At 44.9% G+C, this 144,179-nt stretch overlaps 3 protein-coding genes across 7 annotated transcripts; 2 read left to right on the forward strand and 1 right to left on the reverse strand.

Moving 5' to 3' along the window:
* Positions 1-51,624: 51,624 nt before the first annotated feature.
* LOC136486824 (protein LOWER TEMPERATURE 1-like) lies at positions 51,625-66,952 on the forward strand. 3 transcript variants are annotated; one of them, XM_066483850.1, is made up of 7 exons: positions 51,625-51,812; positions 51,943-51,988; positions 53,916-54,039; positions 64,881-65,017; positions 65,586-65,665; positions 66,071-66,171; positions 66,622-66,952. In XM_066483850.1, exons 1-7 carry the CDS (start codon positions 51,648-51,650, stop codon positions 66,629-66,631), a joined length of 663 nt encoding a protein of 220 aa, XP_066339947.1. In that variant the 5' UTR covers positions 51,625-51,647; the 3' UTR covers positions 66,632-66,952. The 3 variants fall into 3 exon arrangements, with proteins under 3 accessions (XP_066339947.1, XP_066339948.1, XP_066339949.1); XM_066483851.1 differs by lacking the exon at positions 64,881-65,017 and adding an exon at positions 65,426-65,506; XM_066483852.1 differs by lacking the exon at positions 64,881-65,017.
* Positions 66,953-91,949: 24,997 nt separating this feature from the next.
* On the forward strand, positions 91,950-97,319 carry LOC136486826 (uncharacterized). Of its 3 annotated transcripts, XM_066483855.1 has the most exons (11): positions 91,950-92,045; positions 92,120-92,377; positions 92,884-92,904; positions 94,441-94,550; positions 95,321-95,389; positions 96,026-96,141; positions 96,242-96,296; positions 96,380-96,500; positions 96,588-96,635; positions 96,733-96,827; positions 96,916-97,319. In XM_066483855.1, exons 2-11 carry the CDS (start codon positions 92,236-92,238, stop codon positions 97,012-97,014), a joined length of 876 nt encoding a protein of 291 aa, XP_066339952.1. In that variant the 5' UTR covers positions 91,950-92,045; positions 92,120-92,235; the 3' UTR covers positions 97,015-97,319. The 3 variants fall into 3 exon arrangements, with proteins under 3 accessions (XP_066339952.1, XP_066339953.1, XP_066339954.1); XM_066483856.1 differs by lacking the exon at positions 92,884-92,904 and having other exon boundaries at positions 96,916-97,314; XM_066483857.1 differs by lacking the exons at positions 91,950-92,045; positions 92,120-92,377; positions 92,884-92,904 and adding an exon at positions 93,760-94,269 and having other exon boundaries at positions 96,916-97,316.
* A 94-nt stretch (positions 97,320-97,413) lies between these two features.
* LOC136486825 (pentatricopeptide repeat-containing protein At4g21065-like) lies at positions 97,414-98,897 on the reverse strand. Its single transcript, XM_066483853.1, has one exon. It carries the CDS (start codon positions 98,889-98,891, stop codon positions 97,422-97,424), a length of 1,470 nt encoding a protein of 489 aa, XP_066339950.1. The 5' UTR covers positions 98,892-98,897; the 3' UTR covers positions 97,414-97,421.
* Between the last annotated feature and the right edge of the window lie 45,282 nt (positions 98,898-144,179).

A 144,179-nucleotide genomic window follows, 5' to 3' on the forward strand; every position in this document is an offset into this window, starting at 1 on the left:
AACTTAATCTCGAATAGTGGCTTCAACAATTATGTTGGTCAAACTACCTTGTTGAATTACCTCTACATTCAACTTCTCCATTTCTTGACATAGCGTCAAACCCATTGTTCTCACTGTCAGACAATTGCAATAACTTTTGCGACTAAGGGCATCTGCAACCACATTTGCTTTACCCGGGTGATAATGTACTTCCAAATCATAATCCTTAATCAGTTCTAACCATCTTCTTTGTCGCATGTTCAAATCCGATTGAGTAAAGATATACTTTAAACTCTTATGATCTGTATAAATATGGCACGTATTACCAAGCAGGTAATGCCGCCAAATCTTCAGAGCATGGACAACTGCGGCTAACTCTAGATCATGAGTCGGATAGTGTTCTTCATGTTGCTTAAGTTGCCTAGATGCATAGGCAATGACTCGGCCTTCTTGCATCAACACACATCCAATACCAATACCTAAAGCATCACAATAAACATCAAATGGCTTCTCGATATCAGGTTGGGCTAATACTGGTGCAGTAGTCAACAGCCTCTTTAAAGTATGGAAAGCCTCCTCACACTCTGATGACCAGACAAACTTGACTTGATTCTTCAACAACTCAGTTATGGGCTTTGATACTTTAGAGAATTCTGGAATAAACCGACGGTAATACCTCGCCAATCCAAGAAAACTCCGAACTTGATGAACTGTGGTTGGCGGTTTCCAATCAAGCACATCCTTCACTTTGCTAGGATCAACTGCAACTCCTTCGGCTGACAAGACATGTCCAAGAAATTGCACTTCCTTAAGCCAAAAATCACACTTACTGAACTTGGCATATAGTTGATGTTCTCTCAAGCGGGTCAGAACAATCCTAAGATGTTCCGCATGTTCTTTCTTATTCTTGGAATATACTAGAATGTCATCAATAAACACCACTACAAACTTATCTAGCTCAGGCATGAATACTGAGTTCATCAGATACATGAAATGAGCTGGAGCATTTGTCAAACCAAAAGACATTACCAAGTATTCATACAATCCATATCTTGTGGTAAATGCCGTTTGGGAATATCCTCAGACTTAATCTTGATTTGGTGATAGCCTGACCTCAAATCTATCTTGGAGAAAACTTTGGCTCTGGCCAGTTGATCAAAAAGCAAATCTATCCGAGGTAAGGGATACTTATTCTTGATAGTCACTTCATTCAACGGGCGATAGTCAACACATAACCTCAGGGTCTCATCTTTCTTTTTCACAAATATTGCCGGACATCCCCAAGGTGAGGAACTAGGTTGGATAAACCCCTTCTTAATCAATTCTTGTAACTGAGTCTTCAACTCGGCCAATTCCTTAGGTGGCATCCTATAAGCCCTCCGAGAAATCGGAGCTGTTCCAGGTTGCAATTCTATGTTAAACTGGACATCCCTATCAGGTGGTAGACCGGGTAGATCTTCTGGAAACACATCCGGAAATTCACACACTACCGGAATATCTCTAATCTCTTTGACAACAGTTGCACAAACCTTGCCCACTGATCTTCTTAGAGTTGGAAGTTGGATGAGAAGTTGAGAATTACTATCAGGCAAACTTACTCTTAAAGTCCTATTCAAAGCATCTATAACAGCCTTATGCTGATACATCCAATTCATTCCCAAGATTACATCTATATCCTGATCCTTAAGGATAATCATGGTAGTGGGAAAAATATGCCCACCCAGGTTTACGGGTACCTGGTATACCATTTCCTTAGTACACAGATGTCCCCCGGGCGACTGTATAAAGAAACTTTCATTTGTTGCCCCAATTGAAATTTCATGCTTCACGACAAATGTTCTATTGATGAATGAATGCGATGCGCCAGAATCAAAAAGTATAACTGCAGGGTGATTGGCAACAGGAAACATACCCATCATCACTGGCTCCCCTTCTGGAATTTCTCCAGCTTGAATATAGAACACCCGTCCTGTCTTCCTCTCATCTTTGCCCTTCTGAGCATTCTGATTGGGGTTCTTGTTTGGTGCCTGACCCTGTTGTCGATTGGTAGGGGCCTTCTGATAATTTTGATTAGCCTGCCTAGGATATGGACATTCCCTGGAGAAATGACCAGTCCTTCCACAATTGTAGCATGGGTAGTTGTGACCCTGGGACGTTGGAGCATTGCCACCAGAAGCATTGGTTGACTGTGAATTTGGATAGGTTATAGCAGGATGGACATTTGACTGTTGCCCAGCCTAAAACTACGGCGGACGATAAGGAGGACGATTATGATGTACTGGATGATAAATCACCCTCTGCCTCTTCTGATTTCCCCCAAAAGATCCAGACAGCACACTCTTTTTCTTTTTGAGCTCCTTATGCTGCCGATACTTTGACTCTGAAGCAATTGCAATATTTACTGCCTCATGATAAGTGACATTGGTGCAAGTTGTCATCATTGTTTGCAGCTTGGTATTTAAACCTCTCATAAACCACCTCTTCTTCTTGGCATCAGTATTAACATGTTCGGATGCATATTGTGACAGGTGATTGAATCTTCCCACATACTGCATCACTGTTTGATCTCCTTGTTTCAAAGCAAGGAATTCATCTAGCTTCATTGCCATCACTCCTTCAGGGATATAATGGGCTCTGAAGGCAGTACGGAACTCAGCCCAAGTTATTGGAATGCCAGCTGGTTGCATAGCCACTAAGTTTGCCCACCAAGCACTTGCTGCTCCTCTAAGTTGCTGGGCGGCAAACGTAGGTTTCTGATACTCCGTGCATGGAATAAGGTCAAATTTCTGCTCCATGGTTCGAAGCCAGTCATCAGCCTCCAATGGTTCATCTGCCTTGGTGAACACCGGTGGTCTTGTGTCTGTAAAATCAACATATGTAGCCTCCTGTCTGTTATGGTGACGACCACGGTTTCCTTGCATCTGATTCTGATTACTTAGGGCGATCTCATGAAGCAAACGGGAATTTTCAGCCGTCACATTGACAAGTGCAGTTATAGCATCAGCTAGATTTGTTGGAACTGGTGGCGGATCTAGAATACCATCCTCATCTTGTGAAGTTCCAGGAACATATGAACCCCGCGTACGACGCATCTGCTCATAACAAACCAAACTTTATTCACAAGCCTTTATTGAATTGCACAAAAGCTTACTCCAGACATATTACATAGGGTTTACTACTATAAACACCAGACCCTATAAGTACCAAAACAAGATACATAGCTTAACCATAATTAACTATTATACAACTCTACTCTTTTCCGTGATTACTTCAAACTTCAGGCTCAGTATCCATTCCGGAATTATTACCGCCTTCATCATCACTTTCATTGATCATTACTAATTCTTCAGGATCTTCTTCTTCTTCCTCTTCCGATTCGTTATCATCGGCAAGGATGACACCGGGGTCCATGGCATCAGCTTGAGGCTCATGATTTGGATTTAGTAGATTGCTAAGCCTATGAACTTCCTCATGAAGATAGGTATTATGTTCTTCTAAATCTTCTACATAGAATTCTAGCTCATGAGTTCTAGCTCTAGCTACATTTTCCCTATGCCAAGCCTCATTTCATCCCTCCACCGTACGAACTAACATGCTTTCACAGTTCCTGTGTGCGGTGGTGAGACGCCTTAATTGATCCTGTAATTCTCCTACTTGTATAGCATCCAAAGCCCTATCTCTAGTAACTTGTGCTAATTCTGCAGAAATTCTCTGTATCTCCGCCTGGGGATCAGGCCTAGAGCTGCTACTACTAGCACCGTCATTCCTAGGGGCAAGTTGGTGATGAGGAACTCCTTTGGGTCCAGTGGACTTACGGGGCGTCATCTTGGTACGAGCCATACTGTAGGAAGCTAATTTAATCCAAGTAAGACCACTTGATCAAAGTCTAAAGAGCAGCTATGATGGATTACATTACTTAAACCAGACTCACTACTCAACTCTAGACTCAGAGGTGAAGGAAGTAACGAGTGAATTAATAATGATGCATGAATCGTTCTTACGAACAAAATCATCAAAGCTTATAATGCACATAAACAACATTTATTTTTATATAGGGCATAGTAATATTACTACTCCACCACACAAAACCTTTTTAATCAAATAAGGAATGGTGAGAAAGAAATAAGATAAGTCAGAAGCAATTTGGACCAAATTAGCAAGTTAAATTTAGTCATCCCAAATCATTTTGAAGTTTTTGTAAATCAATACAACAAAAACCTTGTAACGATCGCTCTGATACCATTCTGTGGCAGAACCTCCTAAGTTATAGGGCCCACATGCACCTGTCACTGTCCGACGACCTTTGACATCTATGCATATGTTTCCATGAACTTAAAAAGACTGTCGGGTGTCCTCGGGGAACCCCGAATCATCCACGATTTCTGAGTAGGATCACGTTACAGAGTCATTGCAGTATTACAACATTTATTCAAGTATCAATACCAGAGTAAAAACAGCGGAAGTCTTACGATAGCATAGTTTACAAACCAGTTGTTTCAAACCTTATAAACTAAGTTTGATAATTATTACAAACCATAGTAGTAGTGGAGCGGCATAATTAATATATACATAACACACAAAATAAACATCCTGCCCAAGGATCACACATTTTACTTCTCATTGTCAGAATAAATGATAGTCATGCAGCACGATCCAAAACAGATCTGCTCATGAGGCTCACCTGCAACAAGGGGTCAACGAACCCTGAGTACAAAAGTACTCAACAAGACTTAACCGAAACAAAATTGAGAAGACTCAGGAATGCAGGCTCAGGGATTCAAGGTATAGCTTTAACAATAATCAAAGTTCTTTTGCGTAAAAGCTCTTTAATAAGATTCTTTATATAGAAAACTTTATAAAATCATATACAAAGCTGACACGATCCATGTTGACATCATGAACTTCATATCCAACACCTTCACAAGCCTTATTCGAGTTCCAGTTATTAATACTACGATGATGAACAGAGAAGTGAGTCTCCATAACCGAGGAGCAACGACGATTCGAACCGATTAAAACCCAGCTGGGGATTTCAGACCACACGATATATGCAGGTCCTCGACCTACATATACCAACCTACCCTCGGATCCTCTAAACAAGAACGGGTCTGCGCCACCCGAGAATACAGTACTCCACCAATCCAGCCCATTGCCACGTGGGTACATGCTATTCCCGCCATCTCTCCACTCCCAGTGCGCGAGTAGCCATTCTCGTAATAGAATCGCCAAGTTCAGGCTTACCAGAGTATGTGGTTAGTACTACAAAGTCTCAACGCACACAGTTCAACAACGGACGTGCCTTAATCGACCCAGGCAGAAAGAACCCGCTCACAAGACCTCCATGTCTTGTGGCTCACACACACCGAGTCCACCCGATCTAGATTTATTACTCCACATGCTCATATTTCATGATAACATAAGTAACCAAAGATCCATTTAAAACCTGCAGGTGACAGGTAATCACCTGGCTAAGCATGACTAAGCATATCTAGTCATTTTCGAATTAAAACTGGTAACAAGGTAGATATGGAAAAACAAGGTTGGTAATGCACCAATTAGGTTTCCACTTAACTCCTAATCACTTAATGCAATAATGGAAAGCAAAAGCGAATTTAATTTGTAAAACACAAGGTAGGGTTGTATGCATCCGGGGCTTGCCTTCGTTGATGGAAAAGTCTGGCTCCTGCGACGTTACACAAGTATTTGATCCCACCTCAACAGACGGATTAACCTCCTCCACAACTTGATTAACTACCACGTGCTCACCTTCGTTCACTACACGTAGTAACATTGCCATGTTTAACATGATGCGAGATACAAAATATGATGCTCGATGATGGATGCCAATTAACAACTAATTAAACATATTCATAAAACTTATTTCAATTGAACTCAATTTTTTTTTTGTAAAAGTTCATCACATGATAACTAAGTGGCAAAACAATTTTCATAATTTTTGGATAATTAATTAAGCCTAGAAAAATCATGAAAACTCATTTATTAATTAATTGAGCAATTTTTATCATATTCAAAAATGACTGAAAAGTAACATTTAATATTTTTCCTAAATAATATACATCATAGAGAGGTCACACAAAAATTTTCATAATTTTTGGAGCTCTAAATAAATCTACACAAAAATAACAAATTACAGCACTATTCAATCATTTCTGAAAAAGGAAAAATTCCATTTTGAACTCACCCGCTCACACAAACAACTCAGAAAGAACCAGGAGTCACACAAACAACTCTGAAAAAGAACCTAGAGCTCACACAAACAACTCGGAAAAAGAACCTGGAGCTCACACAAACAACTCGGAAAAGAACCTGGAGCTCACAAAAACAACTCGAAAAAGAACCTCGAGCTCACACAAACAACTCGGAAAAGAACCTGGAGCTCACAAAAACAACTCGGAAAAGAACCTGGAGCTCACAAAAACTACTCGGAAAAGAACCTGGAGCTCACAAAAACAACTCGAAAAAAGAACCTAGAGCTCACACAAACAACTCAGAAAAGAACCTAGAGCTCACAAAAACTACTCGGAAAAGAACCTAGAGCTCACAAAAACAACTCAGAAAAAGAACCTAGAGCTCACACAAACAACTCAGAAAAGAACCTGGAGCTCACAAAAACAACTCGGAAAAGAACCTGGAGCTCACAAAAACAACTCGGAAAAGAACCTGGAGCTCACAAAAACAACTCGGAAAAGAACCTGGAGCTCACAAAAACAACTCGGAAAAGAACCTGGAGCTCACAAAAACAACTCGGAAAAGAACCTGGAGCTCACCAAAAACAACTCGGAAAAGAACCTGGAGCTCACAAAAACAACTCGGAAAAGAACCTGGAGCTCACCCCGAACGCACTGGAGCATAAAGCTGGATCAAAAGAGCAATGGATGAGTGGTTCGACGTGCACAGGAAGCACCAGTAGCTCACCCTAAACTCGATGGAGCAAAGAACAGGGCTGGAGAAGCAACGGTGAAGCAGGTCGACGATCCGAGCAACCACGACGGAGCAAAACGTCGACGGTGGCGGTGCTCCTGCGACTGCGGTGGACAAAACTATCAAGCAATAAGGTATTAAGCACCACGGCATCAAGGCAAAGCTGGAGCTACGCTGAGCAAGGACAAATACGCACCGGAGAGCTCTGGCCACGGCGACACGCTCACGACGGCGGTGCTGCCGGCCGCGAGGAAGAAGAGCAACGAACGGGGGTTCTCGGCGAAATCAAGTGACCAAAACTGGCTGGCTGGGTGCGCAAGGATTAGGCAAAGCTAGGACAGGCTTTGCTGGGACGGCAACGACGCTGAATCAACGGTGAAAGCTCGACAGAGCAGCGGCGATGGCGACGGGAGAAAACAGAGGAGAAGGAAAAACGAAGAACGACGACTACACAGGCTTTATAGGACGGCCAGGAAGCAAAGAGAAGCCACGTAGGGGCCTTTCCCATGCCAGCGCAAAGCCAAGGGCGGCCACAGTCGCGTCTGGAAGCAGAAGGAAGATCGTAGGCGGTGAGTTGGCTTCCGCGGTTACTGTTCATCAGAATTACCAAACTGCCATTCGATTTAAAAATCCAAATTACTCCCAAATTTATGTAACAACTCAAAAATCTCCAAAAATAAAAGTTGTTCCAAATTTAAAGTTCTACAACTTTGCTTTTATAACCATACCCAAATTCAGTCTATATTTTGAAATGCAAATTTGAATTCGAAAAGGGAACATTTAAAGAATCTCGCCTTTTCAAATTACTTCAAATTTTTCTAAACAACTTTGAAAACTCCAAAAACAAACTTTGTATAACTTGACAAGCTCTACACTTTTGCTTTTAGGCCCAACCCCAAAATATGCTTAGATTTTGAAATGAGTTTTTCAGGGTAGGCTTTAAATACTGAAAAATCAAGGTTTTCTTGAAAATTCAAAATCCAAACCAAATTTTTAACTCAATTCAAACCATACAAGGCAACACTCATAACATAAATGTAGACTTGTTTTAGTGAATGCATATCAAAGTTTTCCATATAACCAAATGATTTGCAATGCATATGATGACATGTCCTGTTTTAGTATTTAAACACCCGAGGTGTTACATACGGGCACTTCCTCAACAGCGGTATAAAGCATGTATCCCGGGCGTGCCCTTGAGTTTGCCTGCCTCTAATTATTCTGATTCCAATTGCCATTCTTCTTAGGGTGGGGGCATTCTTTGGCCCAATGACTGACTTGGTTGCAGTTGTAGCAGGGTTGATTACTCCTAGGTCCTGTGGAGTTTCCTTGACCGCCATTCCCTTTAGGTAAGGCAATAGTGAATGCCTTATGGAACACTTTCTGAGGCCTACTGTTCTTATCTTTTGGGGGTGGAGGCCTGAACTTAGGTGTAGGTGGGTGGAACTGTGGTCTAGCTATTATAGGAGCTTTGGACTATGAAGATCTGAAGGCACCTGCCTCAATTGCCCTCTTGCAGCCCTTAGCTGTCGCATGCATGTTGTTATGGTTTTCCTGAGTTAAAGCATCACTAATAAACTCGTTATAGGTGGTGCACTTGGAATTGGCCATGATCTTCATTAGCTTCGTGCTCAGACCCTGCTTGAAGCTCTCTATCTTCTTCTCTTTGGTATCAACAAAACCTAGGGCATACCTAGACAGGTTGTTGAAAGCATGCATGTATTCTATAAGGGTCTTTGTCCCTTATGTGAGCCTCATAAATTCAGCCGCCTTCATGCGCATTAGGCCTGGGGGAATGTGATGTCCCCGAAAGGCCAACTTGAACTGCTCCCATGTTACATGCACATTAGCGGGTAGAGAGGACAAGAAATGCATCCACCAAATCCCTGTCGGTCCCTGCAACTGATGGGACGTATACTCAGCCTTCTGGTGCTCGGTGACCCTTAGTAGATGAAACTTTTGCTCAATAGTGTTGAGCCACTCATCCGCCTATAGCGGTTCCTCTACCACCTTGAAGATAGGAGGCTTTGTATCCAGAAATTCCTTGAAGGTACTGTGCTGGTTTGGCTTAGGCCCCCGTTGTTGTGGGTGGGCACGAGCTGTGTTCTGCGCAATGAGGCGCAGAGCTTCCTCCATAGTTCTTTGGCTTCCAAAGAATTGGGCAAAGAACTCCTGAGTAGACGGCAATGGCGGTGGCGGTAAGTCACCGTCGTTGCCATCATGGCTGCTGCTAGCTCCTGCATGGGTGCGAGTCATCTGCAAAATTGCAACAATAAGTAATTATTGGATGATGTAAATAGATTGCAGACGAATTGTATAATCATGCCAAACTAAAATTACTGGAGAGAATCTCAAATTCATACAATAAAAATAGAGGCATAATAATTCATTCTCGCAATATGACACCACCAATTTGATCACTTATTGGACTCATAGTATGTTAACATTCAAATTATGATCATCGATAAGACGAACTGTAATTGCATTAGTGTTCAACCAAATGTGCAATAACATGCAAATACCAATATTACATGATAGTCCAATCACCAACACCAAACTCAAACTACAGGTCCATTACATAGATAGTGATGATACATCTAGTGTTTCCACTAGTCACTAAGCAATCTAATCCGCATTATGATCACTGTCGAGGTCAGAGATAGGATCATCTCCCTCCTCAGGCTCCACTTCTTCCTCATCCTCATCTTCATCTTTCTCCATATTTGGACCATCTTCTTCCCCATCAAGGATTGGGTTTAGCTGGTTGTTCAGATAGTGCACCTCATGCTAAAGGTCCATCACTTGAAGCTAAGCTTGTGCAAGCTGCTAACGTAAGCCCCTTTTAGCACGGTCCTACACATTACTTATGGTACAATGTCTATCTCCTTCTATTCTTGCTGTAGTGGCATGGTTGTTTGCTGCGTCCCGCTGATGTGTAGCTGTGGACGCCTCTGTACGGGCGGCCTCCAACTACTCCCATAGTCCTACAAGCAATGCTTGATCATCAGCTCTTGCTTCTTGGGCTGCTGCTCTCTGTTGATCCACTTGCTCCATTTGGGTATGGAGATTGCCCAAAGTTGCATAGGCTTGGTCAGATTCCCATTGGGCTTCACTTGCTGCTTTCTTATGCCTGCACACATGCTTCTTGAGCTTGCGTTGTGCGGCTTCAGCTCTCATGAGCTTGTCCATACAAGTGGTGTATGATTCCTGCCAGAAATCCCTGGTGTCTTGGCGTGTACAAAACATCTTCATCACCGCAAACATGGCACTCATAGTGGGACTAGAGCTATTTGCCCGCTCATCTCGATCTCGGATCAATGTATTTTTGTTGCATTGTTCTCATATTGCTGTGGATGGATCCACCCAAGGAAATATACTAGCGGCACTACTGGTAAGTGCATCCCCATGCTACTGATAGATCTGACTCAAAACCTCAAAAGCCACTACTTGGGCAGCCTCCCAATGAGTTTTCCCTTCTGAATCTGCCTTCCACTCCTACCAGAAAGGTGCTTGTGTGCAGGCTGGTATGGTTAGCTGCACCTCATACCATGGATGTCCCTCCAGGTACTCTTCATTCCAATGATAGAGAGGTGGCTCATGATAACTCACAAAGTGCAACACCCTCCAAAGCAAAGCAGGAGTTCCAAACACCATCAGGAAATTCTCACATCCAACTGGTGCTGCCATCTGTACCATCAATATGTACAACTTTTGTGAGACAACGCCATAATGGATAAGAGTTACATAATCGAGTAAGAAATTTATAAAGGGAGGAACAATGCAAGTATTGATTAATTATTATCATGATGCATGCACGTTCCGTACGTCCTCACAAACTTAGGAAAAAATTTATTTCTAACGATATACACGGTGGCATACATATGTTCTCTCATATATAGTGTAACTAGTCGAGCTACATGTTTCGTTGTTAGTGTACCTGCATAAGAGTTTCATTTTAGCCTAATCCCATAATTAAATATGCAGAATGTAAATCTAAATACTTCCATATATGTATACCCATACATATATTTCCGTATCAAAGCTACCCGATGACAGTTTATAACCACAATTAAATACGCACCATATACACATGCAAGCATGCATACATAGCCATACCAAAGCTAACTCTCCCCGACCGCACGCTCACATATTGCGGTCATGCCACTCATCAACTTACCTTCTTACCTTGGCGTAGAGGCATTTGATCCATACATTACCAATTACCATTCAAGTGAATGGCATCCATACAATAGCACGCCATATGGACAACGAAAATAAAACCCCCAAGTTAGTACTTAAATAGCCACCTAATAGTCCTTAATTTGGGCATAAGGAAAGTGATCACTAGCACACTTTAGATTTCAAATACCTATTTATATAGCTATTAGTTGCTAGATAAGGGTTTTGGAAAACAAAAGCTTTTGTTTTAAATACACATGTGGCAATTAATGTTGAATCTTGCTCTGATGCTAGCTATCGCAGAACCAACCAATTTATAAGAGCACAAGTACAATGGCAGCCCGCAAGCGGTCACACTGTCATACTTGAGCCCATATAAACCCGATAGTCTGTCGAGTACCACGATGGGTCTCAATAAACGATCCACAACAACCAAGATCGTACATAATTCAACATACATGTCACATATTACATAAAGTTCGCAGATACATTTCCATCATCAGAGTATGAAACAAAGTTATTATAAACCAAGTTTGATAGATAATAGTGGAAGCAAAATAAGTTTGAAAGTAGCATTTGACAACATAGTTTAATACAGTGCCAACATAATGATCACAGTCCACAAAAGCATGTAGAGGGATTAGTAAAGAAGCCTGCCCAAGGCTTACTCCTCATCCACAGTGGGATAGAAGCAACTCTTACAATAACCATGATATATTGTGCCATCTGCAATAATGGGAAATAAAACCCTGAGTACGAGAAGGTACTCAGCTAGACTTACCCATCATAAACCAGAAATAAATTAACTCCAAAGATTATGCAAGGTTGTATAAGTGGTTGTAGCTTGACAACATTTGCATAAAAAGCGATTAACTTAGTTATACAATTATGATTCCGTTATCAAGTTAATTATGACTATCCATCTCTAAATTAGCAACTATCCTATGCCAAATATGTGGTATATCATTTTAAGAGCATACAATAGTAACCATAGCAGGTATTGTAATTCCATGTTTATTCGAACCATTATATTCCATAATACAATTACTACAAGGTTGGAGCTAGCCAAGTTTCTCACTATCCGGGAGAGACGGCGACTCGAATCGATTTTAACCAGCTGGGAATTTATTCCTAACACAAACCTAGGTCTACCAACCATGGTAGCCTTAGGTCACCTTTGGTACAACTCAAGTACACATTTCGCGGGTTCGCCTAGCGCCGCACAATCAGGGATAGCAAAATGCCAGGATGTTCAGGCCCAGCCTACCCTTAGGCTCAGTCTGGCTCTCCGCACATCCTTACTACCATCTAGAGTGCGCACTCTTATAGAGCAGGGCCCGTCCTAAGTTGAGCTACTTGGCTTCATGGTTGGAACGAGTTATCCGGCCAGCTAAGTGATAGGCATGCATTCAATCTTGTCAAAAGGTCCAACAATGGTATGGTCCTTAATCGGCATAGACGGAATCACACGAGTCAACCTACCATAAACTCTGCCTGGCCTCAATTTACATTACCCCATGGTTCTTTTACATGATAGCAAATATAGCCAACCGTGCTTCGGTATCCACCTATATCTCGCAGGTGATAGGAAATCACCCGACTTCTACCGGTCTAAGCAGGGCTAAGCATATATTCGATCCTGAACCTATAGGGTTAAAGGTATATTTCTGGACAAGGAAATTATATGCATCAAGTGGTTCCAATCAACTCTTATAACCTAATGCATCAATCATAAAGGACTCAAGTAGTATTTTGTAAAACACTGGGAGACTTAGAATGCTCCAGGGCTTGCCTTTCAGAAAGGAAGTGGGGCGGTGGTCAGGACACTCTAGAAGCTCTTCTGGGGTCTACTCCTTGCCTTTGGGAGCTATGGCTTGAGGAATCTCCTGCTAGTCCCCTTCCTCTCCTTCGTTGAACTCCAGCAACGTTATCTCCTCTATCGATCCTAGATACATGAGTATGGCATAAGATATTGCGAAGGCATATATGCTGACAAGTATAGTATGATGACACATGATGAATGCATTCATGTAAGTATTCTTAACAGCATGGTGTTAAAGTAATAACAAGTGCATCACATTTTATTGAGTATGTGCATATCTCTTTTTGATTATTTAATCAAACACTTCAATAATTCATTTACTATACCACACAATAGCAGCTACTTGTTTTACTCATAACTGAAGTTCTACTTATCCAAATGCTATGATCTTGGACTTTGTGGAAATCTTATAAAATTGTCTACAACTCTTATTTAATCACCAAAAGCTAATTCACATTCTATCCTAACCAAAATAGGCAATCAATCCAGTGCTATCCAGAATTTCCAGAGACCAAGCATTTCGGAATACTAACTTTAAACAGCTATAACTCCTAAACCCTTTGGCCTATTATCCTAAAATTTTAACACAAGATATATGAAGAAGTTACCTACAACTTTGTTATTAACTATTTTTACAGCAAACACCATTTTTACTATGCAAAACACCAAACCATTGAATCTGTACGAAAACCCTTCTCACCCAAATTGTAAAGCAACGATATTTCTATTGCATATAAACATTCCAAGTTTGACCTCACCAATCATGCCAACAGTACAAGGACATACTACTGTACAAAAATTTGCATAGCAATATTTTACATATTTTTATCCCTACAAATTTCCTTATAAAATGCCATTTATTAATAAATAAATAGAAAGACCATTTTTAAATCAAGTCTACAGCAAACTTATTATTTTTCCTAGCTAGAGCATGTCAATACAAAACCCACAAAATTGAAATCACATTTTTATCATTTTTCTAGCTCAAGATATCTAATTTACAAAATGGTAACCATATGAAAAGCACTCATTTAACTATATTTAAATCACCATAAAAAATACCAGAAAATGCACATTTCATATTTTTATAAAAAACTACACTTCCTAAGGAACACAACAAAATTTGGTTCACCTAAAATGGACATCTATAACTCCACTTATCATTTTTCAAAGTTAGCATGTAAAACTAAATAAAAGAGCTATCATGTGAAGCTATGTCGCTGACAGCTAGGGCCCTCGGGTCAGTCGGACCCCACACATCAGCGACGGCAAAACAGAGCATGGAGCGGAACAACCGGAGTTCACCGACGGTGACCCTCACCGGCGACGGCACCTACTTCGGAGTGACCCCCAAGACCTCCCGCACCGATTGAGCTACTAAGTTGGGCCTATTGCCGGCGCTAACGACGACAGCGGCATCAACGGCGGCACGGCAGAGCAGGATGACGGCGCTACGCCGGCGGTGAGCGCGACGACTCGATCTAAGGAGTCTATGAGCAGCTACCCACGATGGCGGTTCTAGAGCACCAACCACTACAGTGAAAGGCGGTCGAAGGCGGTGCGGCCACGACGATAGAGTGAGGCGACGGAGCACCGGCGAGGTCGTGCGCGGCACGACGGCTTACCGGGCACGGTTGGTAAGCAAATGTGGGCGCGGTGAGACTCTGGGACGATGATGGAGTGGCTGCGGTGGTGAACGAGCGAGGTGGAGCGAGCTGGTGCCAATAATGGCGACGACGGCGCGCCTAAGCTACGGTGGCTGCTGCGCTGCTACGGACGGCGAAGGAGGAGACATAGAATTGAAAATGTGAGCGCAGGGATGGAGCGGGCGAGTGTAGGGCACGATATAGTGCACTCTGGCCCAACACGGTTGCGCTGGGTAGGACACCGGCGACGCGCGGCCTCCATCGGCTCCACACGGTGTTCATGCACTGGTGACGGTCGGCCACCGAAGGCCGGTTCAATTTAGTCATCAGCGTCCATGATACATGCCTGACAGTGGTATTTTATGAAGCTTGATCTTCTAATCCGTGAAGCATTAGCGCACACACTCTAAACCAAAGTCATAGACCTACATACCACCTACAATTCTTCTTAAACGATCAAGACCTAATTCTCAATGGTTAAGGAGTAATATCATCTCAAAGCTGGCCGCATCGACACTGTCAGTTAAACTGACTTAGAAAATTTTGCTAAGTGTTGAAAACAGTGAAAAGCTGATTTTTGTGAGCCAATTTCAAGCATGTTAGGAGCTAAACTAGTCCATGACCCAAAAATAAAAGTTGTTCCTCTCATCAAATACTACAACTTTGCTTTAGTGATCCCATCCATGCAAAGTCTCTATCATATAGTTCAAACTTGGTCAAACTTATTACATTCAAATGATGACTTATACTTGAACTATGACTTAGTGACCAATTTAGCCCTAGCCATGAATACCAAAGTTATTCATAATGACACTCTAAACATGTTTAAGCTATTTATAAGGTCACACAATCATTTCATACATTGGTTACACATAAAGCTTTCTAGATCAACATACATAGCATCACTTAAGTACTTGATCATGCAAAGTGATCTTCATGAACCATGTTCCATTAGTCATCCTAAGTGTAGCTAATATGTTTTAGTGACTCACATCAACCATTTACATGTGTTCACTCATGATCATATGCATATATACAAAGAAACATAAAATATCAAGCATGTTTCATATGTTTCAATCACATGTTTCAAATGTAAAAGCTTAAATATGAATGCTTGATGCTCATGCTCATGCAATTCAAGTCAAAATATGAAAGCTCAACACCTAGGTTGTTACATCGGAAACCACAACACCCGCCTAGCTCAGGGCTATGACGGAACCACCCAATTTATACAAGATCAAGTAGGGTTGTACCCATTTAGCACGTTGATGCGCACATACTCTCACTTATATAAACCTGGTAGTCTGTCGAGTGTCACGAAGGACCTCGATAAATCAACATCAGAACCAAGATCATATGATTAAGCAAATACATATCACATACACAGAGTTGTAGTAGAAATGATGTTTACAATGAGTTCACAAATAATAATACAAGTTTGGGTTTCAAAACCGGTTAAGGGAAAACAACATAGCTTTCAAATGATTATAGTAATATATGTTCCAAATACATTGCTAGCATAAGTAACATCCTCTGATAAAAGCATATAGATGAGAAATAAATATAGAGTCACCGAGCCCACCGGCGGTTTACCACCATCTTCAGCAGGCCGAGAACTTCACCTACAACATGGTGGGATAAACCCTGAGTACTCAAATATACTCAGCTAGACTTACCCATCATAAACCAGAAATAAAGTGACACCACAGAGTATGCAAGGCTTTATAGGTGGAGCTAGCTCAACAAAATTTTGCATAAAAGCCACTAGTTGAGCTATACATTTTACAATTCGGTAACCAAGTTAATTATAGCTATTCGTCTCTAGATTAGCAACTAACCTGTGCCAAACATGTAGAATATCGTTTAGTAATAGGCAATAGTAACCATAGCCGGTGTAGTAGTGTGAGTATCATCATTATAACCATCAAGTTTCCATTAAGTTACTCTACGTTGTTGCTGCTCAGTCAAGTTCTCACTATCCGGGAGAGACGGCGATTCGAATCGATTCCTACCCAGCTGGGGAAATTTATTCCTAACACAAACCGAGGCACACCCCACGAAGGTAGCCTCAAGTCACCTTTGGTACAATTTAGGACTAACTCATAGGTCCAATTAGCGCTGCACCCTCAGAGATTCTACCAATCTACCAGGAAGATCGGGACCCAGTCCTGCCGTTGGACTCATGCCATTGGCTCTCCGCACATCCTTACTACCTCCAGTGTGTGCACTTTCATTTATCAGGGCCTGGCCTAAATTGAGCTACTCGGCTTCGCGGTCGTATCATCTGATCTGGCCAGCTAAGTGCTAGGCATGTGTTCAACATGACATGAGAACATACAGCGAATCGGTCCTTAACCGACATAGACGGGGATAGATAGGCATGGTTATATTCCACGTTAGCACATATAGCCAACCGTGATTAGTTATCAGCCTATATCATGCAGGTGACAGGTAATCACCCAACTTCTACCGACTAAGCATGGCTAAGCATATATTCGATCCTGAACCTACATAGGATTCAAGATATGTATATATATCTGGACAAGGAAGATATATGCAGCAAGTGGTTCCAATCAACTCCTAGTACTTAATGCATCAACATAAAAGGACTCAAGTTGATAGTTCAAAAACATAGAAGGCTTAGAATGCTCCAGGGCTTACCTTTCACAAAGGTTGAGGGCTGGTGATCTAAGCACTTAGGCAACTGTTCACTGTTGGGCTCGCCTTCTCCTAGGGCCTCCTATTGCTGCACTTCCTGGGGATCGGCCTCATACTCCAATACGGTGAGTTCCTCCGTCGCACCTATTGCATGCATAGGCAAAATGGATTTTGCTGTAAAAATGATTAATAACAAAGTTGTAGGGAATTTCTTTATCTTGCTTGTGTCAAAATTTTAGGGCAATAGGCCAAATGGCTTGAGAGTTATAGCTGTTAGAAGTTGGTTTTCCGAAATGCTTACTCTCTAAAATTTCTGGACAGACCTGAAAAGTTTACCTGTTTTGGCTAGTATAGTGGTTGAATCAACTTTTTGTGATTAAATGAAAGTTGTAGAAAATTTTATAAGCTTTCCAGAAAGTCTAGGATCATAGCATTTGATTGAGTAGAACTCCATTTATGATCTAAACTTGTAGCTGTTGTGTTGTGGTCCAGAAATGGACTGAGTGTGGATTCTTGAAATTTCTAGAGAAGAGATATGCACCTACTCAGTAAATAAGAATTTAACCTTATTATCATCCTAATGACCTAATATGATAGTGATCATTTAACCATGCACATTATCATGACATGTCATCCATGATCCTTCTTATGCATTCATGATCCTCACTTATTTCCTCAGAAAACACCATTTATTAAAAGATAAATAGCAAGACCCTACTCCAATCAAATTTACATATCTTGAATCCTATGTAGGTTCATGATCGAACCATCATACTTGAACCCATATAAACCCGGTAGTCCAATGAAATCACGAAGGATCTCAAACAAACTAATGTACAAACCAAGATCATACATTATTCAACACAACCAGTCACATGTTACAACAGGTACACAAATAGTTCTCATACATTGGAGTTTCAATGAAGTTATTACAACTCAATTTGGAAGTAGCGGAAGCAACATAGTTTTGAAACAACATCATGATAGTTCAAATACATAGCCAGTTTAGGATCACCTCCAACAAAAGCACATAGAGAAGATGATATAGAATGATCATGCCCTTGGTCTTACTCTCCATCAACTGCAGGAGTTATGCAATGCTTGTAGTAACCATGGTACATCATGTCATCTACAACAAATGGGAATAAACCCTACTTCTAGTTGTTCTTCTTGTGATAGAGGCAATTTCTTGCCCAATGGCCGGGCTTGTTGCAGTTCCAACACGGCAGGTTGCTGGGTGGAACATTGGAACTTCCTTGTCCTGAGCCGCCCTTTGGTAGAGCAACCAAATAGGCCTTGTGAAATACATTCTGGTTTTGAACGGTTTGCACCTTTTTCTGAGGTGGCCTAAACTTGGGAGCAGGTGGGCGAAACTGAGGTCTCGCAGCAACTGGAGCTTTTCACTAAGAAGTGCCTACTTCAAAGGCTCTCTTCTGATTCTTGGATGCAGCATAAATGTTGTATTGATTGTCTTGAGTTAAGGCATCACTGACAAATTCATTGAAAGTGGCAGACTTGTTATGATTTTCCAAAGTTTCAGCCATAAAAGAAAAATAGATTTTCATCGAGGACCCTAACTTTTCACTAAAATGGATTCTAGCAAACAGGTCCTTATAGGTACTATTCAAATGAGTCACAAACTTTGCAAATAGATCCTTCCCTTTCTTCAAATTCTCGCGCGAGGTCCCTCACACGAATAGAGTAGAGGACATTGGGGAAGAGGTCAATTTTTGACCGAGGAAGTGGTCGACAATGGCGGGGAAGAGGTAGGGGAGCACCTAGGGGTCCACACGCATCCGCTAGTGCCCCTATATTGCTCCACGGTGGCTCGAGGCCAGTCAGCCACGTGCACAGGCACCGGCAGCGGAATGGGTTTGTGACAATGAGCTGTGATGGTGGAGAGAAGGCTGACACGATGGTGCTGGAGCTTTGATAATTGCTATTATACTTGTGCTCTTATAAATTCGATGATTCTATTACAAGGGTGCCAGACGCCCTGGGCTAGACTTAGCAGGTAAGGATTTAATGCACTACAGTGACAGTGACCTAGACAACAATGGCTAACACCCTAGGATCCAAGATGCTCAGTCCAAGCCCGGATGTTTATGGCCCATAGGCGTTCGTGAAAAGGATGAGGCAAACACCATTCTTAGCTTGGTTCCACGCGCCGTGGAACATCATCAAGTACTCCAAGGACACCAACCCTGCCATATGGCTAGAAGACTTCTACCTTGCTTGTCGAGCAGGCTAGTTGGATGTCGTTCTCTACATCATCCAATACTTGCCGCTCTACCTCGCGGAAAGTGCCCAAGCATGGCTTGAGCATCTCCCCATGGACAGCATCCACTCATGGGTAGACTTCAAGTGTATCTTTATTGGGAACTTCTAGGGCACATACGTGCACCCTAGAAACTCCTAGGATCTCAAAGCCTATAAGCAAAAAGCAGGAAAAAGTCTACGCGAGTACATCCGCCGATTTTCCAAGTAGTGCAATGAGCTTCCCGACATCATGGATGCAGACATGATCGAAGCATTCATATCTAGCACGACCAATGAAGCACTCACCCATGAGCTCAGACACAGCAAACCGCGGATGACACGAGAGTTGCTTGACCTCGCAACAAGCCATGCCTTCGATGAGGAGGCCGTCCGGGCAATCTTCTACAAATACAAGGGTAAGGCTTAGGCTGAACCCATGGACAAGGCTAAGGACCACAATCAACGAGGGAAAGGCAAGAAACATAACTAGAGATGCCTCAACAGCGAGCTTGTTGTGGTAGTCGATAGGATCCATAAGCAGAAAACTGGCAAGCTCAACCATGTTAGTTTTGACAAGATAGTCAAGTTGTCATGCCGTAACCATGGCTACCTAGTCAAGCACACCCTTAAAGAGTGTGACCTCATCAAACACTACTCCAAGGGTGACTACAAGGCTATCGGCATGGACACACCATTTGGATCCATTGGCGATGAGGGAAAAATGGATGCTTATCCTAACCCGAAAGGGTGCCTCATGATCTTTGGTGGACTGGCAGTGTATGAGTCTAAGTGCTAGCAAAAGCACATGGCTAGGGAGGTCAACATGGCCATCCTAGGCGTGGCCATCCTGGCCTTCCAGAAATGGTCGAAGACTATGATCACTTTTGACAGAAAGGATCACCCCGATCACATTCTGCAACTAGGACATTTTCCCCTTGTCGTCGACCCGATCATCGGCAAGACCTGCCTATCTCGTGTCCTCATGGATGGTGGGAGCATCCTCAACCTCCTCTATGCTAAGACCTATGATGCCATGGGACTGTCGCGAATGGTGATACGGCCATTTGGTGCTCTGTTCCACATAGTCAAACCTAGGCTTTAGTCCATTCCCCTCAGGCAGGTCGACCTACCCATAACATTCGAAGGTTGAGCAAACTTCCACATGGAAATGCTCACCTTCAAGATAGCGGACTTCCCCAACGCCTACCATGCCATCTTGGGGCGACCATGCTATGCCAAGTTCATGGCCATCCCAATTACACTTACCTTAAGCTCAAGATGCCTGATCCCCATAGGATCATCACCATAGGTGGCGACCTTCAATAGGCCCACCTCTGCAAGCAAGAGAATTACGGTAAGGGAACATCACAATAGCCGCATGCCAACCCCCATAGCCTTGACTTGCTTGGGCGGCAACGACTGGCGCCATGCTAGAGTAATGCTTTAAGGGGAACCCCTAGGAGTTGGGCCCAAGTATAACTCCCCTACATGGTAAGGGAACATGTAGAGGTCAAGCCCAACGACCTCAACCGTGGCACGTGATGAAGACCTATGATGAACCGACACGAGGGTGACACGATCGATGAGCTCCGTAGGGCTCGTGACACAACACACTCCTTGACTTGATGAGCCACGCATTCTAGGCCTCGCCGCACCAAACATCGTGGGTACCAAGTGCCTCATTAGTAGCACAGACATCCAAGCACCTGCATCTAGGTTCTTGCAAAAGGGAGCTTCTTCCTGGCTAAAGTCTTTGTACATGTTTACTTGTGCAAATTCTTTCCTACACCTAGAGATCATGACACGGCCACCATGACACGTTAGGAAGTGCATGTTGAAAGTGACACTTTGGCGACACTCTTGTTCCCAAGTGACCTATTTTAAGCGGTGCGTGTCGATCGACACGGCTCACTCACAGGGGCTACACCATGACACAATCATGCATCGGCACACATCAATGGGTCGCATGAAGCTAAACCACAAGAGCCAGCTCTCGGCAAGGCCACGCACCCGTGCGTAAGAGAAAGGGAAGGAAAGTTACAGTATCAAAAGAAAAGAGGTCAAAGGAGGGCACGATGCCATTGGATTTATCCTACAATACTTCAGTCATGAAAATGGAGTCGCACTAGGCTAAGACTCGTGGGTTGATCCCTAGGCAAAGGTTGCACAACTATGGCATTCGAACGATCAGATCATCGGCAAGCACGGCAAGTCTATGGCGCACGAGAGTAAAGAAACCAAGAAACACAAACTAGGAAGATCAGTTTATTCATTTTTAAAGGACCCTAGGTACAACCTAAGGCCCTTGGCCATCGCCACATAGGATGTCCTCCACATTCATGGTGGCCACGACAGCAGCAAAGTCACTGACTAGCTCCACCCACTCCACCTGCCCGACGTGGTCTAGGAACCCGAGCTCCACCCGATGGAAATCCTAGCCAGTGCATAGTTGCATGGCAGCAAGGGTGACGTTGGCTCCCTGCCAGATCCCTACCACCACCATGCCCTCATGGTCCTCTATCAGAAGAAATTCCCAGAGGCAGGCTTCGTCCATCTCGTGGTCGGAGGCCACCGCTGCTCCTCCAACGCTAGCAATAAGATGACACGAGGGTTAGAAGCTGTCAATACTAGAACAGGACGACAAGACAAAGAGAGCCCTTAGCAACGATGTGGACCTAGGCGTCAGAGATCACCTACCTAGGCAACGAGGGCCACCCTAATGGTGTTAAGGCAGCACTCTAGCTAGCCCACCTCGTGGGTGGTGTCGAAAAGGATCTGGCGGGCCTTGTCCACCCTTCGAATGAGCTTATGAAACTCCCACTAGTCATTCGAGGACGACGAGGAGGAGGAGGATGAGCTTGACCCACTGCTGGTAGGTCACAGCACAGGCAACGCTAGTGGCCCCACCTGATGCGATGTGGGAAATAGCTCTAGAAGCATCACTGATTAGCATAGGTCAATCCTCATCTCAAAACCATACTTGAAAACTTACCCTTGCCCACGTAGAAAGGCTCGGAGATGTGGCGACAGCCTGCCAGCCTCTAGTGACTCCTTTCGTGGACGCTTGCCATGATCCATCTTGATGGGCGGAGAAGAAACTGCAAGAGCATACGAACAAGATGAGGGAATGGTAGAGCAAGCAACCTAGAGCAGAGGCCTCCCCCACTATACCACTCCTATGTATTTATACCCATGGCAAAAGCCTAAGGCACATGCATGCTCACTCACATTTACTAACCGCTTGGGGGATCCTATAGAGCAGGTGGAGCGATTAGAGGGAAGGTAGAGCGATAGTTGCCCATGTAGTTATAGCACCCAGTTTTAAAGACAAAACTAGATACACACTATATATGAGCCTAGGAAGTCAAATCTCACATATAGCCACAAATAAGGGAAATATCAATAAACAATGCTTAAATACATAATGTATTAGTATAAAGGATATAACCTCAGAGTATAGACAGTGGAATGACAACTCCAATCTTCAGGCGAAGACTCCAAATCCATAGAGACGACTAACCGGTTGACCACATGCCTAACTCCTCCAAACCAGCAATCTGGTACCCATCTAGGATTTTTATCCAAAGTATAGAAAAGTAAAGCATGCGTAAGTACATCTCATACTTAGCAACATAACATGGGGTTCATGAGGCTCAAAAGGCTGACACTAGTTTAACTGCGATTAGCTTTTGATTATCACAATTTTAGCAATTGGGTAGCAACAAGTTTATCCATAAGCCCATAAACACATGATCAGGTAAACATGAATAATGAATAGCATAAATAATTAATCATTAGTACAATTATCCATTAGTGATCATCTCTATTCCATAAGGGTCCAAGGCCGCTCGTGTCCATAAGCACGGCTGTTATAACAGTTTTACACTCTGTAGAGGTTGTACACTTTCACTGTGAGTCATGATTTACCCTTTCGCCCAAGGTAGCTAATCTCTTGACCTACTTCCAAGGAAGGTCGGCAGGGTTCACTATGAAGCTTTTCAAAGGTTCATCTAACAAGTTAGGATCGCTAAGGTTTCCCAATCAATAAGCATGAGCCCTCCTCCAAGGAGTGACTAACAAAATACCAAGAAACCAAAGTGCACCCTCTTGGCAGGCCAATATCATACAAATCAGAGCCCCTCTTATGACATAAAGGTAACCTCTAACAAGCTAGAAAAGGTCCTCATACTGAGCTAAAGCCAAAGCCATATAGCCCTCACAGCTGTACTGTAAGTCCCGAATGATCACTTTCAGATAAGTCCTTAGGGAGAGGAATCTAGAGCACCATAAAAATAGCCCAATGCTCTAGCCCCCTAGTTCCATGTTGCTAAAAAGCATATTTTAAATATTTATTGCATATACCATTAGTCAAGTTACAAGATCAAGGTCTTTAATTGAGCGCTAGCATCATACTACCCAATGCAATACCCAAAGATATCAAGGAATCCAGGATATCAATTAGCTAGGGAGTTTACTATAGATGCCAAGGTAGACACATGCATCATGAATAAAATGATTAATGATGAATAGGTATCAAGGATGGTCCCATGCTATACTTGCCTTACACACTGATCCTTCGGTAAGCTTTAATCTTCAACGTCCTTCTCCTTCTTCTGGATCACCACGTATATCTCATCGACTGGACATAATCGTAGAACACCACATAAACATCCATACACATACATGCATAGCATACAATTACATCTATATCAGAAAAGTACACCAATCATAGAAAATAAGTAAAAGAATTTGAAACACGATTCTACGCATCGCTACGAACACACAGTCGCGAGAAGCACTCTAATCGGAGCTACGGTTGAAAAGATACAACTACCAAGAGATTCGCTTTATATGTGGAAAAGAAAACTATAGGCTTCATTTATTTTAACTATATAAATCCATATAAGATATTTTATAAATAATATAGATTGAATTAAGTTAATTTTAGATTTGAATTATAAACTTAAAGTAAAACAAATCATATTTTATTTATGAAATCTAGTTGCATAATCATTAATCAAGATATGATTTAAACCATGATTTTGTCTAAAATATTAATATAGTAAACACTATTACTATTGTGTAGATCTCGTCGTTATGAATCTAACGCAACTTGAACGGACTATTTCGGGGTTAAAATGAATAAGTTATAATTTAAACAAGTTTTTCTATAGTTAAATAATAAATTAAATCTACCCATGAATTTTAGACATTGAAAACATGTCTAATATAGTGTAAACACGTAGAAAACATAAATACGGTCCTAACGCAATTCGAATAGGTCAAATCGGACTTAAAACGCAAAAGTTACTCATGAAATAAGGTGCAATAGCATTTCTGTAAATAAACTAAACTTATTTTTTGAATTAAAACAATAAAAATATAAAATTACACGGTTATTGGACTACGGGAACTATTTTTGGAAAATACAGGGTCCAAAGTGAATAAAATCAGGACCAAAAAGAAATTATTTTGAACTGATTTGGATTGCGGGTTGATTACGTGAAAACGTGGGGCTAAACTGCAAAACGGCGTGGCTTAACTACGGGTTGACTGCATCTGCGGACCAAGCCAACACGTGGCACACTCCGGTTGGCGTGGTGCAGCATGCGGCGTGGGCGCGCACTGACGTAGGCACGGTGCGCCGGGGAAGAAAGGAAAGGGGAGCGTGGGGCGCTGACGAGCGGGCCAGCGTCGCAGCGAGGGAAGGGAGCGGCATGCGGGCGTGGGCCGAGTAGCGCGCTGAGTGGAAGAGAAGGAAGGCGTGGCTGCGGGCCACTGAGTGGGCCGGTGCGGGGGAGAAGGAAAAGAGGGTTGGCGCGTAGGACTGGGCCGCCAGCAGGCCGAGGCCAAAAAGGGGAGGAGAGCAGGCCAGCGCGGGAGAGAGGAAAGAAGCAGGCCAGCAAGAGGAAACATGGGCCTTCGGGCCAAAACGAGATAGAGAAGGTTTTTCTTCTTTTTATTTTGTTTTCTTTTATTTCAAAGCACTTTTCAAACTCAATTCAAAAGCATTTGAATTTGTTTTGAATTTTGATCAAAACCACACATCACAAAAGAATAAAATGCAACAGCATGTATGCTCACACATGTTTCTACCTTATGATGAATTTTAATTTAATGCAAAAAAAATGTATTTTCATATATTTCATGTGCACAAAAATTCATAAATAAATCATTTTAGCTCTATTTTAAAAGAGGCAAATTTTAGGGTGTTACAATTCTACCCTCTTAAGATGAATCTCGTCTCGAGATTCGAGAAAACTAGGGACAAGGAAGGGAGACAGAACTAGGAATAGAACTCCAATAAATATTTCAATATCTCAACTTGTATTGTAAACCAGCTTACACATGTCTCATCTCCAAAGCTCAAGAATAAAAAGATTTGGATACACGGACTACCCCTTTAAGTCAAGGGAGATACAACTGTCTTAAATACAAAAATTTTAAATTCAAGGGCATAACCAAACTTCATATGACACTCTGGGTGACTCTAACGTGATTATGTTACACCTCAAAGAGATGAGGAAAATTCATCTTCATTTGATTCTCATTTTCCCAAGTTGCATCTTCCTCTGATTGGTTACTCCATTGAACCTTACACACTTTAAGCACTCTTCCCATAAGAGTTCTCTGGGCTCTTTCTAAGATCCTAATTGGATAATCACCATCTGTCGAATGGAGCTCCTCCAAGGGTGTTTGTTCCTCTACACCATCATCTAGAAACTCATAGTCCACTTTACTATCCTCAGTGTTCACACCTTCTATTAGATCATTCCCATTGTCATATTCCTCAGGTGCAGGTTGAATACCCTCATACTCAATCCTTTCTCCTAACAGTGTGGTTAGAAGCACCAAACGCTGGGCATACTTGATCACTCCTTTACATGCAGACATCCATCCCATTCCAAGAATAACATCAATGTCCACTAATTCTAATACAATAAGGTTTGCTTCAAATTTTACCCCCTTTATGTCAAGACTAACTCTTGGGCATATGTGGTTTGCCTTCATTTCTCCTCCTGGGGACTTAACTATCACTGGTTCCTCATTGAAAGCATAGTTATCTTATGATATTTTACATATGCACTAGAGATAAATGAATGTGACGCACTAGGGTCAAACATCACCATAGCAGTGGCTGGGCCTACTACAATCAATCCATAAATGACCTCCTTAGCTCCATGAGTGATAATCATATCCACACTATTCAAACTTCCAAGGATGTAATTTTGCTTTAACTTATTTCCATGCACCTGCTTCCTATGGACATTCTGTTCTAGCTCTTGTTGCAGTTGATTCTGGCCTTGATTGTTTTTGACAAACTTCTCAAGATAATTGTTCTCATAATGTTTAATCTTACCTCAATCATAACCTTTCTCACTGGTAGATGTATTTGTCTTCATGAAGGGGATAGTAGGAGATGACAAACATGGCTCTTGAGAGCTAACCTGTTGCACTTCATCATTGGGTTGCTGATACTAATATGTACTCACAAGTAGATTCATAGGATGTGACTGATATTCTGGTTGCATAACGAACCGAGGATGAGTGTTCCTTAGCTGGCATTGAATATCACGTTTTCTCTTCTTCTCTTCCATCAGCTGAGTCTGCGTCATCAAAGCTTGCTCTATAGTTGGGGGACTTGATAGCGATGGATTAGAAATGGGAATATTCCTTCCAACATCTTGTGAAGCACTTCTCCTAGTAGAGGCCATCTGTTTCCAACATATATGCATTAGGATTCAGTCATTCATAGCATTCTTTACTGTAGTTTCAAGAGATGACAAGATAGGATTGATAGTATGAAAAACTAGAGAAAACCCCAACCATCGGAATATCCAATTCTTCCACATGAAACACTAGAATGAAAGAAAACTTCATCTTGCAAACCCTTCAACTTGGCTACCCCCTTAAGATAAGGTAAAGTAGGGGACACCAAAGTATAGCTTGCATCGTCTTGTGATTGAAGTCTACTGTTGTCCAGAATTTCCTCATGATTTTTTATCATCCAAAATCAGAGATATGAACTGATAAAGATAGGTTGCTCCAAAGATAGGATAGGAAAAATAGAAGAAAACGATAACCCAACTATTTATTTCACTAATCCTTATACCTTAGGCTTATAAACTAAATGAAATTGTGGGAACACCCAACAAGATCATTGCAATTATTACAAAGATGCAAAACAAGCATAAACATAATAACAAATCAACAAAGCACTTAAAGATGCACAACTCAATCATTGACTCAACTTACGCTACTATTGTTTTTATTACATAAAGGCACAACCTTCTATTCCTTAACTAAGGATCTCAATTTAACCAAATGCTTCTTTCGGGTTGGGTATCACTGACACTTCCTGGTGGCAGTCCGGTAGTGATCTTACTCTAGCTACTTCCATGGTGTAATTGTTGATTCTTCTATTGGAAAGATTTAACATAATGTCCTTCCTACTGGCAATGATGGCACCTTCTCTTAGCTAGGTCTTTTGTGATGTCATACTCAATAGAATTGTTGCTTGGTGTTTTGTTAGCTTTCTAACTCTAAAGATTCATCTTGGTTTGACTGATCTGTTTTCTAGCTTGCTTGGTCTTTCAAGGTTGAAACTTCTTATAGGTGATAGTCCACCCATCTATGCATACTCATGTGAAGTAGTTTTAGCTTGAGAAGCTTCTAACTCTTTACAGTTTAGATTCATCTGACTAGGGATTAGAGCTAGATGTGACAAATCCAAATGTTGATTGCTTTCCAATACTTGCTCTATTGAGACTTTCTTTCTCTTCTTATCCACATTAGCTTCACAACTCCGGTTCACCTTAACTTCCCTCTTATTAGACTCGTCCTGTAAATAGGAAAAACCATAATGTTTACAACACTGACATGGATCCTGACTTCCAAGAGTCTTGCTATGAACACCCTCATTGGACTTCATCTTCTTCCAAGCTTCTGCAACTTGTCTCTTTACTAGCCCCTTTGGTATGTTCCTCGGATCTTGCGACAAGCACTGCTAAGAACTTCTGGGCTGATTCATTCCTTCTAGTATTTGCTTTTGCATAGCGAATAGCTTTTCCTTATCAAATGCAATCAAGGGTGACATAGCTTGGTCCTCCTATTCTCTGATGTTGGCAGTTATCTCATTACGATCCATCTAATAGACCAAGAGAGAAGATTCAGAATAGGGACCAGGTTTTCATAAAAGAATAGAGGCTGAAGTGAGCATAACTTTTTGCAAATAACAAGGTTAGAGAAAAAGCAAGAACTAAGCAAAGATGAAAGCATGCTAAAACATCTAGTTCTAACTAGGCTTGCGTCCTATAGTCAGCATTGCTCTTATACCACTTTATAGCACCTAGTTTTCGAGACAAAACCAGATACACACTATATGTAAGCCCAGGAAGTCAAATCTCACATATAGCCACAAATAAGGGTAATATCAATAGACAATGCTTAAATACATAATGTATTAGTATAAAGGATATAACCTTAGAGTATAGACAGTGGAATGACAACTCTAATCTTTAGGTGAAGACTCCAAACCTACAGGGACGACTGACTGGTTGACCACAAGCCTAACTCCTCCAAACCAGCAATCTGGTACCCATCTGGGATTTTTATCCAAAGTATAGAAAAGTAAAGCAAACGTAAGTACATCTCGTACTCAGCAACATAACATGGAGTTCATGAGGCTCAAAAGGCTAACACTAGTTTAACTATGATTAGCTTTTGATTATCATAATTTTAGCAATTGGGTAGCAACAAGTTTATCCATAAGCCCATAAACACATAATCAGGTAAACATGAATAATGAATAGTATAAACAATTAATCATTAGTAAAATTATCTATTAGTGGTCATCTCTATTCCATAAGGGTCCAAGGCCGCTCGTGTCCGTGAGCACGGCTGTTATAACAGTTTTACACTCTGCAGAGGTTGTACACTTTCACTTGAGTCATGATTTACCCTTTCACCCGAGGTAGCTAATCTCTTGAGCCACTTCCAAGGAAGGTTGGTAGGGTTCACTATAAAGCTTTTCAAAGGTTCATCTAACAAGTTAGGGCCACTAAGGTTTCCCCATCAATAATCATGAGCCTCCTCCAAGGAGTGACTAACAAAATACCAAGAAACCAAAGTGCACCCTCTTGGTAGCCCGAGATCATACAAAATGGAGCCCCTCTTGCACCATAAAGTTAACCTCTAATAAGCTAGAAAAGGTCCTCATACTGAGCTCAAGCCAGAGCCATATAGCCCTCACAGCTATACTATAAGTCTCGGATGATCACTTACAGATAAGTCCTTAGGGAGAGGAATCTAGAGCACCATAAAAATAGCCCAATACTCTAGCCCCCTAGTTCCATGTTGCTAAAAAGCACATTTTAAATGTTTATTGCATATACCACTAGTCAAGTTATAAGATCATGGTCTTTAATTGAGCACTAGCATCATACTACCCAATGCAATACCCAAAGGTATCAAGGAATCCAGAATATCAATTAGCTAGGGAGTTTACTAGAGTTGCCAAGGTAGATACATGCATCATGAATAAAATGATTAATGGTGAATAGGTATCAAGGATGGTCCCATGCTATACTTGCCTTACACACCGATCCTTCGGTACACTTTAATCTTCAACGTACTTCTCCTTCTTCTGGATCACCACGTATATCTCACCGACTAGACATAATCGTAGAACACCACACAAACATCCATACACATACATGCATAGCATACAATTGCATCTATATTAGAATAGTACACCAATCATAGAAAAATAAGTAAAAGAGTTTGAAACACGATTCTACGCATCGCTATGAACACACAGTCGCGAGAAGCACTCTAATCGGAGCTACGGTTGAAAAGATACAACTACCGAGAGATTTGCTTTATACATGGAAAAGAAAACTATAGGCTTCATTTATTTTAACTATATAAATCCATATAAGATATTTTATAAATAATATAGATTGAATTAAGACAATTTTAGATTTGAATTATAAACTTAAAGTAAAATAAATCATATTTTATTTATGAAATCTAGTTGCATAATCATTAATTAAGATATGATTTAAACCATGATTTTGTCTAAAATAGTAATATAGTAAACACTATTACTATTGCATAGATCTCGTCGTTATGAATCTAACGCAACTTGAATGGACTATTTCGGAGTTAAAATGAATAAGTTATAATTTAAATAAGTTTTTCTATAGTTAAATAATAAATTAAATCTACCCATGAATTTTAGATATTGAAAACATGTCTAATAGTAGTGTAAACACATAGAAAACGTAAATACGGTCCTAACGCAATTCGAACGGGTCAAATCGGACTTAAAACGCAAAAGTTACTTATGAAATAAGGTGTAATGGCATTTCTATAAATAAACTGAACTTATTTTTTGAATTAAAACGATAAAAATATGAAATTACACGGTAATTGGACTAAGGGAACTATTTTTGAAAAATACAGGGTCCAAAGTGAATAAAATCAGGACCAAAAACAAACTATTTTGAACTGATTTGGATTGCGGGTTGATTACTTGAAAACGCAGGGCTAAACTGCAAAACGGCGTGTCTTAACTGCGGGTTGACCGCATCTGCGGACCAGGCCGACACGTGGCACGCTCCGGTTGGCGTGGTGCACCACGTAGCGTGGGCGCGCACTAACGTAGGCACGGTGCGCTGGGGAAGAAAGGAAAGGGGAGCGTGGGGCGCTGACGAGTGGGCCAGCGTCGCAGCGAGGGAAGGGAGCGACGTGCGGGCGTGGGCCGAGTAGCGCGCTGAGCGGACGAGAAGGAAGGCGTGGCTACAGGCCGTCGAGTGGGCCAGTGTGGGGGAGAAGGAAAAGAGGGAAGGCACGTGGGACTGGGCCGCCAGCGGGCCGAGGCCAAAAAGGGGAGCAGAGCAGGCCAGCGCGGGAGGGAGGAAAGAAGCAAGCCGGCGAGAGGAAACGTGGGCCTTCGGGCCAAAACAAGACAGAGGAGGTTTTTCTTCTTTTTATTTTGTTTTCTTTTATTTCAAAACACTTTTCAAACTCAATTCAAAAGAATTTGAATTTGTTTTGAATTTTGATCAAAACCACACAATACAAAAAAATAAAATGCAACAGCATATATGCTCACACATGTTTCTACCTTATGATGAATTTTAATTTAATGCAAAAAAATGTATTTTCCTATATTTCAGGTGCACAAAAATTCATAAATAAATCATTTTAGCTCTATTTTAAAAGAGGCAAATTTTAGGGTATTACAATTCTACCCCCTTAAGATAAACCAAGTAAGCCTTATGCATTCCTATCTTTTCTATATCATTTCGATTCACATGCCCACGTTCCGCGGTGCACGACTGCTCGCATATGGGCGCCATTAAGACATGATGTGACTTGGGAGGCCAACCGCCCCATCAATCCATGCGCAAAATGACCCACCGCATCCATGACCCCGCGTCGTGCTTAGGAAACCTCTCTTCGGCCGGCCCTTAGAAGGGCTCGAGGCCACAAAAGGGATAGGGACAGGATGAGATGGGCCCACGGCTCTTATCAATGGTGCGGAGCCACATGACCATCTCTCTCTATGTTCGAGTCGTCCGCTTTGAGGGTTGACCCTCTCTAGGGGGAGGCATCTTGCCCACTGACCGCTGCGGAGGTGGTCAAGGACCGACGGGTTTGATGGTCGACGATTTAAGGGACGTCTTGCGACGAGGCACAACCAAACTTCACATCGATTGTGGAGGATATTGAGTCTCGCTTGAATTACCCATCAACCTCGATGAGCTGCACCACTCAGACCATGTGGTTACGATGGACATGCCTCTCCCTATGTGTGGCAAAACCAAACTTGCCCATAACAAGGCATCATGACCCCTTGGGTCAAAAAGGGCATTAGGGAAAAAGGAGGCGGATGCCTATGACCCTGCAATAAGGTTGAGGTCAAGCCTCGATCGACTCCTCTTAGAGCCCTAGGTCCTCAACCCACAACCAGCTCTAGAGCCTTACAAAACTAATGAGAGTCACTGACCCCTCCAGAAAGGTTGATAGAGCTGGTAGCTAACAACACATCCTACGAAAGTCACGATCTGAACGCACTAGATCGAGACGATGGCCCTTGGTTAGGGAAAGCATCTCAAAGACCCTAGCTCCATTCAGAGACATGAACAAAACCCCACAATAGCCTAAAAAGTCTGAGTTAGGGCTCGGGAGGCACAACTCAAATTCCTCACAAATGACCCCAACCCAAAGGCTTGGGAACCTAAACTGACTCAAAGAAAAAAATCATGACGTTTAGATAGCAAATTTTTTCTTTGATCCCTAATGAATGAGTGTGGCTAGAGCAGCACAAGACCTGGCATCACCAACATAATAGAAACAACCCAAGCTCTAGAAGCTATGACACTAGAAGGAGGCCTACGGGACGCTCTCCTCCATCATTGTGCACAAACGCGATGGAGAGGAGCACCTCGCAAACCTCCTCCCAACACCGTAGCTCTCGAAGCGAGAGACGCAGGGGAGAGGCAGGAGTAGCCATGACCCTAGAAGGCACCTCAGCACATGCCAATGAGGGTTCAAACACACCACCAGTACATGCATAGGGGGTGGCATGGTGAAACCACTCATAGCCTAAGATCACCAGAAGCCCCAGAGAGCGGGGAAATCTCGATGCTATGGATTCGATGGCCGTGCCACCTCATTGTCCCCTGCTTGCAAGTCTCTTTCTAGCACTAGTGATGGAAGGAATGACACTGGCCATAGGCCAATGTAGTCAACCCCCATGGGTCACATGCTCGAAGCTATCCATAAGAGAAACCTCTCTTCCCTCACTCTCTTAGAATTTGGCCATTCAGGAAGGCTAAAAGCAATTCGTAGACATGGTTGGAGGTGGTTCAAATGGTAGAAAAGCCCTTATTTATAGGCCCAAGGGCAGACTAAGTAGCCTGAGACAACTACGCCATGTGGCAAACCATGGGAGGTCACAGTCAATGTCAGATGCCTGCATAAGGTTGGGGAAATCGAGATATTCCCAAAGGCGGAGCAGGTACAGCGTCGACGAGACCACTTGGCCCTGCCTGGATCACGAGCCCTGATACGCAGCACACTGACACAGCTAGGCTCAGTAGTCATGTACCACACCGTCAGAGCATCCTGGTAGGACAGGACGTAACAGCCACCTACCACATTGAACGCACTAGCCCGCAAGGGGTTGAGCGCCGAAGCTTGGGACAACCATGACTATGAACCCACACTCAACACACGCGAATATCAGCACTTTCACGATCACATCATGATCACAAAAATGCTCAGGGGCTACTGTCGGGGTTATGATACCCCAGGTATCTTAAGGCATCGATTAGCTAGCCGCTCAGGTGGCCCACAATACACTAGCTAGTATAAGCCCAAACAATTGAGGCCTAGCTAAGCTATGTGGAATTGGGCCAAACACTAAGGCAAGGGTTGGCCAATGACCTCTTCCCTCTACCTTCACCACGCACCCCATGACTCCTCATGACCTCTCCTCAGTTCCAACCCCTGGGGGAATAGGGAGAGATCGAGCCCTGCCAAGCATGCCTGCTCTGACAAGAGTAGGCACGCTGCACTAACCCCGCAAGGACCAAGGGGACAAAGTCCCCTCAGCCTGGTCAAACGCCATCTAAAAGGTCCTAATATGGCTAGAAAGGGGTGAATAGCCTATTTAAAAATTCTATAAAGCACTAGAGCAATTGATTAGTACAACAAATGGCGTAATGCAATTTTGCTCTAGCTCTACAAGGGTTGCAAGCCTCCTATCCAATAATTCTAGTTGTAATGATCACTAGGCACACAACAAACTAGGTCACTACTCACTAAGCTAGTGTGCTCTCAAAGACTAACTAAAGAGCCACACTAACCAAACTAATAAGCTCTCAAAGACTAACTACACTAAAGAGCTTGACAACTAGTTTGCAAGGAATGTAAAGGAGTGAGTAAGGGGATTATACTGCCGTGTCAAGGAATGAACCAATCACAATATGAACACAACCAATTACCGAGAGAAATCCAATCACAAGAATAACACATGATTTTTCTTCTAAGGTTCACGTGCTTGCTCACACGCTAGTCCCTGTTGTGTCGACCAACACTTGGTGGTTCAGTGGCTAAGAGGTGTTGTATGAACCTCGTCCAACAAATGAACACCACAAGAACCTATCCACAAGTGAGGTAACTCAATGACACGAGTAATCCACTAGAGTTACCTTTTGGCTCTCCCCGGGGAAGGTACAAGACCCCTCACAATCACTGGAGCTGGCCGCAAACAATCACCAACATGTGCTAAAGCTCCTCTGCTGCTCCAAGTCATCTAGGTGGTGGCAACCACCAAGAGTAACAAGAACTCCGTAGCCACAATGATCCCCAAGTGCCACTACATGCAATCACTCAAGCAAATGCACATGGAATCACTCCCAATCTCACTATGATGATAAATCAATGATGGAGATGAGTGACAGGTATTTGCTTAGGCTCACAAGGATGTCAAGTATGTCAAAGTGCCAAGAGTGTGAGCCCCAAGCCGGTATCTTCCTATTTATAGATCCCCAAAACTCAGAGAGCCATTGGGGTGTCGAAGGGGCACCGGACGCATTGACTGGACGCAGCCCCAGCATCGGGTCGCTAAGTCCGATCGCTCCTCCAAGACAACCAGCGAGTGCCATGTCACACAGTTCAAATTTGACCATTATGTGCTACGCGCGCGTTAGCCGCTAACCAGACGTGCCTCTACGTCCAACCGGACGTAGCCCACTTCAGGGTCCAGTCAACAACAGAGAGGATCTAGAGCGCATTTTTCGTGATCGGACATGTTAGGTCATAGCTGACCGGATGCACCACCAAGTTAGGTCCTCACATGGCTCGCGCAAGAGGGTGACACTAGCGTACGTCATCATCGACCTGACACACCTCAGTAGCGTCTGGTCGTGCACCTTCGCATGAGTCTGATCGCCACCTTGCGCTGCACCGCTAGTGGACAACTGAGCGGACACACGCCCTGCATCCAAGGCTAGCATTTGATCGCCTCTCTGTGCTCTCGGCCAACATAGCTAGCTCGGCTAAAATTGACTGGACGCTTCTGGGGTGAGTCCGGTCACCCCAGCGCCAGACTCTAGTCGCGTGCCTTCCCTCCTTTTCTTTTTCTAAGTCCACAACCGCTTCACCCTTGATTCCAACATGCTAACCACAAAGTGTAGAACTTGTGTGCATGTGTGTTAGCATTTTTCAAAGCATTTTACAAGGGTCAAGGTTAGCACACTAGGTTCCTACATGCATATGCAAGAATCATGTCACCTAGTGGCACTCGATAAACCGCTTAGCCAAAGAATACCTCACTTTATAGAACGACTATCGATCCTAAACGTGATCATACTTTCTATAGAGTCTTGATCACCAAAATAAAAACTTATTTGATACCTTTGCCTTGATCAACCTAGTTTTTGTTTTTCTCTTTCTTCTTTTCCAAGTTGGAGCCCTTGATCTTCAAGTTTGGTCTTCACCATCACCATGACCATCATCTAGCTCCACCACTTGGCATAGGACCATCCTTTCATGTCTACACACTTAGTATAAGGATTAGTCCCTAGGTTTAATCAATTATCCAAAACCAAACTAGGGTTTTCAATCTCCCCCTTTTTTGGTAATTGATGACAGCCCTTCACAAAGATATTCAATAAAATCTTTATGGATTCATGTTGCTTGCCCAAGCATTTTACCATGTGTAAAGGTTATAGACAAGTTTCATAAACCTAAATTGGTAGTGTTAGCTCCCCCTACATATGTGCTAAGAGTTTGGATTTGAAAGCTTACACATATGCATGGATTAGAAAGTTTGGGGAAAGTAATGTCTACCAAATGATGCTAAGGTGTAAAGAATGGACCTTTGAAGCATGATACCAATTGAAGTTGCCATTTGAACACCATCCTTAGCACCATGGTTTGCTAGATACCACTTGAAAAACTACAACCACTAGATACCTTGTGAGATCAACATTAGAAGCAAGGCTCTAGTACCACCTATAAAATCAAATTCAAGGTATATCTAGCTATCCTATGCATGATAGTTTTCACTGCATCAATCATTTTCTACAATCTAGCATACACCACACAAGCATGAATATTTAAATTTAAAAACTTGTGCCATGCAAGCAAACATATGTAATGCATACACAAATGCAACATACAAGTTTATGAGCTTGCTCCCCTTACTTTGGCATTTCATTTGTTTGCTCCCCCTATCTTACTATCTTTATGAATCTCTCTCCCCCTTTGGCATCAAATAACACAAAAGGTGAGCTCTAGTTTTAGATAGGTAGGGGTGAAAACATGTGAAGTGGGGATCATTTTCCCAAATTTGGTTCAATCTAGATCACTTGCAAAAGATATTTAACTCGGTTTGATCCAAGGACAAGCTTCTTCACACCTCATGACTAGGGTTATCTTGACCATGTTGAGTTAAACACTTATAGCTCATTCTCTAGATCAAACACTAGGTTCACAAGCCCACAAACATGTCATATGCTACCACTAGATCATTTCAAACATAGAGGCAATAGTGGTACCTTACAAGCATCAAATTCATTTGATTTTCATGAATGAACCTAAGACATGATAGGAATGACTAGATGCACTACACAAGTCCTTAGCAAAGGATGAATGACATGTCAAACAATTTTACCTTGCTTTGCTCGAAGGAGAGGCATGTCATATAATGGGGGTGCATCAACACATATTTGAGAAGTCAAGTATGTTCAATTCATTCCTTAGCTTGCAAAACCTCTTCTCATCAAGTGGCTTGGTGAAAATATCGGCAAGTTGATCATCGATGCCCATACTCTCAATGCAAATGCCCCCTTTTTGTTGGTGATCTCTTATAAAATGGTGGTGGACATCTATATGCTTTGTTCTTAAATGTTGAACTGGGTTGTTGGTGAGCTTCACGGCACTCTTATTGTCACATAGCAATGACACTTGTTCAAAATTGATTCTAAAGTCACTCAAAATAGCTTCATCCAAAGTAATTGAGCACAACAACTACCGGCCAAAATATACTCTGCTTCAGCGATTGAAAGTGCTACACTATTTTGCTTCTTTGATGATTAAGACACAAGCGATCTTCCCAATAGCTGATATGTGCCTGATGTGCTCTTTCTCTCAACTTTGCATCTCGCATAATCAGAGTCCGAATATCTGATCAACTCAAATCTAGCTCCTTTGGGATACCACAATCCAATATTTTGTGTATGCTTCAAATACCTCAATATCCTCTTTGTTGCCTTCAAATGACTTTCTCTTGGTGAGACTTAAAATCTTGCACACATGCACACACTAAACATCACATCCGGCCTTGATGCGGTCACATAGAGTAGGCTTCCAATTATAGACCGATATATCTTTTGATCCACCATATTGCACTAGCATCACTATCCAAGCTTCCATTTGTCCCCATTGATGTACTAATAGCTTTGCTCTCATCCATGCCAAACTTCTTGAGCATGCCTTTTATGTACTTGCCTTGACTTACAAATGTGCCATTCTTCATTTACTTGATTTGAAGTCCAAAGAAGTAACTAAGCTCTCCAATCATGGACATCTCAAACTCACTTGCCATCATCTTTCCAAACTCCTCACAAAAATCTTGATTGGTTGATCCAAAGATAATGTCAACAACATAGATTTGCAACATAAACAAGTCTTTGCCTATCTTTTTGGTGAAGATAGTGGTGTCAACCTTGCCCATAATGAATCCCTTAGAGAGTAGGAAATCCATCAATCTCTCATACCATGCTCTTGGTGCTTACTTCAAGCCATACAAAGCCTTTTTCAACATGTAGACATGGTTGGGTTTCTTCTCATCTTCAAAACCAAGAGGTTGCTCAACATACACAAGTTCATTGATGTACCCATTTAGAAATCCACTCTTCACATCCATTTGATACAACTTGATATTGTGGGCACAAGCATAGGCTAACAAGATCCTAATTGCTTCCAATCTTGCAACTAGGGCATATGTTTCACCAAAGTCAAAACCTTCAACTTGAGTGTAACCTTAAGCTACCAATCTTGCTTTGTTCCTTATAACTATCCCATCTTGATCTTGCTTGTTCTAAAAGAACCATTTGGTTCCAATCACATTATAATCCTTAGGCCTTTCAACTAACTCGCATACTTGATTTCTTGTGAAGTTGTTTAGCTCTTCATGCATAGCATTCACCCTATCAACATCCAACAAAGCATCATCTATCTTCTTTGGTTCAATGGATGACATAAATGTGAAATGTTAAAAAAAGATGCCAATCTTGATCTTGTTTGTATACCTCTTGAAATATCACCAATTATAGAGTCCAAAGGATGATCTCTTGCAACATTGGTTGGTTGGAGCACTTGAACTTGATTGCTTGCACTTTGTTAACCATTTGGTTGAGATGATGAACTAGCCACTTATTGATCTTGCACTTTGTCACCACTTGTACTAGCTTGACCTTGATCATGAGAACCACTAGCTTGCACATTTGAGTTAGAGAGCACTTGATTCTTGTCATTTTCAACTTCAATCACCTCTCTAGGCCTTATATCATCAATGACCATGTTCTTCATTGCATTGACTAACTAAGTGCCTCTCACATCATCTAGATTTTCATCTTCCTCTTAGGAACCATTGGTTTCATCAAATTCCACATCATGAACCTCCTCAAGAGTACCACTAGACAAGTTCCATACTCTATAAGCCTTGCTAATAGTGGAGTAACCAAGCAAGAATCATTTATCACATTTCTTCTCAAACTTACTCAATCTAGTGCCTTTCTTCAAAATATAGTATTTATAACCAAAAACCCAAAAATATGCAATGTTGGGCTTTCTACCATTCAAGAGCTCATATGGTGTCTTCTCCATCATGGGGTGACAATAGAGGCGGTTGCTATACTAGCAAGCCATGTTGATTGCTTCAGCCCAAAATGAATGACTCACACTGTATTCACTCAACATTGATCTTTTCATGTCAATTAAGATTCTATTCTTCCTTTCAACTAGGCCATTTGATTGTGGAGTGTACTTTTCTGAGAATTGATGCCTAATTCCAAACTCATCACATAGCTCATCAACTCTTGTATTCTTGAACTCACTACCATTGTCACTTCTCACTTTTTTGATGGTTGTTTCAAACTCATTGTGAATTCTCTTGATGAATGTCTTGAGGGTTGCAAATACATCACTCTTATCAACAAGAACACCCAAGTGTATCTAGTGAGATCATCAACTATCACAAATCCATAATTGTTTCCACCAATGCTAGTATATGTGGTTGGTCCAAATAAGTCCATGTGCAACAACTCAAATGCCTTGGATGTGCTTATCATGCTCTTTTTAGGATGTGTGTTACTAACTTGCTTTCTGGCTTGACATGCACTACATAGCTTATCCTTCTCAAATGTGACATCCTTCAAGCCTCTAACTAGATCATGCTTAATCAATCTATTCAACTATTTCATTCCAACATGACCAAGCCTTCTATGCCATAACCAACCCATGCTAGACTTAGTGTCGATGAAATATATTCGACCTTCTACCGAGGGGTATGCCCATGGTAGTAGATGAATCGGTGGAGGTGCGCGTGAGGGAACTAGATGGTGACATAGAACACAAGAGGCAACAATTTAGATAGGTTCAGGCCATTAGCTTGACATAATACCCTACGTCCTGTGTATTTTGGTGGATTGTATTATGTATGATCAGATGCCTTAGGCTAAGCCTAGGATCCATATCGGGATGTCGACTAGGGGACCCCTACCCCTCCTTATATGCTCTAGAGGGGTAGGGTTGCAAGGAAAGTATCATATTTGGTATTATACAATATCTAATAAATCACATCTTCTTGTAGCCTTGCGGTGCATGTCGACCAGTGCTGTGCGCCGCACACCTTGATCTTGTGGGTTGGGCCACCTCTAATGGTGTGGCCTATGTCTTGTCCTGTGGGTACCGGGGGTCATACCCCCATAGCTAGTCCACGAGCGCCTTGTATCCGCTGAGCAACACCGTCTTGAGCTTGTCCGAGCTACCCAACTTGTTGCTGATCATCAGGAATAGGTGTCCGACTAGTTTAACTAGGAGCCAAGCTATTGAAGCGAGTATCCGAGCAATTGAACAGGCATCCGAGCAGTTGGACTATCATTCGAGCTATTGTCCGAGCAGTGGGAACATCGTTCGAGCAGTTCAACTATGAGCAATCCTAGACTTACTCGAAGTTGAGGTTTGCTAGAAGGATGTAAGGGCTCATGATAAAAAATTTGAAGTCTCCATCTTGGATGAAGTGTGCCCACTTAGGTTCTAGGCATCAAAGTTAGATGCTTATCGTCCTTGACTTTGTCAACGCGGAGGAACTTCATCACTTTGTAGAAGATTAAGTAAAAAAATAAGCACATTCACCATGAGGTGAAGTGTGCCCACTTAGTCCCCGAGTCTAGTAGTAGGTGAAGTAGTCACATGGTGCCTAGGTCCAAAGTAGTAGTCTTTAGGTGCTGGCCTAGCCCCCAATGTTGCTGGAAACCAGTGTAGAAATAAATACAGTCATCGTGAGATGACGTGTACACACGTAGTCCCTAAGCCTACTGGAAGATTTTGAAGATATCTTGTAGTAGGGTCAAAGAATTTTTAATGAAAGCTTGCCAACATCATCTGCCATGTACTTCACAAGACCCTAGACGTGCTACCTAAGATCAACACCCTGATCTAAACAACATGGAGCTACTTGATAGCACACCGATGAGACATAGTAAGATCCAACCACCAAGGGAGTCCCTAGCTTAGCTGGTGATGCTTACATGAAGAATTCGAACACCGAGGAGTCCCTAGCATAGCTAGTGATCCCCCAGCATAGCTGACGATGAAGCCCATACGATGAGCAGTCCAACCAACTAGTCAGCGGCGAAGTGAATGCCGAGCAGGAGTGAGTGTCGAGCAGTCCGACCAGTTGGTTGGCAGTGAAGTCCGTCCGATAGGTGGTCTGACCACCCGGACGATGATCATCTTGTCCAGTCCCTGAGCGTAAGCTCGTTGACTGAACCATGCCCCTGTGAAACAAATGTGTAGAATGGGTAGTACATGATGTAAAAATAAAATATATGAACTCCGAGGAAGAATCAGCAATGGTGATGAAATAGCATATGTAGCTCTACGATCAGTTGGTGTGAACACTTAGTGTTATTCTGAAGATGTGTTTATATTTAATATAAACCATCCGACCAGTTAGTGTGTAGCTGAGTCTCTAGCCCTAGCTAGCCTGTTAACCAAAACGCAGAGCGCGGAGCCCGTATTCATGTAGGAAGAGTAGGGCGTCGCTAAGGAGTCGCTGCCGATCACCCCTAATGCAGAGGGCAGGCGCTCGTGCACGTGTAGGGAGAAGCTAGAGATAGGGCCGTCTCTAGGAACATCTGAGCATCAACATGATTATTCAGGGATTTGCCTTAGGCTTAGTTGTATGTCATCTTTAAGATGGTATACATGAAAGAAAATTGTTTGGAGAACAAACATGGAGAAAAATAGCTTAGAGAAACATCATGGAGATATATGAAGGTTGGGGAATATTTATAAAAATATTAAAGCATGACTTAGCTTTAGATAGAATGTCTGGTCGATGTCGACGAAATCGCCCAGCTCTCAAGCTTTTCGGTCAGTCATCATGGCGGCGGTCATGGTCGTTATAGCACCGTTCTTCGTGGCAATCATCATTGTGACGCTGCAGGTGGTCGGAGCAAGTTGTCCAGGCGACATCATCCTTATATTACTAGTCAGCCTTAGGTAGATCAGATTTAGGGAGATTAGTGACATAGGACTTGGGAAGCTCGCTGGTGACTCGACGTGGCTCGCTTAGCGGCTCGCTTCATGTTCGAGTTGGATCCCATGTCACAAGGATGTAGATCATCATTGATCATTTTTGGCTAGCTTCCTTGCATCATCTTCATGTCGTGGTGATGTAGACCACGCATAATTTCCTTGCTTGCATGGCTTTGTGGATTGGCTGAACGGGGATCATTCTATACCTATGCCCCATTAATTTGCACTGTCGATCTAGTTGACAAAGAAATTCGAGCGAGTCAACGGTAAGGTCCCCGTTGTCAATGAGGTCTAGTCGACGGCGTGAGTCTCGATGAGACATGGGCAAGGACTATCGTGGCTTCCTGCCAATAACAATCATCATGCAGACAAGTAGAGAACTAGGGATGCACGAGGATATACATAACTCGTAGACCATGTTTAACTAAAATAAAAGTACGACTTAGCTTTTGGATCCATGAACATAGGTGTCGTCAACTGTTAGATTGCTGCATGGTCGCTGCCGCTCCAAGCTGTTAGACGCCTTGATTAGAATCTTCGAGCTTTGAGGCTTGCCGTATGTGAGGTGTGGTCTTTTTGATGTAGCCATGGGATGGATCCATGGGAGAGACACTGGTACGGATCTGAGAGAGCCATGCCCCCCATAGACCCTGCGTGACTCTAGCTTGCTATCGCGTAGGGTTCCATAGGCCGTGGAATCATGACCTCTGTCGTCGGAGATGGCTTAACTCTACGATCTATCCATTGCCGCCGGTGATGAAACACTGAGTCACGCTAGAGGTTTCTTAAGGTCGCTATCATGAAGAGTCGATTCCTCACGACAATGATAGAAAATTTCTCATCTGGATTGCCATGGATTCAGCACGCACACCCCCTACCTAGCGCGCCACTGTCGATGAAATACATCTGGCAGTCTACTGAGGGGTATGACCACGGTAGTAGATGAATCGATGGAGGTGCGCATGAGGGAACTAGATAGTGATACAGAACGCAAGAGGCAGTGATTTAGACAGGTTCAGGCCGTCAGCTTAATGTAATACCCTAAGTCCTGTGTCTTTCAGTGGATTGTATTGCGTATAATCAGATGCCTTAGGCTAAGCCTAGGATTCATATTGGGATGTCGACAAGGGGACCCCTGACCCTCCTTATATGCTCTAGAGGGGTAGGGTTACAAGGAAAGTATCATATTTGGTATTATATAATATCTAATAAATCACATCTTCTTGTAGCCTTGCGGTGCACGTCGACCAGTGCCGTGCGCCGCACGCCTTGATCTTGTGGGTTGGGCCACATCTGATGGTGCGGCCCATGTATTGTCCTGTGGGTACCAAGGGTCATACCACCACACTAAGTGAGCTAACATGTTGATAATTGAGCTTCACTAGCATTGAAATCAATAAAGTATAGATTCTCATATCTAAAGCCTTTGAATATCAAGTTATAGCCATCTACACTTATGATCTCTACATCATCCACACTAAATATGCACTTGAAACTAAGATCACACAATTGAGTTACCAACAATAGGTTGAAGTTCAAGCTCTCTACTAGTAGCACATAGAAAAATGCTCAAATCATTGGATATTGCAATCTTACCAAGCCCTTTGAGCTTGCCTTGCCATTATCACCAAAAGTTATACTATCAACCCTATTGGTATCATTTGCATTGATTGAATTAAACATTCTTGAATCATCGATCATGTGTTGTGTGCACCCACTATCAAGCACCCAATGCCTTCCTCTAGCTTTATAATTAACCTACAAAAGAAGATCAATTCTTTTTAGGTATCCAAACTTGCTTGGGTCCTTAAAGGTTAGTCACTAAGCTCTTTGGCACCCAAATGACTTTTTTCTTTGAGCTCACAATTTGTGCACCAATGAACTTAGCATGCACACCATTGCACACTTGGTAAGCAAATAACAAGAATCAAACTTAATTGAGGATACATTAGCATGCTTGTTCTTATTTTTGCAATATTGCTCTACATGCCCCACTTGCTAGCATCTATTGCAAAACTGACCATTGCCCTTCATAAAACTAGTCTTGTGAGTAACAAAGACTGCTTTGCCTTTCTTGGGGGTATAGCCTAATCCCTCTTTATTGAGAGAAAACCTTTGGCTACCCAAATACTTTAGCAAGCGGGCATCTCCACCATAGGCATTGCTTAAGGCACGAGTAAGCTCATTCACCTCCTTCTTGAGGGTCTCATTTTCTGTCATTAGTGAGGCATCACAAGTGAAACCATCACTCAAAGGTGAAGTAGAAATGGCAGTGCTACAAGAAGGGTTAGTGGGAGCAACAACAATGGGCTTATAAAAAGATTCATCAAGAATATCACATGTTAGTCCCACATCACAAGATATAATCACTTGCTCCTTCTTGGCTTCCTCCTTTTTGACTTGCTCAAGGAGAGAGGAGTGAGCTTTTTCAAGCTTGGAGTGAGCCTTGCCAAGCTCCTCATGGTCTTCCATTATGAGAGGTATTGAGCTCATCAAAGGATTGCTTAAGAGATTTGACCTTCTTGTGCAATTCTTTGCACTCATTTCTCTTCATCTCAAAGCAAGTGTGGACTTGCTCCAACATATCCATGAGCTCCTCCTTGGTGTACTCCTCACCATCATCATCACTCCTACAATCATCACTTTCACAAGCATCATTATCACTCACATCATATTTTACCTTGATAGGCTTTGCCATGAGGCAAGTCGATAGAGTGTCAAAGATGAATGGCTTGTTGTTGATGGCGATGCTTGCTAGTGCCTTCTTGAGAGACTTCTTGTCATCATCACTAGAATTATCATCCGATGAGCCATCACTATCCCATGTCACCACATAGCTGCCACCCCTCTTCTTCTTTTAGAAGGTCATCTTCTTCTCCTTCTTCTCTTTCTTTTCCTTCCTCTCCTTCTTTTCTTTCTTCTTCTCATCCTCATCATTGTCACTATTATAGAGACAATCCGCTACAACGTGATCCTTGCTCTTGCACTTGTAGCATCTTCTCACATAGTCCTTGCTCTTGAAGTTGTCTCTTCTCTTTCTTGCACCATAGCCCTTCTTCTTCATGAATTTGCCCATCTTGCGCACAAAGAGAGACATTGACTCATCATCAATGTCACTAGCATCTTTATCCTCACTTGATTCTTCTTTCTTGGACTTGCCCTTGTTCTTAGATGATGAGTTAGCCTTGAATGCTACACTCTTCTTCTTCTTGTCTTCGTCATTCTTTTCATCTTGATCAACCTCTTCCCTTTCCACACGGTATGTCTCTTGTGTCATGACATCACCTAGTACTTGGTTGGGGTTAGTTGCTTCAATCCTCGTCTTATGATGATCAATCTTAATGTCTCAAATCTTGGAGGTAAGAACATCAAGAACCAATGAGAGACATCATCATCACTGATCTTTTCACCCAAAGCCTTCAAGTCATTAACAATCACTTGTAATCGATGGAACATCTCTAGAATGTTCTCATCATCTTTCATCTTGAAGCTTATCAATTTGTCCTTGAGGATGTATAACTTGGCACTCTTCATCGTCGGTGTTCCCTCATATGTTTCTTACAATCTCTTCCACACCTCACTAGCTCTTTCACAATCCTTGATTTGCTCAAACACCTTGGAATCGATATCATTGTAAATGGTGTTGAGAGCCATTGTATTGCATTGCTTGTTGGTCTTGTCTTGGTTGGTGAGATTGTCGGGATCAAGAATAGCATAATCACTCTCGGTCACATCCCACACTTGATCATTGATTAAATCAAGATTCATCTTCATCTTTCTCTTCCAATAATCATAGCATGTGCCATCAAAGAACGGTGGTTTGCCCCCCCCCCCACATGGTTGAACACAACTTGAGTGATCTTTTGACACCAAGGTTGTTAAGCCTTCAATCAAACGGTAACCATGGCTCCGATACCACTTGAAATGTCCTAATATGGCTAGAGGGGGATGAATAGCCTATTTAAAAACTCTATAAAGCACTAGAGCAATTGATTAGTACAACAAATGGCGTAATGCAATTTTGCTCTAGCTCTACAAGGGTTGTAAGCCTCCTATCGAACAATTCTAGTTGCTATGATTATTAGACACACAACAAACTAGGTCACTACTCACTAAGCTAGTGTGCTCTCAAAGACTAACTAAAGAGCCACACTAACCAAACCAACAAGGTCTCAAAGACTAACTACACTAAAGATCTTAACAACTTGTTTGCAAGGAATGTAAAGGAGTGAGTAAGGCGATTATACCGCCATGTCGAGGAATGAACCAATCATAATATGAACACAACCAATCACCGAGAGAAATCCAATCACAAGAATGACACATGATTTTTCTCCCAAGGTTCACGTGATTGCTGGCACGCTAGTTCCTGTTGTGTCGACCAAGACTAGGCAGTTCGGTGGCTAAGAGGTGTTGCATGAACCTTGTCCAATAAATGGACACCGCAAGAACCTATCCACAAGTGAGGTAACTCAATGACACGAGCAATCCACTAGAGTTACCTTTCGGCTCTCCGCCAGGGAAGGTACAAGACCCCTCATAATCACTAGAGCTAGCCATGAACAATCACCAACACGTGCTGAAGCTCCTTCGCTACTCTAAGTCATCTAGGTGGTGGCATCCACCAAGAGTAACAAGAACTTCACAGCCATAACGATCCCCAAGTGCCACTAGATGCAATTACTCAAGCAAATGCACTTGGAATCACTCATAATCTCACTATGATGATGAATCAATGATGGAGATGAGTGGGAGGTGTTTACTTAGGCTCACAAGGATGTCAAGTATGTCAAAGTGCCAAGAGTGTGAGCCCCAAGCCGGTACCTTCCTATTTATAGAGCCCCAAAACTCAAAGAGCCGTTAGGGTGTCGAAGGGGCACCGAACGCATTGACCGGACATAGCCCTAGCATCTAGTCGCTACTTTGAGCCAACCAGCGAGCGCCACGTCACGTAGTTCAAATTTGACCATTACGCGCCTCTGTGCATGCGTGTTAGCCGCTGATCGGACATGCCTCTGTGTCTGACCGGACACAAACCACTCCAGGGTCTGGTCAACAACAGAGAGGGTCTAGAGTGCATTTTTCATGATCGAATGCGCCTGGTCATAGCTGATCGGACACACCACTGAGTCAGGTCCTCACATGGCTCATGCGGGAGGGTGATGCAAATGTACGTCATCATCGACCTGACGCACCTTAGTAGCGTCTAGTCACAGGCCTTCGCCTGAGTCCGATCACCACCGCGCGTTGCGCCGCTTCTAGACAACTGACCGGACGCACGCCCTACGTTTGAGGCCATCGTCCGATCGCCTCTCTACGCTCTCGGGCAACACAGCTAGCTCGGCTAAAATTGACCGGACACTCCCGGGGTGAGTCCGGTTATCCCGGCGCCAAAGTCTGATCCCGTGCCTTCACTCCTTTTCTTTTTCTAAGTCCACAACCGCTTCACCCTTGCTTCAAACTTGCTAACCACAAAGTGTAGAACTTGTGTGCACGTGTGTAAGCATTTTACAAGGGTCAAGGTTAGCACACTAGGTTTCTAAATGCATATGCAAGAATCATGTCACCTAGTGACACTCGATAAACTGCTTAGCCAAAGAATTCCCCTCTTTATAGTACAGCTATCGATCCTAAATGTGATCACACTCTCTATAGTGTCTTGATCACCAAAACAAAAACCTATTTGATACCTTTGCCTTGATTAACCTTGTTTTTGTTTTTCTCTTTCTTCTTTTCCAAGTTGGAGCCCTTGATCTTCAAGTTTGGTCTTCACCATCACCATGACCATCATCTAGCTCCACCACTTAGCATAGGACCATCATTTCATGTCTACACACTTAATACAAAGACTAGTCCCTAGGTTTCATCAATTATCCAAAACCAAACTAGGGCTTTCACCGTCCCTACGCCACGCAGCATAGACAAGACAACACCACTGAGCGGTGCCGGCCAGTATGGTGACCCACCATCTAAATACAGCCCGACAAGACAGATGTACGACTCCACCCACTATGGGATAGGATCCACGACGGTGGTCTTGACTTTAGGGGCCATCTAAGCCAACGAAGGCCACGTCCCCAAAGCTTAGGATCATGGACATCGACTCCACAAGTAGCAAGACGATCAATGACCTAGGGGCGTCTACCAACTCCTGTACGACATCCCCGAGAGATCGGGAGGTGATGACGAAGGCCACGGCGAAGAACATGTCATGTAGGATGGCTGGCGAACCACCACCGTGCCAACAGTGCCGCCATGACTAGCACAGTAGCACCACGCCACACCATGCCACGACGTGGGCACAAGACCATGATGACAACCACGCCCGAAAGTGTGCTACACTAAGACAGAGATGGCATTACTTGCAAGCCAATTTAGCTAGGTTTCCTCCCTTAGGCTCACGACCCCTTAGTCCGGAGAACCTCCTTTTTTGTATGTGACCTAGCCCCGAACTCTATATGAGGGCAGCCAGGGCACCCTTCCACAGACATTGGACCCCGAAGCTCTCATTCGGGCAGTCCATCTCCTAGCTCTAGCTCTCCTACCTCTTTTCACCATTCTTGCACCCCCTCATGTAAGAATTTTAGAGCATTCAAGTGAGGAACACGCATTCGATCATCTCTAAGACTGGACGTAAGGCTCTGGCCTGAATCAATATAACTTCTCGTGTCTTTTGGATGCTACCATCGTCTTCATGGAGCAACGCGACATTCGTATAAATTACTAATCGGTATACAAAACACCAATGCCAGCAGATGGCGAGCGAGCTTGACTCGCAAAGTCTGGTGACTGAGAAACCTAGGATAGCGCGTGGCGATTTTTCGAGATTGTGTTGCCGGTCTGTTGGACGTGGTTTTTGCCACATAATCGCAAAATCGGACTTCACGGAAAGTGTTAGTTGTTGCTCTAAGAAATAAGTTTCTGTTTTGTAAATCTACTTAAATGTTGGAACACTAGTTTGTTCCACAGAGAGCATACTATAGTCTTCTTTTGGCATTATCGAAATATGAACCAATAAATAAACAAATAAACACAGCTACCTAGCCATACATTTGCGCATAGGGATAAACGTGTATGGTTAATTCACAAATCTGATCCGATCACATGTGCCTTAGATCAGATGGCCCAACACACAAACATCAGAAAACATTCTCGTATTGGAAAAAATCAACATTACCTCCCTTAACTTTTACGAAAGTCTGATTTTTATCCCTAAACTCTAAAGTTGGGTAAACCACCCCCTGAACTTTTAAAACCATTCATTTACCTTCCTGACCGGTTATAAGCGGTTTTTAAAGTCGGTTTTGTCTTTTTCTTTTTTATTTATTTCGGCTGAATCTTTGAAAAATCATAGTAAATCACAGAAAAATCATAAAATAGAAAATCTAATTTTATTGGACTCCACATGAGTAGATCTACACAGTGAACATATAATATGATATCTATTAGTATATTTTTTTTACTGTAGCTTTAGATATATGCTTTTGTATAACATATTATATGTTCCAATTTTTTGATGTAGTTGCAGTTTCATTGGATATGTATAACTTAGTTGTATGATTCAATGAGTATGGAATTTTTACTACAGTTCAAGCATACAATAATTAGCTCATCATAAAAATTTCACCACAATTGGACTATAGAAACAGCAGTTATGAATTAGTTACAAAAAGCATATATCTCAAGCTACAGTAAAAAAATATATTAAAGTATGCTATGTTACTTATGTGAAGTCCAACAAAATTGAATTTTCCATTTTATAATTTTTCTGTGATTTACTATGATTTTTCATTAAGCCAAAATAAATAAAAAAAAGGAAAAGACAAAACCACCTTTGAAAACTGCTTATACCGGTAAGAAGGTAAAATAAACGGTTTTAAAAATTCAGGGAGGTGGTTTACCTAATTTTAGAGTTCAGAGAAGAAAAGCAGACTTTCACAAAAAATAAGGAAGATAATATGGATTTTTTCCTCTTATATTTGTATGATCTAGTTACTCGACATAAGAGCTACACTGCACATTCTCAACACCCAGCCCCTCACACGACACAGTTCTGGCCCATTAGGCCTTCCGCAGCGTTGCACTCGAGTGATGCAAAGAGAAGAAAGAGAAGATTTTGGCTTCGCTCCTCACATTGCAAGCAGCGAAGCTAACTCGAAGTGATGCCTGCAAAATGGGGAGCGGCGCAAGTACGTTCACTGATGCCAAGCGACGCCCAATCAATAAAATAACAGGAGGAAATAGGAGCAGGCGATGCCAAGTGGGCATAAAATAGGTTAATTTACTGTAGTAGACAACAGTAGTAGCCTACGTGCCTGCGACTGAACCAGAGAGAGAAAACACTTAATGCTATTTTATTCGATGTGGTCCCAACGATCCCAGATGGCTCCGGTGCCAAATATTTTTCACACTGCAGCTCATTTAGCATCGGTGCTCAATTCTAGTTGTAGGATCCATATATTTTGAGGCATCTCTACCACGCTGCGGAAGGCCTTACTCTCCCTCCTTGGACCATAATCATAATGGTCTGATCTCAATATCTGATGGTGCTCACACGATCAAACAACGGTTCATCACTACACGAACCAAGAGAAGAGCAACGTCGTCGGCGCTCTCTATTTTTTTCACCCATCAACACGTTCTCTGTATCTTGTACGTATTTTAGGGAGTCAACTCTGCTCTCCATTTTGAGCTAGCCAAAAATCCAAAATAAAGGAAATCTATATTTAGAGATTGAATTAAAGAAGAAGTGGTTTTTTTTTTACCAATCTCTATTCCTATCAATTTAAAGGCAAAGAGACTCTTATGTTTGATCCCATTCTCTAAACTTTAAAATTCTATAAGTTTTAGAGCATTTTAGCTCACTTTTGAACTCTAAAGCTTTAATATAAGGTGGACTAAAATTTAAAGCTAACTTTACGTCACTTATTTGGAGTTTTAACTCTAAAGTTTAGAGGAGAAAGTCTAAACAGATCTTTATAATTGTTCTAATCATAGAGTTTGAGCACCCAGTAAGTTTGTAATGTAATAAAATATATTTTTTATTATAATTTATAAAGTGTTTTGATTTTTGTAAATTTTACTATGCATCTAGACATAGACATATAGTATATAAAGCTATGAATCGAAAAGCCGAAACTCCCTTATAATTTTTGAAATGGTTTTGAAATGGAGTGAGTAATAAAAAAAATGAAGTCGATAAAAAAAATTAAAAATTGGGAGCGAGGTTCCAACCGTGTGGTGCCCACCAAAAGGAGCTTAATAAAGCAAACGAAAAATGAGAAACGCAAAGAAAAACACAAGACCTCCTATTCCCCATGGCGACCGAAGAGGGTTCCGGTGGCGGCGGCGCCGGAGCCGGGGAGAAGAAGAGCTCGCAGGCGCCTGCAAAGCCTGGAGCGGGCGGCGCCGGAAAGTTCCTCGCGGGGTTGCCGTGGCGCGGCAACTTCTCCTCCGGCTCCGGCTCCGGCTCCTCCAACCTGGTACAGACCCTCACACTGAAAACCCCCTTACTGTGTACATTTGTACTTTCTTCGCGCGTGCTCTGAGGCGCCTCGATTCGCGCGGCGAGGTGGGTTCTGAGCCCGTTCTTTCTCGCTGTGATCTGCGCAGGGAGGGTTCAGGGTTTACGTCTGCGAGCACAGCACGGATCCCCCAGGTCAGTGGATTTTCGTTACGATTCTATGAAGAATCCGCCTGACATTTCTCATTTTCCTTTGCTTGCTTTTTTTTTGAATTTGATAGTTCTAGGGGTGTTAATGTTTACTGTGCTCAAATCCATGGAATGTTTCGCTCTAGGGTTTAAGGGTTTGCCCTCTGGACTGAAATTGTAATTTCGCCTTAAAATATGTTTTACGCACTTTAGTAGTGTAGAAATAAGTGAACTTTAGCCTTAGCAATTCTCGTTTTGCTTTCCATGGTGGGTGAAGGCTTTTGTTGTTCTTTTTCAATGGAAGATGTGCATAGGGTTCTCTGGCTACCTGTCTAATTACAATGACTTGCTCTTTGGTTTAGTGGATTGCTATTTGGATTAGAAATGGTAATCTTGTGCATAATATGCTCAAAATGTATGTGACTTGATATCCTAGTGTTTGCGCTTCAAAGTATGAATTTGTTGGATGCACAGCTAGTTTGAAATGTTTTCAGTGTTAATTTGCTCTTGGGATATGCATAACAAAGCTGCTGGCTTTAGCTTCTTGTCACTTCCTTTATGAAGCAGTCTTAGTTGAATGCTTAAAAATTGATGATCTGTTCATCCAGTTGGGTGTTTTCCCGCTTGCTACATGGCAGAAACTTAAGAATGACATCTTCATGATCCAAGTTCTTCATTGACATTGTAATACTTTGCATGATATATTGGATTTTTGTATGCATGATCTTGGTGCTTTTGTCTTCTACTATATTCATTTTTTGGTCAGTCTTTGCTCGTTTGTTCTGATGGTGGAAAGATTGCTATGAATCTTTCATTCGTGCAGAAGGTCATATTCTAGGGCTTCTAAAATTTCTCTCTTTAATTTTAATTAGGGTTCCAATGAAAGTATACATGGAACTATATGGTCCCAGTTAAAGAACTGATAAGGCGTAGTAGATCTAATAAGTTGGAGTTAGTTGAGAAAAGCACCTTTATTGTTGTTCATTTGATACGTTCTGTAGGTTTAGAGCCTTCTAGTATTGTTTATGTTTTCTGCCTAAAAAAACTCGACCGGCGGGGAAAGACCACCCCCCACGGCATTAGACTAAGAAGAAATTATCAGTTCCCAGGCTGAGAAAATCCCCGAACCCCTGCCCCACCCTTACACAACGCACCGTTACCCAACCGTTACCCTGGGGATGGGCTGGGGTGGGCCGGACGCACGACCTGTGCTTTGAGTGGTGACAGACGAGGGGATTTTTTTAACATAGCCTGAAATTCGCTCCCACGGGGAGTTGAACTCAAGATCCGGGAGGTGCCGTCGGGATTCTCTAGCCAACTGGACTAGAGCCCTTTGGCTTTATGTTTTCTGCCTAATGGTCCTTGTGGTACATACTGTAAGTCGCTAGTGTTTATAATTGTGTACAGTAATAGGAAACAGTGACTTTAGACTGTCCTCTAAAGTTAGTATTTCATTGAGTTCAAGTTTGAGTGATGCATCTTGTCTAGGGACACAATGCTTACAACCAACCTTTTTTATTATTATTTTCTTGTCACGGAGTCACTTGTCATCCATAGAAACATGTTTTTTAATAAGAGACGTAAGACATGGAACCTTTATCTGGGAAAAAAAAGTTGAGCTCTTGTAGCATCCCAAGTACTATGCAAAATTACATATATTTATGGCGAGTCACATTTGCTACTAATGGTAATGACAAACACGTACAAAATTTGTGATATCTGTTAGATATGTCTTTAGTTTGTTTAACCTGTTTATATTTCTTCACTATATAAGGGGTTTTCTCCATGTTACCACAGCTGTTAGTACCTATATATTTGGGCCTATTGCCCTAATCCTGTATACAAATGATACATAACAATACCTACAACAAACTGTTATGTTTGTGCCAATTTAAGTTTTTTATTTGACTGGTTAATCTCTTTTTTATTTTAGAAGGACAAGTTATAAAGACAGATTCAACGAATATTTTAATCAGGCATCTCCAGTTGAACAAGCAGAGGAGTGAGGGTAAAGATGCAGATTCCAGGACTCCAGGGGAAAACAACAGAGGGAAAAGGTAAATAACAAAATTATGCAAATATCTTGATACAAACATTCTGTGCTTGTGTTGTATTATCAATGTTTTCCTAAATGCTAAACGGTAAACAGTCGGTCACCCTTCGTTTAGCATTTAGACTGTTTACACGGTGTTTAAATGGAATTAAACGGTCTAAATGGTTTTATTTTATTTTCCAAAAATATATATAATTATACATACGTGCATGTAAAAAATCAAGTGTTCTAACAAATACTGGATTGAGTATACATGTTCTGTGCACATAAGTTCTAATTTATAGCACAATAGCAAGTCCTCATTCACTGATTCACATGACAATTAAAACATGGTTAACGAGAGAAATTACTAAATGAGTCAAATTATAGACAATAGCATGGTAAATCATAATGGACAACTGTGCCAGCTGTTTAGCATGGTCTTCAAATCAGTACATAGTGCATAGCATCACATTTGTACATATATTCAGATTACAGAATGTCTAAATATTGTTGGTCATGGCTGCACAAGACCATAGACCAAAGACAAATCAGTAAATAAGCAAAATGACCTATTTTTGTCAAGGTGTCAACTGTCAAGTTCTCGGTTGAGTTGTCAACACTCAGTGACTCACACATCAGGTCGTCACATGTCAGCTTGTTTATTCTTTTTTTGTATGAATCTTCAAAAGCAAATTTAAGTTTGGTTACCAATCTGAAATGACAAGTTCACTAGAACCAATGTACTCATCAGCTCCACATTTTGGTTCATTTGTATATCTATCAATTTTCCCATGAAATGCTGGCCCATTGTAACACAGTGAAGACTGAAAACAGAGATTGTTTTTTTTTTAACAATTAACAAGCTGTCAGCACAAGTATGGAAACATGGTGCAACATCAGCACCTGTTGGAGCACGGAAGCCCCTTTAAACAATCCATGATCATAAATAAATTTGTTGGGCGGATAGTGAGCAGCAGGTGCAATCATGAAACTAGTATATACCAAAAAGATAAACAACCATGAGTTGGGACAGGAATTCACAGATCACAGATCACAGATACTCTATATACTATTGGACAGATATTTTTGTCTCACACTTACTCAACCAGTTAGTGTACTATATTAAATGGTAGACAAAAATGTTGCGTCAGAGCTGGAACGATCAATACAGAGGCTAGCTGGCAGGCAACAATTTCCATTAAGCTAGTGTGCACGGAACTTCAACATGGAGAATCACAACAAAAATGTACATGCATATCCACTCAGAATTTTAGATCCAGATAACATGGAGTACTAGAGAGTGGACATTGGAGGAGCACCTTTGAGTCTGTCGTGGTTGGAAACTTGGAGTAGTCGGAGGGCTAGAGGAGGCCGCACGCCGTCACCAGCTCACCGCGGCCGGCGCCGGCGCCGGCGCAGCTCGAGGTGCACGTGGCCACGGGATGAGGACGCTCATGCGCGGCCTCGGCACGTAGACCCAAGCATGATTCTTCTCTTGACACCTTCCTGGAGAGCAAGGACACAGGCGCACGGCTTCACTGGGTGGAGGATGAGAGGATCGATGGAGTGCGGTGGCCGATCAGCAAGCGTGGTCGTGGAACGAGTGGCCGCGGGGGCAGGCTCACTGTTGAATAGGAAATAAGGAACCCTAATGCAACGAATTGGGCCTTGCTATTATATATGTCCTGCAGGTTGGTTGAAGATTAGGCGCGTGTTCTGGGCGTGAGTTTTGGTGGACCAAAAATTTTGGAAATTTTCCTCCCGCTCTCGGACCTGTATCTCCTGAACGGCCCATTTAGTCGCCCAGGTCCGTTTAAGTACGTTCTGTGTCGCCTGTTTCAACCGTTTTTCAACGTTTACGACCATGTAAACGCCTGTGCTGTTTAACAGGCCGAATAGATTCTAAACAAGACAGTAAGATCCCTTTTCCGTTTACCAGACCGTTTAAACGGTTTAAACTGTTAGTCGTTGAATTCTTACTCTTGGTAGTAGCAGAATTCTTACTTTTATTGAGAGAGGATGACACTAGGAGTTAGAGCAATTTTCTTTGTTTCTCACACAAATGCCATACCCACCTGAGGGGTTGGGGATACATATTTATAGGCTGCTCGCCAGCCAAGCATATGTCAAGATGCTAGTCTAAGATGCTAATATGCTGTCCTCTAAGATGCTGTCCTAGCTAAAGACCAGCTGCAAGGATGCTGTCCTCTCAGTCAAGATGCTGCAGCAGCCACCCCCACAAAGACAAGCTGCAGCCAGCCTCACAAAGACAAGTTGCAGCCAGCCCCACAAAGACTGCCAACAGAGACTTATCCCATCATTCTCTCCCTAAGTCTTGTGCGTCGTCTTGTGGGAAAGTTGAACCATCCCGGTCCTGGAGCAGAGCTCAAGGAACTTGATCCTCCCAAGGGGCTTGGTGAGCAGGTCCGCAAGCTAGTCCTTGGTGTTGATGTAGCTCGCCTTGATGCTCTCTTCCTCCAAACAGCCTCGGATGAAGTGGTACCTCACCCGGATGTGCTTGCTGCGTTCATGGAATACAGGGTTCTTTGCCAGGGCCAGAGCGGACTTGCTGTCCACCCTGAGCTCCACCGCTCGTCTCTGCCGAAGAGATCACCGAGCAGTCGAGCGAGCCAGAGCGCCTGAGTCGAAGCGGTGGAGGCCGCTATTTACTCGGCCTCGCAGCTGGATAGGGCCACCACCTGCTGCTTGACCAACTGCCAGCTAACGAGGCACTTGCCGAGGAAGAAGAGGATCCCGCTCGTGCTCTTGCTGGTGTCGATATCGCCGGCATGGTCGCTGTCGCTATACCCGACGAAGTGTGCCGCCCCAGGGCACCTAGGGTAGTAGAGGCCGTGATCGAGAGTCCCCGCAACGTAGCGGATGATCCTCTTCACAGCCTGCTGGTGCTCTGTCGTCGGTCGCTGCATGAACCGACTAACGTAGCCGACGGAGAATGCCAAGTCCGGCCGTGTGTGGGCGAGGTAGCGAAGGCTCCCCACAAGACGCCGGTACTGCGTAGCGTCCACCTCCTCCGTCGTGCTGTCATGGCTCAGCTTCAGCCTCCTCCATCGGAGTGAGAGCTGGGTTGCACTCGGTGGGCCCAGCTAGCTCAACGACGCGCTTGGCGTAGGCAGCCTGTCGAAGTGTGATCCCGGAGTCATCCTGGTGCACCTCGATTCCCAGGTAGAAGGAGAGAGGCCCCAGGTCACTCATCTGGAAGGTGGCCTTCATCTCTTCCTTGAATGCCGCCACCTCCGCATCCTTGGTGCCGGTGATCACCAAGTCGTCGACGTAGACACCCACCAGCAGATCATTTCCTCCACTGCCCCGTCGGTAGATGGTTGCCTCGTCCGGGCTTTGCTCGAAGTCCATCCCCTTAAGCGTGGAATCCAACTTGGCATTTCACGCCCTCGGTGCCTACCGCAAGCCATAGAGGGCCTTGCGCAGGCAGAGCACTTTGCCCTCCTTGCCGGGGATCGCAAATCCCGACGGCTAGTGCACGTAGACCTCCTCCTTCAAGTCGCCGTTAAGGAACGCCGACTTGACGTCCATGTGATGAACACGCCAGCCCTCCTGGGCAGCTAGCGCAAGGAGAAGTCGCACGGACTCCATCCGTGCCACGGGAGCAAAGGCGTCGTCGAAGTCGACCCTCTCCTGCTGCACGAAACCTCGTGCTACCAAGGAAGCCTTGTGCTTGACGATGGCGCTGGCTTCATCCCTCTTCAGCTTGTACACCCACTTAAGGGTGATTGCGCGGTGACCACGAGGAAGGTCAGCAAGCTCCCAGGTGCGGTTCTTCTCGACCGCATCCATCTCCAACTGCATCGCGGCGCGCCATGCCGCGTGTCTTTCAGCCTCTGCAAATGACCGAGCCTCGCCGTCGTCACATGCAAGGTGCAACTGCGCCTCCAGGTCGTGAGGCACCGGTCCCGGCACCGGCTGGTCGCCGAGAAGGTTCTCCGTCGTACGGTACCGCAACGGCTCGCCGTCATGGTACGCGTTGATGCGCTCCTCGTCGTGAGCGAGCGGAGTAGCGAGCTCAACTGGGCTATGCTCGACACGAGCTGGTGTTGGAGTAGACGTGCCCGGAGAGGTGCCTGTCAGTGTTGGAGTGCGTGGCGATGCCGGCTGTGGTGGAGTCGGCGAAGGACTCATCGCAGCCGAGGTCCTGGCTGGAGAGCGTGGTGCTGTCGGAGTAACAGGCGCCAGGGTCAGTGGAGGCTTGGGGACTGGGGTAGACGCGCTTGCCGAAGAAGAGCTGCCTACTCCCCCAGCTCTCTCGGAGTGGACGTACTCGACAGTGAAGTTGTCGTACGTCGAAGCTGAGCCGTCGTCCACCGCCTTGTCCCACGCCCATCCTCGCCCTTCGTCGAACACAACGTCGCGCGCCGTGCGCACACGCTGTGTCTGTTAGTCGCTGAATTCTTACTCTTGGTAGTAGTAGAATTCTTACTCTCATCGAGAGAGGATGACACTAGGAGTTGGGCAATTTTCAGGTTTATTTTCAAATGCCATGCCAACCTGAGGGATTGGGGATACATATTTATAGGCTACTAGCCAGCTAAGCATGTGCCAAGATGCTAGTCTAAGATGTCCTAGATGTTGTCCTAGATGCTAAGATGCTAGTCAAGGGTGCTGTGCTGTCCTTGGGCAGCAAGACCACAAGGACCAGTCAAGGATGCTGTCCTTCACCATGCAGCCACAAGGAGCACAGCTGCAGCCCCACAAAAAACCACAGAGACTTATTCATCATTCTCCCCCTAAGTCTTGTGTGTCGTCTTGTGGGAAAGTTGAACCATCCCGGTCCTGGAGCAGAGCTCAAGGAACTTGATCCTCTCAAGAGGCTTGGTAAGCAGGTCTGCAAACTGGTCGTTGGTGTTGATGTAGCTCGCCTTGATGCTCCATTCCTCCGAACAGCCTCGGATGAAGTGGTACCTCACCCGGATGTGCTTACTCTATTCATGGAAAACGGGGTTCTTTGCTAGGGCCAGAGCGGACTTGCTGTCCACCATGAGCTCCACCGCTCTAGTGTCACTACCGAGGAGATCACCAAGTAGTCGAGCGAGCCAGAGCGCCTGAGTCGAAGCGGTGGAGGCTGCTATGTACTCAGCCTCGCAGCTGGACAGGGCCACCACCTGCTGCTTGATTGACTGGCAGCTAACGAGGCACTTGCCGAGGAAGAAGTGGATCCTGCTCGTGCTCTTGCTGGTGTCGATGTCGCCGGCGTGGTCGCTGTCGATGTACCCGACGAAGTGTACCGCCCAAGGGCACCTAGGGTAGTAGAGGTCGTGGTCGAGAGTCCCCGCAACGTAGCGGATGATCCTCTTCACAACCTGCTGGTGCTTCGTCGTCGGTCGCTGCATGAACCGACTGACTTAGCCGATGGAGAATGCCAAGTCCGACCGTGTGTAGGCGAGGTAGCGAAGGCTCCCCACAAGACACCGGTACTGCGTAGCATCTACCTCCTCCGTCGTGCTGTCGCGGCTCAGCTTCAACCTCTCCTCCATCAGAGTGAGAGCTGGGTTGCAGTCGGTGAGCCCAGCTAGCTCAACGGCGCGCTTGGCGTAGGTGGTCTGTCGAAGCGTGATACCGGAGTCATCCTGGTGCACCTCGATTCCCAGGTAGAAGGAGAGAGGCCCTAGGTTACTCATCTGGAAGGTGGCCTTCATCTCTTTCTTGAATGTCGCACCTCCGCATCCTTGGTGCCGGTGATCACCAAGTCGTCGACGTAGACACCCACCAGCAGAGCATTTCCTCCACTGCCCTGTCGGTAGATGGCCGCCTCGTGCGGGCTTTGCTCGAAGCCCATCCCCTTTAGCGTGGAATCCAACTTGGCATTCCACGCCCTCGATGCCTGCCGCAAGTCATAGAGGGCCTTGCGCAGCCGGAGCACCTTGTCCTCCTTGCCGGGGATCGCAAATCCCGGCGGCTGGTGCACGTAGACCTCCTCCTTCAAGTCGCCGTTAAGAAATGCTGACTTGACGTCCATGTGATGAACACGCTAGCCCTCCTGGGCAGCTAGCGCAAGGAGTCGTCGCACGGACTCCATCCGTGCCACGGGAGCAAAGGCGTCGTCGAAGTCGACCCCCTTCTGCTGCACGAAACCTCGTGCCACCAAGCGAGCTTGTGCTTGACAATGGCGCCGGCTTCATCCCTCTTCAGCTTGTACACCCACTTAAGGGTGATCGCGCGGTGACCACGAGGGAGGTCAGCAAGCTCTCAGGTGCGGTTCTTCTCAACCGCATCCATCTCCAACTGCATCGCGGCGCGTCATGCCGCGTGTCTCTCGGCCTCTGCAAACGACCGAGGCTCGCCGTCGTCACACGCAAGGTGCAACTGCGCCTCTAGGTCGTGAGACACCGGTCCCGGCACCAGCTGGTCGCCGAGAAGGTTCTCCATCGTACGGTACCGCAACGGCTCGCCGTCGTGGTACGCGTCGATGCGCTCCTCGTCGTGAGCGAGCGGAGTAGCGGGCTCAACCGGGCTATGCTCGACACGAGCTGGTGTTGGAGTAGACGTGCCCGGAGAGGTGTCTGTCGGTGCTAGAGTGCGTGGCGTTGCCGGCTGTGGTGGAGCCGGCGCAGAACTTATCGTAGCCGAGGTCCTGGCTGGAGAGCGTGGTGCTGTCGGAGTAGCAGGCGCCGGGGTCGGTGGAGGCTCAGGGACTGGGGTAGACACGCTCGCCGAAGAAAAGCTGCCTACGTCCATCCTCGCCCTTCGTTGAACACAACGTCGCGCGCCGTGCGCACATGCTGTGTCTTCGGGTCAAGGATGTGGTAGGCCTTCGAGCCCTCCACGTAGCCGATGAACACTCCCGAAGTGCTCCTGTCGTCGAGCTTGCTGATGTGGCCAAGCTCCTTGGCGAACGCGAGGCAGCCGAAGACCCGCAAGTGGGAGACCGCCGACTTGCGCCCATGCCAAGCCTCGTACGGCGTCCTACCGTCGAGCGCCTTGGTAGGCGAGCGGTTGAGGATGTAGACGGCCGTCACCACCGCCTCTCCCCAGAAGACAGCCAGCATCCCCCTCTGCTTAAGGAGGGCCCGAGCCATCCCCACAACCGTCTGGTTGCGCCGCTCGACGACGCAGTTCTGCTGCGGGCTGTACGGCGCGGAGTAGTGGAGCTGAATGCCCTCGTCAACACAGTACGACGCGAATTCAGCCGCCGTGAATTCGCCGCCGTTGTCGGTGCGCAGCACGCGCAGCTTGCGGCCGCACTCCGCCTCCGCAACAGCCTGCGCGCACCTGATGGTGTCCGCAGCCTCTCCCTTGCTGCCGAGGACCATCACCCACATGTCGTGGGAGAGGTCGTCGACGAGCAGCAGGAAGTAGCATTGTCCTCCCGATGTGGCCGGTGTCACCGGGCCACACAAGTCCTCGTGCACAAGCTCGAGCCTCTCCTTGGCTCGAAAGCTCGCCCGCTGGGGAAAGGGGAGTCGCCTCTGCTTCATCAACACGCAGACGTCGTAGAGTTGCTCCACATGGTCGAGGCACGGCAGGCCTTGCACCATCTCCGTGGCACTGAGCCGTTTCAGGGCCTCAAAGTGAAGGTGCCCGAAACGCTCGTGCCACTGCCACGCCTCGTCGTCCCGATGAGCAGCGAGACAGAGGGGTTGTGCCACCTGCACGTTAAGGACGTAGAGTCGATTTGCGCTTCTGGATACCTTGACAAGAAGGCGACGACGATGATCCCAAATCCTCTTGACTCCATCCTCAACCACCACGCGTGAACCGTTCTCATCCAGCTGTCCCAAGCTGATGATGGAGTTCCTCAACGCGGGGATGTAGTAGACTCCGGTGAGCAGCCTGTGCTCACCAGACACGGCGGTGAAGATGACAGAGCCGACGCCCTTGATCTCCACGCCGGAGGCATCCCCAAACTTGACGGAGCCTCGGACGCTAGAGTCAAGCTCGGTGAAGAACTCCCGTCGACCGGTCATGTGATGGGTGGCGCCGGTGTCGAGGCACCACCCGTCAGTCTTGTCGTTGCCGGAGCCGTCGTCGAGGAGGGCGTGTGCTTTTGGCTCATCAAGGTGGAGGAGAGCCGCTGCGGCCAGTGCCGCTGGAGGTAGCTCGATGCTTGCATGTGCCATTAACAGAGCCGGCTCCTCCGCCTGTGCGACGTGGGCCTGGCCGCGTCGTGGCTGTCGACAATCCTTGGCCCAATGGCCAAGCTGGCCGCAGTTGCGGCAGGCGTCGTCTCGTGCTGGCTTGTGCCTGCCGGCGGCGCCGCCCTGGGCGCCTCCGCGGGCATCACCCTCGGCACGTCCTCGCGCCCCAGCCTGGGCGTCTCTGCGCGCCTTGCGCGGCTTGCCACGCTTGCGGCCGCCTATCGCGGAAGAAGGCTCCCCCTTCTTCCGGTCGCCTTGGTTGGCAAGCCACTGCTCCCGAGTGAGAAGGAGCTTCCCGCCAGTGGTGATGGGCCCCGAGAGGGACTGTGGCTCATCGTTGTCGACGACCTTGAGGCAACCTATCGCCTCCTCGATCGACATCGTGGAGAGATCCAGCAGAGACTCGATCGAGCGAGCCATCTGCTTGTACTTCTCGGGGACGTAGCGGAAGAGCTTTTCGACAGCTCTCTCCTCGCCGTAGGTGTCATCTCGCCGAACTGCACCATCTTCTGCAACAGAGTGTTGAGACGGAGAGCGAAGTCATCAACGTCCCCACCTGGCTTGAAGGCCAGGTTCTCCCACTCCTTGCGAAGTGCCTGCAGTGTGGACTTGTAGGCGCGGTCGTTGCCGATGCGTGCCGCAGCGATGGTATCCCAAGCCTCCTTGGCAGTCTGCTTGTTGATAAGCGAGAACTTCATCTCGGGCGGGACTGCAGCGATGAGGGCATCCAGCGTCCGTCGATCCTAGTCGTAGTCGACGTCGTCGTACCGGACTGCCCTCCCACACGTGCCACACCTGGAGCTTTATCCTCATCACCGCAGCCCACTCGACGTAGTTGGTCTTGGTGAGGGTAGGCCACCAACCGCCGGGGCCGACGTCCCTGACAACAGCCTGGAAACCGTGGTAACCATGGTACCGATCCGGGGAGAGAGAGCCACGCTGCCTGTGAAGGTCGTGCTCTCCATCGACCCGTCCGCCACCGTTGCCGTGCGCACCTCCTCCAGGAGCGCCACCGCCGTGCGCGCCTCCTCCAGGAGCGCCGCCGGCGTGTCCGCACCTGTCTGGGCTGCCGCCGCGCTCGTGGGCGTGCGCGGCTCCTCTAGGAGCGCCACTGCCGTGCGCGCCTCCTCCAGGAGCGCCGCTAGCGCGTCCGCGCCTGTCTGGGCTGCCGCCACGCTCGTGGGCGTGCGTGGCTGCCCACTGCGCCGCCTGCGCTCGCGCTGCCTCCCTCTCTAGCAGCTCGAGGTCCGCGTCGGCGGTGTCCTCAGCGGAAATGGAGCTACCGATGCTGCCGCGCAGAGCCTCGACCTCCGTTGTCGCCGCACGCGCTGCATCCGCCGCCGCCGCTGCTTTCGCCTCCGCTCTGGCTGCTGCTAGCTCCGCCGCTGCCAGCCTCGACGCCCTTGCCGCCGCCGCAGCGGTCTCTGCCGCCGCTCGCTCGCGTTACTCTGCCGTGGCAAGTTCGGCCTCCTGCCGACGCCGCGTGCTCGAGGCGACCGAGCGCTGAGACTGCCCTGCGGACATGACGCGCTACCGGGGGGCTGCTGCGTGGGGAGAGGGCTGCTTCAGACGAGCTGCGCAGAGGGAGAGGAGTGAACAGGAGCGGCCGGAGGAGCTGTTGCTGCCAACAGCTGGGGCTGGGAGAGAAGATGAGCAAGAGATGCTCAGGCTACAGGATAATACGGCTCTGATACCAGTTGTTAGTCGCTGAATTCTTACTCTTGGTAGTAGCAGAATTCTTACTCTCATCGAGAGAGGATGACACTAGGAGTTGGGGCAATTTTCTTTGTTTCTCACACAAATGCCATACCCACCTAAGGGGTTGGGGTTATATATTTATAGGCTGCTAGCCAGTCAAGCATATGCCAAGATGGTAGTCTAAGATGCTAATATGCTGTCCTCTAAGATGCTGTCCTAGCTAAAGACCAGCTGCAAGGATGCTGTCCTCTCAGTCAAGATGCTGCTGCAGCCACTCCCACAAAGACAAGCTGCAGCCAGCCCCACAAAGACTGCCAACAGAGACTTATCCCATCATAAACGGCCGTTTAGGTGAACACTGTGTATTAGCCCCTAGTTTTGTGTATGTTCTGTTAGTAGTTAACAGATACATGATGTTGCATGAATATAATTTCCTTGCGCATATGAAATTGCTAAAATCTTGTTGCGTTTTCAGTACTTCTGTTGATTTTAAGGATATATTTTTTCTTGAATTACTCGTCATAGGCATGAATATTGGTAGTCGTAAGTTACTTAGTTACCTATATTTAATATTCTTTCATATCCTTCATCAACACCCATTTATTGTTCCATGTTTGATGCTCCTGAATTCTAAGTAATGTTTACTTTTCTGTATGATTCCATTGGAATAGGTGATTAAATACAGGTTCAAATAAATCATTATGGAACTACCAAATGAATCATTATGACCTCATAGGGGCAAGGCCAAACACCTTGGATTGGTTTACTCTATTTTCATGCATAGGCTTGCTGGCACTACCAAATATAGAGTACTTCATTCTGTTCTATTTCCAGTACTACAATTGCAGTATGTTCTCATTGGCAATGTTTTATGATTAGAAGTAGTGCATTAATGTTAAACGAGCTGTGCCTTCAATCCGGACAAGGTGGGTCAAGATGGGAAGGCTGGGTTTAGTAGAAAATTAAAATTCATGTCAGAAGACTCCTAACTTGGTTGAGGCTGCCCAACCGCAAAGTTCTTTTCTGAAGATAGTTCTTCTATGTTTGACTATTGTAGAAAAAAAGGGCGTACCCAGTGTAGAGAGCTCCCGCTCTGTGCGGGGTCTGGGGAAGGGTGTCAGTGGCAAGCCTTACCCTTGCCTGTGCAATGCGAGGAGAGCGTGACTCAAACCCGGGACCTTCTGGTCACAGGCGGTAAGACTCAACCGCTTGCACCAGACCCGCCCTTCATGTTTGACTATTGTAGACATTTGACAAAAACAATTGGAGGCACTTCTTAGATTGATGGGTGCTTATTGGGATGGTGGCGATAAATGAACATAGATGGCCTAAACATTTAGGCTGAGGGGTTATCTCCTTGACATAAAAACAAGTTAATGGAAATGGCATACAGAAACATGTGGATTCTTCTTTACAAATTAGTTGGTGCTATTTGTAGTTTCTTATGCTATAAATATCAATTTCACTTCAGCAATCTACTAAAATAAATTAGTCATCAGAAGTTGACAAATGCTGATTGCTGATAATAACTTGTCGCTTGATTATGTCCTGATATTAATTAGCTACTTGTCTACTTGAGATTTACACATACCTAGTTGTCAGGACCTTTGTGGAGCTTCCTTCTTCATGGGTGCTTAACTGCTTATTGGCTGGATGGCCTTTGTGGAGCTTCCTTCTTCATGGGTGCTTAACTGCTTATTGGCTGGATGGTCAAACTTTGCATAAGTTGACTCAAAAGTAAATTCTCTTTTTATGTTACCAGATCTGCTGCCAGAAGTTTGGATGTCAACAATTCAGCAAAGAGGGCTAACTTGGGTACTTCCTCTGGATCATCAGCCTGTGGTAATTTTTCTTCGCCTGAACCCTCTTGTTGTATTCATCATCCAGAGGTTGTCTCCTTTACCTTTAGCATCTTAGGGAGTAGAGAGCCAATAAAGAAATAGCAGCTTCCCCCTGTTTTCAACGAAAGCCATGTATTTGCCAGTTGCTAGCCAGCTTATGGAAGTTTCCATTTCAAGTGATAACGAAATCAGCACATAACCAGTTATGAAAAATATAGCATTATGATCTATCTTTTGTTTGTGATATTTGTGTATGTTCTGGAATCTAGATATTCATTAATAGAGTTTCAAGAGAATAAAAGTCTCTTTTGAACAATAAGAGAATAAATATGTACTCTTGTTTTTCTCCAACCCCAGCATAACTAGCTATTTTTTCTTGAATCTTAGAGGTACTTTAATTTTGCAGAAGAAATTTCTGGCTTTTCACAGCACACACTGCAATCATTTACAGTGGAGAGGTTACGTGCACTTCTACGACAAAGTGGTCTATCGACCAAAGGGAAAAAGGCAAGTGAAACCATTTCTCAATCTTGTTGTGAAAGGGATTTTTCATTTTTAATGTCCTAATGAGTAGTGCATCGTTTTGATTTTGTGCTCCATCTGTAGACTGTATTCCGAAGAATTTCACTGAATGAACAAATATAGATTTTCCATACATACTCATCCCCTGAAGTCGATACCAATGCTCTTGCATTTTCATTTTATATGATTAGTGCCAGCAGGTTATGGCCTTTGTGTTTAATATTTTTATTAGTCTTCAAGGCCACCAAATGTGGTGTTAGAAAAGATATTTTGTAACAAACAAATTCAGTTCAGTGTTCTTTTGTATTCTATTAAGAAAACCTGGGGGCAGAAGAAAAAATTCAGCTAATTTTCTCCATGCCTATATTATTCATTTTATGGCCATTATTTCACCCTAGAACCAATTGAAAGTGTGACTGCATTTTGCTTTTGCAGGATGAACTGATTACTCGCTTACGGGAGTTACAGGGTTGACATCAATCTCGTCCTTGTTTGGTCAACCAAACCCCTGCAGGCAGGGTTACCACCAAATGAGTATCGTCAGGCTGTACTTGTCAGTGGCTGTTCTGTCTAGATTTAGTCCGATGTAGTGGCATATGTAGGTTGGGACTTTGTCGGACCTTATTATACTCAGAATTTGTTGAGTAGCTGTTATCTGTCAACCGTCATGAATTCCCTGTTTTCTCATACCCGGTAGATTTAGAAATGCAGGTATGTGAATTCAATGCTAAGGTGCATTTTGCATCTGCTCTTTTTGCTAAGTTAATTCATGTCTGTATTCTGATTGCCGAATTCTTGTGCCTATCTTTTTTCCTTTTATTTCGTTTCGACCGTAGTGCTGCAAATTGAAGATAGCAGCAGTCACGTCAGCGGTGTTCCAGTCAGATATCCTGGAACAGCTATATGGTGGTGATGATCCAATGTTTTGGTCAGCTGTCATGCTCCAATATCTTGCAAAGATCATTTCTGCCAGTTTACCAAATGATTGAACAATCTCACTAGAAAAGCAAAACTGATCGTGAAATGAATATATATATCGTCTACCACAGTTGTCATACTTTTTACATTGAAATGCCACTTGCCGCATCCTCAGTATTTGGAGAGACTGCAAATCTGCAATTGACACCTAAAAACAAAAGGACAACGTGCTGGTTACTGGTTAGACAACTAATAGTTCTCTGAAGCATCTGAACCGGCAAATCGAGGAAATAATTTGAAATTGCTTGGGCTATGCTCATGGCTCCATTCTATTTTTTTAAGGTGTTTTTGTGACTTTTCTTATTGCTCTGGTCATGAAAAAGCGACGTGCAATATTTTTGCAGTCGAATATTCCTTAGTTTTTGAAAAAAAAAAGAAAACTCATTCAAGTGTTCTATACTCGTTCAACTTGCTGAATTTTGGCTGAAACTAATTGAAAAACACTGTTCTGGCTGAATTTTTGTGAAAGAAAAACACGGTTCTAGCTGAAAAAAGAAGCCGAATAAGCCAGATATGAGATAAGCCGAACGGGGCCATATAAAAAGTCATATTCCTTTGCATGACCTAGCAAGATCATAAAACATAGCATGGATAATGTTTTGCTTTCTGCAAGGGATTCGATTATCTCGGAAGCACAACACGTATATAGAATGGATCTTTGTATCCATCTCTGACAAGTAACAAGTTCAATGCATCATCTTTATTGAACCAGTGGAGATCAAAACAAACGAATCAGGCATGAAAAAGAGTTTTCTTTAGTCTTCCACCTCCGGCCTTTTTACTAAAAAATTAGCATTATTGCTGTATAATCTCTGGCAAATTAGCATTGTTAGCACAAAATGGTGCTGTCTGCTCATCTGAGACTCGAACAAATATTTCAAATCGGCAGGCATTGACCGGTCCATCTCATTTTCCTTTTGTGCCATCGGCTGTAGCCTAGTAGCCAATAAGATGTGAACAAGTGCTTCTAAAACTCATACTAGCACCATGTGCAATCTACAGGTTTTGAGCTCTGACAGGATCCAACACAGAAGCTGGTTTTTTTTGGCATCCGATTAGTTTGTGGAAATGCTATGCGCACTGCGCTAACAACATCTCACAACTCTGGAGGATGCCTGCACAGCTTTTTACAGCTTGTAATAACGCCAAAATTCGTGGTACATGTGGCCTTGCATGTAGTATACGTACAGGGGCGGCACTAATTCATTTTTCTAAATTTTTCTTTATCGTCATATTCGCTTGGCTTATAAGTCATACTTTTTTCAGTCAACGAACATTATTTTTTCTCTTACAACAAATCAACCAACAATACTTTCAGCCATTACTTATCAGCCAATCGAACAGGGCTATATTGGTCCCGTTCGGCTTGCTGAAACTTGGCTGAAACTAGCTGAAAAATATTATTCTGTCTGAATTATTGTGAGAGAAAAATAATGTTCCGAACAAAGTATATTCCATATACTAATTATGTAAAAGCTGAAACTTTTTGACTTTTCGAAGAGCGAGAATACCAATCTTTGTGGGACAAAAAGGATATGAAAGGGAATTAGGCTTTGCATGGTTTGAATGTAAACAGTTACTGTGACATGGAACCGAAAGCCCCTTTCAGCCTACACATGAACCTAAGAGATTTTTTTTATGTTTAATCCTTTAAAAAAAGATATTTAATTTTTAATTTTACCTATATTTAAAAAAAAAACTAACCTCTTTGGCCATGCCAAGCTTCATGGCGCGGCACTAGCTCCGTGCCACCCCACATGAACCGGTGCGGTAGGGCTGCCATTGTGGCTCCCATGCCCCCGGTGGTGTCGATGTTTGACCACCGATAGCCTGCCACGGGGGTATCCGGGGCAGTATGTTCGGGCTTCAGTGTATACAGAACTCGACGGTTAACGCAAGAGACAGTCGATTTATCCTGGTTCGGGCCCTCGACCGTAGATCGAGTAATAGCCCTGCGTCCAGTCGGTGTTAGCCTTTGCGTTGGATTGATTGTAAAGTGTTGTGTTGTACAATTGTTATCTTCTGTCCCCCCTGATCTAAGGAGCCCTACCCTCCTTTATATAGTCAGGGGGCTAGAGTCCTAGTCGGTTTACAATGAGAGTTTCTAGTAGGATTACAGAATAATACTACTACTAAGATTACAGGGGAAGAATCCTAGTCAGGCTAGTTCTTCTCCCTTCCTTGCGGGGTGTCCTATGGGTCCCACACCGACAAGCCCCCGAGCACTTCATGGTTGAGTTCTGGAAGCCTCGTCTTGTTCCTTCAAGTCTTGTCGAGCAGGAATAAGCGTCGTCTGAGTGCTTTCTTGAGCGAAACCGTGTAGCGCTTCGTGAGATCTTCGCGTGGTGTGTACCTTTTTTGAAGAAAAAAGTACCCCCATTTGTATGTAGCCCCCGAGCCTCTTGCTATTTGGTACAAGGAGCTTGAGGGTATTTTCTTGAAATCTTCCTGATTCTTCGTTGAAAGGTTCCCCGGCTTCCTTATTGAAAAGAGCTCTGATTTAGCTATGTTCGGGTTCTTTTTGTCGGAAAGAGCTCGGATATAGCTATGTCCGGGTCCTTTTTATCTTGTGGCCTTGAAGTCGTCTATCTTGAAGAAGTGTTCTGAGTGACGTGCGTTTTTTTGAAGAAAAAAGTGCACTCACTGAGTGTAGCCCCCGAGCCTCTTGCTATTTAGAACAAAAAGTTGGAGGGTCTTTAATCTGAGTTGTTCGAAAGAACTATATATTTCTCCTTTTGCAGCCCCCGAGCATATATCCGGGTTGTTTTGTTCAGGAAGAACTCGGATGCATAGTCTTGGGGTATTCTCTGGTAGTCTACTGTTGTCAGATGTGGCTGTATAGTGGTGGTTGAGTGTAAATGCCTTTTGTTCACGGGTTGTACTGTGTTGGTATATTCTTCCGAATATGCTCGTTTTCGAGTACTGTTCCCTCTCGCCTGAGTCTACCATTATTGGGCCCTGTCTTTTCACTGTGTCCTTTGTTAGGCTTGTTTCGTTGGTACTCCCAGTCCATGTGCGCCGCTCCTTTAATCTATAAATACCCTCTCGGGGTGCTTGTTTTCATCCATTGAATATTCTGTTGAAACCTTCGTAGTTATGAATATGGTAGTTTGTGAAGTAGAGTAGCCCCCGGGCGTGTTTTGTAGTTCCTGTGTGTCTTGTCGTAGCTGGAGGAAGTCTTGTGATAGGGATTAGAGGTAGGCTAATCCCGCAGCAGCATTGTACCAGGATGTACGTGGCGGTAGTTGGAGGAAGTCTTGTGATGTGGGCTTCGTTCCTTCATCTGGCAGTTCTGGGTTGATCCTCGTCGCCTGTCCTGAGACTGTCCGGTGCAGATCAACACCATATCTAGCATCACATCGGTCTTGGGTAGACAGATGCCTACCGGCCTTCTCTGCTCCATGTTGTCCTACCGTGCTGCTGATTTCCGCCTTGGATGCACTGCGTCCATCCTTTGAAGAAAATAGTGTAGCCGATAGGTGGTTTGTCCTTCCGAGTAGCAATTTGGGACACGTAGTCGTTCTAGAGCCTAGCCGTGTCTAGGTTCCTCTTTGCTACTTTGCTTTTCGTGGTACCGAGTTCGTTGGGTCTTGTAAGATTTGTAATCTTCTATTTTTGAAGTCGCTTGTAATGAAAAGAATCTTGTCTCCTGAGTTGTCACTTATTTTTCTACTGTAGCCCTAGTTGTTCATGATATTCCTGAGTTCTTTCCATAAGAACCGAGTTCTTATGTTCCTTGTGCGGTAGCCCTTCTTTTCTTCATGGTTGACGGGTTGTTTTTTGCAGTAATCTGATAACTCCATCGTAGTGCTGGATGGATAAGTCTGAATTCTACCCATTGAATTGTACCGTTGTGTGGATTTGTGCCCTCCGTTATTTTAGTTGTGTCAGTAAATGGACCGTTGCGTTCTCATGTGGTGTTTTAATGGGCCTGGTGGGCCACCTTTATCGTTGTAAAATCTATTTAAAGACCTTTCATCTTCTTTTTCTTTATTGCCCATCTCTTGCCTTGAAAACCTAGCTCTTAGAAATCCGTCGTCGCCATTGCTGCTGCCATCTTAGCGCCGTAGTCCAAGCTTTCTCTTCCTCTAGTTGCTTTTTGCCTCCGTTAGTACATGGGTAAGAAGAAGGCCACGAGCAAGTCTCAGGCAACCTTCATGGACAAGGAATCATCACTTTCCGTGATTGAGAATCAAGAGTTCGTGGCCATGAGGGCTACCCAGAAGTCTTGGCCGGCTCCGATGACGACCGAAGATCAGCTTCGGGAACTTGTCAGCGATGGTTTGATCCAGAGCAAAGCCATTGCTGAATAGAGAGTTCTAGGCGAGCATCGGGTCCCTGCTCCAGGTCCTGGTGAGATCGTTCTTTTCGTCTCCTTCATTCGTGCTAGACTTTGCCTTTCTGCCTCTGCCTTTCTTCATCAATTTCTCAACTATTTTGGGATTTGCCTAAATCATCTTGCTCCTAATGCAGTCCTTCACCTTTCTGTCTTTGTTCATCTTTGTGAAACTTTCCTTGGAATTCCCCCTTCTCTTTCTCTCTTTCGTTACTTCTTTCGCCTGAAACCCCAACCCCGCCACGAAGACACCAGTGTTCTTGGTGGCTGCGGGATTCAATTTCGCCAGGGTCTTAAGAGCAAGTTCTTTGACTATGACCTGGTTGATTCTATAAGGGATTGGCGTGCCGACTGGTTTTATTCCACCAATCTGATCCCTTCTCTCGCTGTCCACTCTGGATCTGGTCCCTTGGTTAATGACCGATGGGATAAGAACCATGTGACAACGGCTGAGGTTCAGGCAATCCAGCCATTTCTTGATAGGATAAGTCTCTTGAAACAGCAGGGCTTGACCGGCTTCAGTATTGTCTCGAGCTTTCTTCGTCGTCGTGTTCAGCCTCTGAAGGAGCGAGAGCACCTTGGCTTCGAGTACTCTGGGGCTAAGGATTATTCGCGCATGGTCCCAGCCCTTGAGTTGACCAACGAGGAGGTACTCAAGCATCTCCAAAAGATGCTGAAAGGAGCAAGCGTTGTTCCGCTTGCTGTTTTTGAGTTCTCCACCAACAACCTGCTCCCAGCTGTAAGTCATCTTTTCTTTGCGCGGGTACTTTCTATATTTCTTTTGTTGTATCTATTTTTGCTTAATTTTCCTTGTCTTGTTGTTTTATTCTTTTCGTAGGGATTGGGCGCAACTTTCTTGACCCGATCCCTCTTGATGTCCTCCCTGCCGTGGTGAATACCGGGGAGAACCTTGCTGGGGCTTCTGTAACTAGTAAGTTCCCAATCACCACAGTGTTTCCTGGAGTTTCTTTTGGATTTGTTGATGTATATGAAGAATATGTTCCTCGTCCAGTCCCTCGAGGTCCTCATAGTGTCTTGAAGAGGGGGCGGGTGGATGGTCCTTCATCTGGTTTACCTTCTTCCAAGAAGTCTCGCCAGCCAAGTACTCATCTAGGTACTCTAGTTGTAGCTAGCATGCTCCTAGGTGAGCATATTAATACACTCTGTCCCTTTGTCTTCTTGTTTTTGTCTTGAACCGAGTACTTTTGTTCCTTTTTCAGCTGGCGCTTTGGTGTCCTTGGTCGAGACTGAGGAAGAAGAGGATGATGATGTGCCCCTTATGCGGTGGTGAGTTGTCTTCTTATTTCCCTGCACTTGAATCCATCCTCTTTGTTTTGACTTTGGTCTTGATCTTTTTGTAGTAAGCGGTCGTCAGGTATCAGTTGTTCTGAGGCTCCTGCATTGGGTTCTTCTATGGCTCCGGTGCTGAGTTCTTCCGTAGCTCTGGTACCTGTTATACCGCTCCTACTACCTAGTGGCGGGGATGTTTTTGCTGCTGTGGTTCCTCCTGCGAGGTCTACTTTTTGTTTTGCGAAGAAGAAGGTGGCTGGGTGAGTGGATTCTGATGTCGTCTCTTTGCTTCTGTTCTCCTTTTCTATGGATCTCATTGGTGAGTTTTCTTATCAACTTTTAGGCCTTCATCTTCTCTCGTCCCCCTGTCGACTTCTTCTCAGTCCTCTATTGTGCCACCGAGTACTGAGCCCCAGGACTCATAGCACACTATCGTTGAAGTGGTTGTGGGGGCGATGAAGCTTTCTGGCGATGATGCCACTACCGACTTGGTTGCTCCGGAGGTGACCGTGGCCATTGCGGTGGGTCCTTCTGAGGGATTGACCTTGTCATCCCGGGAGATTGCTCTGGCCGTGCCTTCTTTGCCTCGGCCAGCTTCTCCTTCTCCCTCTCTTGCCCCGGTGGTCCGTCCTTTGCTGATGATGTGGTGCAACAGTTTGATGCCACTCATCGGCTATCAGAGTTAACTGCTGCCTGGGGAAGCTTATCGTCCCTTGTGACTTCTTTTGGAGAAAAGCTCCAGGTAAGTTTTTTCACCATTCCTTCTTTGGATGTTCGCTTTTCTTCTGTCCTTATGCCTTGTTTTTCTTTGTCTCTTTTTGCTCAGTCCTTCTCTCATGATCAAACCAGCTTCTTTTTCTCGTCTGAAAACGAGAAAAAGTTGTCTTCCAAAGTGAGCGCCCTGAAAGCTGATCTTGACCTCCTCCGGGCCGAGATGGAGGCTGAGTGTCAAACGCATCAGGAGGAGGAAAAATCTCTTCGTGCCCGGGTTGTTGAGACCGAGAAGCAGAGGGATGCTGCTTTCTAGGAGGCCCAAAAGAATTTGGAGGCCATGAAGAACTTGGAGGCCATGAAGAAAGAGTGCAACAGTATTGCGGGGTCTTTTTGTTTCCTTCTGTATTCAAATTCTCCTTTTTGCTGACTTGTTGTTTGTTGCCTTGTCCAGCTCTCCGGGTTGAAAAGCAGAAACTCTCGGAGGGCGTTGATGAAATGAAGACTCTATTTCATACGAGTCACAACAAGGCTGAGGAGGTAATTACTCATGCTGAGGAGGAACTTGCGCTTGCTAAGTTGATTAGGCATGGAGCTGATAGAGATCTTGTGTAGGCCCAAAAAAACTATTGAAGACTTGTCTGGCAAGTTGGCGACGGCTACTGAAAACTAGAAAGCTTTGTGGAAATCTTTTTGTTTAGTAGCCGACGTTCTTCAAACTCCAGCGGATGATGGGCAATCTTGGGCTCAGTTAATTCCTCGAATCCCGACTCGTTTTCAAGAGTTCATGAAGAGGTGCGCCCAACTATGTACCAGGAATGTCCTGACCCAGGTCTGGGTTCTTGCTCCAGCGGCTCCTTTGTCCAAGATAGCAGAGGAGGCTGATAGTCAAGAGTACATTGATGCCGTTGAGAGGATGGAGCCTGAGGTTGAAGACTTAGCTAGCAGAATTGTAGATAATCTTAATATTGTTATCTCTCCTCCTGATGATGAGGCTTGATGTATTTGACCTTTATGCCCGTGCCTTGTAATATGACATTATGCTTCTTTTGAATGAAAACTTTTTGTTGATGTCTTCTCTACCTGGATGCCTTGTTTATTCCTTGGATGATTTGGTCAGAGTTACTTGACTCGCCGAGTACTTTGTCTTGCTTTCGTCTTTGCCTTGTAAACAATTATGCACGCTATTTTGACAAAATTTCTTGATTTGTCGAGTACTTTTCTGTCCCATGTAAACAACTCATTATATATATATATAGATCTTTGTGTTGACAACCTTTCTTGATCTGTCGAGTGCTTGTCCAGCCTTCTTCCGTGCCATGTAAACAACTCGTTATATATATATAGATCTTTGTGTTGACAACCTTTCTTGATCTGTCGAGTGCTTGTCTGGCCTTCTTCTGTGCCATGTAAACAACTCGTTATATGTAGGTCTTTGTGTTCTTGGGTATCTCCAGTGTAGCCCCCGAGCCTCTTGCTATTTGGAACAAGTAGCTGGAGGGTCTTGTCTTGAAATTGCTCTGGTCTATGCCCAGGCTTAGTTTCAGTCGTTTTGCTTTTTGTTTTGGGTGTTAGCTTGTTAGCTACCCTCATCGGCGGGCTCAAGCATTTTTTCAGCTATTTTGCTCTTGGCCGGGATGCTCAGGTGTATTTTTGGCCATTTTGCATTTTATTTCGGGTGTTAACTTGTTAGCTACCCTCATCGGCGGGCTCAAGCGTCTTTTTAGCTATTTTGCTCTCGGCCGGGATGCTCAGGCGTCTTTTCAGCCATTTTGCTTTTTATTTTGGGTTTTAGCTTGTTAGCTACCCTCATCGGCGGGCTCAAGCGTCTTTTCAGCTATTTTGCTCTCGGCCGGGATGCTCAGGCGTATTTTCAGCCATTTTGCATTTTATTTTGGGTGTTAGCTTGTTAGCTACCCTCATCGGCAGGCTCAAGCGTCTTTTCAGCTATTTTGCTCTCGGCTGGGATGCTCAGGCGTCTTTTTAGCCATTTTGCTTTTTATTTTGGGTTTTAGCTTGTTAGCTACCCTCATCGGCAGGCTCAAGCGTCTTTTCAGCTATTTTGCTCTCGGCCGGGATGCTCAGGCGTATTTTCAGCCATTTTGCATTTAAGAAACAACTCGGAGAGAGTCATGAGACATATGTTTGTCGAGAGAGAATCATCTTTATTGATCATGAATATTGATGTGTTACAATGATACATATGTTTTTGGTGAGCGCTATCTTTCTTGATCATGAACGTTGATCTCTTGTGTCTTGTATACATATTTTCCCTTGAGTTGTTTTTATGCGTAGAATCTTCATAGCTGACTGATGTGCCATGTATTGTTGACTTCTTTTCCGTCTTCAGTTATGAGCTTGTATGTGCCTGGTCTGATGACTTTTGTGACTATAAAAGGACCTTCCCATGGACTGAGTAGTTTGTGGCGTCCGTCGGTTTTTTGTATTCTTCTTAGTACTAGGTCTCCGACTTGTAATGATCGAGACTGTGTATTCTTGTTGTAGTGGCGCCTTAGTCCTTGGAGGTATCTTGCTAATTGCAGGGTAGCGTTTACTCTGACTTCTTCTGTACTGTCGAGTTCTAATCTTCTTGTGTGTTCTGCTTCTCCTTCGTCATATTGCTCCATCCTTGGTGACGTCCAAATCAAGTCTGCAGGTAGTACGGCTTCTGATCCATACACCAGGAAGAAAGGTGAGTATCCGGTAACTCTGCTTATTTGAGTCCATAGCCCCCATACAACCTTGGGTAATTCTTCAATCCATTTTGATCCATAGTCTACTAGTTCTTCATACAGTCTTGGTTTCAATCTAGCTAGTATGATTCCATTAGCCCTTTCTACCTATCCGTTGGCTTCTAGATGTGCGACTGATGTGTGATCAATGCTGAAGCCACAATCCTGTGCCCAACTTTTGAATTCTATAGCTGTGAAGGGAGAACCCAAGTCTGTGATGATTCGATTTGGCATGCCGAAGCGATGCATAATGTCTTGGATGAACTCGAATGCTTTGGCTACGCTGAATTTTGCGAGTGGTTTGTATTCGATCCACTTGGTGAACTTGTCAATTGCTACAAAGATGTACTCAAAACCGCCCTTTGCTTTCTTGAGAGGTCCTACTTGATCCAGTCCCCAGCAGGAGAAAGGCCAAGCGGGTGGGATGTAGATGAGGTTGTGGGCTGGCACATGAGCCTGTCTTGCGAACATCTGACAACTTTTGTATCTTCTGACGAGTTCTTCTGCATCTTTCAAAGCGGTTGGCCAGTAGAAACTAGTGCGAAATGCTTTGCCGACTACTGTTCTTGAAGCGGCGTGATTTCCACAGCAACCTGAGTGTATTTCGTCTAGGATTTGTTTGCCTTCTTCAAATGAGACGCATTTTAGGAGTACTCCTGATGATGCGGCTCTTCTATATAGCTTGTCTCCTACTAGGACGTAATTCTTGCTTCTACGAACGACTCGTGTGGCTTCCTATTTTTCCATCGGTAACTTATTCTCTTTGATGTAATCAATAAGAACCTGGGTCCATGAAGTGGTGATTACCAAGATCTGGGTGCCTTTTGCTGAGATTTGAGGGGTTATTTCACTGGGTTGTTTGATAGAGGGGGTTAATAACTCCTCTATGAAAACATCGGGTGGGACCTCTGCCCTATCTGATCCAAGCTTGGCAAGGACATCTGCTACAATGTTGGAATCCCGCAGGACATGTAGAATTTCTAATCCTTGGAAATGTTTTTCGAGTTTCCGGATTTTAGCACAGTAGGCACCCATGTTTTCTTTGGTGCAATCCCAATCTTTGTTGACTTGGTTGATGACTACTGTCGAATCGCCGTATACAAGTAATCATTTGATTCCGAGGGTAATAGCCACTCTTAGCCCGCGTATGAGAGCTTCATATTCTGCTTCATTGTTGGTAGCTTGCCATAATATCTAAAGGACATACTTTAGTTGTTTTCCATCTGGAGAAATTAGGAGGACGCCTGCACCGGCTCCGCCTAGCTTGAGTGATCCATCAAAGTACATCTTCCAATGATCAAGGATGGTGCTTGACACGGGTTGTTGAATTTCTATCCATTCGGCAACAAAATCACCAAGGGCTTGAGATTTAATTACTTTCCGCGGGGTGAAATCGATGTTGAGAGCACCGAGTTCAACCGCCCACTTGGATATGCGTCCTGTTGCATCTTTGTTGTGTAAGATGTCTCCTAGTGGGAAATCTATCACTATGGTAATCTTGTGGCTTTCAAAATAGTGACAAAGCTTGCGTGAAGTGATCAGTAGGGCGTAGAGTAGTTTTGCACATGCGGGTACCAGATTTTTTATTCTGACAGTACTTCGCTGATGTAATATACTGGGCATTGTACTTTATACATGCGCCCTTCTTCTTCTCTTTCCACTACTATTGCCGTGCTGACTACAGTAGAAGTTGCCACAATGTATAGCATCATGTCTTCATCTTTCTTTGGAGGTGTGAGGACTGGTGAGGATGTGAGATATGCCTTAAGTTTCTTGAAAGCTTCATTGGCTTCTTCTGTCCACTCGAACTTGTCTGTCTTCTTTAGTAGTTTAAAAAAAGGTAATCCTTTTTCGTCGAGTCTTGAAATGAAATGATTGAGTGCCGCCATGCAGCCTGTTAGTTTTTGTACATCTTTGACGCTTCGAGGAGGACACATCTCTGTTATGGCTCAAATTTGCTTTGCGCTCGCTTCGATTCTGTGATGACTGACCAAGAATCTGAGTAGTTGTTCTGAAGGAACTATGAATACACACTTGTTTGGGTTCAATTTCCACCTCCACCTTTTCAGATTCTCGAAGGTTTGTTTTAAGTCTTCAATTAGTGTATCCGGATTCTTTGTTTTTACAACCACATCATCCATGTATGCTTCTACATTTTCGTCGATCTAATCACCAAGGCATGTTTGGATGACTTTTTGGTAAGTGGCTCCAGCATTCTTAAGTCCAAACGACATGGTCCTGTAACAGTAGGTGCCGAACAGAGTGATGAAAGATGTCTTGCTTTGGTCCTGTTCTTTTAATGCGATCTGGTGATATCCGGAATAGCAATCAAGAAAGGATAATAGGGCAGATCCTGCTGTTGAATCAACTATCTGATCAATGCGTGATAGGCCAAACGGATCCTTTGGGCAGTGTTTGTTGAGATCTGTGTAGTCAACACACATGCGCCACTCATCCGTGTTCTTTTTCTGTACCAGAATTGGATTTGCTAGCCAATCTAGATGGAGAATTTCCTTGATGAATCCAGCTACCATTAGTTTTGTAATTTCCTTTTTAATTGCTGCCTTCTTATCAGGAGAGAATCGTCATAGTCGTTGCTTCACAGGCTTGGAGCCTTCATTGACATCAATTCCATGCTCCGCCAACTCTCTTGGGACCCCTGGCATGTCAGCCGGCTTCCAAGCGAAGATATCCTTGTTGTCCCGAAGAAAGTTGGTGAGCGTGAGTTTCTATTTTGCTGATAGGTGGGCACTGATGGTTGTCATTTTTTAGGGATCACCGGTGCCTAAGTCGATTTGCTTGACATCGGCTTCTTTTGGTGGTGCTAGGATATTTGGTCTTTTAGCCGATATCTCTAGTTCTTCTTGGCTTATTTCTACGGTGATAGTGGCTATTTCTTTTCTTCCATCGTTTGCCTGTGCCTTTGCTGTAATTTGGATTGCCTATACATCATAGTCAAATGCGCCCTTTAAATTACTCCGAAGAGAAAGAACACCATTAGGCCCTGGCATCTTAAGCAACAGGTACGGATAATGCGGTATTGCCATGAATTTTGCTAGTGCTGGGCGCACGAGGATTACGTGATATGATGAATCAAAATCTGTGACTTCAAACTTGATGAACTCTGTACGGTAGTTCGAGGGAGTTCCAAAGGTAACCGGTAGAGTGATTTGTCCAAGTGGCATTGCTGCCTTGCCGGGTACTATGCCATAAAAGGTGTGCTTGTTGGTGTGATCATCCCGACGAGTTGTAGTCCCATCTTCCTTAGAGTTTCTGAAAAAATGATGTTGAGTCCAGCTCCTCCGTCGATTAGTACTTTCATCATAGTCATACCGGCAATGGTTGGATCTAGAACCAATGGGTAATGGCCTGCGTTTCCTACGCTGGTCCATTGGTCTTCTCTTGAAAATTGGATTGGATACTTTGACCAGTTGAGATATCTTGGTGTAGCAGGTTCTGCTGCCATGATGGTTCGTAACGCTAGTTTTTCTTGATGTTTGCTTCTGGAGTCTGGCACCCCGGCAAAGATTACTGCCACTGTCCCTCTGGATTTTTGGAATCCCTTGTCTTCATGGTTGTCTCCTTCTTTTTTCTGATTATCTTCTTTATTGTTTCCCTTGCTATCTTTCCTAGTGTATCTTTCGTTGAAGATGTAGCAATTTCCGATGGTGTGCTTTCCGTTGGGGTGTAAGGGGCAACGTATATTCTCAATGTCGTCATATCTTCTAGGCTTGGTAAATTTCTTTGATTTGTCAGCCATTGCTACTGTGTTGTCTGGACCTCATTTTCTCTCCTAATGTCTATTGCTTCGAGGATTTTGCCTATCTAGGTTGTCTCTGTTGTTTCTGTCTAGGAATCTTTCTCTCATTTTTCCTCTGCGGTAATCATTTTTTCCACTATCCGTCTAAATTCTTCATTGTTTCTTGGGTTTTCTTTGCAGAAATCTTGAAATTGCCACCTAGCCACGATTCCGTGAGAGAAAGCTTCGATTACTTCTTGCTGTGTGATGTCATGTACTTGAGCTCGTAGTTCGCCAAATCGTCGATAGTAATTTCTAAGACTTTCACCTCCTTTCTACTTGAGTCCTTTTAATTCTGCGTGGGTGATTGGATGTGTAATAATTCCCGCAAAATTTTCATAGAAAGCTCTTTGCAAGTCTTCCCAATTTCTGATTGATCCTGGATTCAATTTGTCAAACCATTGAAGCGGCATGGTTTCTAGGGCCATGGGAAAGAACAAGATTTTGATGTCATCGTCTCCTCCGGCTAATTTAATCGATTGTGAGTAAATCCTAAGCCATTGCTTTGGTTCGGTCTTGCCATCGTACTTGGAGTGGTTGGATGGTTTGAACTTGTGAGGTAGTCGTATTAAAGCAAGTCTGTTTGCAAAACAGGAGAATCTATCATGCGTTCTGGCTTCTGTATATTCTGATTATGTGCCCTCTTCTTTCCGACTGTCGTCTTGGTGAGAGTAGTTTGTGTGGCTGTCTGAGTAGGTGCTCTGCTTCTGGCCTTTCTTGGTTGCTCGACTCGGTTGTTTTGACTGTGATTTCTTCGGCTCTCTCCATTGTGACTTCCACTTGGTCCAAGTCTTTCAAAAGCAAACTTCCTTTGATTTTGATCTTCCTGTTCATGAGATGTTGCCCTTCCGTCATTTGTCCTAAAGACTGTTGATTGGAGAAAGTCTCGGAGCTGTTCTTGTTTTTCATTGGGATATGAGGTCACCCTGAGTTCTTCTAGTGCTTCTTGTATCTTATCGTAGGGTGTATTCGCTGCTCGTCCTTCTTCGACCTCTCATTCTGATTTCCTTCTATTGTACTCGACTAGGTCTGATTCATATTTGATCTAAGTGTCCTTTCGCTGTTTAGCATGGCGTTGACGTCCTTGTTTCAATTTGTTCTTTCTTTCTCTTGCTTGCCTCTGACTCTCAGTCTCACCATCGTGCCCCTGGATAAATGGTGATATGTTGGATTCAGACTCATCTGAGGACCTCACGTCGGGTACTTCCGGGGGGATCAAAGGTGATCGAGGATGGCGAATCATGAATACTTCTCTAGTGTGAGTTGTTCTGTCATCGTCGTTGATTTCCGTACTGCCAGAGCTGTTGATAACTTCAGTAGAGGTTTCGAGGTCATAGATCGAATCTCCTTCTTGGTATGGTAGAGTTGCTGTTGACGTATCGTCGACTAGTTGGGTGCCGTCGTCCTTAGGAACGGTGCCTGGCCAGTGAACGATGCAGTCTTGAGATGTTATGGTTAAAACGAGACCTTCCTGGTCTCCTTTTAGTGGCATTCTAAGCACTGGATAGGTGGATCCTTCGTGCCATGTCTAATAGGATGTCGCCACGTTGTGGAGTCCGAACGGAAGAGGATCCGACTTCTTTGAAGTATTCTGAGTATACTCCGAGTAGTATTCTTGATAGGTTGACGTCGTGTTCTGGAGCTTTGTCAGAAAAGAACTCGGTTTTTCGAAAGAACTCGGACAAGACTTCGTCTCGGAAGCGGAACTTGAGTTTGAATCGGATGCGTGAAGTCGTGGAATCAGAGTTGGATTGGACATTACGAGCTGCGCGAATCTTCCGGCAAGCTGATGTGCTGTTATCGTCAAAATAGAATAGTCTTGATGATGATCTGAATCTTTGAGGGGACGGCCTTGGAGCTTGCCATCGTTGCCTGCCTCGCAGATCCATGAACCGAAGATGAAGGTCGATCCCTTCGAGAAGATCATGTTGTCGAGGTCCATCGAGCTCTCGGATGCAAAGTTGCCGAAAGCCCCTACCTGGCGCGCCAGCTGTCGATGTTTGACCACCGATAGCCTGCCACGGGGGTACCCGGGGCAGTATGTTCGGGCTTCAGCGTATGCAGAACTCGACGGTTAACGCAAAAGACAATCGATTTATCCTGGTTCGGGCCCTTAGTCGTAGATCGAGTAATAGCCCTACGTCTAGTCGGCGTTAGCCTTTGCGTTGGATTGATTGTAAAGTGTTGTGTTGTACAATTGTTATCTTCTGTCCCCCTGATCTAAGGAGCCCTGCCCTCCTTTATATAGTCAGGAGGCCAGAGTTTTAGTCGGTTTACAATGAGAGTTTCTAGTAGGATTACAAAATAATACTACTACTAAGATTACAGGAGAAGAATCCTAGTCAGGCTAGTTCTTCTCCCTTCCTTGCGGGGTGTCCTGTGGGTCCCGCACCGACAGGTGGCCTGCATGACGCATGTGGACCCCAACCTGACGCGGCAAATCTGGCTCGACAAGAGGAATGTAACGGTGAAGTCCATTATTCAATCTAGAGAAGTCAACAAATCTGGCTTAGCGTTTTTGGAAACCGGCTAAGTCGGCTTGTGCTAGATAGTTCCTCAAAATTTATGTTTTCTTCATCTAGACTCTGAATCGGATGATCCATATATGTTTTTCGGTTGTCTTGACGAGAGGAACACAATGGTAGAGTCCATTATTTATTTAATTTTGACAAAGTCCTAATACCATCATACATGTTTCTGCTGGAAGCTGTGGGGTCAATCTGTTTTGTCTATATTTTGCTGTCAACAACACGATCGAACGTTGTCCCAATGTGGGCAAAATTTACCTAAAATATAAATATAAACATGGAAACTAGACTGTTCGATTCACATCTGTTTTGTTCCCACCCTTCGCATGTACATGTGCGGTAATTTACCCAGTAGTGGAGCACGCTTAAATTTTAGGTGGGCAAAAGGGGCATGGCAAACGTAACTCCATGAGAAGATGAGCTTACCGGCTCGCTGCCAGGTGTGGCGCACCCAAGCTACAAAACTCCTCTCTGTATCTTTGCCCTTTCGCCGCTTTCCACTCCCAGCTCCAGTGCACTAGTACAACACTCGAGGATCAGACGCTGATATGAGGAGTGAGCACACGAGAGAGGCATGGACTTACTAACGTTTGAGAGGTCTTCTTCTTGTTATCTACTTTCCTATATATTGGGTTATCGGCTATGTATATATTGATTGTGATTTAATAAATCTTTCCTTTATCAAAAAAGAAAAAAACCAACTTAATTGTCGATGTCCATCAAATACATCGGCTCGACGCTGAAGCTAGCTCAAAAAACTACTATGGGATCACGCTAGCTAGCTAGGAACTGGGAATGTGGGAGGGATCGTGGGGAGGGGTTGTTTCTTGTTGCCTTGTGTTGTCCCATCTTTTCGTAGGAACTGCTCCGCCTCCCTGAGTTTTTACCCAAACATATGTATCATCTAAACTTAAAAAAGAGAGTATATATCATCTAGCTAAACTTGTCTCTAAATTAACTTACTAACTAATGGGTGGTGTGGTCCTCCCCTGCGAGGTCCAGCATCCAAGCAGAGAGGGCGAGAGAGAAGAGGCGGAGAGTTTGGGACAAGAACGAGCGTTATTAGTGCACCATGAGCGCTACCGATACACCAAGAATTGCATTCTTTTGGACAAAAAATGAGGATTTAGAATTGCATCCTTTAATAGAGACGGGGTAGTAGTACACAATAAGTACGATTGCATGGTGCCGCCCCCCATCAAGTGCGTGACATGCACTCAGATATAGTACTCCGTATTCCGTTGTCCCAAAAACAGTGCAATCGTGAGTTTGGTTAGAATTAAACTATAACCTAAGTTTGATTGAGTTAAATTAATATCAACGTTTAAGACTCTATATAAATATATTACAAAAATATATTTCATAATAAATCTAATAATGGTTATTTAATATGATAAGCATTAATGTCTTTTTATATAAACTTAATCAGAACTTGAAATAGTTTGGTTGATCGATGTTCTAAAATTGTACCCTTTTGAAATGGAGAGAGTAGACACTCCCTCGGCCCATAAAACAATGCACTTCTCACTTTTTAAGGAGTCAAGCAAGTTTGACCGAAGATATAAAAAAAGTACTCACTTAGGATACACAATAAATACTATTAAATTAATTATAAAGAATATATTTTCGTAGTAAAACTATTTGGAGACATAATTGCTAATATCATTCGCTGTAAATTTAATCAAAGTTAAACTAGTTTAACCTACACAAATTCTGTAGGTGCATCTTACTGTATATAAACATACTGTCATAAGCTAGGTCACATTATTATATATCACCAGTTCACCACCCTCCATTCTACCTGCCGGCTTGGTGCTGACGACCAAGGCATCTGATGTACCTGTAGTACTTGTACGTCGCGTAGCACGGACTGATTGCTTGTGAAGGGTGCTGCAGGAACTCATGTCGGTTAAGCACCACGCACGCATGCGCAGCTGTTGGACTTCCTACGCGCACGCAACGGCCTCCCATGCATCATCATGCGTATGGCCGCGCTAGCTACGGCCTCAGCCCTCAGGCACTCAGGCAGGCAGGCTGGCATGCGCGGACCATTATTTTGTCTCGTTTACGCGGTGCAGCTAGCCAGCCATCCGGTGATCCGCGCGCGACACTGCCGTGTAGCCGCAGCTGGGCACAATAATGGTTGTCCCCTCTGTTGCGCGCAGGCTTGCTTGTGAGTGCAACAGGGAACACACAGCTTTGACTCCAGTTCGGCTAATTTGGACCCACGTTTTAGGAACTGCTCGTATTTTGTTTTGCCCTGATTCCACCACTAATTATTTCAGGATCAAATATTGTATAAATTAGCATAACATTCTAGGTTGGAATCCTTCCAGGGATCTATTCCCTGAGAACCGAACGAATCATTGCCTCGGTTCTTTTTCAAAGTTCGGTTATCTGAACCTAAAAACCAAAATTCATATGACTGTGTGCAATTTGTTTCTGGGTATAATTTCAGTTGGTCTTTGTCGAATTGACCAATGAGTGTACACAAACATATCCAGAATTTCACAGAAATCAAGCTCGAGGATTGACCGGCTGAAGTTAGCTGCGCTACTTTCATAGTTGGTTCATATATAGAGTTGAATGTGCAAATATCTTTTCCTGCTCTTCTCTCAACCAATTGTGTAATTTGCTAACATGCGAGGGAGGCACCAAGGAGATTTTAGCAGCAACCCTCCTGATATAGACAAGGTCCGATCTTTCGAAAGGTATGATAGCGTCGATTAGTGGAGACTCGACGTTCACGATCTAGGCTTCGAACCAAGACTGATTCGGAGCCCGCAACCATTACACCACTGCTCCGTTGGTTATCAACCACGCGAACGCGATTGACCTCGCCGAGAAGGCTTTCCTGCAAGCGAATCAAGAATACAAGCAAGAATAGGATAAACGCAATCTGAAATTGCAAATAAATATGAGGCTTATGATAACGAGAAGGAGTTCAAGTCTTTATTTGAAAGGACTAATCGCCACAGACGAACAAGATCAAGAACTGTGGCCCTGGTTCACAGCAAGCAGCCTTGGCGGCACAGTTGCAACAAAACGATGTTTGTTTCACATGGAAATCAAGAACTAAAGAAAACCCCCAAACCCTAAGGAGAGTGACGGCTGCTATTTATAGAGTCTTGGGTGTCACCCCCCTGGACGTGCCCCATAATGGGTCCAAACACGATACACGGTCCAACGGACCAAAAGACGGTGTCGCAGCACCCTGGCAGATTCTAGACGCTGACTTGTTTCGATGATTCCCATTGATTCCGAAGGTCTTTTGACGTGAGATCACTTGGATTGGCTTCCTTATCAAATTAGCTTTCTAACCATATGTGGACCGTCGAAAACGGAGTTCAGATGCGTCCTGGGTGACCAGTTTAAGGCAGACTGGTCCTGGAGGCTGAGACAGACTTGAACTTGAGTTGCTTTGGGCCTCCACCTCGGGGATTCGAACCGAATTAGCCTCGGACCTCCTTCTTGGCTTGGACACCCTTGCTGGCCTCCTACCCCTCCATACCATGCGCTAAACATGATCATATGCATGGGTGTCATGTCCTCATCATCCTCCTCTTCTTGACGAAAAGTCGTCCTCGGCGTCGATTGTGCTTGAAACTGATCCTGCACAACATAAAGGAGAACGGGGTTACGAAGACAAAGGGAACTGAAATAATTGTGAGAAGGAACATGACCATGTTTCCAAGTTTCTAGCATGTCATCTCGCATAAAAATTTCAGCAAGCATGCAGACTCCATGATCTGAATACACACGATGTATGTCAACACTATCCTGCAAAAGATTAGAACTAACCAAAGACAATGCAGGAATAGATGGCCTAGCAGACATAGGTAGCAACCAACAATGCTCCCCTTCTTGGAAGTGAACTTGTTTCTTTGAGGAACATGAGAAAATGTTTGTATTATTATGGCTACCCTCTAAATGATCATAATCTTATACAATAAAAGGAGAATTCATATTACTACGAATGTATACTCGATGTATCATATATTGTCCTTTGTTGTTATATTTGACAATAACATGATATGTATGTTTAGAAAACCAAGGCAAATCAGCATATTTAAATAGGCTCTCCTCCAAACAATCTAGGTTACACAAAACATCAAATTCAATGTAACCCAAAGTATGTAAAGAAGACAACAGTTTGAACTCATCAGTTTTAGTAGCAATATGAATAACATGTTTATTTTCAGCACAAGTGACTAGTTCCAAAACATGAAAAACTGAGGCATCATCAACCAATTTATCTTTATCACAAGAAACTTCAAGCAGATTATCATGGGACGGAGATAAATCAAGAGAGAGTTCCACTAACAATTGCTCTATGATAGCATGGTTTATGAAAGAATTTAGTACATTAAAATAATTCTCACCTTCCATGAGTGTAGCACCATAGGCATTACCTGTGTTCTCAGCAGGAGTAATAGGTGCATTATGAAGTGATGGTTCTGAATTTGCATATGAGGTTGTGAGCTCCTCATTTTCTTCCATGTCATCCTCTCGCTTGTATATATTATCCTGCAGAAGGTTAGTCATAGCAAGAGGAATAACAACAGACTCTTTCTCTAAATGGTGCACCTCATCATATGAAGTCAAAACAGAAGGTGGATTAACAAAGGTTTCTCGCATAAGAAGTTTCATATCATTCTAAGTTTGAGGTTTATCAGAAGGATCTAAAGAGTCCCACCAAGATAAAGCAGAATGTCACAAAACACTAGCTGCATTTTTTACCTTCCTCCTTGGACACATAAAACGAGTAGCAAATATGTTATCGATGGTAATTTTCCACTCCATGTACTCATCAGCACCTATACCATCATAAGTCGGTGGATACGAACAACCTATCATTGTTAGAAGACAGCAAAAGACAACATAAAAGTATTATCCCTGTCAACTACTTAGGTTGTGGACAAGGAAAAATAAGGCACTCAACTCTCAAGCGTCTTACCACGATCTTACAAGTGTTCTTACCAAAGCAACAGGCGATGCAATTGGTCGGTGACTATGATACCGTTGTAGCTTGAGTGTAACAGTTACAAGGTGAACCTATACTTGGCTAGAGGAAAGTGGATCTTGGACAGACACAATATAGTAGCAAGGAATAGCAAAATTCATAACTGAATAGCAAAGCTGAATAAGTATCCTAAGTACTTGTCTTAGTTGTTGGCATACTCACGTTCCAAGTACCAGATGTATCAAGTGATGTGAACAGCAGGAATATGATTAGGAACAAAGCAGAAATCAGCACACGCAAACACAGCTCAAATGACGCTCTCTATGTGCTCCTCTAGATATTATTCCACTTTTGTCCCTCTCTTTTTCTGTATTTTTGGAATGTCGTTGTTTTTTTATTCTTTGACTTTTTCTTTTTATTTTTTTGATATTTTTCTTCACTTAGGAGCACAAAAGAAATAACCACAAAAAATATGAGCTTAAACAAGTGAAAGGCATGGCTTGTGGAATTTTCAGAAGATGTGCTCAAAATCGACAAAAAGCTTGTGACCACGAAAAGATGATCTTGTGACCAGTTTTTGGCCAAAATAAAAATTTTCGAATCCGACAAAGCGAGGGACGGACGGATCCGAAACTTTTTTCTGATCGATTTTGATATATGGAACGTCGAAATTCGAGTTTGTATGCGAAAACTAGACCAGTTTTACGAACTGACTCCGAATTAGAGGACAAAACGGGAACAATGCACGCAAAATTGGTCACGATAGCAAGGATTTGATGGAAACAGTGAATACAAGTGTAACAAATTAGATGGCGTGGACTAGGGTTTGATGGATATAAAGGAAACACAGCAAGACTTGAAGGTGTTCATGGATTATGATAAAAAACAAAGGGAAAAACATAAACTGGACACAAACTCAACAACACGAAACAGAGACGAAATTGCACGGCACAACGAGGCTATAGGACAGGGAATATGTGGCAGTGTATATTTTTTTGGCTTTTTATGGACTATAGGTAATGTAAAAACAGTAACAATCTAAAAGGAAAATAAAGTTATACCTAACGGGCAACAAGGTCTCTGATACCACTTGATGTAGACAAGGCCCGATCTTTCGAAATGTATGATAGCGTCAATTGGTGGAGACTCGACGTTCACGATCTAGGCTTTGAACCAAGACTGATTTGGACCACCTCAACCATTACACCACTGCTCCATTGGTTATCAACCGCACAAACGTGATTGACCTCGCTGAGAAGGCTTTCCTGTAAGCGAATCAAGAACACAAGCAAGAATAGGATAAACGCAATCTAAAATTACAAATAAATATGAGGCTTATGATAACGAGAAAGAGTTCAAGTCTTTATTTGAAAGGACTAATCGCCATAGGCAAACAAGATCAAGAACTGGGGCCTTGGTTCACAGCAAGCAGCCTTGGCAGCACAGTTCTAGCAAAACGATGTCTGTTTCATATGGAAATCAAGAACTAAACAAAACCCCAAACCCTAAGGAGAGCGACGACTGTTATTTATAGAGTCTTGGGCGTCACCCCCTGGATGCGCCCCGTAATAGGCCCAAACACGATACACGGTCCAACGGACCAAAAGACGGTGTCGCAGCACCCTGACAGATTCTGGATGCTGACTTGTTTTGATGATTCCTATTGATTCCGAAGGTCTTTTGATGTGAGACAACTTGGATTGGCTTCCTTATCAAATTAGCTTTCCAACCATATGTGGATCGTCAAAAACGGAGTCCGGATGCGTCCTGGGTGACCAATTTAAGGCTGGTCCTGGAGGCCGAGACAGACTCGAACTTGAGTTGCTTTGGGTCTCCACCTCGGGGATTTGAACCGAATTAGCCTCGGACCTCCTTATTGACTTGGACACCCTTGCTGATCTCCTACCCCTCCATACCATGCGCTAAACATGGTCATATGCATGAGTGTCATGTCCTCATCACCTCCTCCCCCCCCCCAAAAATTGCCTCCTAAACCTCGTTGAGCACCAACACTACTTCTGGTCATTGGTTAACATAAAGGAACAAGGAGAGGAGATTTATTTTTGTGATCCAAAGCCAAAATGGCACAAACGAGGAGATATGGGATTTGTAGGAGCACACAACGACCACCAAGGAAGGCTTGGTGTCAATGTGGGTTGAGCAAAGTTAGGTTGTAGATAGGAACTAAGAAGAACCATGAGCGTTTTTTCTAGTCTCTAAAGTGGAAGGTGATTACATATGATGTTTTGGTTCTTCTTGTTCTTTATTTGTTGGCTTTCAAGTTTTTTTGTTTGCTTTTTGTCAAGTTTGGTGGTTGCTAATGTTTCTAGTGGAGGATCTATTGCTTTCATATGAGGCTGAGAGGGACATGCATGGAGATGGTCCTATGTTTGTGGTTGACTTCAAATAGAAGCTATTGATGCATGGTGCAAAGACAATAAAATTTTGAATTGTCAGGAGGCTAGCAATCACCACTGATCTTGGATCTTTCTCCTTCTCCTCCTCTGCCTTCTTCCCCTCCTTCTAGGGACATAGTTAGACTTAATCATTAGAGTCAGTTGACCCTATAGACTTTTGAAAATGCTATACAAATTGGCTATTAACTAGTATGTTTAACTCATGATTAGTGAAGCTAACCTTGGTGGTTCTAGTGGCTGGCTCCGCCCCTAACTCCTCCTTCTGTTGCCGATTCTGCTTCTTCTCCTCCTTCTCTTTCTCCTCCTACTTCGTCTTCTCCTCTCCTTTTACTTCACCTTATTTTTCTCTTAATTATTGGTCTTTGCAAGACCGAGAACTTAGACATGTGTCATGTCCCTTCATGCATTGTATTGGAAGTAATGGAAGCATGTCACATGTTACAATCTGCGTAACTCATGTCGAAATGAATACTTAGTGGAGGTAGTTAGAATGTTACCAATACATATGTTGTAAATTGTGTTTCGTACATGTTAGTTGCTGATATGTCATGAATATAGTTTTTTTTCAAATGAGCTATACCTCAACCATATTTTCTTTTTGGCCTTCGCACATATCATTGTGGGGCTCAGATGGAAATTGACTATAGTAGTTCCTTCACTAGTTCATAAAGAGATCCACCATAATAATAATTTCTATAGGAGGTTTATTAAGAGACTCCCATGTAATTATCATTTCTATAGGCTAGTCTTAGACTTTAATAAACATTCTTTATAGGCATTTCATAGATCACAACATGTGTTTTTTCAACCAATGGTCATGTTACATGATTTCTACAAATTGATAGATACTATCAAAAACCGACTATAAAAATACTTTAAAACCATCATTATTGTTGGGAGTTAGCCCAATAGTGGGTCATCATACCCTTTGCCTGATAATTGTCTTTATAGCCTTTTCTAGAATTGTCGCACTCCGAAAGTATTACAAAGAGCGGGATCCTCATAGTACTGAGGACCACTTTAGCCTTTGCAAAATGAATGCTCTTCCAACACCAGCGTTTTCCTAAACGCTAAACGGTAAACAATCGGTCACCTACCGTTTAGCCATTATTCGGGCAAAACGTCCCATTAAACGGGCTAAATGGCCAATTAAACGGGGTAAACGGGTCATTAAACGGAAACGACGCACCACCGTGTAGCGTTTACACGGTGTTTAAACGGGCTAAACGACCGTTTAGGCGAACAATGTCCAACACCAAGGGTTTCCAGGCGACGGCGTGAATGAGTAATGTCACGGGGCAATGTAATTCCTGTTGTAACCTCGAATATCCTAAGAATATAGTTGGTAGATCTAGGGCATTTTGTAATAATTGTAAATAAAGTGACCCATTAGCTCCCTATATAAATATGTACTCTATCATAATAGATGGGGAGAGAGAAGAATACCCTGATGTGCTATCTAATTCTTCATGTTTTTTGAACTTTGGCCCCATTCGCTTCGCTGAAAAAACAAGCCGAAATACTATTCCGGTTGATTTGTTATGAGAGAGAAAACACTGTTGGGAGCAAAGTTCTCTTGATGTGCTATCTAACTCTTCATGTTTTTCGAACTTTGTTGCGAGCAAAGTTCTCTAACTCCCCCCACATCGAAGAAGCTTTGAGATTTTCGATATCCCAACAACTAAAAATGGATTTTTGTTGTAGTGATTCTCTTGATATAAAGAAGGTTTATATGCGTCTTTTTTGTTTTTCCTATTATATTTTACATATAAGGTGACTTGAAATGTACCCTTAAATCCAGTGGCCTACCGGGACCCTGGTCCCACTACCAGAACCTAAACATAATAAGGAAATAAGTATATATAACCCTAATCTTGTGTGAGAACAGATAAGGTAGGGAGAGAGAGTCGTACAATCAGAGAGGGGATCCCAATAAAAAAACATTTTTTAAAAAGAAAAAAAAACTATAAGCCGGACATTTAAATTGGAGCCTTGTGCCACCAGGGCGTGGCGACAAGCCACAACGCGACGTGCTTCCTCCCCGGAACAGCGCCACCCAAACCACGCGACGAGCCGGCGACCGCCGCCGCCGCCGCCCGCCCCACGTCCGTCCAGCACCCTCCCCTCTCTCTCGCTTTTCCTCCGCATTATTCTCACGCGCTCCTCCCATCTTCCTCAGCACCGCGCGCGAGAAGAAGAACCCGTCCGCCCAGCGCGCGGAGGTGACTGGCCAGCCGCCGGCGCCGGGTTACGTGCAGCAGCAAGCAACCCTTAGCTGCTACTACAAGGCGGAGAATGGAGGCCGCGGCAGCGGCTCCAGGGCCAGCGGCGGAGAGGGACCCGGAGCACCACCACGGATGTCTGGCCGTCAGGACGTCGCTGCCGCGGTGCGCCCTCGGCGCCGGCAGCGGCGGCTCCTCGCTGCCTGGATCTTCCGGTGAGTACAACGTCTCTCCTGACTAATCCCCTTCCCTTCCTTGTGATTTGTCCCCCCTTCGCAATGCGTGATGCCTGCAGTTTGTTAGTCCCTTCTCTTCTTCCGTTTGCGTAATTCATCTAGTAGCAGCTATGGAATCTTTATTTTTACCGCTGTCTATTTATGCCTGGTTTAGTTCCTCTCTAAAAATTTACATCATATCTCATCAAATATTGAACACGAGTATTAAATATAGACTAAAAAATAACTAATTGTAAAGATTATGATTACTTTGCGAGATGAATATTTTAAGTCTAAGTAGTGTACGATTTGACAATGAAGTGCAACGGTAGCATATGTGTTAATGATGGACTAATTAGGTCTAATAAATTTATCTCATGGTTTACTTATGGATTCTATAATTTATTTTTTTATTAAGATCGGAACATCCAACACTAAATGTGACATCCAAAACTTTATCCACTGGATTGAAGCAAGTCCTTACTGTCTTCTTGGTGCTCTTGAAGCGGCGAATATTCTCCTCTGCGGTGGGCCTCGCCGTGCTGATGAGTTCTCAATGATATTCCTCTGTTCCTGCAGAGTTCATTCATCACTTCTTTTCTTGCACTCTTTTCAGGAGCTGTTGTAATCCTTGCAGGGGCCGGGGCCGGTTCTTTTCTTTTCACGACTTTTGCTGCATTTGGCGTTCTTTTCCTCTTTTGGGCAATGTCATTTTGCGGCGTATTGATGTTAGCACCTACCCCTAATTGGTAGCAGGACGCTGCGATTTTCCATGTAAAAAAAGCCAGCACTGCATCTGCATGTGCCTCTCAATCCTGTACTTGGTGTCGCTTTTGCCACCATTTAGCGGCCTAGGTGAGGCAGGATAAACCTAGAGAGAGGAACTAATCATGGTTCTTGTCCTTTCTCCTTTTTCAGAGGCTAAAAAAGCATATTCTGGAGCCAAAATATTTGTACCCAGTTTTGTTTGAAGTTTTAGTCGGCCATTAGTTCCCACGGTAGGATGTGAAACTTTGTTGATTAGTAAACATGGAAGTATACGTTATTGCCGATGTCTCCATGTTTGAAAGACTGACAGACCGCGTTGATCGCATAAGAATATTAAAAAGAAAAACTCGTACTTCCTCATTTTTTCTCTTCTTTTTTACAATTTGTATGTATTGTAGTGAATCCTAGCATTGTTTTTAAAATTTTTAGGTTTTTATCACTTCAGTCCCTGAAATAAAATGTTCAGAGTTTCTGGTTAATCTATCGTTTCCATAGTGTTTAATGTTTGCCACGGTCACACGGTACTCTACCAGCATTTTCAGTTGTGCTCCGAGTTGCAAGATTCATCTGCTGCCGTCCTCTCCCTTTCCCTGCTCATTTTGGTACTAAATGATGACGCCTTTCTGCCTCAAAGATACACATGACCAGCCACATCAACCACTATTCCGAGAAATAATTCTGAACCATCAGCTCAGCTCAACAGCAAGGCAAGCCAACAGTTGCTTTGCCTTCTGGACATGGCTTCGTTGGGCTCACACGTCTCCCACCGGTGGGAAGCATCCGATTTGGTAGGAAATCTGGGCGCTGATAGATCCATTGGCAGATTTGTTGGGCAATGAAAACAGTGGTTGGTGAGAAACTCTAGGGGCTGTTTGCCTCAGATTAAGAACATTGTCATGTACTGTGACCTCATGTTTGGGGTGGTATCAGTTTGGTAGGATTCAAAAATACTTGCTCTGTCTTCATCCTATCATGATAGATCCATTTCAGTATAATACTAAGAGTCCAAGCTAGTATTTAAGATGGCTTACAAGGCTAGTGTCAATAGCTCTGAGATCCCTGGCCCCGAAGAATTTTTGGCTCTGGGATGCTGGGGCAGCTAGCACTGTGGGCCAAAATTGCCAGTTCTGATATTCCTCCTGTCTCAGCTCACCTTTTTTTTTTTTGGTTTTTACTTTTAGTCTAGCACATATATAGATGATATCAAGTTTGGGACATATGTACAGCTGGTTTTATGAGAAATACATGTTTCATGTTCACTGATCATGTGATGTAATGTGATTGTCCTTGTGCAGATGAAGCGTCATGTGGATCACCGAGATGGATAGGGAGAGGCCTCTCATGTGTGTGCATCAAGCGAAAAGGCACATGTGAAAGAATATGCATGAACCTCACACCAGTGCAGGTAACAGACTAACAGTTAATTATTAGAATTATTTTGCAAGAGTTTCTATGGTGGCAAATGACCACTCAAAAAGGACTTCCAAGGCCTTTTCCTTTAAGCTAGTATTAGTTTATTACAATACAATGAGTATTTGGTGGTCCTGTGATTTCAATGTACAATTTAAACTCTGAACGATAGACATAGCAAAATAGGTGGTCCTGCTCAAAAAATTATCTAGAGAATGTCTTTTTGCATGCATCAAGTATTTTTTTGGGGGGGAAATCCTTAATTGCAGTGTTTCTGTATCCATATCTGTTATAGACTCCTTTGTTGGACATACCTATAGGCGTCGATCACGCCAGCCAGCAGGTCCAAGCCGTGGCTAGGCTGGACTCTTTAGTAGATTAGATCAGGGAGAGATTAGATTGGAGTTTGTTTAGGAAAGTGCACCTATACTATAAAGGGGCACCTTAGGAGATTGTAATGGTTATCGAAGAAGGAATAAACTCTCCCTGGTTATCGGGGTGGGAGTTTCCCTTCGACGGTGGCGTCGAGCGCTTCAGCCGCGCCCACCGGAGAAGAACCCACCGCCGACGTTCCTCGCTACCCCTTGCGCTCCAATTCCCAGTCCAGCCTTCTCCTCCACTCTCCTCTCCGTTCACCTCATCGCAGGCGCCGTGTCAATATCACATATTGGGTTAAAAGTAGTAAAGCTAACGACTTTAACAGGCAAGCTGCTTAATGAGGCTGAAACCACTTGTTATTCTATTCCAATTGCTGGTAATTTGCAGGAAGAAAGGCTTCAGAGATTGAAGCATCGCATGAAGGTTTACTTTGATCCATCTAGACGAGATCACCAGGTGAGATTTCTGCCATAAGTACAGTAAATGTTTCATTCAATTGATTAGCTCTGCACTTGCTCTTGTCAATATAATGTGGGAAGTACTGAATTGCATAGAACAGTTGCTCCAAAAAGAATTGTATTATTTTTCATGATTTGAAATAAAGTATAAGTACTTACCTTTCTTTGCCACTGGGAATCTTGTGCTTTCCTGGACTGGACAGCTGCTCGCATCGGTACTTCTATATATGCATCACTTTCAGCTTGAATACTTTAACAATGCTACTTCTAAGAACTGAGATCATTAAATCAGTCTATGCACTTGGCGGCATAATTTTATGGTATCGAGTCATACATATATGATGGCAATTAGGAACTAAAAAGTTATGCAAAATGTTTAGTACTGCACAATCAGTTTGGCATTAGTTTCTATACATGGATATTTATGTGGTACAGCATAAAAATATAATTATGCAGTACTAAATCATGAAAATTATGCATATAGTAGAAATCAGCAAGTACACATTTCTTTTGCAAAATGTTTACGGCTGACTTCTCAGCTTGGCAGTAGTTTTTGCACCTGGGTAGTTATGTCTGTTTATTTCGCTATCTCAATCAACTGAACCCTGGTAAGCAAATATACTAACAATGACAGGAAGCTCTGAAAGCTCTTTGGCATGCAACATACCCTGATCAAGAACTTCAAGGTTTGATATCTGAACAGTGGAAGGACATGGGTTGGCAAGGAAGAGACCCATCAACTGACTTTAGGTAGACAATGACTGATCCGAACCAAAATTTCTAAGAGTACCTTTGGAAGTGCATACAGCTTTTAGTACCAAATCAAGTGACGTTTGAATACATGTGACAGAGGTGCAGGATTCATATCTCTGGAGAATCTTTTGTTCTTTGCCAAGACATTCTCCGTAAGCACTATGTACTGGTTGTTTCATTATTTGAAATTCCTCTAGTCTTGCTGGTGAATAACAATCATATTTTACTTCCACAGGCCTCATTTCAGAGACTTCTAAAGAAACAGTGTGGTAACAGAGCCACATGGGAGTACCCATTTGCAGTTGCTGGTGTAAATATTACATTCATGATCATGCAGATGCTCGATCTCCAGTCAAGTAAGGACTGACCCAAACTCTCCAGTGCCACATGGGTATGATTATAAAAATGTGGTTTTCTGAACACAATGTTAATGTTAACAACAGCTAAGCCAAGAACATTTGTGCGAGCCATTTTTATCCAAATGCTCTCAGGTAGGACTGTTACAGTTGACTTTTTCTTTGTTTTTTGCTCTGACATGTGAAAATACCATCAGTATCTAACAACTTGCCCTTGATTTCCTTGTCCCAGAGGATGAGTGGGCATTTGATCTGCTCTACTGCGTCGCATTTGTTGTGATGGACAAGCAGTGGCTGGACAAGAACGCGTCTTACATGGACTTCAATGTACGTTCTGTGTATGCACATTTCATCCTATGTTTCAACTCAAAGTGTAAATCTTCTACTGATCTCATGTTTGTGATGCCACTACCAGGAGGTGCTGAAGTCGACAAGAGCCCAGCTGGAGAGGGAGCTTATGCTGGACGATGTCATCCGCATCGAAGACATGCCATCATATAGCCTGCTTTGCTAGTAACCAAAATACCGAATTCGCTGGAGAACAGAACTGAGTTGATGGTTCAACTGTATAGGACCTCCCTTTCTCTGATTTCTGGGAGAAATTTTTTAGCAACAAATTAGAGTGATGATGTACTGGTATCATGCTGAATTTGGGCGTCTGTACTCTGTAGACAACTCATCTGCATATTTACCATACCGAATTAGTATTGCTGTCATTCGGTGCTAATGATGATGATATGCATATTCTCAGAAGTGTTGCAATGCTCCGTATTTGTCTACACACTTGTCAGCTATCTAATATTGATCCCTTAGATGCATTTGATCCATCCATTATTCTCCTAGCAGCATCATCTTTTCTGGAGATTGTCACAAACTTGCAGCAGAACTTCACTTCATGAGCACAAAGCCCCAACCGGGCAACTAGACAAGCACATTCCCTTGCGGTGGCGGTGACTCTGGTTGCTCCAGTGACCCATCACCATCAACTGCACTTGCCCCAGGGATCTTAGAGAGCCGTGCTCCCTTCATCTCCTTCCTCAGCTTGTCCACGTCCTGCCACCTACCAGCCTCGGCATACAAGTTGGACAGTACCACATACACTCCATGGTTACTGGGATCCAGTTTCAGCATCTCCACCGCTGCCCGCTCTGCAATCTCAATGCCACCGTGGTTCTTGCAGGCTGTCAGGAGTGCTCCCCATATCATGGTGTCCGCCTCGCATGACATTCTCCGTATCATATCCTCTGCCTCCGACAAGAGGCCAGCACGACCAAGGAGGTCCACCATGCATCCGTAGTGCTGGATTCCTGGAGCGATCCCAAAGTCCTTCTCCATGGACCTGAACAGCCAGCGGGCCTCGTCCAGCAGCCCTGGATGGGAGCATGCCGAGAGCACCCCAACGAGTGTGGTTGCGTTCGGTGGCACACCCTCCTGCTGCATCCGCCTGAAAAGGTCGAGCGCGCGCTCGCTGTGCCCGTGGTGCGCCAGCCCCGAGATGAGAGCGTTCCATGCACCCGGCACGCGCCGTTCTGGCAGCCCATCCAACACTGCAAACGCCTCCTTGATCGCGCCATTTTTTACGTACATATCGATCAACGCCGTGCCGAGGATGGTGCCAACTGCCATGCCCCGTGCCACCATTAGGTCGTGCACGTGACGCCCCATCTCGAGCCCGCCCGACGCCGATCGTGCGCACGCCGACAGCACCGAGGCCAGCGCGGCGCCACCAGGCTCAAAGCCCACGCGAACCATCTCGTCGAACGCCGCCATCGCGTCCTCGTGCCGCCCGTTCTGCGCGTACGCGGAGACCATGGTAGTGTACACGGCCGCGTTCCGCTCGGGCACCCCGTCGAACACCCTGCGCGCGGCCCGTAGGCGGCCCGCCACTGAGTAGCCCCGAACGAGGCCATTGGCGACGTAGGCGTCGAGGTGGATCCCGTGCCGGACCGCGAGCGCGTGGAGCTGTTCGGTGACGGGGAGCGGGAGCGGAAGGCGCGCGGCGGCCTTTAGGAGGAATGGGAAGGTGTGCCGGCCGGGCGCGAGGGCACCAGTGACGCGTAGGCGGGAGAAGAAGGGGAAGGCGGCGGCCGGGTCCGGGGAGGAGGCGAGCACGCGGAGTGTGGTGTTGAGCATGAAGGAGTTGGGCGCGCAGGGGAGGGAGGAGAGGAGCGCGAGTGCGGCGGCAGCGGGATCTGGGGAGAGCGCCGCGTAGGCGGTCAGGAGCCGGGACGCGGCGAAAGCGTCCTCGGCGAGGCGGCCGGAGACGATCATGGCCGCGTGCACGCGGGCTAGGGCGCGAGGTGTGGCGCAGCGGTCGGCGAGGAGGGAGAGGTTCGGGCGGAGGCTGACGCGCGCGCCGACGGCAGCCGCGACGAGCGGCGCCGAAGGCATATTTGGATCGTGCGTGTGCCTTAGATGTTCGATAGATGGCAGGTGGCAAAATGGTAATCGGAGGTGGACAACTCGCTCAATCAGTTGTTTTGAAACAACTTTTTTTTTTGTGTGTGTGGAGAATAAAGAAACTTTATATTACTTCAGATCTCAACATGAGTCCTGCTGGATACATTGAGATAAAAAGTTAGTGATATCATGCAATCACGTACATTCAGAATTTGAAAACAAAGAAAACTTGGCTGTATAATGCGTGTAGCTATGTTTGCTTCCCTTCTTACATGAGCCAAAACAAAATGTGTGCATTGTTGATTAACATCTTGGATTTGATTTAGCACTGGAATAATAGCACACTTATTATTAGTTCTAGAATTCTATAGCACCACTAATTCTTGGCAATCCATTTCAATAATCACCTTTGATAGCTTGAGATCCTTTATCATTAGCATCGCATCACGATAAGCATAAGCTTCAGCAGCAAGTGCATCAGGAATCGACCCATGTTGTTTACATTTGGCTGCTACAACTTGAACTTTTGCATTACGTAAAACCACTCCTGAGGCACCTCGATAAGTTTCAGTTTTAAAAGCTGCATCGAAATTCACCTTAATTACCCATGTGGAGGAGGGCATAAGTGTAACATCCTGGTCTAGGGCTTAACAGAATTAATAGGATACTCATACCAACAAGTTGCAACTTCTTTTATGGAAACCCATCTGTAAAGAACTTTGAGGTTAAGCGTGCTTGGTCTAGAGCACTTTCAGGATGGGTGACCGACCGGAAAGTCCTTCCTGGGTGCGCATGAGTGAGGACAAAGTACGCAAAAAAGACTTGTGTGGGTCTGTGAGGGTAGTCTATGTCCTAGAAAAGCTGCCAGATGTAAGTGGGCCCGGCCGTATAGAGGCGGGACGTTACAAAATGGTATCAGAGCCGACTCTCATGGTTTCACAGGCGCGTGTGTCGCAGTTGCGTATGCATGGTGCGCATGGCTGGAGTGGTCCCAGAGTGGTCACACAGCATGGCACATGCGCTGGCATTGGACACACGGACGTGGCCAAGAGGGGACGTTTCTGGCTTGGGATTGACCAACGAGGACGTCGGTCTCTTAAGGGGGTGAGGATGTAACATCCTGGCCCAGGACTTAACAGAATTAATAGGATACTCATACCAACAAGTTGCAACTTTTTTTCTGAAAGCCCATCTGTAAAGAACTCTGAGGGTAAGTGTGCTTGGTCTAGAGCAATTTCAGAATGGGTGACCGACTAGGAAGTCCTTCCTGAGTGCGCATGAGTGAGGACAAAGTGCACAGAAAAGACTTGTGTGGGTCTGTGAGGATAGTTTATGTCCTAGAAAGCTACCAGATGTAAGCGGGCCTGGCCTTGTAGAGGTGGGACGTTATAATAAGTGAACTTTCTTTACTTGCATCTTCCAAGTGTATGCTGATTGGCTAGAATGAATAAGATTAGTTGCCATTTCCCACGCCCACATGCAAGCTTGATATGTAGAAATTGAAGTTTCTCCATGCTTTCTTCTGTTTCTTGCCGTCCATAATGCCCACATGGCACATAATATAGAGCCACATTTCTCCTACGAACAGAATGCGGTATCAAGAAGGTCCCGACTCCAAGTAACTGATGCAACAGTGGTGATTTAATGCCATACATATTTTTGAATGATTTCTAGAAAGTTCGGGCCAAAGTGCATTGAGTTAAAGCATGGTAAATAGTTGTATCCTCTTTAGCTAAACAATCTGGACAAAAACTTCAGAGATCTATATATGTCTTTTGGCCAGATTTGCATGAACATGAATAAAATTATTGATAACACGCCACCAAAAAACTTTAACCTTTAGGGGAACTTTTAGTTTCCAAAGATTTTGCCAAATTGGGTTGTTTTCGCTTACTGAACTATAAATCAATAAACGATAGGCCGACCTTACGGTATACATACCATGCTTTCCTGCACTCCAAGCCCATGTATCTTTCTCAAGTCTTCCAAGAGGAATTCTGCTTACTGCATTTTCATCATGAATAAGGAAGTTACCCCGAAGAGCATGTATGTTCCAAGATATTCCATCCAGTGATAAGAGCTCGTGGACTTTTACAGCTTGTGCTTCTTGCTTTCTATAAATAGGCTTAAAGCCTAGGTTGCTGGGAATCCATTGATCATTCCATATATTAATTGTATTTCCATCCCCAACTCTTTTGATGAGGCCTTTTTCTAAAACTTCTCTTTCATTTAAAATTCCCCGCCACATATGAGAACTTCCTCTTTTCTTTCTTGCTGTCATGAAAGAGCTATTATGAAAATACTTTCCACATAGTGTTCTTGCACAAAGAGATTCTGGTCTAGTTAGCAATGTCTAGCTTTGTTTTCCTAACATAGCTAAATTGAAGAGGTGGAGGTCTTTAAAGCCCATTCCACCTCCTTGTTTAGTATAAGCTATGTCGTTCCATTTCCTCCAATACATTCTCCTTTTTTCCTCATCTCCACCTGTTGGTGTTTTGTAAACTGGACTAGTAAATTTATATGATTATCGCGCTGCTCTAATAAGACGATGGTAGCATCTAAAAGACACGAGGATTTATACTGGTTCAGGCCGGAGCCCTACGTCCAGTCTCAAAGATGATCGAGTGCGTGTTCCTCACTTGAACGCTCTGAAGTTCTTACAATAGGGGGTGCAAGAATGGTGAAAGAGGTAGGAGAGCTAGAACTAGGAGATGGGCTGCCCGAAGGGAAGCTTTAGGAGCCCTTCTACGGTGTAAAATGAGTGAATGAGAGTCTGAGAAAGAGTCCCCAAGATGGGTGCCCTAACTGTCCTTATATAGAGTCCGGGGCCAGGGCTTGTACAAAGCAAAAGGTTCTCACGACTGAAGAGTCGTGAGCCTGAGGGAGGACCTAGCTAACTTGGCTTGCAAGCTACGCCGTCTTGTGGTGCACGTCTGGGCATGGTTGTCGTCATAGTCTTGTGGCCACGTCGCAGCACGGTGTGATGTGGTGCTACTATGCCAGTCATGGTGGCACTGTAGGCACGACGATGGTTCGCCAGCCGTCCTGTGTGACATGGTCTCCGCCATAGTCTTCGTCATCGTCTCCTAGTTTCTAGGGACGTCGTACAGGAGTTGGTATCCACCCCTGGGTCATTGATCGCCCTATTGGCTTATGGAGCTGATGGCCATGATCCCGAGCGTTGGGGACGTGTATCCCATCCCATAGTGGGTAGAATCATACATGTGTCTTGTTGGGTCGTACCTGGATGGAGGGCACCGTACTAGCCATCACCACTTTGGGCGGTATTGTCTTGTCTATGCTGTGTGGCATAGGGGTGGCGTCTGACCGGACCGAGGTGACCACTGTCCCCTTGGTCCTTGCGGGGTCAGTGTGGCATGCCTACTCTTGTCTGAGCGGGCACGTTTGGCTGGGCGTGATCTCTCCCCGTTCCTCCTAGGAGTTGGGACGGTGGAGAGGTCATGAAAGGACCGAGGATGCCACCTAGAGGGGGGGGGTTAATAGGCGTTTCTAAAATTCAACCCTTTAAAAACGCGGAAACGATTAGTGTTGGAGTTTCCAATTACTTGGAGTTAGCCAACAGAGAATACAAGGTATAAAGAATATATCTAGAAGCTACAACCCCGCAATACAAAGTTGGAGCAGTGAATAGATAAAAACAGCACAAGTGACCAATACTGAATACGTCCGGTATGGATACCAGACACGTCCGGTATACACAGGATGTGCATATTAGCTTCCAACTTTCTCCTTCCTTTTTCTCCTTTCACACCAAGTTGCTAGCACTTAGTAGTAACCTGTTGACAAGCTCAAGCAACACACAAAGATCACAAATACCAAATGAAAAGAGAGATCGAGACACGATATTTGTTTTACCGAAGTTTGGACTCCGTCGAGTCCTACTCTCCATTGAGGGGGCTGCGAGCGACCCAACGAAGGTCAGCTCTAGAGGACCACGAAGGCCACTCTAGCCGGAGTCTTTTCCAACTCCTTTTCCTCTTTCCACTAGTTGATCCTTCCCTTACGACGGTGGAATCAAACCGTTACAAACTTCCTGAGGCACACCACAATCTCTTGGGTGCTCTCCGGTGACGCCTAGCTATCTAGGACTGAAGAGTCCAAGAGTAACAAATGTAAATCACGAGATTAACAAATATGCACAAGTGCTCAAGGTTGGCTTGCTCTCAATTTTGAATCTCACTCAACCCACAAAATGGATTTTGCAAATTTGAATCAATCAGTCACTAAGAGAGGGTTGGAGAGTCTTCTCAAGGCTCAAAAACATGTCTAGAAGTCAGCAGAATCAGTAGCCTCCAAAGGTGGAGGCTTGGGGGTATTTATAGACCCCACTCAAAAACTAGCCGTTAGAATACCGAACACGTCCGGTATCCGGTATTGCCTACACACCGCCAACGGTCACTAAGTCAGTGGCGCATGTGAGGTGTCGGAACTCCTGACGTTTGTCAAAACTCCCAACTAGACAATCAGAGAAGACCAACGAAGAGGTTGCTGCTAGGCCAATACCAGACATGTCTGGTATTTGGACTTGCAGCACATTGAGTTAGCAAAAGGCTCTCTCTTCCACTCAATCCTCACATGGGTTGGCTTGAGCACTTATGAATAAATATCTATCAACATGATTCATCCCTCTTAATAGTATGACATACATATTTACTCAAGATCAAATGAAAACATAATTTAAACCGCTTGAGTTGATTTCCTTTAAACCAGATGCCATAGCCTTCAATCATCATCAAGTGAGGGTGTCAACATGTCGACTTTGATTTTCTCCTTGAGCATAGACATCTTGAGCATGTGACTTGATTCCATTCAACAAATGTGAGTTAATTCCAAATGTATCAAGTTGCTTCCACAATTCATCCAATATGTTGGATTCTCCATTTCAATGTGACCATCATAGTTTGATTGGTACCTCAACTAAATGCAAGTACTTCCTTCTTCACCCTAGCTAGGTTCCTCGATCATCAAGCCATCGCTTGCCCTTCACCCTTGCTTAGTACCTCTAAGCCTTTCCTTGCTATCTTCACCATCTCAAGCCATCAAGTCACACTTGGTGTTGAATCATTCATTAAGATCATTTGTATAATTGTCTTTCAATATAGTAAGCTCTAAAAGGTGAGGCCATTCCATAAGTAATCCCTCAGTGTCCCATTAATTATTTTTCAACGTGCTTGCTTTCATATGAGTCATTGAAATCCCATAATGAATAAGCCTTGCATGAGTTACATTTGCACTATTGTCTTGTGTTTGAACTAGATTGTTTATATAACAACACATCATTTTGGTTTTTCTCAAATGCATGTGAGATAACCCATTTCTTGTCTAACACTTAGCAACTGGGTTGGGTTAGACCTTTAATCATGTTGTCATTCAATCATCCAAAACCCACTAAAGGGCTTGATGCACTTTTAGGTCGTGAGTCTCTCACGCGTCATGCGACTAAGATAGAAGGAGGGGTCGCGGTCGACCCTGGCCTTAGCGTCAGGCCTGTTCTGCCTGGCTCAGCTACGCCTTAGTCATTCGGTCCTTCGCTAGCTGATGTGTTGTGGGCCGCTCGGCCTGCTAATTAATCGGTGCCTTAACACACCCAGGGGTTATAACCCCGATAATAGCCCCTGGGCATTTTTGCGATCATGAAGTGATCGTGAAAGCGCTGTGATGCATGCATGCCAGGTGCTGGTTCATAGTTCATAGCTCATTCAAGCTTCGTCCCTTGACCCCTTGTGGGTAGGTGTGTTTAATGCGGTAGGTGGCTGTTGTGTTCTGCCCCTTTAGGCCGCCCTGACGATGTGGTACATGACTATTGCCCTATCATGTCGGTGTGCTGCGTATCGGGGTTCGTTACTCTAGCAGGACTGAGCGGTCTCGTCGACACTGTACCGGCCCTTCCATCCTCTGGCCTCTGTTTGTGGCATCTGTCCTCTGGCCTTCAAAGGTACCACCACAGAGGTGGTGCTGTATCCTTTGTACCCCTCTTCTCTTTGTTTCGAGTAGAGAGGCTACTTTCACACTTGTGGATACTAAGGAGGGAGTTCCTTTTCCTCTATGAAGTTCCTTTTGCGAAGGCGGTGAGCCCTCAAGTCACGGGATTGGGATCGTGGATTCAGCCAGAGGTTGTCGGTGGGCCCTTCTTGCTCTGATGGCACGAGAAATTGCTTCTCGACCTCTGTTTGCATGGTCACGAGGCTTTTTGCGATCGTGCGTTGGCTCGTAGGTTTTGGACCTCCTTTTCGACATGACCGAGTCATGATCATGCTTTGGGCTCTGTGTTGCTTCATATGGAAGACACTGCTATGTTACCCTAGCTATATGCCTTGTCAAGTTCTCCTGGGGAGGTTGTGGACCTCTGACTGGTTTGTGAATCTCTGAGGTTAGCCTCAGGTCTTTACACCTGGGGATGCCAGGAGGAGTTTTGTCGTGGCTTGGCCTTGACTGCATTGTAATGTCATGGGGGCCTGACTCCTTTCTTCCATAGCGTCCTTACTGACCTCAAGGGGTCATGTCACCTTGTGACAAGCGGGTCTTGTTTCACCCCACACGGGGAGGGGCATGTCCACCGTAACCACACAGTCGGAGCGGTGCGCCTCGTTGGGGTTGATGGGTAATTCGAGCGGGACCCGATATCCTCCCCAATCAATGTGGAGTTCGGCTGTGCCTTATTGAGAGACATCCCATTAATCATCGGCTGTCAAACCCATTGGTCCTCGACCACCTTCGCAGTGGTCAGAGGGCAAGATGCCTCCCCCCTAGAGGGGGTCAACCTGGGTGACTTCAAAGCGGATGACTTGAACATAGAGAGAGATGGTTGTGTGGCTCTGCACCACCGATTGGAGCCATAGGGGCCCATCTCCTCCCTACCCCTATCCCTTTTGTGGCCTTAAACCCTTCTAAGGGCTGGCCCAAGAGTGGGTTTTCCTAAGTACGACATAGGGTCATGGTTGCGGTGGGTCGCTCAGCTCACGATCTTAGGGGGCGGTTGGCCCATATGGTCTTGTCGTGACATAATGGTGCTCAACCATGATCAGTCATGCATCACAAAATGTCGGCGCATAAATCAAAATGATATGGAAATAGATGGGGATGCATAAGGCTTATTTGGTTCATGCTGCTGGGTGGGCGACAGTCACTCCGTCTTCTCTCTGATTGCTTCACCTACTCTGCACGATTTCCAAGATGGTTATTAAATGAAGGTAAATACGCGTGCGCCTGAGGTATCCATCATGGCTAGGTGTTGTGGCTATAAGTCAGGGGGATTGGTATGGCGGAGGGAATGATCTATTTCTCGGCGCTTGCCCTACTACTTCTTCCCCCTTGCCTTTGTGCGCTTATAGCTTCCCTTCCCCACCGAGGTGATGGATTGTGGAAAGCACCCGCGGGAAGGGTCGCCAGAGGCTGGTGGTCCATCGCCGCGCCTTCGAGTCCTGCTGCGTGAACAGGGGTGAGTGTTTAAATGATGCTTGAATTTAGCGCTGACCAGAGTTAATTGTGAATGCTCCTCAGGGTCGTCTCCCATGCTACGTCGCTAGGGGCCATCGGCGCTACCCTAGCTAGGGCCTCACCGGTGGTGGGGTCAAGCTCATCTTCGTCGTCCCTAGATGACCATTGAGAGTTCCGCTGACTCACCAGTGAGGCGAACAAAGCTCACCGGTGGTTCTCTGTTGCCTCCCATGAGGCAAGGCTGCTGGAGCTTGACCTTGGCGACGCCAAAGTCGCTCTCACCGCCTCGAAGGATGAGACCACCACTGTATAGGTGGCGCCCACTGGCACCCAACCCTGCATCACAAGTAAGGATCTCCTTCATATTGATGTCCTAAGTGATGTCCATAGCTTCTTACTTTTGCATTGTCTCATTGTCAGCGCTGAGAAGCAGTTAGCGGCTTCTCGCCATGAAAAGGAGGTGGCCCACCTCCGGGGGTTCATCATAGCAGAGGACTATGAGCGTGCGGTGGTGGCAGGAGTTCGGCAAGGGGCCAATGTTGCCCTTGCAACCATGCAACTACGAATCAGGATGGACCTCCATCGGGTGGCACCCGAGTTTCTGGAGCGTGTTGAGCTGAAGAAGTGGGCGAAGTTGGTTAACGATTTTGCCGCCGCTTTGGCCACCGTCGTGGCTATCGTGGATGTGAAGGGTATCATCTGTGGTGATGATTAAGAGTTTGTAGTGGTCTTCAAAAAGTTGTCAAGTAAAGATGTTCTTTTTGGCTTGCATCCCTTGACTTTGTTTCCTTTACATGTCGTCGTTGTGCCATAGCCGCGCAACCTTGCCCCAGGATCGACCCATGGAGCTTGACTCAGCGCAACCCCATTTTCATGACCTTAGTGTCTACATGATAGGTTTGGCGGCATCGCGCCTTTCTTCATTTTTCTTTGAGTTGCGTGGATGCCTTTCTCTCCTTGCTCTCGCACGGGGTGAAGCACTACCTAGATCGGGTTATGTGGATTTGAATTCATGTGGTCCTTTGTTGCGCATGAGCTCATGGCGCATCTTGGTGTGGTCCTTGTGAGCAAACCACGTTAGCTGGTTTGCACCGATCGACGCTAGTTGTCCGGGTGTGGACGCGCTCACAGAGAGCCATTTTCAGCATGCCGCGTCCCTTGGTGATCGGCTGACATAGTCATTCGTTGTTTGGCCACCCTAGCATTGGAGGACCCATGCTATGGTGGCATCGACCTCGACATCACCCGAGATCACATGCTGGGGAGATCATATGGTGGCATCCTTGCGATGAGTGATACCGCCGCTTGTGGAGCGAGAGTCCTTGTAGGGAAAGTGCCAGTCACCTACATACAACACTGGTTCCAAGCTTCCAGTGTGTGATGACCCTTGTGTAAGGATTGTGTGTTATGCGGGTGTTGTTGTTGTGGTGAACATGTTATGGGTTTTGTGTATATGTGGCATCCGATCAGCGCATTTGCTTTGTCACTTTGTCATTTCCTTGTTTTTCTTTTAGTTCGAGCTAGGAATGTACGCGATCCTCCTTAGTCCTATGTATATGGATGAGTGTTTCAGCTTGGGGGTTGGCCCATGGAGCAAAAAGGTGTGCGACCCGATCACACAGTAGGACATCAGAAAAAGTCATAGATCCAGTGCGATGCAAGAAGAAAGCGAGCGAGCGGCTAGAGTTTTCTTTTCCCTTTGTTCCTGTCTCCTTAGAGCGAACGAGTTTCCCATTTCCTTTCAAACCCATGCATAGGTGCTTGGCTTTGCCCTAGAGTTGGTCCACGAGGCTTGGCCGGGTGACCTATAAGTAAAATGGACCGTAGGCCATTTACTTTGGATTTTGGTTGTTGATGACCAACACAACCAAATTGGACTAATGAATTTGCAAGTAATTGTTTTGTAGTTCAATAGGGTGGAAGATGTGACTTGGACAAAGGCGACATGATGATCCCATGATCAACACCATAAGCAAGACCCTAAAAGCACAAGAGAAGATCCAAGACATCAAGCAAAGTCCAAGCACAAAGATGGGAATCAAGCCGGACACAAGATTGCAAACAAACAAGCTCGACAGAGGTGACCGGACATGGCCCTATGAGGACTAGATGCGTCCGATCAGTTGCTTGGCAACAATAGGCATCAGCAGCAGTGACTGGATGCTGAGCGAGGCAGTGGCCAGATGCATGGACTTCACTATTCATCATCGTGGCAACAACTCAGTGAGGACCGGTCACAGCGGCACTGGATGACTGGACGCACAAAGTGCATCGTCCGATCATGTCCAGAGAGGTTTCAGAGCGGCGCAAATGCAACTAGACACATCCGGTCAATGATGATGGACTCGACAATGCATTTGATCTCAACACGCACGCTCAACGGTAGGGACGACCATACGTGTCTGATCAGGATGACAGCAGTGTCCGGTCAATGGCAGAAAGCTGGGTTTCATCCCCAACGGCTACTTTCTCCATGGGACTTATAAATAGACCCCCCAACCAGCCATTTGAGGTGTGGAGAGCTGAGGAAACATACCAAGGGTGTTGATACACCACTTTAGTGATCTCCACTTGCATAATGCTTAGTGATACATTCGGTGATTAGAATAGGTGCTTTGCTAAGTGCTTAGGTTAGTTAGACCACCACTTATGTGCTTGCTCTAGGTTTAGGCCTAGTGTTCAGTGAGGTTTGCATACCTCTTACCACTCGGTGCTTGCGTGCACCATTATTGTACATCGGAGGGGCTTTTAGTCTTGCGAGATCAAACCAACTGTAGTTGTGGTGTGCCCACCACCGTGTGCTGAAGGGAACAAGGCCTATGGCGAGGAGCGGTCTGGGAGAAGGGAACAAGGCCGCCACCGTGTGCTGAAGGGAAGCTTGATAGTGAAGACGGCGGGGAGCGGTCCAAGAGAGGCTTGTCGGAAGGCACACCAGAGACCCACTTGTGCTTGGGGAAGGCCCGAGGCTATCCACAGAGTTACCCAACTAGGAGCTTGGCCCTTGCGAGGGGCTCCAACGAGGACTAGTGGGAAGCTTGAGTGCTTCTTGATACGTCGGTAAAAATATCGGAGTCATTGATGGGAGTTTGCATATCTCTACCTTACTCTTCAGCTCCTATATTTACATTGCAATCTTGGTTTGTGCTTTACTTTCCTAGCTTAGTGATAGGCTAGTTGATAGGTTTGGAACCTAGGTTGCATAGCTCCTTTTTGCAGTAGAGATAGCAACACACTAGCAAAACCGTAGTTGCACATTTAGATATTTTATCTTTTGTATAGGTTTTTGCTAAGAATAAAAAGAGGCCATAGTTTAGAGTTAGGGTTTTAAGTTGCCTAATTCACCCCCCTCTTAGGTGTCATGGTCCCTTACAGGCGGTATTAGAGCCAGGTTGGCTCAGTTTGGACCTTTGGCTTCACCGCCGTTGAGCCAACGCTATTTAGAGTGGTTAGGATGAATACCTCTAGGCCTCCACACTTTGACAGCACTAACTTCCCCTACTATAAAGCTAGAATGGCTTGTCACCTTGAGGTAGTAGATTTGGGTCTTTGGAGAGTCACTCATGACGGGATGAAACCCATTTAGAATCCTGATAAACCCACAAAGAGTGAAGAAAAAGAAATTCATTTCAATGCTACAGCTAAAAATTGCTTGTTTGAATCTTTTAGCATGGATGTGTGTTAACCAAGTGTTCACTTTAAATATGGCACATGAAATTTGGTTAAAACTCCAAGAGCTCCATGATGGCACAACTAATATCCATGAGCAAAAACATTGTCTAGCTAAACAAAATTATGATTCCTTTAAAATGAATGATGATGAGCTTGTTCATGATATGTATTCTCGTTTGAATCTAATTATCAATGAGCTCCATTCAATAGGATTAACAAAGCTAGATGATGCGGACATCATGAGGAAGATCATCTCCATGCTACCACAAAAGAAATATGCAAGCATCATCACCATCCTTCACAATATGGAGGACTTGAGCACCATGACCCCGACCATAGTCATTGGCAAGATAGTGGCATTTGAAATATCACAGAAGATGAGTCAAGAAGAGGCCTCATCATCAAGCAAAGGAAAAGCTCTCACATGTAGTGATAAAAAGAAGATAGAGGGCAAGCAAGTTGAGACAAGATCAAGCTCAAGCTCCTCAAGTGAAGATGATGAAGAAGAAGATGATAATGATGACGATGATGATGATGATGAAGATTCAAGTGCTGATGATCAATCTTCCTCCTCCACCTCTGACCTTGATGAAGAATCAATCAAACTTATCAACAAGGTGGAGAAGATGATCCAAAGGCTCAATGTCAAGGATGTGCCCATCCAAATTCAAGATTTCATCTTCACCAATCAAAGAAATGAGCAAAGAAAGAAAGGATGCTATGGATGCGACGAGTTGGGGCACTTTGTGGAAGTTTGTCCAAACAAGCCCACACCTAAGACAAAGAAGAAGGCGTGCAAGGATAAAGCCCTCACATCAATAAGGTCATGGGATGATTCTTCAAGAAAAGAAGACCATTACAAGAGGCGAGGCTACAAGCACTCATCATCAAGCTCTTCTTGTGTGTGCCTTATGGCATGAGGTAACAAAAGCTCATCCTCTAGTGAGAGTGATAGTGATGTTGAAATGCCTTCTCTTAATGAACTTGTGCAAGCCAATCTTAAATATGCTAAGGCTTGCACTAGCCAACAAAAAAAGCTAAAAATGTAGCAAGAACAGCTAGATAGTTCACAAGAAGCATATAAAACCTTGCTTGAACAATATGAGACATTTGCTAATCTCAATATTGAACTATCTACTAAAATTGAGCAACTTGAGGCTAGTACAACAACAAATGCATGCACAATCAATGATGAGCAACTTGTAAAGAAAAATGAAAAATTAAAAGAAAAGTTAGCTAGCTCACAAGATGCTTATAAAAGTTTGCTTGCTAAAATTTAAACCTTGTGCAAACATTGTGATGAGCTAACTAATAAAGTTGCTAATCTTGAAGTCGTCAATACAACCCTCACCAAGGCACCTAAAAAGATAAGTTCTATCTTTGACATACCTAAAAAGGATGTCTCTACTTCTTGCAATGATTTATGTTTAGACTCACCCTTGTGCAACCAAGTTTGTGTTGAGAAAGTTGTTGTAGATACATGCACACAAGAGGTTGCAATGGAGAATGAGCAACTCAAGCAAGAAGTGGCTCACCTCACCAATGACTTGACTCAAGTGCAAGGCAAAATGGAGCAAGCCCAACTTCATCAAGATAACACCATCAAGGGAGTGAAGAAGCTTGATGAAGGACAAACCGTGGTTTGCTACGTATGCGACAAGGAAGGTCACAAGTCCTATGAGTGCAAGGTGAAGAATGGGGGAGGAGGTAAGAAGAAAGAGAAAAACAAAAAGGAAACAAGCAAGCTCTCCAGTACCTACACTAACAAGGTGGACAAAAAGGCCTCCACACCTTATCTCTTGAAGAAGAAGAAAAATGACAAGATGGTGGCCATCAAGGTGAACAAGCAAGCCAACAATGGGGCCAAATGCATTTGGGTGCCAAAGGAGATCATTTCCAACATGAAGAACACCAAGAAGGTTTCGATCCCGAAAGGGAAGTGAGAAGTTCGATGGACTTTGGGGAATTTGGAGACTTAGCAAAGTATGGGTGCATTTCATGGGGTGCATCATTATGGAAAAGGTAATTGCTAAGTAGGTTAGTGAATACTATGGACCCAAATTCCCCTTTCCATGTTATGTAACTAGATTTAATTTCTTGTAATTTCAATTAGCATCTAGTTCCTTTTCATGCCTAGGTTTGCATTTGTATTTTTAATCTTTTGTGTTGCATACACTAGGTATAATCTTTTGGTAGGCTTGCTCGGTTTCACTCTTAACCCTTGGAGCAAACCTACATGGTTTAAATTGTTTAGCAGCATGACACATAGCTTGTTTTACAATTGTTCACCTAATATATGCCAAAGTCCAAATTGTAGATAATTTCTCCTTAATATCACTTTCGAAAATGATTCTCACATTCATGTGACATCATCTTTCAAGTGGTATTTTTTTATTCTAAAATCAATGTACATGTCTCCTACAAGTATTCCATACTTGTGTGCACAAATTTAGGGGGATGTTACTCTACAAGTTGGATGCTTTTATAACACCTCGGGTGTTAGCCTTGCATAACTTGACTTGCACAACATGAGCATGAGCATCAAGCATTCATAAATCATCGATTACAACTGAAACATTTGATCAAAACATATGAAACATTGCTTGTTATCTCGTGTTTCTTGGAACATATGCATATGATCTTGTACAAATGAATGCAAGTGGGTAATGCTAGTCACTAAAACACCTTAGCTACACTTAGGTTAACAAAAGGAACCTTGTTCATGAAGGCCACATTTCATGATCAAGCACTTAAGTGATATTTCATGTGTTGACCTGGATAGCTCTATGAGTGACCACTACATGAAATGATAGGATGACCTTGCAAATTGCTCAAACATGCTTAGGATATCATTAGGAACAACTTTGGTATTTAGTGCTAGGGCTAGTTTGGTCATTTAGCCATGGTTTGAATTTGTATCATGATTTTAAAGTGACATGTTTGACTAAAGTTGAACTAGGTGTTAGAGACCTTGCATGGAGGAGTTCACTAAAGCAAAGTTGTAGTGTTTGACATAGGGAACAACTTTGATTTTTGGGTCTTTGACTGATTCAGCTCCTAACATGTTTGAAATTGGATCACAAGAATCATCAAAATCTTGATTTCAACACTTAAGAAAATTTTCTAAGTCAAGTTCATTGAACAGCCTGACAAGCTGACCTTCATGACAATATAACTCGAATTCGGTTGAGAATTGAGACACGATCATTGAACAACATTTGTAACTGGTACTTAGGTCTACAAAGTTGGTTTAGTAACCTAGCGCTAATTCATCACGGTTTGGAAGTTAATTCATCACCAAAACTCGTCGTCAGGCACTGCATCGCGCGACTGACGAACTGAATCGACCGACACAGTGGCCGACCGGTTTCAGACACCACGCGCCGCATGGCGCGGGAAACGGCCGCGCGTCGCCGCCGGTCTGTTCGCGCAGGCCACGACGCGCCTGGGCGCGCCTTCATCACCGCCAGCGCCCGCCCGAGCCACCCCGCGCCTCATTTCCCAATTTCTGCTCCGTCTTCCTCACCGCAGCGACAGCCGAGCTCGGCCCGCACCTCTGCAGTCGCCGTAGCCAACGCCAACTCGCCCTCGCTGCTTCTCCACCCCGGCAACGCCTCCACTAGTGCCCCAGCGACCCACTGCCTCCTCCCGTGCTCGCTGACCGAGCTTGGTAAGCCCCAGTGCCGTGCAACGCCTCGCCGGAACTCTTCCGCCACACTCCGTCACCGTGGTCCGGCTGACTCCGACCACCGCATGCCACATTTGAGCGCGCAATAGGCCAACCATAGCTCGTAGATGCTCATTCGAGCTTGTGTTTGTGTCACCGTAGCTTCCACCGGCGTTTCACCATCGACCCGCACCTCCACCCCGCCATGGCCGCCGCCGTAGCCGCTAGCTCCGACAAGAAGGCCACCCACGTAGCTCAATCGATGCGCGAAGTCGAGTAGATCATCGTGTGATGATGTCACCGCCGGCGAGTTCGTCGTCGGCGAGCTCTGGCCACGCCCGCAGCGTACAGCGCTGCCACTCTGCTTCGGTGTCGATGACATGTGGGGTCCTCTGACCGACGGGTCCCACCAGTCAGCGACAGAAGTAGAGTAGGCTAGTTCAAAAAAATTTTAGATTCAAGTGTGATTTGTGATTTTTGTATCTTCAGTTTGGTAGCTCCTAAAATTTTGAAATAAATATGATTGTGTTGCTTAGGAAGTGTAGTATTTAAGAAAAATATGTTCTTGGTTTCAACAGTAGAAATTTCTAGAGATTTAAATAGGGATTTGAAATGTGCTTTTGAATGCATTTAAATTTGTTTATTTTATATCTAGAGTTCCTGTGCTCCAAAAATTATGAAATTTTTGTGGTAGGCTATTCTTGTCATATATGAACTCTAGTAAAAATTTGAGGATCAGTGCATGTGTAGATCTATAGTTATAGATTTTTATTTTATAAATAGTGAATCCTTGTATAAATTTTAATAAATTAATTATGGATCTAAAATTCATGAAATTTGTTGGAGGGTATACTAGTACCCTAAAGATGTTAAGAAAAATAAGAAATCTGTTGCTTGACACTTTTCAATAGGATTTTCCATTTATGCTATTTCAAGCCTTGCTTCCTTATCATTTTTGTATAGAATGTTCTACTTAGTAAAATGACATGAAATTTTTATGGTAGTCCTTTGATAGCATTAGTAAGACTCTGTAAATTTTTGAGAATTTATTAAGCACATCTGATATATATTTATTATTTAACCTAGATATCTAAATAAAATAATAAAGGCAATTTAATAAATAGTTTGGGCTTCACCATTATATCATCTTAACTGTATTTGGTATGCTTAAACTGTTGGTAGGTTCTAGGTTGTCAAATTTTGAATGATTACATGAAGTAGAGGTGTTATTACTTTATATTGCATGATTAATAGTTTCCGGACTAATTCTAGGGTGTGATGAGTTGCATGTTGAAACTGATGTGTACTATAAAAATGGTTAATAACAAAGTCGTAGAGAATTTGATAAGCTTTCCAGAAAGTCTAGGATCACTGTTTTTGGATTTGTAGAACTCCAGTTATGAGTGAAACAAGTAGCTACTATTTGTGGCCTAGTCGATGCATTGTAGAAATAGTTAAGTAGTAATCGAGAAGAGATATGCACCTACTCAAACAACGTAATGCACTTATTAACATATATGCATTCGTAATACTTATACCATACTCATGCATCTAGGATCGGAGGAAGAGATCACGTTGCTGGAATTCGAAGAAGCAGAGGAAGGGAACCCGCAGGAGGATCCGCAAGCCGCAGCTCCCGAAGGCGTGGAGCAGAACCCTAAAGAGCTTCCGGAGTGTCCTGACCATCGCTCTACTTCCTTTCTACGAGGCAAGCCCCGGAGCATTATAAGTCTCCCAGTAATTTACAAATGTTTAATTACGTATTTATGATTGATGCATTAGGTTATAAGAGTTGAATGAAACCACTTGATGCATGTACATTCCTTGTCCAGAAATTACACCTTTAACCGGTATAGGTCCAGGATCGAATATATGCTTAGCCATGCTTAGACCGGTAGAAGTCGGGTGATTTCCTGTCATCTGCAAGATATAGGTGGATACCGGAGCACGGTTGGTTATAATTGTTATCGTGGAAAAGAACCATGGTTAATGTAAATGGAGACCGGGCGGGATATCGATAGAAAAGCAACAAGGCATGGAGGTCTTGGGTGTGGATCTATCCCCGTCTATGTCGATCAAGGACCATACTGTTGTTGGAACTTCTGACAAGATTGAACGCATGCCTCTCACTTAGCTGGCCGGATAATTCGTTCCGACCACGAAGCCGAGTAATTCAACTCAGGCCGGGAACCGTTCTGTTGTGCGCTCCTTCCAGGGAACGATCAGACTGAGCCCAAGGGCAGGCTTGGCCTAAGCATCCTGGCATCTGGTGTTCCAGATTGTGCGGCGCGGTACGGACCCGCGAAATGTGTACCTGAGTTGTATCAAAGGTGACCTAAGGCTATCGTGGCTGGTAGACCTGGGTTTGTGTTAGGAATAAACTCCCAGCTGGTTGAAATCGATTCGAATTGCCGTCTCTCCCGGATAGTGAGAAACTTGGATAGCTCCAACATCGTAGTAACTGTGTTATGAAACATGATGGTTCGGATAAAATTGGAATTTCAATACCGGCTATGGTTACTATTGTATGCTTCTAAATGATATACCACATGTTTGGCACAGGATAGTTGCTAATCCAGAGAGGAATAATTATAATTAACTTGATAAAGGAATTATAATTGTTCAACGGGTAAGTTGCCTTTTTTGCAAAATGTTGCCAAGTTACGTCCACTTATACAGCCTTGCATAATCCTTGGATTCATTTTATTTCTGGTTCATGACAGGTAAGTCTAGCTGAGTACCTTCTCGTACTCAGGGTTTATTTTCCCATTGTTGCAGATGGCACTGTGTATCATGGTTATTGCAAGAGTTGCTTCTATCCCGCTGTGGATGAGGAGTAAGCCTTGGGCAGGCTTCCTTAGTAATTCCTATCTTTGCTTTTGTGGACCGTGATCTGGTTTGGCACTGTATCAAACTATGTTGGAAACTTTATCTTCGAACTTATTTGCTTCCGCTTAATTTATCAAACTCGGTTTGTAATAACCTTTATTCGTACTCTGATGATGAAAAGTATCTATGAACTTTATGTAATATGTGGCATGTATGTTGAATCCTGTACGATCTTGGTTGTTGTAAATCGTTTATCGAGACCCGTCGTGGTACTCGACGGACTACCGGGTTTATATGGGTTCAAGTATGACAGTGCGACCGCTTGCGGATTGCCATTATACTTGTATTCTTATAAATTGGTCGGACAGCTAGTATCAGAGCAAGATTCAACGTTAATTGTCACAAGTGTATTTAAAAAAAAAGTTTTTGTTTTCTAAAAAACCTTCTCTAGCAACTATTAGTTAAATAATAGGTATTTGAAATCTAAAGTGTGCCAATGATCACTTTCCTTATGCCCGAATTAAGGACTATTAGGTGGCTATTTAAGTACTAACATGGGGGGGGGGGGTTTACTTCATCGTCCATACGGCGTGCTATAGTATGGATGCCATTCACTTGAGTGGTAATGTATGGATCAAATGCCTCTACGCCAAGGTAAAATGAGTATATGACCGCAAGATGTGAGCGTGCGGTCGGGAAGAGTTAGCTTTGGTACGGCTATGTATACATGCTTGCATGTGTATATGGTACGTATTTAATTGTGGGTTTAAATTATTGTTGGGTAGATTGATACGGAAATATATGTATGGGTATACATATATGAAAGTATTTACAATTACATTCTACATATTTCATTATGGGTTTAGGGCTGAAATGAAATTTTATGCAGGTACACTAACAACAAAACGTGTAGCTCGACTAGTTACGCTATTTATGAGAGAACGTATGTATGCCACCGTGTCTACCATTAGAAACAAATTTTTTCTAAGTTTGTGAGGACATACGGAACGAGCATGCATCATGTTAAAATTATCATTCACATAACTACATTGTTCCTCCCCTTATAAAATTCTTACTCGGTTATGTAACTCTTATCCATTATGGCATTGTCTCACCAAGGGTACATGTTAATGGTGCAGATGGCACGCACCAAGCAGACTGCTCGCAAGTCCACCGGAGGCAGAGCTCCTAGCCGTCAGCTTGCTCCACGTACCCGTCAACATCACACGTTCCTTGGAGAGTTTGGGATGCCTACACTCTTATGGAGAGTGCTCAGCTATGTAGGTTATCCCGATGGAATGGAACCCTGCTACTTCTGGGTGAATGAGCGGTTGGGAGAAGGTCTCTTAGTTACAGTGGAGGCCATTGTCCGTCCCCGAGGTGACGATTCTGAGTGGATAGGTTGGTGTTATGAGTCGACTGGCAGGACTGCTGAAGAAGTAGCTGGCAGGGTAGCCTTTGGGATCCTGAGGGATATCATGGATCGTTTTCCTCAGGAGCTAGCAGCCACTTTGGTTGGAGTTTTTCCGAGGGGCAATCCCTCCACTAACTCATGGCAGCAGGCAAGAGGAAGACCCTTGGAAATTGGTGCAGCAGAAGGGCAGAACAGTGATAACCCTTCCATGAGCACCATGTTCACAGTGATGAGAGTGTTAGATGGAGTTGAAGGTAGCCTCAGACTTGTGTCTGGTGCTCTTGGTCATGCCCGCGAAGACCGACGTCAGCTTCAGAGGGAGCACGACGCCGAGATTGAGAGGCTCACTGAAGAGATGACTCGGTTAACTCACCAGCGAAATGTAGCTTGGTCTAGGGAAGATGTCCTGAGGGCTCGACAGTTTGAGCTAGGACAGCAGCTGGCCAATGCGGAAGAATACAACGATAATCTGCATGAAGAGGTTCATCTACTGCACAATCAGCTCCACCCGTATGTTCCACCTAGAGCCGCAGAAATGGATCTAGAAGGGTACGAGGAAGAAGAAGAAGTGGCACCTAAAGAAGAAATAGAGCCTGAGGAAGGAGATGATTCTGCGTCTGACCTTGATAGTGATCATGATGAGGATTAGATCGCTTAGCATTTAGTGGAAGGACTAATGTATCACCTTTATTTATGTAATGGACCTGTAGTTCCAAGTTGGCATTAGTAACCAGACTATCATGTAATGTTAATCGCACGTTTGGATGAACAGCAATGCAATTCCTGTACTTTGTCGTTAATCACGCTTTAAAAATTGCATGCGTTATGAGCACGATAAGTGGTCAAATTGGCGATGTCATGTTGTGAGAATGAATTGTTATGCCTCTGTTTTTATTGTGCTTTTGAGAATTTTCTCCAGTAATTTCAGTTTGGCATGAGTAACTAATTCATCTGCAATCTCTTGGCATCAACCAATAATCGCTTATTGTTGCAACTTCACAGATGATGCGCACCCGTGCAGGAGCTAGTAGCAGCCAGGATGGCAACCAGGATGATTTGCCACCCCACCGCCACCGTCTGCTCAGGAATTCTTTACCCAGTTCCTTGGGAGCCAAAAGACAATGGAGGAAGCTTTGCGTCTCATCGCGCAAAACACTGCTCGTGGCCATCCACAGCAACCAGGGGCCGAACCAAATCAGCACAGTTCATTCAAGGAGTTTCTGGACACGAAGCCTCCGATCTTCAAGGTGGCTGAGGAACCACTGCAGGCCGATGAGTGGCTAAATACCATCGAGCAGAAATTCCGTCTGCTAAGGGTCACCGAACATCTGAAAGCAGAGTATGCTTCTCATCAATTACAAGGACCAGCAGGGATCTGGTGGACACACTTCTTGTCGTCTCTGCCTGCTAACGCGCGAGTTACCTGGGATCAATTCAAATTGGCTTTTAGGGGCCACCATATTCCCCCGGGCCTGATGCGCATGAAAGCAGCAGAATTTATGAGGCTCACTCAGGGAACAAAGTCACTCACAGAATATATGCACGCATTCAACAACTTGTCAAGGTATGCTCCAAGTTTCGTGGATACTGAAGAGAAAAAGATTGAGAGTTTCAAGCGAGGGTTGGGTACCAAGTTAATGAAGACTATGGCAAATTCTCGATGTGCCACGTACAATGAGTTTATTAGTGATGCCTTGACCCAAGAAAACCACAACAACATGCACGCAGTTGCTAAAGGTCGTAAGAGGGCATATGAGGCCGGTGCATCCGGATCTTTCCAGTCAAAAGTGCCTATCATAGCTAGGCCACAATTCCGTCCACCTACACCCAAGTTTAGGCCTCCACCACCGAAAGCTCAGAATAATAGGCCACAGAAACCATTTCGTAAGGCGTTCACTATTGCCTTACCAAAAGGAAATGGCAATCAGGACAGCTCCATAGGATTCAGAAGTAATCAACCATGTTTCAACTGCAACCAACTGGGTCATTGGTCCAAGGAGTGCCCCCACCCCAAGAGGAATGGCAACCCAAATCAGAACAATCAGAGGTAGGTGAATGCCAGGGCACGTCAGGGACAAGTGCATTATACCGCTGTGGAGGAAGTGCCCACCGAAGAAGTTGTCACGGCTGGTATGTTTCTTGTCAACAAGCATCCCGCTGTTGTTTTATTTGATTCGGGAGCTTCTCATTCATTTATGAGTCAAGCATTTGCATCTAGACATGATCAAGAAATAATAGAAGTAAGTAAAGGGGGTTTTAACATAAGTTCAGCAGGGGGAACTGTTACTACCAAAAAGATAGTAAAAAATGTACTCATCTTGATACAAGGGAGGGAGTACACAACAAATTTGATAATATTGCCGGGATTGTTGATAAGTGTAATCTTGGGCATGAGTTGGATGAAAGATCATGGTGTTCTTATCGACACTAGCACCCGTACTATCATGTTGAGAGAACCCACGGGAGGGAATGCTTTTCTAGTTCCACTCTCCTGCGATTTCGAACCCCAACATTTAGCCTGTGCTATCCAAGCCACCACCATATGTGATATTCCAGTGGTTTGTGAGTTTCCGGATGTATTTCCAGAGGAATTACCAGGTCTACCACCAGATAAGGACGTGGAATTTAAGATCGAATTAGTGCTAGGTACCGCACCCATATCCAGAAGGCCCTATAGAATGCCACCCAATGAGTTAGCAGAACTCAAGGTTCAATTGCAAGATCTATTGGACAAAGGTCTTATCCAACCTAGCTCATCTCCGTGGGGATGTCCAGCACTGTTTGTGAAAAAGAAGGATAAGTCACTGAGGATGTGTGTAGATTACAGACCACTCAATGCTATGACCATCAAGAACAAATATCCATTACCCCGCATCGACATCTTGTTCGATCAGCTAGCGAAGGCAAAGGTATTCTCCAAAATTGACTTAAGATCAGGTTACCATCAGATAAAGATCAGACCGGAGGATATACCTAAGACTGCTTTCTCTACTAGGTACGACTTATACGAGTATTTGGTTATGTCTTTCGGACTAACAAATGCTCCAGCCTACTTTATGTACCTAATGAACTCGGTATTCATGCCCGAACTTGATAAGTTCATGGTTGTGTTTATCGATGACACATTGATTTATTCAGAAAATGAGTCAGATCATGAAGAGCATCTAAGGATTGTCCTGTCCAGACTGAGGGAGCATAAGCTATATGCCAAGTTTAGCAAATGTGAATTTTGGATGAGCAAAGTACCTTTCTTAGGTCACATTTTATCAAGAGATGGAATCTCAGTAGACCCATCAAAAGTACAAGAGGTCATGGATTGGAAAGCCCCAACTTCGGTGCATGAAGTTCGGAGTTTTCTAGGGTTAGCAGGATACTATCGCCGGTTTATTCCAGATTTCTCAAAGATAGCTAAGCCTATGACCAGACTACTTTAGAAAGATGAGAAATACAAGTGGACACCAGAGTGTGAAATAGCTTTTCACACCCTCAGAACTTTGTTGACTACAGCACCAGTGCTAGCACAACTAGACATTGAAAAGCCTTTTGATGTATTTTGTGATGCATCAGGAATAGGTTTGGGATGTGTACTTATGCAAGAAGGGAGAGTAATTGCATATGCCTCTCGGCAACTGAGAAAACATGAAGTCAACTACCCTACACATGATTTGGAACTTGCAGCTGTTGTCCATGCATTAAAGATATGGAGACACTACTTGTTGGGCAATGTATGTCATATCTATACTGACCACAGAAGCCTCAAGTATATCTTTACCCAGCCAGAACTAAACATGAGACAACGTAGATGGTTGGAATTGATTAAGGACTATAATTTGGAAGTGCATTACCATCCGGGTAAAGCTAATGTAGTAGCCGATGCACTTAGTCGAAAGTCCCATTGCAACCCTGTGGAAGCGCTATTGGAAGATGGATTCAACTTGCTACATCCTGCTGTACTACACAATATCACAATCAGTTGTTCGCTTGAGGGCAAAATCATAGAGCTACAACAAACTGATGTAGGAATAAGTCACATCAAGAGAAAAATGCAAGAGCAAGAAACCAAACATTTTAGATTGGACGAAAGAGGTGTATTATGGTTTGAGGACCGACTAGTGGTGCCGAAAGACCGTGAGCTAAGGAATCAAATTTTAGAAGAAGCTCACTCGTCCAAATTGTCTATCCACCTGGGTAGTAGTAAAATGTATCAAGATCTAAGAAACCATTTTTGGTGGACTAAGATGAAGAAAGAGATCGCAGCCTATGTTGCTAGGTGTGATAACTGCAGTAGAGTGAAAGCCGTCCATATGAAAACCGCTGGATTACTTCAGCCATTGCCTATTCTAGGATGGAAATGGGAGGAAATCAGCATGGACTTTATCACAGGCCTTCCAACAATGCCACTAGGTCACGATTCAATCTGGGTCATTGTTGATCGTCTCACCAAGTCAGCACATTTTGTACCAGTTCACACAACATATCACGCGGGGAAATACTCCGAGTTATATGTTTCCCAGATCGTGAAATTGCATGGAGTACCCAGGACCATAATCTCAGATAGAGGACCACAGTTCATAGCTCATTTCTGGGAGCACTTACACCAAGCTTTGGGAACCAAGCTAATCAGAAGTTCAGCTTATCATCTGCAAACTTCAGGACAGACAGAGCGAGTGAACCAAATCCTAGAAGATTTACTTAGGGCTTGTGTTATATCTTCAAAAGGTTCATGGGAGAAATGGTTACCTTTAGCTGAATTCTCCTATAACAACAGTTATCAAGTGAGTATCAAAATGGCTCCATTTGAAGCCTTGTATGGCAGAAAGTGCAGAACTCCATTGAATTGGATTGAGCCCGGTGAAAGGAGATACTTTGGTATTGATTTTGTCAATGAAGCCGAAGAGCAAGTACGTATCATCCAACAACACATGAAGGCAGCTCAATCAAGACAGAAGAGTTATGCCGATAGAAGAAGAAGACCACTAACTTTTGAAGTAGGTGACTATGTGTACTTGAGAGTATCACCCATGAAAGGTGTGAAAAGATTTGGGATGAAAAAGAAACTTTCACCAAGATATGTAGGGCCATACAAAATTTTGGAACGAAAAGGAAATGTTGCGTATAAGCTACAACTACCACCAGAGATGAGTGCAATCTTTGATGTGTTCCATGTTTCTCAGCTAAAGAAATGTCTTCGAGTACCGGAAGAAGCGATTGCACCCACCAACGTGCAGCTTCAATCAGATTTGACCTATGAAGAAAAGCCAATTCGAGTATTAGAAGAGATGGAGAGAGTGACAAGGAGTAAGATTATTAAGTTCTATAAGGTGGTGTGGAACAATCATAGTGAACAAGATGCTACGTGGGAAAGAGAGGATTATCTGCGAGAAATTTATCCCGCCTTTTTTCAAGAATGGTAGGTCTTGCAAATCTCGGGATGAGATTTTTATAAGGGGGAGGGGCTATAACACCTCGGGTGTTAGCCTTGCATAACTTGACTTGCACAACATGAGCATGAGCATCAAGCATTCATAAATCATCAATTACAACTGAAACATTTGATTGAAACGTATGAAACATTGCTTGTTATCTCGTGTTTCTTGGAACATATGCATATGATCTTGTACAAATGAATGCAAGTGGGTAATGCTAGTCACTAAAACACCTTAGCTACACTTAGGTTAACAAAAGGAACCTTGTTCATGAAGGCCACATTTCATGATCAAGCACTTAAGTGATATTTCATGTGTTGACCTGGATAGCTCTATGAGTGACCACTACATGAAATGATAGGATGACCTTGCAAATTGCTCAAACATGCTTAGGATATCATTAGGAACAACTTTGGTATTTAGTGCTAGGGCTAGTTTGGTCATTTAGCCATGGTTTGAATTTGTATCATGATTTTAAAGTGACATGTTTGACTAAAGTTGAACTAGGTGTTAGAGACCTTGCATGGAGGAGTTCACTAAAGCAAAGTTGTAGTGTTTGACATAGGGAACAACTTTGATTTTTGGGTCTTTGACTGATTCAGCTCCTAACATGTTTGAAATTGGATCACAAGAATCATCAAAATCTTGATTTCAACACTTAAGAAATTTTTCTAAGTCAAGTTCATTGAACAGCCTGACAAGCTGACCTTCATGACAATATAACTCGAATTCGGTTGAGAATTGAGACACAATCATTGAACAACATTTGTAACTGGTACTTAGGTCTACAAAGTTGGTTTAGTAACCTAGCGCTAATTCGTCACGGTTTGGAAGTTAATTCATCACCAAAACTCGTCGTCAGGCACTGCATCACGCGACTGACGAACTGAATCGACCGGCATAGTGGCCGACCGGTTTCAGACACCGCGCACCGTGTGGCGTGGGAAATGGCCGCGCGTCACCACCGGTCTGTCCGCGTAGGCCACGACGTGCCTGGGCGCGCCTTCATCACCGCCAGCGCCCGCCCGAGCCACCCCGCGCCTCATTTCCCAATTTCTGCTCCGTCTTCCTCGCCGCAGCGACAGCCGAGCTCGGCCCGCACCTCTGCAGTCGCCGTAGCCAACGCCAACTCGCCCTCGCTGCTTCTCCACCCTGGCAACGCCTCCACTAGTGCCCCAGTGACCCACTGCCTCCTCCCGTGCTTGCTGACCGAGCTTGGTAAGCCCCAGTGCCATGCAATGCCTCGCCGGAACTCTTCCGCCACACTCCGTCACCGTGGTCTGGCTGACTCCGACCATCGCATGCCACGTTTGAGCGCGCAATAGGCCAACCATAGCTCGTAGATGCTCGTTCGAGCTTGTGTTTGTGTCACCGTAGCTTCCACTGGCGTTTCACCATCGACCCGCACCTCCACCCCGCCATGGCCGCCGCCGTAGCCGCTAGCTCCGACGAGAAGGCCACCCACGTAGCTCAATCGATGCGCGAAGTCGAGTAGATCATCGTGTGATGATGTCACCGCCGGCGAGTTTGCCGTCGGCGAGCTCTGGCCATGCCCGCAGCGTACAGCGCCACCACTCTGCTTTGGTGTCAATGACATGTGGGGTCCTCTGACTGACGGGTCCCACCGGTCAGCTACAGAAGTAGAGTAGGCTAGTTCAAAAAAATTTCAGATTCAAGTGTGATTTGTGATCTTTGTATCTTCAGTGTGGTAGCTCCTAAAATTTTGAAATAAATATGATTGTTTTGCTTAGGAAGTTTAGTATTTAAGAAAAATATGTTCTTGGTTTCAACAGTAGAAATTTCTGGAGATTTAAATAGGGATTTGAAATGTGCTTTTGAATGCATTTAAATTTGTTTATTTTATATCTAGAGTTCCTGTGCTCCAAAAATTATGAAATTTTTGTGGTAGGCTATTCTTTTCATATACGAACTCTAGTAAAAATTTGAGGATTAGTGCATGTGTATATCTATAGTTATAGATTTTTATTTTATAAATAGTGAATCCTTGTATAAATTTTAATAAATTAATTATGGATCTAAAATTCATGAAATTTGTTGGAGGGTATACTAGTACCCTAAAGATGTTAAGAAAAATAAGAAATCTGTTGCTTGACACTTTTCAATAGGATTTTCCATTTATGCTATTTCAAGCCTTGCTTCCTTATCATTTTTGTATAGAATGTTCTACTTAGTAAAATGACATGAAATTTTTATGGTAGTCCTTTGATAGCATTAGTAAGACTCTGTAAATTTTTGAGAATTTATTAAGCACATCTGATATATATTTATTATTTAACCTAGATATCTAAATAAAATAATAAAGGCAATTTAATAAATAGTTTGGGCTTCACCATTATATCATCTTAACTGTATTTGGTATGCTTAAACTGTTGGTAGGTTCTAGGTTGTCAAATTTTGAATGATTACATGAAGTAGAGGTGTTATTACTTTATATTGCATGATTAATAGTTTTCGGACTAATTCTAGGGTGTGATGAGTTGCATGTTGAAACTGATGTGTACTGTAAAAATGGTTAATAACAAAGTCGTAGAGAATTTGATAAGCTTTCCAGAAAGTCTAGGATCACTATTTTTGGATTTGTAGAACTCCAGTTATGAGTGAAACAAGTAGCTACTATTTGTGGCCTAGTCGATGCATTGTAGAAATAGTTAAGTAGTAATCGAGAAGAGATATGCACCTACTCAAACAACATAATGCACTTATTAACATATATGCATTCATAATACTTATACCATACTCATGCATCTAGGATCAGAGGAAGGGAACCCGCAGGAGGATCCGCAAGCCGCAGCTCCCGAAGGCGTGGAGCAGAACCCTGAAGAGCTTCCGAAGTGTCCTGACCATCGCCCTACTTCCTTTCTGCGAGGCAAGCCCCGGAGCATTATAAGTCTCCTAGTAATTTACAAATGTTTAATTACGTATTTATGATTGATGCATTAGGTTATAAGAGTTGAATGAAACCACTTGATGCATGTACATTCCTTGTCTAGAAATTACACCTTTAACCGGTATAGGTCCAGGATCGAATATATGCTTAGCCATGCTTAGACCGGTAGAAGTCGGGTGATTTCCTGTCACCTGCGAGATATAGGTGGATACCGGAGCACGGTTGGTTATAATTGTTATCGTGGAAAAGAACCATGGTTAATGTAAATGGAGACCGGGCGGGATATCGATAGAAAAGCAACAAGGCATGGAGGTCTTGGGTGTGGATCTATCCCCGTCTGTGTCGATCAAGGACCATACTGTTGTTGGAACTTCTGACAAGATTGAACGCATGCCTCTCACTTAGCTGGCCGGATAATTCGTTCCGACCACGAAGCCGAGTAATTCAACTCAGGCCGGGAACCGTTCTGTTGTGCGCTCCTTCCAGGGAACGATCAGACTGAGCCCAAGGGCAGGCTTGGCCTGAGCATCCTGGCATCTGGTGTTCTAGATTGTGCGGCGCGGTACGGACCCGCGAAATGTGTACCTGAGTTGTATCAAAGGTGACCTAAGGCTATCGTGGCTGGTAGACCTGGGTTTGTGTTAGGAATAAACTCCCAGCTGGTTGAAATCGATTCGAATCGCCGTCTCTCCCGGATAGTGAGAAACTTGGCTAGCTCCAACATCGTAGTAACTGTGTTATGAAACATGATGGTTCGGATAAAATTGGAATTTCAATACCGGCTATGGTTACTATTGTATGCTTCTAAATGATATACCACATGTTTGGCACAGGATAGTTGCTAATCCAGAGAGGAATAATTATAATTAACTTGATAAAGGAATTATAATTGTTCAACGGGTAAGTTGCCTTTTTCGCAAAATGTTGCCAAGTTACGTCCACTTATACAGCCTTGCATAATCCTTGGAGTCATTTTATTTCTGGTTCATGACGGGTAAGTCTAGCTGAGTACCTTCTCGTACTCAGGGTTTATTTTCCCATTGTTGCAGATGGCACTGTGTATCATGGTTATTGCAAGAGTTGCTTCTATCCCGCTGTGGATGAGGAGTAAGCCTTGGGCAGGCTTCCTTAGTAATTCCTATCTTTGCTTTTGTGGACCGTGATCTGGTTTGGCACTATATCAAACTATGTTGGAAACTTTATCTTCGAACTTATTTGCTTCCGCTTAATTTATCAAACTTGGTTTGTAATAACCTTTATTCGTACTCTGATGATGAAAAGTATCTATGAACTTTATGTAATATGTGGCATGTATGTTGAATCCTGTACGATCTTGGTTGTTGTAAATCGTTTATCGAGACTCGTCGTGGTACTCGACGGACTACCGGGTTTATATGGGTTCAAGTATGACAGTGCGACTGCTTGCGGATTGCCATTATACTTGTATTCTTATAAATTGGTCGGTTCTGCGACAGCTTTGAGACTAACACCTTTTCAAGCTTATCATGTGTGTAGTAGTCTCATTGCAAGGAAAATGGAATCCTCGGAGTTAAGCATCATACTTCAAATATCCATCACCTATTGCAAGTGGTATAAATCAAATTGGTTTCACATGTGGTATTTCTAAACCGATATCATCATGTTGATTTCACTTTGCTATTTATATGTTTTCTCCATCCATTATATAGATTAAACTCCCTTGAGCATTAATTTGCCAATTATGCATAAACTACATTCTCCATCATATGTATGCAAATATTTAGGGGGAGCTTAGTCTATGTAATGTGAGAGTCAAATTTTGTGACCTGTTCCACTCCACATACAAAGGATCACAAAGTTTGACCCTCCCTTGTGCTACTAATGTCTTCCTTTTTGGTGTTTGATTCCAAAGGGGGAGAATTTGTAGGACCAAAAGCAAGCCCGATCATAATAATTTAGAAGTGGTAATGGTCCAAGAAAGGGAGGATAATGGTCCAAGAAAGGGAGGATAGTGGATTATGGAGTTAGGGGGAGGATTAAATCCATAATGCCACATGGGGACATTTGCAAGGGCAAGATAAGTTTCTAAAGATGTTTACATGTGGTATCTTTTAGCATCATATAACCTTGCCCTTTGCATTGCATCCTAGCAAGTAAATAGTTTTTAAATTCCAAAATTTTTATTATTTGCTTGTCTTGGTCGTGTTGTCATCAATCACCAAAAAGGGGGAGATTGTCAGGAAAATGGACCCTAGGCCCATTTACTTTGGATTTTGGTGTTTAATGACCAACACACCAAATTGAACTAATGAATTTACAAGTAATTGTTTTGTAGTTCAATAGGGTGCAAGACGTGACTTAGATGAAGGCGACATGATGATCCCACGATCAACACCATAAGCAAAGACCCTAGAAGCATAAGAGAAGATCCAAGATATCAAGCAAAGTCCAAGCACGAAGATAGGAACCAAGCCAGACGCAAGATCATAAACAAACGAGCTCGGCAGAAGTGACCGGATGTGGCCCTATGAGGACCGGATGCGTCCGATCAGTTGCTCGGCAACAACAGGCATCAGCAGCATGATCGAATGCTGAGCGAGGCAGTGGTTGGATGCACAGACTTCATTGTTCATCGTCGCGGCAACAACTCAGTGAGGACCGGTCGTAGCGGCACTAGATGATCGGACACACAAAGTGCATCGATCGATCATGTCTAGAGAGGTTCCAGAGTGGCACAAATGCGACCAGTCATATCTGGTCGATGATGATGGACTCGGTAGTGCATCCAATCTCTACACGCGCGCTCAATGGTTGGGACAACCAGACGCGTCTGGTCAGGACGACAACAGCATCCGGTCAATGGTAGAAAGCTAGGTTTCGTCTCCAATGGCTACTTTCTCCATGGGACTTATAAATAGACCACCCAACCAGCCATTTGAGGTATGGAGAGCTGAGGAAACATACCAAGGGTGTTGATACACCGCTTTAGTGATCTCCACTTGCATAATGCTTAGTGATACATTCGGTGATTAACATAGGTGCTTTGCGAAGTGGTTAGGTTAGTTAGACCACCGCTTATGCGCTTGCTCTTGGTTTAGGCCTAGTGTTTAGTGAGGTTTGCACACCTCTTACCACTCGGTGCTTGCGCGAACCATTGTTTTACATCAGAGGGGCTTGTAGCCTTATGAGATCACACCAACCACGGTTGTGGTGTGGCCGCCACCGTGTACTGAAGGGAACAAGGCCCACGACGGTTTGGCCGGAAGCTTGATAGTGAAGACGGTAGGGAGCAGTCTGGGAGAGGCTTGCTAGAAGGCACACCAGAGACCCACTTATGCATGGGGAAGGCCCAGGGCTATCCATGGAGTTACCCAACTGGGAGCTTGGCCCTTGAGAGGGGCTCCAATGAGGATTATGGGGAAGCTTGCGCGCTTCTTGATACCTCAGTAAAAATACCGAAGTCGTCGACGGGAGTTTGCATATCTCTACCTTACTCTTTTGCTTCCGCATTTACATTGCAATCTTGGTTTGTGCTTTACTTTCCTAGCTTAGTGATAGGCTAGTTGATAGGTTTGGAACCTAGGTTACATAACTCCTTTTTGCGGTAGAGATAGCAACACACTAGCAAAACCGTAGATGCACATTTAGATAGTTTATCTTTTGTATAGGTTTTTGCTAAGAATAAAAAGAGGCCATAGTTTAGAGTTAGACTTTTAAGTTGCCTAATTCACCCCCCCTCTTGGGCGTCATGGTCCCTTACATGACCTTTTTGGTGCGAGCGAGAATCTAGGAATTGGGTCACAAGTTTACCACGGCTCGAAGTGCAATAGGAAAGGACTCAAGGATGAATTGGTCACTAGGACAATGACAAGCAGTGCTATGCCTAGGTCATGTGTGTGACTATGTGTGTTGTTCCTATGAGCGAACTGTGTCCGGCTACTAGCGCGAGCCAGACTGAATTGCTTAGGAGTTCGGACGCTGCTAGGGTTGAAGTGTACTTACATCATGTTCCCTGGTTGGCTCTAAGTTTTGTGAAACTATAGGTGAGCCTACATGTGTATGTGAACGTGCTTGGGTAGAGAGGCTAAGGTTAAAGTGGATGTGACTAACCAATGTACCAGAAGCTATCATGAGACTGGTTGTAGTCGCTTGGGGTGCGGTGAGCCCCCGAGCGTCTGCTCGTGACAAAGTCATCGCGGTCTCTGGGCTACAAGCTAATGAGGGCACTTCTTTAGTGCTTGGAATGGTCGTAGCCGGCATGGATCAACCTCTCAGATGGCTTTGGGTCAACCTTTGCCGGCTCGACATCCTCGGTGGGCTTGCGAGCCCCCAAGGGTGACTTCTTTGAGTTTGGCCCATTGTAGCTTCTAGCCAGGAGGGTTCATGCATTCTGATGCTCAAGCCTTCATGGCATGATGACATTGTGTTTTCACTCCTGGATGTGGTTGCTGCTCTTGATGAAGTACCGGCTTGGCTTGTCACTGCGGGTGCGGGTTCTGAGGGCAATGCGAGTTAGTCCGCTCGGCATGGCGCGTGGTGCGCTCAGGGAGCCCGCTTCTTTGGATGCACGTGCCTCTGAATGAAGGATGATAGTTCATTGAGATGTGATGGATGGTTTGTTCACTGTGTAGGACTGTGTCCTAGTTCCGGGGTTGGCCTTACATAGGGTGGCACCGGGTAGCCACCTGATCGCTAACGCCGCTGCCATGTGGCGGTGGGTGAATTCGTTGCTCATGAGTTCCCTAACATGCTTCGCTCCACTAGTCATGGGGACGCTGCTCGGGGCGTGGTTCTATCGCCGAACCTAGGCTTCTCACACGATCGGCCAGGATGGTGTAGAAGCTGGTGATGGGTGTCGACCCATTGGCATGGATGACCTTGTGGTTCCCCAAAAGGATGTGGTCAGTCGAGGCCATTCCTTGGGTGAGCTCACCTTGAGCCTCAGGCATTTAGCTTCCTGGGTGGAAGATTTGGTCGTGGTTCATGGCGAAAGAGGGTACTGACCCCCTATGTAGGTGAACTCTGGAATGGCCCATGTGTGTTCGCTCTAGATCACAGGGTCCATATCTCCTAAGTGGAGGTTTGGAACATGGTTAAAGGCAGACGCTGGAACTAGTCCTCTGATGCCGGTGAACTTGTAGTTTTTATGGCGGATGTGGCCACCATGGGCCATTCCACGAGTGAGTCCACCAATGGTGCGAGGAGCCATCACTTCCTTCTCAATCAAATGAGAGTGCGCATTTTCCTCAACCTGGCGCGCCAACTATCAGTGTTTTGTAAATGGGACTAGTAAATTTATACGATTGTCGCTCTGCTCTAGGAAGACAATGGTAGCATCCAAAAGACACGAGGATTTATACTGGTTCAGGCCAGAGCCCTATGTCTAGTCTTAGAGATGATCAAGTGCGTGCAACTTGCTTGAATGCTCTGAAGTTCTTACAATGAGGGGGGTGCAAGAATGGTGGAAGTGGTAGGAGAGCTAGAGCTAAGAGATGGGTTGCCCGAAGGGAAGCTGTTGGCACGAAAATGTGTCATCACACAGCAAGTCAGAAGGATTTGCTTGATGGAGCTAGAGATCTGCTTGGCTTCAACGTAGGGATAACTAATCCTACGTATTCCTCCCGAGACGTGCCAGTCAATTTGACCCTACAATTGATAAGGAGAGAAAGTTTATCAGTAATTTAAGGTTGACTGGATCGATGCAGTTGTACTTGAACTAGACAAGAATAGATAACTAACTTATACTAGAGTTTGTAGTGGAGGTTGACCAGATCAATGCAGTCGTGCCATGATGGTACTTACAAACAAGCCGAAGCTCGGCCGGACCGATGCAGCCCTGCTTGCTGAAGAACTCACCGAGATCTACTCTACTCCTACTCCTAAGGGTTAGCTGGAGCCGAAAAAAGTAAATTGTATTTGATTGATTGGATGTTCCTTTACAATAGTCAGGGTCCAATATTTATACCCGGAATTTAAACATGAGTCCAACTTATGCACGATTCATTACAATCTTTGGCATAAGAGAAAACATTCCTAATTTAAGATAACTTGGAACCTAATCTTTCCCATTTTGTAGAGTCTGACATGTTTCTCCCGACGCCAACTATAGCTTCCTGTCGTTATCTACTAGCATCATCCGAAGAGAGCCGATTCCAGTGTCGCATTTGAATCAGGTGATATCGACTTTTATGCAATCGATTCCTTGATGACACGATCTCTGGGAGCTTCGAATTCCCACATTCCTCTTCTTAAATTTTGGTGTAAACAGAAGCTTCAGGAGCCCTTCTACAATGTAAAATGAGCGAATGAGAGTCTAAGAGATAGCCCCTGAGATGGGTGACCTGGCTACCCTTATATAGAGTCCAGGGCTAGGGCTTATATAGAGCAGAAGGTTCTCCCAACAGAAGGGTCATGAGCCTGAGGGAGGACCAAGCTAACTTGTCTTACAAGCTACGTCTTCTTGTGGTGCATGTCTAGGCATGGTTGTCATCATGGTCTTGTGGCCACATCACGGCATAGTGTGACATGGTGCTACTGTGCCGGCCATGGCGGCACTATAGGCACGGTGATGGTTCACCAGCCATCCTATGTGATGTGGTCTCTGCCATGGTGTTCATCATTGTCTCCTAGTTTCCATAGGTGTCGTACAGGAGTTGGTAGCCACCCTTGGGTTGTTGATCACCCTATTGGCTTGTGGAGCTGATGGCCATGATCTTGAGCATTTTGCTTGTGGCTCCCGTTGGTCTGGATGGCCTCTAAGTCAAGGCCCTCATCGTCGATCCCATCCTATAGTGGGTAGAATCATACAGGCGTCTTGTCAGGCCATACTTGGATGGAGGGCACCATACCTATTGGTGTTTTCGGACCACAGACGAGTAAATTTGTATTTGTGCGTCTAGTTTGGATGGTGTGCTCAGAGGACACAAGGTTTTATACTAGTTCAGGTGGAATGTCCCTACGTCTAGTTTGCTGCTGCTCATGTTACCGGCACTTGGTTTATAGTAGGGGTTACAAACAGGCGAGAGAGGGAAAGGATCCTAAGTCTCTAGTGAAAAGAGTGAACAGGTGCTGAGAGCTCGATCATTGCTCAGACATGTGCTTATGTCGTGCTCTTGTGTTTTTATCTTGTGGTTTGGTCTTGTGTGGATCTAGATGCCCTTTCATGGGGTGCCCTGCTTCTCCTTTTATAAGCGAAGAGAAAGCATGGGTTACATGGAGGAAAAGGAGAAGAACAAGAGAGAGAGAGAAGAAGGCTTCTAGGATCATCGAGTCCTTCTTCATGCAGGTCCCACCGAGCCTATAGATGTCAATAGGGATGGCTCCATGTCGTGGCCCTGTTCGTCACTGGTGCCATGCACAAGCATCATCTGCCGGTCATGGCATTCCATTTCATCCCAGCGGATGTCATGGTGAACTAACGTGCCTATCAGCATTCGTATGAGGGTTAGGCAGAACAACACCGGCACACTCGACGCTGTTCTCAATGTGAATCCTCAGGTATAGCCTATCATATGACTGACTGATGTACCAGAAGCTATCATGAGACTGGTTGTAGTCACTTGGGGTGCGGTGAGCCCCTGAGCATCTGCTCGAGACAAAGTCATTGCGGTCTCTGGGCTACGAGCTAATGAGGGCACTTCTTTAGTGCTTGGAACGGTCGTAGCCGGCATTGATCAACCTCTCGGATGGCTTTGGGTCAACCTTTGCTGGCTCGACATCCTCGGTGGGCCTGCGAGCCCCCAAGGGTGAGTTCTTCGAGTTCGGCCCATTGTAGCTTCTAGCCAGGAGGGTTCGTGCATTCTGATGCTCGAGCCTTCATGGCATGACGATGTTGTGTTTTTGCTCCTAGATGCGGTTGCTGCTCTTGATGAAGTACCGCTTGGCTTGTCACTACGAGTGAGGGTTCTGAGGGCAATGCGAGTTAGTCTGCTCGGCATGGCGCATGGTGCGCTTAGGTAGCCTACTTCCTTGGATGCACGTGCCTCTAAATGAAGGCTGATAGTTCATTGAAATGTGATGGATGGTTTGTTCGCCGTGTAGGACTGTGTCCTAGTTTCGGGGTTGGCCTTGCGCGGGGTGGCGTCGGGTAGCCACCTGATCGCTAACGCCACCGCCGTGTAGCAGCGAGTGAATTCGTTGCTCATGAGTTCCCTAACATGCTTCGCTCCACTAGTCATGGGGACGCTGCTCGGGGCATGGTTCTATCGCTGAACCTAGGCTTCTCACACGATCGGCGTAGATGGCGTAGAAGCTGGTGATGGGTGTCGACCCATTGGCGTGGATGACCTTGTGGTTCCCCAAAAGGATGTGGTCGGTCGAGGCCATTCATTGGGTGAGCTCACCTTAAGCCTCAGGCATTTAGCTTCCTAGGTGGAAGATTTGGTTGTGGCTCATGGTGAAAGAGGGTACTGACCCCCCTATGTAGGTGAACTCTAGAATGGCCCATGTGAAAGGTCCTTGTTTAGTTTTGGTAATTGAGTGACAACCTAGGTGGACTAATTGTGTTTATGTGAGATACATAGGTGATTAGTCCATAGGTACATGTGTGTGAGCAACATATGCCATGAAGGTGAAAATGGCTTGGAGGTGTTGCAAAGCTCACACATGTGATGATGAAGGAGCTTAAATGCACATGAGACATGACATTGAGTCATGTGATCAAGGTGGAGAAGATCAAGACAAGACTTGGCTTGATGGACCGGTTGCAAGCGTGAAGGGCAAGTCGAAGGCTTTGGAGTGATGGACCGCGTGGCGGTGAAGGTTGAGCAAGACTTGGCGCCAATGGACGATGGCAACGATGAAGAGCAAGTAGAGTCAAGATCGATGAACCAATATGATCATGTGATGATATGAAGTGGATTATATCATTGTTGATCGTGTTGGTGCATGTGTTGCATCGACATTGAAGGAGATGGAATGGAATGCGCAAGGCAAAGGTATAACCTAGGGCATTTCATTCCACCAGTCATAGGTGTGTAGAGAAGTTTATGATCGGATTTAGGATAGATGGCTGTACTATCAAGAGGGGCAAACTTGATTGCCTATCGGTCATCTAGTGCCACTCGAGTGATCTAACTTTGCATTGTCGCTAGGATCGAGTGGCGTGTCAAGTTGAGTGGCTAACATCCTTTGGGAAATGATTGTGAAAAAGCTAACACACATACACATGGTGGTGTACACTTGGTGGTGTTGGCACATTTACAAAGTTGGTGGTGTCGCTAGGATTTGGTGCTTTTGGGAAAATGGAATGCCTATTTTCTATTGCGCTGGATGCAAATTCTTGGTGGTTAGCACATTGGAGCAAGGGTGAAGAAGTTAGAAGTGAAAACGAGTTGATCGCGAAGACACCGGTGTCGGTCAATTGACCGGACGCTGGGTCTGAAAGCACTGGACGCTGGCAGGGTGCGTTCGGTCAGGCTGACGTACGGTGACGCAAAAGCTGGAGTGTGACCGGACGCTGGGCTGCGTCCGATCAAGTGTGACCGGACACGTCCGGTCAAGGTCGGCACCTTACTGGAAACGACCGGACGCTGGGGGTTCAATGTCCGGTCAGTTGAAGCTGCTGCGTCTGGTCAGGTCAAGTGACCATTGGAATCAGGACACGTGGCCGTCTGTGGGCGACCGGATGCTGAGGTCCAGTGTCCGGTCAACACGACCGGAGCGTCCGGTCGGCCTGATTTTTACCCAGTGAAGGGGTAACGGCTAGTTTAGCCCTTGGGGCTATAAATAGAAGTGGCCTTCGGCCATGGCTGGCACTGAGCACCTTGGGGGACTTTGTGTCCATGCTTGAGAGTGCTTAGGAGCCCTCCATCTCACACATACTTGATAGCGATCATCCAATTGTGTGAGTGAGCGATTCTAGTGCGATTGCATCATGAGGTTGCATTGAGTGGCACTAGGTGATCGAGTTGCAAGCCGGTGGTGCTTGTTACTCTTGGAGGTTGCCACCTCCTAGACAGCTTGGTGGTGGTCTTCGTCGAAGCGCGTAAGAAGCTTGTGCGGCGCTTCGGAGAAGTGCTTGTGAGGGGCATTGTGCTCGCCCCACGGGAGCCACGAAGAGCAACTCTAGTAAAGCGTGTCATTGAGCTACCCTCACTTCCGGGGTAGGTTCTTGCGGCGCCCGATGTGTGGGCTTAGCGGGTGATGCTAATTAGCCGCCGAACCACCAAGTGAGCGGTCGACACAATGGGGACTAGCGTGTTGGCAAACACGTGAACCTCAGGAGAAAAATCATCGTGTCAACCTTGTTCTTCCTATTGGTTTGCATCCCCATTACACAAGCTTGCAATTACTTTTATACATATTAAGCTTGTGTAGTTCCTCTTGTAATTAGATAGCTTGTGTAGCTTGCTAATTACCTTCTTGCTTGTGTAGCATAGAAGTAGCTCCCTTGCATGGCTAATTTGGTTTTAGTAACCTTGTTAGTCACATTGCTTAGTTTGTGTAGCTAAGTATTTGCGCTCTCTAATTAGGTATTGGTTGCCTTGTTATTGAGCATTGCTAGTGAGCTTTGTTAGCTTTGTGCTTTTGCTTACTAGCATGTGTAGGAGCTCTCTTGTTGCTTAAAATACTAGTGGCATAGGTTTGTGTAACCTTGCTCCTAGAATTGTTTAGGAGAGCTCTAACTAGCCCGGCACCTTTGTTGCATAATTGTTATCTTTGCAAGGTGCTAGTGAACATATATAGTGGGGTATAGTCTTGGCTAGACCGATAGTTTTAATTCTGCATTTGTATCGGTTAGCCGACGCGATTAAGTTTTAGAAAAGACTATTCACCCCCCTCTAGTCCGCCATCTCGACCCTTCACCATGTGTGTTCGCTCTAGATCACAGGGTCCATATCTCCTAAGTGGAGGTCTAGAACATGGTTAAAGGTAGACGCTAGAACTGGCCCTTTGACGCTGGTCAACTCGTAGTTTTTGTGGTGGATGTGGCCACCATGGGCCATTCCATGAGTGAGTCCACTGATGGTGCGAGGAGCCATCACTTCCTTCTCAATCAAATGAGAGTGCGCATTTTCCCCAACCTGGCGCGCCAACTATCAGTGTTTTGTAAATGGGACTAGTAAATTTATACGATTGTCGCTCTACTCTAGGAAGACGATGGTAGCATCCAAAAGACATGAGGATTTATACTGGTTCAGGCCAGAGCCCTACGTCCAGTCTTAGAGATGATCAAGTGCATGCAACTTGCTTGAATGCTCTGAAGTTCTTACAATGGGGGGGTGCCAGATTGGTGGAAGTGGTAGGAGAGCTAGAGCTAAGAGATGGGTTGCCTGAAGGGAAGCTGTTGGCACGAAAATGTGTCATCACACAGCAAGTTAGAAGGATCTACTTGATGGAGCTAGAGATCCGATTGGCTTCAATGCAGGGATAACCAATCCTACGTATTCCTCCCAAGACGTGCCAGTCAATTTGACCCTGTAATTGATAAGGAGAGAAAGTTTATCAGTAATTTAAGGTTGACCGGATCGATGCAGTTGTACTTGAACTAGACAAGAATCGATAACTAGCTTATACTAGAGTTTGTAGTGGAGGTCGACAAGATCGATGCAGCCGTACAAACCAAAGCATAAGCCATGATGGTACTTACAAACAAGCCAAAGGTCGGCCGAACCGATGCAGCCCTGCTCGCTGAAGAACTCACCGAGATCTACTCTACTCCTACTCCTAAGGGTTGGCTGGAGCCAAAAAGGTAAATTGTATTTGATTGATTGGATGTTCCTTTACAATAGTAGGGGTCCAATATTTATACCCAGAATCTAAACATGAGTCCTACTTATGCACGATTCATTACAATCTTTGGCATAAGAGAAAACATTCCTAATTTAAGATAACTTGGACCCTAATCTTTCTCGTTTTGTAGAGTCTGACTTGTTTCTCCCGACACCAACCGTAGCTTCCTATCGTTATCTACTAGCATCATCCAAAGAGAGCCGATTCTAGTGTCGCATTTGAATCAGGTGATATCGACTTTTATGCAATCGATTCCTTGATGACACGATCTCTGGGAGCTTCGAATTCCCACATTCCTCTTCTCAAATTTTGGTGTAAACAAAAGCTTTAGGAGCCCTTCTATGGTGTAAAATGAGTGAATGAGAGTCTAAGAGATAGCCCCTGAGATGGGTGCCCTGGCTGCCGTTATATAGAGTCCAAGGCTAGGGCTTATACAGAGCAGAAGGTTCTCCCAACTGAAGGGTCATGAGCCTGAGGGAGGACCAAGCTAACTTGTCTTACAAGCTATGTCATCTTATGGTGCATGTCTAGGCATGGTTGTCATCATGATCTTATGGCCACGTCATGGCATAGTGTGACGTGGTGCTACTGTGCTGGCCGTGGCGGCACTATAGGCACGGTGATAGTTCGCTAGCCATCCTGTGTGATGTGGTCTCTGCCATGGTGTTCATCATTGTCTCCTAGTTTCCATGGGTGTCGTACAGGAGTTGGTAGCCACCCCTAGGTTGTTGATTGCCCTGTTGGCTTGTGGAGCTGATGGCCTTGATCCTAAGCATTTTGCTAGTGGCTCCCGTCGGTCTAGATGGCCTCTAAGTCAAGGCCTTCATCGTCGATCCCATCCTATAGTGGGTAGAATCATATAGGCGTCTTGTCGGGCCATACTTGGATGGAGGGCACCATACCTATTGGTGTTTTCGGACCACCGATGAGTAAATTTGTATTTGCGCATCTAGTTTGGATGGTGTGCTTAGAGGACATAAGGTTTTATACTAGTTCAGGCGGAATGTCCCTACGTCTAGTTTATTGCTGCTCTTGTTACCAGCACTTGGTTTGTAGTAGGGGTTACAAACGGGCGAGAGAGGGAAAGGATCCTAAGTCTCTGGTGAAAAGAGTGAACGGGTGCTGAGAGCTCAATCGCTGCTCAGCCATGTGCTTATGTCATGCTCTTGTGTTTTTATCTCGTGGTTTGGTCTTGTGCGGATCTGGATCCCCTTTCATGGGGTGCCCTGCTTCTCCTTTTATAGGCAAAGAGAAAGCATGGGTTATATGGAGGAAAATGTGAAGAACAAGAGAGAGAGAGACAAGAAGGCTTCTAGGATCATCGGGTCCTTCTTCATGCAGGTCCCACCGAGCCTATAGATGTCAATAGGGATGGCTCCATGTCATGGCCCTGTTTGTCACTAGTGCCATGCACAAGCATCATCTGCTGGTCATGGCATTCCATTTCATCCTAGCAGATGTCGTGGTGAACTAATGTGCCTATCAATGTTCATATGAGGGTTAGGCAGAACAACACCGGCACACCTGATGCTGTTCTCGATGTGAATCCTTAGGTATAGCCTATCATGGCCATGGGTTACATTGAGTCATGCTAGTCTCTTCCCTGGTGTCAGAGTTTTGACATAGGCCCATATGCTTGGACCTGGAGTGGTTGGTGGTGGTATGGGTCCCGTCGGGTGAGACCGAGCCCGTGGCCTTGGGGTCGGGCGAGATAGAGCACGAACCCAAGGGGTTAGGTGAGATGGAGCCCGTGGCCTTGGGGGTGGGTGAGATAGATCTCTCACCCAAGGGGTGGGGTGAAACAGAGCATGAACCCAAGGGGTCGGGTGAGACAAAGCCTGTAGCCTTAGGGTCGGGCAAGACGGAGCTCTAACCTGAGGGGTTAGGCGAGACAAAGCATGGACCCAATGGGTCAGGCAAGACGGAGCTCGTGACCTTAGGGTCGGGCAAGACGGAGCTCTCACCCGAGGGGTTGGGCGAGATGGAGCATGAACCCAAGGGGTCAGGTGAGATGGAGCCCATGGCCTTGGGGTTGGGTGAGACAGATCTCTCACCTAAGGGGTTAGGTGAGACAGAGCACGAACCCAAGGGGTCGGGAGAGACGGAGCCCGTAGCCTTACGGTCGGGTGAGATGAAGCTCTAATCCGAAGGGTTGAGCAAGATAGAGCATGGACCTAGTGGGTCAGTAAAGATGGAGCCCGCAGCCTTGGGGTCGGGCGAGATGGAGCTCTCACCTGACGGGTTGGGCGAGACAAAGCCTACGGCCTTGGGGGAGACCCCCATGGCCTCGAGGTTGGGTGAGATGGAAACCACATCCTTGGGGTCAGGCAGGATGGAGCCCATATCCAAGGGGTTGGGCGAGATGAAGCATGAATCCATGGGGTCAGATGAGACCTTTTAATACATCTTGCTCCATCCAAGGAAGTCAGCATGGGCACTAACTTCCTTGCTTTGGGTATCCCTAATATTGATACCTGATAGTAGCCCCTGAGCCTATGGAGGAGTAGAATACTCCTTTGGAGGCTTTTCTGAATGGGAGGACTCTGAGGGCCTTGGCCTTCTTTTTGTAGTCTGTGGTGTGTCCTGGTAGAACGGTGGTTCCCTCTTGTTGCGGTTGTATTCTTGGGGGCATGCAACTATAAGATTCGGGAGGTCAGAAATGTTTTTCTTAATTTTGGTCCCCTAGGATCCTATCGGTCCATCGTCGTACTACGATCGCGTGTTTGGTCTTCTTGTGAGTCCAACTTTCCTCGAGCCCTTGCATGCAATAGGGGTCCGGTCGAGGGTCGGCTCATCTTTGTGATCGTCATCCCTCAAGCATTTTTTTGATAAAATAGAGGGGCTGAGCCATGCCACATTTTTCCTTGACGGACAAAACATGGTGCTAGGTGAGCTGTTAATGGGCTAGTCCGAGTGGGGCCCTAGCTTCCCATTCATGGGGGTCTAGCATGGGTTAGCTAGTGACTGACTCTAGACTCTTGGCAGTCAGTCCATATAGTTCTTGGGTCCATTTGGCCGGTCCCAAGGGCTCGTTGCCTTTCTTTGAGGAAAAGCCATGGACTAGGAACCAACCAAGACTTGAACATGGGCTGGGATGCCTGTGTTGCTCGTGCACCTAGATACTGGTCGCTAGTGGGCCCATCCCTTTCCATCCCTCGCTCTTAGGGTGCCCCGAAGCGGCTATGAACCCATCGGTGGGCCGACCTTTGAACTCCTAGGCCTGAATGGGCCATAGGAGCATTTTTAGCTCTATATCCCTCCTTACCTGCGATGGTTCTCAGCCCATTGAACGGGTGAACTATCATCTAGCATGTCCTTTGAGGGCACAGACAGTGATTGCGTGCGCACGATCTTTGGAGGGAGGTGATGTGATGTGGCACAGTGGGCGCGTGAATCTAGGTGGATGGTTTGCCTCCTCATCCTACTTTGCCTTATAAATAGCAGCCTCCCCTTCATGTTTCTACACACCAAAATCATAGCCTTAGCTTCTCTATTTCTCTACCGCTACCATTCGGATCTGCCATGTTTGCTAGTCCGCCATTAGAGCCCTAGATCTATAGACTCCGTTCCTCCGCCGTCGCCTTTGCTTCTCCATAGCCACCTCTATCTGCCATGGATTTGTGGCATCGCTCCGACATTACCTATGCATGCATGGAGGGCCTCATCAAGCATGGTCTTCTCCATAGGAGGACCAATGTAGTAGAGTGGCTTGTGCCCGGCCGCGAGGAGGCACCAGCGTCACCTGATAGCTACGTTGTCTCCTTCACGCTCTTTCACGAGCATGGTTCCCCCTCACCTGTTCTTCTGGGGTCTGCTGCACCATTATCAGATCGAGCTGCAACACTTGAACCCTAATGGGATCCAACACATCATGGCCTTCATCATGATGTGCAAGGGGTACCTGGGGATTGAGCCCCACTACAAGCTCTAGAGATATTTCTTCTCCATCTCCTTGATGAAGAAGAAGGAGAGAGGCTAGGAGACCTCGGTGCCGATGGGATGCGTGGGCATCCACCTCCTAGGGCAGTGGGCGGCCGAGTACATGCCCTACCAGCTTTCTAGTTCCAATAAGGGGTGGCACTCACATTGGTTCTACCTAAAGGATGACCCTGCCACACCCTTACCTATCTTCTCTGGGCGTCTGATCGAGGAGGTTCCACTATCATGGCCGTGGGGGCCACCCATCAAGGAGAAGAAGAGGATGTGTGATCTCCTCGAGGCCATCGCATTCCAGAAGACCAATAGCCTCCATGGGGCTGGCATCATTGGGGGGGTATCACATGAAGAGGGTGGCGCCCTTGATGGCGTGTGTCCTCCCGCTGTACGGGATGACACCTAGCGTGTAGATCATTAGGACGATGCTCGCCCAGGGGCTGCTCCACAATAGTGAGCTCATGCAGCACATCAAGGAGGCCATGGGGGAGGCCGACGCTGTGTTCCTGACCCAAGGGCATCCTGGGTTGTGGCTGGACATGGGCTTCATCGAGTTGCCAGCGGGGTTAGTCTTCCAGGACTCCATCGCGTTGCTACTAGAGCATGTGGCCATGAGGGTGGCAGACCATGCCATAGATGAACAGTGGAAGAAGAAGAAGGATGATGAGGAGAAGAAACAATGGTCAAAGTAGTGAGCGAAATGGTAGCGAGGGAAGCGATGTCAAGGCTTGTCAAAAGAAGAGGAGGAAGAAGAAGAAGAGGAAGATGATGGCTCCATGTCACCCATCCTGTGGGATGATCTACTGCTAGGGATGAGGACCTGCCTTCACCATAGGCGGGGCCCTTCCTATGGCATGTCGTGAGGCAGGAGGCGGAGGGCGTGCCCCTAGAGCTAGCGGAAACAAACCGCCTCATCGTGTCTGAACCTTCGATGGTGGCCTCAGAACCGGCAGAGCTAGGCCGCCTCACCTCGTTTGGGCCTTTGACGGTGGCCCTGAAGCCAGTGGGAATAGGTCGCCCTACTCCATCCGAGCCCTCGACGGCACCTTTGGAGTCAGCGGGGGGTGGTCGTGTTGATTCGTCCGAACCCTCTGAGCTGAGGGAGGGCTCGAAGCGGCAACGTGACGATGAGGAGCAGCCGAGGACGGGCAAGCTAGCCCCAAAACATCCTTATATGATGGCATCATGGTGAGTCAAGAGTTCCTTCATCCTTTTGTCTTAATGGACTTTTGCCACAATCTGACCGCTATGTCCCTTCCAGCATCAGAGGGCGTAGGACTCTCCTATGGCTTGCTCCGAAGAAGATTCTCCTGTGGCAAACACGCCAGGAGCTGGCTGGCACCGCGCTAGTGGTGAGCATGAGTGGCATTGACCAGGGAGGCATAGTTGGTGGCTGTGTCCATGGGAGAGCAGGTGGAGGAGGCCGCGTCCAGGGCGCCCGTGGAGGGTGCGGCACAGCCAATCATGTCCTCGGCATCGTAGACAAAGGAGGTACAGCAGGAGCCACCATCCATGTAGGTGGCTATGTCCATGGTGGGGTGGTTAGAAGGAGGCGCACCAGAGGCATCCTTCATGAATGTGGCAACGGGGCAGGCCTCCTTGTCTATGTCACCCACCCCCTCTATCGCTAGAGGAACCACTCTGGAGGAGCTACCACCACTAGAGAGGTCTCTAGTCCAGGTGGCTGCCCTCAATGAAGCGATAGAGGAGAGGGAATGGGGGAGTGTCCACACGGAGGTTGGGGACATAGTTCACACCCTGACCACCATGCTAAGCTCGATGTGTGACATTGTCACCCTAGTCGGCTAGGTAAGATATGACCGTGCTTCTGACCCTTATGTTCTCCTTTCGTGCCTCTATGTCTTGTCTTCTTCATAGGTCCTTATGGCCCATAGCTAGGAGAGTCCCAGCTCCTTGCTGAGGAGACGCGGTAGAGTGAGGGGCTAGCTGCACAGCTTGCTGTCGCCCATTAGGAGGTGGCTGAGCTTGCCCCTGCCACCCAGGAGGTGACCGACCTCCGAGTTAGGGAGAAGGGCGCTTGCAACAATGCCCATGAGATCGAGGAGAATCTCGCGGCCCTAATCGAGAGAGCATGCATGGACACCATGGAGGCCGAACGACTATAGAAGGAGTAGGATGATTTGCTTTGGGCCATAGAGGAGCTCCATGCGGGGACTAAGCTAGCTCACCAGGAGCACACCGATGCTCAGCAGTGGGTCGGCCACCTCGAGAAGGAGCTCTAGAGTGAGAGGGACTTGAAGGT

The sequence above is a fragment of the Miscanthus floridulus genome, chromosome 10, assembly GCF_019320115.1.
Source record: "Miscanthus floridulus cultivar M001 chromosome 10, ASM1932011v1, whole genome shotgun sequence".
NCBI lineage: Eukaryota > Viridiplantae > Streptophyta > Magnoliopsida > Poales > Poaceae > Miscanthus > Miscanthus floridulus.

Excerpts from the sequence above, each read along its gene's own strand:
- LOC136486824 (XM_066483850.1), top strand. The coding sequence starts at position 51,648 with ATGGCGACCGAAGAGGGTTCCGGTGGCGGCGGCGCCGGAGCCGGGGAG. Across the intron at positions 51,989-53,915 it reads GCACAGCACGGATCCCCCAG|AAGGACAAGTTATAAAGACA; the intron begins GTCAGTGGATTT and ends TTTTTATTTTAG. Across the intron at positions 54,040-64,880 it reads GAAAACAACAGAGGGAAAAG|AAAAAAAGGGCGTACCCAGT; the intron begins GTAAATAACAAA and ends TGACTATTGTAG.
- LOC136486826 (XM_066483855.1), top strand. The coding sequence starts at position 92,236 with ATGGAGGCCGCGGCAGCGGCTCCAGGGCCAGCGGCGGAGAGGGACCCG. Across the intron at positions 94,551-95,320 it reads TGAACCTCACACCAGTGCAG|GAAGAAAGGCTTCAGAGATT; the intron begins GTAACAGACTAA and ends GGTAATTTGCAG. Across the intron at positions 96,501-96,587 it reads GATGCTCGATCTCCAGTCAA|CTAAGCCAAGAACATTTGTG; the intron begins GTAAGGACTGAC and ends TGTTAACAACAG.
- LOC136486825 (XM_066483853.1), bottom strand. The coding sequence starts at position 98,891 with ATGCCTTCGGCGCCGCTCGTCGCGGCTGCCGTCGGCGCGCGCGTCAGC.